This window comes from Xenopus tropicalis, chromosome 1, assembly GCF_000004195.4.
Source record: "Xenopus tropicalis strain Nigerian chromosome 1, UCB_Xtro_10.0, whole genome shotgun sequence".
Classification (NCBI taxonomy): Eukaryota; Metazoa; Chordata; class Amphibia; order Anura; family Pipidae; genus Xenopus; species Xenopus tropicalis.
In genome coordinates this window covers 44,776,942-44,921,120 of record NC_030677.2, presented here as the reverse complement: position 1 = coordinate 44,921,120, position 144,179 = coordinate 44,776,942, and the positions used below count along the sequence as shown (strand labels likewise).

The 144,179-nt window shown below is 39.6% G+C and overlaps 6 protein-coding genes across 13 annotated transcripts in view; 1 reads left to right on the top strand and 5 right to left on the bottom strand.

The window, feature by feature from the left end:
• The window catches only part of enpp6 (ectonucleotide pyrophosphatase/phosphodiesterase 6), a 13,342-nt gene extending 11,702 nt beyond the window's left edge, over nt 1-1,640 (bottom strand). The window contains exon 1 of the mRNA NM_001178068.1: nt 1,406-1,640. Within this exon, the coding sequence (NP_001171539.1) occupies nt 1,406-1,640 (235 nt within the window). The remainder of the gene's footprint in view (nt 1-1,405) is intronic.
• Nucleotides 1,641-14,579: 12,939 nt separating this feature from the next.
• Nucleotides 14,580-43,407, bottom strand: irf2 (interferon regulatory factor 2). Of its 5 annotated transcripts, XM_031898639.1 has the most exons (10): nt 43,076-43,407; nt 36,279-36,370; nt 30,711-30,821; nt 25,164-25,263; nt 22,951-23,127; nt 21,658-21,704; nt 20,231-20,348; nt 18,100-18,264; nt 17,251-17,291; nt 14,580-15,876 (listed from the first exon to the last, which is right to left on the bottom strand). In XM_031898639.1, exons 3-10 carry the CDS (start codon nt 30,795-30,797, stop codon nt 15,568-15,570), a joined length of 1,044 nt encoding a protein of 347 aa, XP_031754499.1. In that variant the 5' UTR covers nt 30,798-30,821; nt 36,279-36,370; nt 43,076-43,407; the 3' UTR covers nt 14,580-15,567. The 5 variants fall into 5 exon arrangements, with proteins under 5 accessions (XP_031754499.1, XP_012815805.1, XP_012815804.1 ...); XM_012960351.3 differs by lacking the exons at nt 36,279-36,370; nt 43,076-43,407 and adding an exon at nt 42,024-42,688; XM_012960350.3 differs by lacking the exons at nt 36,279-36,370; nt 43,076-43,407 and adding an exon at nt 31,191-31,346.
• Nucleotides 43,408-48,762: 5,355 nt separating this feature from the next.
• Nucleotides 48,763-75,982, bottom strand: casp3.2 (caspase 3, gene 2). Its single transcript, NM_001127428.1, has 8 exons — nt 75,902-75,982; nt 74,356-74,409; nt 63,808-63,903; nt 61,549-61,685; nt 56,606-56,734; nt 53,527-53,702; nt 51,831-51,951; nt 48,763-51,260 (listed from the first exon to the last, which is right to left on the bottom strand). Exons 3-8 carry the CDS (start codon nt 63,879-63,881, stop codon nt 51,031-51,033), a joined length of 867 nt encoding a protein of 288 aa, NP_001120900.1. The 5' UTR covers nt 63,882-63,903; nt 74,356-74,409; nt 75,902-75,982; the 3' UTR covers nt 48,763-51,030.
• Nucleotides 75,983-76,475: 493 nt separating this feature from the next.
• On the top strand, nt 76,476-91,742 carry primpol (primase and DNA directed polymerase). The gene is given in 14 exon segments (NM_001015920.1): nt 76,476-76,484; nt 77,622-77,761; nt 77,965-78,145; nt 78,732-78,826; nt 80,441-80,579; nt 80,820-80,841; nt 81,668-81,825; nt 82,627-82,789; nt 86,752-86,837; nt 87,209-87,298; nt 87,385-87,493; nt 88,086-88,168; nt 89,583-89,629; nt 90,177-91,742. Coding segments are annotated over 5 exon segments (549 nt in total). The 5' UTR covers nt 76,476-76,484; nt 77,622-77,761; nt 77,965; the 3' UTR covers nt 81,781-81,825; nt 82,627-82,789; nt 86,752-86,837; nt 87,209-87,298; nt 87,385-87,493; nt 88,086-88,168; nt 89,583-89,629; nt 90,177-91,742.
• Nucleotides 91,743-98,625: 6,883 nt separating this feature from the next.
• casp3.1 (caspase 3, gene 1) lies at nt 98,626-112,668 on the bottom strand. Of its 2 annotated transcripts, XM_002934263.5 has the most exons (7): nt 109,993-110,114; nt 108,615-108,705; nt 104,391-104,503; nt 101,797-101,922; nt 100,191-100,366; nt 99,234-99,351; nt 98,626-98,943 (listed from the first exon to the last, which is right to left on the bottom strand). In XM_002934263.5, exons 2-7 carry the CDS (start codon nt 108,668-108,670, stop codon nt 98,702-98,704), a joined length of 831 nt encoding a protein of 276 aa, XP_002934309.3. In that variant the 5' UTR covers nt 108,671-108,705; nt 109,993-110,114; the 3' UTR covers nt 98,626-98,701. The 2 variants fall into 2 exon arrangements, with proteins under 2 accessions (XP_002934309.3, XP_031751294.1); XM_031895434.1 differs by lacking the exons at nt 108,615-108,705; nt 109,993-110,114 and adding an exon at nt 112,428-112,668.
• A 3,416-nt stretch (nt 112,669-116,084) lies between these two features.
• On the bottom strand, nt 116,085-143,582 carry cenpu (centromere protein U). Of its 3 annotated transcripts, none has more exons than XM_031901734.1 (17): nt 143,411-143,581; nt 141,285-141,379; nt 140,173-140,227; nt 138,896-139,055; nt 137,892-138,012; nt 136,149-136,239; nt 134,813-134,947; nt 134,148-134,276; nt 133,997-134,071; nt 131,289-131,420; nt 130,872-130,941; nt 128,825-128,945; nt 127,947-128,025; nt 121,006-121,053; nt 119,563-119,624; nt 118,384-118,540; nt 116,085-117,445 (listed from the first exon to the last, which is right to left on the bottom strand). In XM_031901734.1, the coding sequence occupies exons 2-17, from the start codon at nt 141,311-141,313 to the stop codon at nt 117,314-117,316; spliced, it is 1,596 nt and encodes a 531-aa protein (XP_031757594.1). In that variant the 5' UTR covers nt 141,314-141,379; nt 143,411-143,581; the 3' UTR covers nt 116,085-117,313.
• Between the last annotated feature and the right edge of the window lie 597 nt (nt 143,583-144,179).

Here is a 144,179-nt window from a genome sequence, read left to right as displayed (position 1 = left end):
GCCCATTCATCTGGGGCAAGGGGAAAAGCAAGATATTGGATGGGGAATCTAGAGTCCTGCCAGTCTTTAAACTATACTCCATGCTACTCAGCTCAATATAAGTCATAAATCAACTAGAGGGTCTTACACCCATTATGAATTTTATAGAAACACCCCAAACCCACAAATGTTGTTCCAAGCCATTTTTAAGATCTTGCCTCAATCAGGGAAGATATACACTACATGATTAAGTTCAGCCAGCCGTTTTGTAGACATACAGATTTAAACATCCTGCCCTTGGGGAACCTAGTAGGGAGGTGATAACCATGGCACAATATATAATTGAAACAGCAATTAAATAACCTTTTAAATCTTGCAATGTCACACATAGCCTGTTACATAACATAGCCTGTTATACCTACATCTGCAATACAGGCCCTATAAAATTAGCAAGCCACCATTCTCAGGGTGCTTAATATTATGGGAAGCTAAAATCTGGTCTTGGCATAGTATGGCATACTGTTCTGTTGCAGTTTTTGTAAATCCAATGTGACTTGTTATCAGCACAGGAAACTGCTGTACATACTTAGATACTGTCCCAATGCCAACCATAAATGATTCCAAAAATGTCTGACCCAGCAGCATAACTATGCTCTGGAACAAGTGTGTCTTTCTAGCCTTACCCTGGGGTTGGAACAAAGGTAAACTTGTAACAAATGTCTGTCTGTCTGTTGAAATCAATATGACAAGTTTAATTAAACTTAGAGCAACTACTTGAAATGAATAAACATTGATGGTTACATGTGACTGAGATCCCCTTTTCACCCCAAACCAACCTTCTGTACTTTTCATACTTTAAATTCTCTGGTAATTGCGTACGTATATTTTTTGATGATATACAGCTTTTTACTAATTACTTTACTAGTTTCTTTAAAAGTTAAAAATATAGGCTTAATCTATAAAAAAAAAATGGTGTATGGTACAAAAAACAGATACAAAGTGCCATTTTTTTGCTGCCCCTCTATATGATGCTGCATGCATTTAGCCAGAGGCAGGCGGTGGGCTGCATGTGAATCCCCTGGCACACCCATAGCTTGTGTATTATTGAAATGTGACAGCCAGGATTCCCAGCAAACTAGTAAGTCTTGTATTTACCAGAGATATTAAGTACAGGGCATATTGCACCTGACTGGGCTGTGCCATGGCGCAGGGTGCAGAGCACAGATGCAGCGCTGGAAGGGTTAGGTACAAAAATGAAACCTCGTTACAAAGGTGCCTGAAGCTGATCCTGGCTGAAGTTCACAAGTCTGTCAGTTTATTACATTATGGTAAATTATTATCTATCACCATGAAATTAAAGGGCAGCAGGATTTCCAAGACAGTATAAGAAGTTGTTGCAAACCTTACAGAAAGGCAGGCTACTTACCAGTCATCAGAGAGTAATAATTGGGGTAGGAAAGACTTGGGAAGTCTGGGGTTGTGTAATCTACTTTAACCCCACTTTCCACAAACTGCCTGAAGCCGGGAAGATGCTGAATTTCTCCATCACTGATGTAGTCAAAGCGAAAGCCGTCAATCAGAAACAGCAATAGCTTTCTGCGTGCAGAGGATGGGGGCAACAGGCAGAGGATGAGGAGGATGAAGGTGCTGTACTTTGCCATGCCACGTTCTGGAGCTTTCTCTGAACTAGAAAGAACAATTGCTGGTCACTGTATAATCAGGCGCTCTCCACAAAGGGGGCCGGCCTTGATTTGGGCTTTTAAGTCCTCCCACATTCCCAAAGCCGTTCTGATTAAAATGTTTAACCCTTTTAAAGTACATAGTACATAATCAAAGGCAAAGGATCCAGAAGAGCAAAGCAATTCTCAGGGAAGAGAAGCTTTTAACACATTACCTACATCACACAATAGGAAAAAAGTAAACTATGGGTGAAATGAAGAAATCCAAAGACTTTACATTTTCATATGCATACTGCATGAAATTACAAACATATAAGGAGACAAAGAAGGAAGAATAAAAAGGCAAGTTGGTAAGGAAAGACATAACCAAAAGAATCCTCCGGGGTAATAAAGAAATTACTGGGTGAATCAAAATGAGTGTTCAGTATACAGAATCCAAGGGATCCATAGGTCCATAAATTTAGCCACAATGTCCTCTACAGATGCCTTCATTTTTTCTATAATGTAATTTAATGCAGCTGTATTTATACCCTAAGGCTAATGTCAGACGAGGCGTAGGGCGGATATTTCCGGTAAGCGGAAAATCGCTTTCTGAAAATACCGCCTTCCACCTCCTACATGTGCCTACACCTGAGCGTATCTCATTCATTCGGGTGCAGGCACATGTAGGAGGTGTAAGGCGGTATTTTCAGCAAGCGATTTTCCGCTTACCGGAAATATGCGCCCTACGCCTCGTCTGCCATCAGCCTAATACTATTTATACCCTAATACTATTTATACCCTAATACTGCATGACTCGTGCTGCACCAAAATTCCACCAATTAAATGTCAGTATCCATTATACTTATATACTATAGGTGAACCAATACATTTAACCCTAAACATGCCATCCCCTGTCCCATGTGCAGCGGACGCCAATTTTGTCCCTCAGCTGCCAAGACCAACAGATATGTATCAAAGAGCTGTTTCTGAGCACCTCTAGGGGAAGTGGTTAATAAGTCTATTTTATCTTTCCTTTGAGGGGTCAGATACCATGTTTTCAATAGTTTGAATGTTAATTGCTTGGTTGCAATGTTCCTAGATAAAAATCTAGTTCTATCCCAAATATTTCCCCACTGTGCAATCTATGTCAGATCAGACTCATTAGAGAGGAAAAAGCTATAAATTCTGACAATGCACCCAGGCCATTTGCAGAAGTTTTACATAAAGTTTAAAAATAGAGAATTTGAAGTCAAAAGGTGGCCACACACATGGCGATTTGGGATCTTTCCTGCGACCATTGCCTCCTGCGATATCGGTCGACTCGCCGACTTGCCATACACTCACCGAATATCGTACAAAACGAGGTTTCGTACGATATTATCGGTGCGTGAATGGCCAGCTAAAGTCTGATTGCGACAAAGAAAGAATAAAAGTTTTAACTTGAATGTACTGGTATTGATCTTCCTGGAGAAACTGGAAAGATTTTTTGGCATTATTATAAACTAAGGGTTTAGGGCAATAACACACAAGAGCGACTAATAGCAGCTACTTGTCTTGGCTGCAAAATAGACAACACTAATAATTTACTGATAATTGTCTCTATGTGTGTTTTAGCAGAGGCAATTCTCAGTATTGTCTATAGCAGGGTATTTTCTTTTTTGTAGCTATGACAAGTAGCAGGCTGTGATGTTATGTTTATTGCATAAAGTAAAATTTCTGGGATGTTAGCTTGGTGAGAAGGAAGGATTTAGTCTGACATCAGTAGTAGGAAAGCTTTTGGAAGATAGGATAGGGTACTTGAATACATTGCAACTATAAGTTCCATGCAGGATGCTGCCACTTCACAGAGCGATTTGTCAAAATTGGGAAACTGGGCAGCAAACTGGAAAATGAGGTTCAATGTTGACAAGTGCAAAGTTATGCAGTTTGGTAAAAATTATATAAATGCACATTATACACTAAATGGTAATGTGTTGGGGGTATCCTTAACTGAGAAGGATCTAGGGGTTTTTGTAGATAACAAGTTGTCTAATTCCAGGCAGTGACATTCGGTGGCTACTAAAGCAAATAAAGTGCTGTCTTGTATAAAAAAGGGCATTGACTCAAGGGATGAAAACATAATTTTGCCCCTTTATAGGTCCCTGGTAAGGCCTCACCTTGAGTATGCAGTGCAGTTTTGGGCTCCAGTCCTTAAGAAGGATATTAATGAGCTGGAGAGAGTGCAGAGACTGCAACTAAACTGGTTAAAGGAACAGTAACACCAAAAAATTCAAGTGTATAAAAGAAATTCCAATATAATGTACTGTTGCCCTGCACTGGTACAACTGGGGTGTTTGCCTCAGAAACACTACTATGGTTCATATAAAGAATGCAGCTGTGTAGCCATGGGGGCAGCCATTCAAAGGAGAAAATGCACAGGCACATAGCAGATAACAGATAAAACACTATTGTATTCTACAGAGCTTATCCGTTATCTGCTATGTAACCTGTGCCTTTTCTCCTTTTTCCAGCTTGAATGGCTGCCCCCATGGCTACACAGCAGCTTATTATATAAACTATAGTAGTGTTACTGTAGCAAACACACAACGTTTACCAGTGCAGGGCAACAGTGCATTATATTTCTTTTACTTTAAAACTCTTTAATTTTTTGGTGTTACTGTTCCTTTAAGGGGATGGAAGATTTAAGCTATGAGGTTAGACTGTCGAGGTTGGGGTTGTTTTCTCTGGAAAAGAGGTGCTTGCGAGGGGACATGATTACTCTGTACAAGTACATTAGAGGGGATTATAGGCAGATGGGGGATGTTCTTTTTTCCCATAAAAACAATCAGCGCACCAGAGGTCACCCCTTTAGATTAGAGGAACAGAGCTTCCATTTGAAGCAGCGTAGGGGGTTTTTCACGGTGAGGGCAGTGAGGTTGGGGAATGCCCTTCCTAGTGATGTGGTAATGGCAGATTCTGTTAATGCCTTTAAGAGGGACCTGGATGAGTTCTTGAACAATCAAAATATCCAAGGCTATTGTGATACTAATATCTACAGTTAGTATTGATGTTGGTATATATGGTTTATGTATGTGAGTGTATAGATAGGTCAGTGTGGGTCTGTATGTGAGTGTATAGATAGGTCAGTATGGGTCTGTATGTGAGTGTATAGATAGGTCAGTATGGGTCTGTATGTGAGTGTATAGATAGGTCAGTATGGGTCTGTATGTGAGTGGATAGATAGGTCAGTATGGGTCTGTATGTGAGTGTATAGATAGGTCAGTATGGGTCTGTATGTGAGTGTATAGATAGGTCAGTATGGGTCTGTATGTGAGTGTATAGATAGGTCAGTATGGGTCTGTATGTGAGTGTATAGATAGGTCAGTATGGGTCTGTATGTGAGTGGATAGATAGGTCAGTATGGGTCTGTATGTGAGTGGATAGGTCAGTATGGGTCTGTATGTGAGTGTATAGATAGGTCAGTATGGGTCTGTATGTGAGTGGATAGATAGGTCAGTATGGGTCTGTATGTGAGTGGATAGGTCAGTATGGGTCTGTATGTGAGTGTATAGATAGGTCAGTATGGGTCTGTATGCGAGTGTATAGATAGGTCAGTATGGGTCTGTATGTGAGTGGATAGATAGGTCAGTATGGGTCTGTATGTGAGTGGATAGATAGGTCAGTATGGGTCTGTATGTGAGTGTATAGATAGGTCAGTATGGGTCTGTATGTGAGTGGATAGATAGGTCAGTATGGGTCTGTATGTGAGTGGATAGATAGGTCAGTATGGGTCTGTATGTGAGTGTATAGGTCAGTATGGGTCTGTATGTGAGTGGATAGATAGGTCAGTATGGGTCTGTATGTGAGTGTATAGATAGGTCAGTATGGGTCTGTATGTGAGTGGATAGATAGGTCAGTATGGGTCTGTATGTGAGTGGATAGATAGGTCAGTATGGGTCTGTATGTGAGTGGATAGATAGGTCAGTATGGGTTTATGTATGTGAGTGGATAGATAGGTCAGTATGGGTCTGTATGTGAGTGGATAGATAGGTCAGTATGGGTCTGTATGTGAGTGTATAGATAGGTCAGTATGGGTCTGTATGTGAGTGGATAGATAGGTCAGTATGGGTCTGTATGTGAGTGGATAGATAGGTCAGTATGGGTTTATGTATGTGAGTGGATAGATAGATCAGTATGGGTCTGTATGTGAGTGGATAGATAGGTCAGTATGGGTTTATGTATGTGAGTGGATAGATAGGTCAGTATGGGTCTGTATGTGAGTGGATAGATAGGTCAGTATGGGTCTGTATGTGAGTGTATAGATAGGTCAGTATGGGTCTGTATGTGAGTGTATAGATAGGTCAGTATGGGTCTGTATGTGAGTGTATAGATAGGTCAGTATGGGTCTGTATGTGAGTGGATAGATAGGTCAGTATGGGTTTATGTATGTGAGTGTATAGATAGGTCAGTATGGGTCTGTATGTGAGTGGATAGATAGGTCAGTATGGGTTTATGTATGTGAGTGTATAGATAGGTCAGTATGGGTCTGTATGTGAGTGGATAGATAGGTCAGTATGGGTCTGTATGTGGGTGTATAGATAGGTCAGTATGGGTCTGTATGTGAGTGGATAGATAGGTCAGTATGGGTCTGTATGTGAGTGGATAGATAGGTCAGTATGGATCTGTATGTGAGTGGATAGATAGGTCAGTATGGGTCTGTATGTGAGTGGATAGATAGGTCAGTATGGGTCTGTATGTGAGTGGATAGATAGGTCAGTATGGGTCTGTATGTGAGTGGATAGATAGGTCAGTATGGGTCTGTATGTGAGTGTATAGATAGGTCAGTATGGGTCTGTATGTGAGTGTATAGATAGGTCAGTATGGGTCTGTATGTGAGTGTATAGATAGGTCAGTATGGGTCTGTATGTGAGTGGATAGATAGGTCAGTGTGGGTCTGTATGTGAGTGGATAGATAGGTCAGTATGGGTCTGTATGTGAGTGTATAGATAGGTCAGTATGAGTCTGTATGTGAGTGGATAGATAGGTCAGTATGGGTCTGTATGTGAGTGGATAGATAGGTCAGTATGGGTCTGTATGTGAGTGGATAGATAGGTCAGTGTGGGTCTGTATGTGAGTGGATAGATAGGTCAGTATGGGTTTATATATGTGAGTGTATAGATAGGTCAGAATAGGTTTGTGTGGGCGGTGTGTACTTGGAAGGGTTGAACTTGATGGACTGTAGTCTTTTTTCAACCCTATGTAGGGATCCCAAGATTTGGACCCCTTAGTCTGGGTTCCCCTTTGGACAGGCAAACCAGTGGGTGACCTTGTGGGATATGGACACCTAAGGGTGGTCCTAGCTGTTTGTGTGTGTAAAGAGAGTTTTCTCTGTATATATTGCAGCAACCACTAGGTGGTGTGCTGCAATATAAAAAGGGATGACACACACTGTGTAGGTCTTTGGTCCTGGGATCCCACCTCTGTCAGAGGTTAGCTACAGGATTCAGTTAGATAGTTCAGATAGATCATTTATAGTCAATCTAGGAGTGAAAGGATCGTTAGGGTATCTAGTAAGGGCAGTCAGAAGTTGTTTTCTCTGGAAAAGAGGTGCTTGCGAGGGGACATGATTACTCTGTACAAGTACATTAGAGGGGATTATAGGCACTTGGGGGATGTTCTTTTTTCCCATAAAAACAATCAGCGCACCAGAGGTCACCCCTTTAGATTAGAGGAAAGGAGTTTCCATTTGAAGCAGCGTAGGTGGTTTTTCACGGTGAGGGCAGTGAGGTTGGGGAATGCCCTTCCTAGTGATGTGGTAATGGCAGATTCTGTTAATGCCTTTAAGAGGGACCTGGATGAGTTCTTGAACAATCAAAATATCCAAGGCTATTGTGATACTAATATCTACAGTTAGTATTGATGTTGGTATATATGGTTTATGTATATATGTATGTATACTGACCCTTTATACACAGTGCCCCCCATACAGCGTGCCCCCCATACACAGTACCCTTTATACACAGAACCCCCCCATACACAGTACCCTTTATACACAGTGCCCCCCATACACAGAACCCCCCCATACACAGTACCCTTTATACACAGTGCCCCCATACACAGAGCACCCCCCATACGCGCTCCGACTCCTTGCGCTGCTTCTCTTCTTATGCGGCTCCTTCTCCGGTGGTCCCAGGTCCTTTTATAAGGTTGCGCCCGTGCATACGTGTGACGTCATTACGCACGGTCGCAACCTTATAAAAGGGCCAGGGACCGCCGGAGAAGGAGCCACATAAGAAGAGAAGCAGCGCAAGGAGTAGGAGCGCTCAGCTTAAACCTTCTCATCCCGCTGTCGCGGATCGTTCTATGAATGTCCCGCATTTCTGTAATCTATTACGGAAATGCGGGACATTCAGGGAACTATCCGGGACAGCGGGATGCGCTATAGAAAGCGGGACAGTTGGGGGGTATGCAACAGGCTTGTCCGACCGACATCTTGCCTGAAATCGGGCAGATCTCGACCGGGCAGGTTTGATTTTTCGTCGGATCGGGGACTGCATTGGCTCATTGATGCCTATACCCTTTGTTCTAATTCGATCTTTAGCCCAATATTGGGACAAGAGCTGCTCGCTTGGCGGAAGTCTTGTGCCACTGCTTCTCCATGCACTTTCCTGGTTCAGTAGTCGGGAATGGAGTGCGCCAAGCCAAACACAATTTGGAGAGGCCCTGAGCAAGGCTGGGAGGCAAACAGGGGCAAGGGACACAGGCAAAACCTGAAGGCAGCTATGGGGCAGAATACCAACCTGCAAGCTGCAACTTAGTGCCAGACAGTTTCTACTCTTAAGCCCCATTGGAGCCAGGCCCGGACCAGCAATCTGTGGGTTCTGGCAAATGCCAAAGGGGCTGCTGTAAGCCGCCATAGTCAGTCACTATTTATTGTGCTGGTGGAGGCTGTTTGGGCCTCTGTGTACTTGGAATGCCAGGGCCTGTTTTGTATAGCATTCATTCCCCTATGGTCTTATCTGCTCTCATTTCTCTTTATTTTAAATAACCCTTTTCTCTCCAATTGTCAATCCACTTGGAATCACTGCATACAAACAGCCTACCTTGGTTTCTGCTCTGAAAAACATGCACTGTAAGGGATGTTGCTTTCCAGGCCTGTTGAGATGCCATATACAGTCAGTGTTAACTGGGCTGTTGGGGTATGCGGGCTTTTTGTACTTTTCAGGAACTCTATATACCTGAAATTCCAGGGCCTATTTTGAATCCCTGACCTGCTACTTTCCACTTAATCAGTACCATACATAGACATACAACAACCACACTCTGTTATATATACAGTTTTCCTTCCTTGTCCTCCTATGTGTAAGACCCTTCATATAGATGTGTGACCTTGTTTGCCATTCATTTTCAGCTTGTGATTAGAGCCAGTTTATATCTCCTGTCTATTGAGTTTTATATTTTGTATGTACCACTAGATGTCTCACTAGAAATTACTAATACCAGAAATGTAATAAATAGCAGTAGCATGATATTCCACAAGAGGGAGCTCCATCCTGGGAAATATTAACATGTCCTCCTGGCAAAGGTATCAGAGTATAACATTTTGTCTTTTGTGCCAAACGTGCTTCTCACTGGATATAACAATCACATCACTGGGTTTCCAATTGATTTTAAGACGTAAAAAAAACACCTGCTGCTTTACAGCAGAAATATTTCAGTAACTGCTGCTCTGCCAGGGAAGGGAATTTGTCTTAACAAATCAGGAGATTTTACCTGTTTGGATCTTGAATGAATCAGATGAATTCTAAAATGTGGAATTATTCAGTTAATACAGGCTTTTCTGGACTTATGCTTGGTACTACTAATACGAGATATAAAAGTGGCTGCTTTACTGATCCAATTGAAAGGGGAAGACCCATTACAATTTAATTTGCTGTGTAGCTAGATATTGTAGCAGTTGTTAGACTTATATATTGAAAAGTGCTTTATTATAAAACTTTTGGGGGTAATAGTTCTACTTTAGTCCGCAGTCAGGAGCAATCATTAGAAAGTGACCCTGACATTTGAACTAGATCACTAGTATATGCACCGTTTAAACTGCTTGTACAGTGCATTGCATCAGTACTGATAAAGAATAAATTCTGTGTAGGCAGATTTCCTATGCCCCCCTTCAGTGGTCCATGAAGGATGTAGTGAAGCAATTCATATTACCCTTCATTCTGGTACCAATGGAGTTAAAGCTCTAAAGCAGGTCTTATCACCTATGTACTGTGTTATTGTACCCTGACTTGGATGGATGCAAGCTGGCCTTGGTTTGGCCTTGAGGGCTGTGCCACCTGTTGTGGCATAAGAACAGTTCTTTGTTCAAATTGGTAACACCCATACTCATATGCAATTATGTCGCATGCTACCATGTTACAAAGCCTATAAAAACCCAGTGCTGTCTTTGTTCTGTTGTTCTGACTCTGGCTTTGTTCAGAACCCACATACGTGTCTAATAAATCTTACCTACTTACCTCAAACAACTGTTATATTTCCATAACGGTACCCCCTTTGACTTTGCCATATCTTGTTGTGTTGCACCCTGGAATTAAAAAAGATTTAACTGGGATTTCTCCCATTAGATTTACACAAAATACTTAGTTGCAAAATATTTTTTACTGTACCACAAAATGTAAATAAACCAAGAAGCAGACATCTGATGATAAATATTTACCCACTGGAGGAATACCTTAGGCTTTAGTTGCAGCTGCAAGCCTTTGTGGGGTACATACTATACAATTATAGTATTACAGTATTACAGTATTATAGTATTACACCCTGTGCTCCAAACAAGAAGCTGCTTCCAAGTGCAGAGCTGTATGTCGGTCTGGTATTACTCTAGGCACTGGATCTAAATGCCCCATAGGTTGTGGAAGTGACGTAATACACACTGCACCCCGTCTTCGCTTGCCCTGTACACTCTCACCTTCCCCCCAGCACCACCACCGGATTTTATAGGTTTCATGGGAAGTTTCTTATTCTTTAAAAAACATTTTCCCTTGATTATATAGGCATCCCAGGGTCATCCCCCTAAATTTGCTGCCCTAGGCACAGGCCTATATATAAATACCCCCCTACTCACATGAGACCTGACATGTCTGACTTTGAATACACACAATGATATATAGAATATTAAACTAGAGGAGGCAGAGCAGTCTGAAGTCAGGAAGTGGGAACCTACTGAAACCAGCAGAGAGGGGAAGGCTCCACATACTAACCCAGCCAGCTGCTCACGTGTTGTGTTTATTTTTTTTTAACTCCTGTTATGAGCAATAATCAGGCGAAATGGTTAAAGGAAAATTATACTGCTTATTTTGACATGGGCTTATTCAGCTGGACTTATGTAGAAAGGTGCATAAACGCTATCTCAGCTGCCAGAAATATAAATGTATTCATTTTTGCACAGACATATCTGATTCCACAGACTGACAGGAAACCATAAAAGCCTGTGTGTGTGTTTGCCAGTTCCCACCTCCCACAGTCTCTCTGCAATGCAACCCAACCCTTATCTTGTGCTATTGGGAAGGGATGGATTCTGGGAATGAAGTCCCTCTGCTTTCCAGAAAATCTGTACATCAGCCACCATGGAAAATTCAAGTCCTAGAATCCATCACTTTACAAGCGAGGGAGGAGTTTCATTCCAGCATAAGGAACTTGGGAAATAGCTTATTGAAGTTTTGGTATCCTATAACCTGAGGAATCAGGTAGGTTTGTGTAAAACAAATATACTCTTTTCTACATAAACCCAACGGAATGATCTAAAAAAAAAAAATGTCAAAAATGGGGGTATATTTTCTTTTTAACATGACATGTTGTGTTTTTGCATATTTAAATATTGCATCACGGTGCATACTTATTTCACTTTAGAGTAGGTTCACCCGATCACTTTAAGGGGTTGCTCACCTTTAAATTAACTTTTAGTATGATGTAGTGCAATTTTTAGACAATTTGCAACCGGTCTTCATTTTTTATTTTTGGTAGCTTTTAATTATCTTACATTTTGTTCCACGGTTCTCTAGTTTGGAATTTCTGCAGTGATCTGGTTGCTAGGGTCCAGTTTACCTTAGTAACCAGAGAGTGAGAGAATGTCTGATATATGAATAGTAGAGCAGCTGAATAGAAAGATCAGTAATAAAAGGTAACAATAAAATTGTAGCCTCACAGAGCAATAGTTTTATGGCTGATGGGGTCAGTGACCCCCATTTGAAAGCTGGAAATAGATAGAAGGCAAATAATTCAAAAGTTGATTAGAATTGGCCATTCTATAAAATATTTAAAGTTAAGGTGAACTACTTTAAAATTCAGGGACCTGTCTAATAATGCATGTTGCAGGGCTGCATTTAAACTGCAATCCTTGACACTATTCTAGCTGGATTTTCATGTGATCTGGTAACCCTACTTTATAGGGGCCACTCATTTTCATAGAAGTATTGCATACAAACAGAACTCCTCACCGAACGGCTTTTTTCAGTAGCTTTCTATTTCATTCTGTTTCTAATTTGTATTTGTATTACCTTTAAATAGATGGTGTTCTGTCTCTAACTACATATAACATATATGTCCCTTATTATAAATAGAGAGAAATATATGTCTGTAGATGTTGCAGATACTGTCCCTGCAGTTCATTGCTATCAGGCACCATATACATTTGCTGAATAAGAAGGCGCAGAGTGAGAAAGCTGTGGGAGTGCAGTACTGGCTCCTCGGCTGTGCAGTATAGGGTTAAATGAGTTTCAGAGGTAAATGTTCCTGATCCGTTATAGAATACTGTAGAAGTTTCTGTTCCTGTTGTGGAGGTTGATGTTTACAGTAACGCTGAGAAATGAAAATATTGCAGGTGTGTGAGGCAGGGGTGCAAGAAGTTGGCTTCAATCACTGTTATATTATACATTAAGTATCCAGCATGCACTGAATCCATGATTTTATTAATCTGGATCAATACGAATCTTCCATAGCCCAAAAATAGTGCTCATTTACATTCATAGAACTTTCCAAACATGTCACCTGCAGCTGTCAGTGTTTTAAACTCACTCGCTGTGATGGTTTGGGTTCTGCGGAATAATGGCAGACAGACTTATTTCATCCTGCATTTGGTGCATTCTTATTATTTATAACTGTAAAGGGCAAATAAAAGGGGATCCGGGAGAGGATAAATAATGCTAGTTCTGTAATATTAGTATTTTTCAGACTTTGTTCAGCCTTTTAGATACAACTTTTGGCGAAGGCCCATAATTATTATTAACCAGTATTTCAACCTACATATTGTGCAGTGCTGCACAGCCCTAGGGAAGCAAATAAGTGATCACCAAATCTTCTAGCTGCCCTTCTGTCTGAGCCCCCAGGCACAGCTCTGAGCTAGGGGGGACCAGTACAGTGTGGGAAGCTACACCCCCCCCCCCCCCCCTTTAGGGACCTATGCTATAAAGTGGTGCTGTCCACCTTTTTCAATATACCAAACCAATATTAATAGGGGCCCATCAAGGCCTGCGGCTCCCACTTTCTAAATTGCCTATGTAGTTTCTTCTCCTATTTCAGCCTGGCTAAAGTCTTCACCTATTGTGTGGTTTGTTGCCTTAACTACTGTTATGAGATGTCCCTATGGAGCCATGCACAATGAAGAACATTAATTATGAAAAGACTGGAGGCTGCGGTGCCTTATGACTGTGTAAATACTTTGCATTGCCCATCTAATGCTGTTTTCTCTTGAGTTGGATAGTACACTGTCTTTAGTAGACTGTCTCTAGATCAGCGATCCCCAATCTGTGGCTCAGGAGCAACGCCCTGAGCTCATCAACCCCTTTGATGTTGCTCTCAGTGGCCTCAAAGCAGGTGCCTATTTTTACATTTCTGGCTTGGAGGCAAGTTTAAGAAGCACAGAGACACAGTTTTACTCAAGGCAGAGCCTCCTTGTAGGCCAGCTGACCACATGGGGTTCCCAGATAGCCAATCCTAAATAATTTTCTTCATGCTTGTGTGGCTCACCTACACTTTTTACATCTGAGCACACTGCAATTTCCTTGCTATTTTCAACCCAAGCTTTCGCTTCTGGGTTTGGTTCAGTATTCAGCATACCCAAATATTCAGGGATTTGGCCAAATACTAAAGCACAAAATTCAGTGCATGCCTACTATATTCCAATCTCATTTTTAGTTTATTAAGTTCTGTTCTTATCCCACATCTCTGGGCTAATAAATCACTACAAATATAATGACAAAAAATTAACGCTCCTAAAGATTCATTTGCATTTCCAAATTTGTATATTTATGATTTATAGCAGATTGAAGTAGGTTCCTTTGGTGTATTTTGCACATCCATTCTATTTAACTAGATGCCTATTTTTAGGCAGCAGGGTCTCTGCATCAACTTGGAACAAAACGGTCTGGAAGAATGGACTAAAATCACTCCAGAAATGTGTGCAAAATTGGCCAGTAGTGCAGTGATGTGCATTTTAGCACCAATATCCACCAGCAGTGTGTGACACTACACAAGAAGAGACAAAGCAATAATTTGTGACCAATTCACAAATTAAGAGCGGTAGATCAGGAAGGCTCAGTAGAACATGCAAGTGTGAAAGGCCAGATGTGCATTATAAGTGTTGTCTAAACCAATAGTAGTATAGCAACAAGGCCGGATTATATGCTCCAGCTGGCTACAAAGCTGACAGCTCTGTGGTGGCTATATAGTCTTGAGGAAATGGGGGCAGTAAGATTTCAGTAATAGAAAGGGTGGTTCTGCTAGCAAGAAAAGAAGGAAAAGTAATACAGAGATGGCCATAGTGCTGTTGGTAATTATAAGAGCAAAAGTAACAGTTCAAAGAGCTGCAGAATAGTGTGTCACATACCCATCACAAAAAGTTCTTCACCTGCGAAAGAAACAGCTCTCCATCCTCATCCGTCTGAAAAAGACAACCACTGCAGCCAGAGAAAGATTACAGATAAAACTGCAATGACTATTTATTTGTCAATCCACAGGATAATAATAATAAATTTGCTTTCTACATAATAGATTAATATATCAGTTTCATGTTAGGAAACAAAAGACCTACGAAAATGTGCCACAACAGTTTTGCTGACAAACAGGAAACTGAATCATATAATAAATTTGCTGTATAAAAAAAATAGAAAATAATTATGTTAACTTTGGATTTTTGCCTCAAATAAAATACCCCCGTATAAAAAAATAAAAAAGCTAGCTCTGGGAGTTAATAGTTATAGTCTGGTCATTATATGTCTGCATAATTCTATTTATATTAACTCTCAAGTCTTGGGGCTGATAGAAATTCCTATTTGTACCTTGGTTGTGAGCGAAGCAAGGTTAGAATACAAAGCCCTGTTATTAATAAAGGTTACTTATTAATTCATCATTTCAGTCAGAGGTGCAAAAGCCAGAGTTTCAGTTTAACCACTTTCAGTGAAATTCATGTTTTGAGCGAAAGGACAGGGGTAGCTGGGTTCGGCCTGAATTCCATTTACAGCAGTACAAAAGAAGGCCGCCTTGTTGTGCCAGTGCTTGTTTGTGAGGTGCACAAGCAGATTGCTAGAACTCACGTATAAAATATACATATTTACAGCACAGATTTTCTTAAAATAAAAAAGGATAATGTTCTAGCAGTTTCACATTTTATTTGTCCAAAGGCCTTGTTGCATTTCCTCAGCCTTGACCTTCCCCATAATGGAAGTTGGTCCAGCTTTAATCATTTATTTTCTTTTTAGAATCTCTTAGACCGTTCCATGGCCCAATCCTGAGATAAATCCTCTGCTACAATGAGCTGTCCATAGCTATGCTTGAATATTGAATCCTTTCCTTTGGTTCTCCAACATCTTAAAGGCTCCAACCACATCAAATCCAACGTTTTCCACAATATTTGTTCCCATCCTATATATTGATACAAATTTGCAACGTGGCCTTAGCAAGTTTTCAGCCTTGGCTGAGCAACATCTGAGGTTTTCTTAATGACAGTAGCTCTAGTTTCATGGTCTTGTCGAGCGCTATTTAGTGAAGAGGATGCACCCGTCTGTGAATAAGGTGTACTGTCTGGGAATATAGGCCACGAGCTGTTGTAGGGAAGGGGATACTTCTCCTCTTTTATAGTGACCTGCAGGTCTGGTTTGGAGGTTACAAATGTTGCCATGCCAGGTAAATTATAAGGGGCTCTTTGGCTTGACGTTCTTACAGATTCTTTGCTGCCAGGGATCTTCTGCTGGCGTCGATGGCTCTTAAAGTTAACGAAAAAGAAAAAAAGTTATTTTGGAATAAAAGATGCGAGAAACTGATTTTGTTCTTTTAGAATAATATCAGTAAAGTATCCTTTCAACAGAGTATATAAAACTGTATGTATGTAAAACGGAGTATGTAAAATTGCACTCAAGAGCAAAGAGAGATAATGAGCTCTGTACAATAACGCACTGTGCTGCCATTATCTAGAATCAGAAAATGATCTGTCCATCTATACACCCGCACCTCCATACCATGCACAGCAACTGCAATAATAAAGGTAAATGCTGTATACTATGCACCTCAACACCACCAGCATTATATCTATTTCTATAGACACTTTGGGACTCAGGAGAAGCATCAGTTTTAGAAAGGGTGCCTGAATAGTTCTGGCCATTGTGGGAGACAGAAGATCTCACAAAGAAATGTGGGATTTTTGTCCATTCATTAGCAATAAAAGTTTGCAACTAGGGAGCATGTAATGTGACCCCCTATTACATTTTTCATTCTTCATATGCAATATAAAAGCACCTTGTCCTTTATATGGTTGCTAAACAAGCTTTGGTGAATGGTATCTATTGTAAGAGGAAATACACACATTAATAAAAGTTAAACCTTTCTACTTGGCCTTTATATTTGTTCTAGGAGTGCCGCTCCCAAGGCAAACAATCTTGGCCATATGCACACACATACAGACTGTGGTTTTACACAAATAAACCCTGACCAGTTATCTACAGGATCATTTTTTGTTCTTCAAAAGCAAAACATTTGGTGTGCTAAAGTGAAACTACTGTGTGAGCAGTGCAATAAAGGGACTTGTTAGACTGCTGCCTTGTAGATAAATGCATGGCAAGTATTCACCCATATGCTGGAATCAGCACTCCTCTGTGTTAGCACCAATAGCCACTGCATCAGCCCAGGTGCAGGCACACAAAGTGAATTTTGTTGCAAAATGCATACCACGCGTTTCGAAATTGAAATCCTCTCAGTGTGCCTGCACCCAGGTTGAAGCAGTGGCTCCAGGTGCTGATTCAAATGTTGGGGTGGATTCTCGGCCTGCGCCGCCATATGTGGCATAAGCCTTTACAGTGACAGTGGGTGCTGCCATACAGAACTACCAGGTTACTGTTGTGAAGCCATACAAATATAAAATACTACTGCAGTTTTAGAACAGCTTTTCAATATTTCTACAATTGTTCTGTGACACTGTAACTGTATGCAAGGAATGCACCCTAGCTTGAAAAAGTGCGTACAGAGTTTAGTCACATACTGCATACACATAATTCTTAATCCAAGCTTGTCAGAAGTGAAGAGGAATCTGCAGTTGGCACAATTGCCTTATAAACACTAGCAGTATTACAGAAATGTTTCTCACCATCCGTTCATCATCGCTAGGCACGCTGTCTGTTTCACTTTCTGCAAAAAATAAGGTTTTGTAAATATGTTTAAAATTAAAAAGAAATAAAGAATAGTAAGCTAGATTTACTGAAGAAAAACAAATGAAGAGATATTTTTATTGCAGGGGTGGCTTTCGTCCAAATAGACCAGTAAAACTAGTTTTGCTAACAAGGCCAAAAGGTAAACATCTAATAGATCAGAAATATTTGCATGAGTTACTTGTGAGCCACATGGAAAGTAAAATAAAAGGGAGAGCTAACATGGAAAAAACGAAGTCTAATTCAACAAGTTAAAAGTGAAGAACAATGTAGAGCGACATTTCTGCTCTGATTAACCACCAGCAAGTTGCACTGGTGACTAGTAGGGGAGTCTGGCCACTGCTGGTTTTCACCTGATCACATCAGTGACCAAAATGCCCTGTATGCCATAGGTGTTAATAACAAGGTTGAAAAAACTGCTAATTAAAAGGATCTAGAAAACCAAAGTTTCTCCTAATTAGTGAATCAAAGTGGTCAGGATGTATTTATTAGTAGTAGTTTCTGGTTAATTCAGGCAACCAGTCGGCCATCCCCTGATAAATTGACCATGCAGGCAAGGTTTCAGTGAAGACTAGGAATGCTATTTTAATTGTCATGAGAAAAGAAAGCAGCAAGACAGCATCCTTACATCTAAGCATATTTAGAAATAATGGTGGCAACACATGGGTCACTTTGTTAAACTATCTGGTGGATTGGATCTTTTGCCATTTGACCACTCACACATATGTAAGGAAAAACTGTTGCAAGGTGATCAATAATTTCCACACTGCAGTATCTAGAATACTAACCAGCAAATGAAGACACAGGGGAGATCTGCAAAGGGTACAGTTGCGTTCTTACGGATGGCTGTTCTTCACTTTCTGTAGTTACCTCTACAACTTGGCAGACATCAGGAGGATTGGCGACAATCATCTCTTCTACTATACCAGTGTTATACATAGGATGCTCCACAACTGGAAAGAAAATAGAACAGTGTTTAATAAACCCTTTGACTCCATCATTGCCATCCAGGCGTTATAACAAGTAAACATGGTGACACGTGACAATTTCTGAGCTATTCTCGGCTGCAGAGCAACTGAGGACACACGTCAGTTCCAACCCTACATAAGTGGAGCCAGTTCCCATATAAGTTGTATAAGGGCACCCTCAATGTATGTGAAACAAGTAATACACATAATGAAGTAACAATAAAGATTACATGTCCAGCACTTCCTTATGTCTTTAATACAGACGTTTCCATGTGCAAAGTGATGGCTCAGCTCACCCACACATACTTTCCATACTGTGCTAATGGAAATGGCTATTTTTAGAAGTATTTAATAAGAAACGTGAAAAGAGGTGCAGTGCTTACAGTGACTCATTTCTAAACCACACGTGTGCAAACAAATATGTCACTCATGGTTCCTCAGCTATGGGGAATTACTTGAGGTTCCCATTAAAAAAATAAATGAAATCAAAAACACAAAACTATATGAATACAGAATATGGTACCTTACAGTAACGCTACCTTCAATGCAGCTATTTATGGCCCTATGGGTGGCGGCTAGTAGCTGACAATTCATGCAGGCACGGCACAGCACAGAAACATGTATGTATAACTGCTGTATATGACATTAGTGAGCAATGCAGTTGCAGAATGTTATGAATGACTAAGCTTGCGGCTGCACAGGAAACACATCGAATGTAACATGCATCTGATCTGTCAGGAATCAGTTTCATTATACACAGAGTGAAAGGAAAAAATGCACCAGGGAGTTTTCATGGCTGATCAGCGCTTACACACAATCAGCAGTAGTGCTGTCACACTAGTGTGGCACAGTCAGGCAGGTAGTGGCCCTTGGCTAAAAAACCTGTACTGACATTAAAAGGGGGAAAAATCTGCAAAACAGAATGTCATTCTGATACTCCGGATCTGCACTACTACAAACATCACATCATGAAAGGGAAAGTACACTTTCACAAGTAAATGTTATGCGACAGTAGTTTCCAAAATAATATGTAACCTGTGCAGGCATTACAAGCTATATGTGCAGTCTCCCCCTTCCTGCAAAGAGCAGCAGCCCACGCCTTTGTTATTTCTCTTATCTTCCCCTGTTTATCTTCAGGTGCTGCCAGTGGGGAAAGGGATAGATAGATTGAAACGTTGAGGCTTGCTATGTTTATTTTGCTCTTTTTTTCTTAATAAATATCATTTTATATACATTTGTATGAAACTCTGTGTGTGCTGGCATTACTCCTGCAATATTTTAGTTTATATGGCTCTTGCACCCAGGTTGTATTTTTTTGTTAGTGGTGTGCACCATTATGATCTCTGGGGGAATATATGTGCCCATACACGTTCAGATTTTATTCTTCTTCCGACGAACGTTAGGATATGTTTAAATGCAACTACCTAAAACAAAAATTCAGACTGAAATTGTAGAATAAAACCCCAAAAATAACAAATCGGAGGATGTTCTGACCATGAAATATTTGACACCAATCTTATGTAAGTGACTTCCAACCTGACTAATCTACTGTATCAGCTAAACAACTGATCCCCATGGTACGAAATATTGGGACGAAAATCTAGGGCCCACACACAGTCCGAAAATCGGTGCATGTATGGCCAATTTTAGACAGGCTTAGTAACCAGAAGGAGTGACATTTGGGCATGCTAGGAATCCTATGTGCTGTTTCCAACAAGCTTCCAACTAAGGGGAGAACCAAAGGAAATCCAGAATGCACACACAAACACTGAAGGCTGGGTGGGCTGGGAAAGGCTGTGGGCCTGGAAATACTCCCTAGCCTGCATTGTTCAGCAGGCAACATCTAGTACCAAAGTAAATAAGACAGGATCCTTTAATGTTTTTGTTAGTGTCACAGCTATATCAGTGATAATAAACATACAGTGAAAGAATAACTACCCAAAGTACTTACCTAAAATATTCACAGTGCTATCAACTTCAGCTTTTATTGGTTGGTTATAAATGGCATATGGTAGGGGTCCCAGAGATGATCCATTCATTGAAGGTGCTGGTGCTTCAGTAGCTTCTTCCTGTACAAAATACACACACATTGCAACAAGCAGAACCAAAGTTTGGATTACACTTAGGGGCACATTTACTACGACACGAATCTGAACCGAATTGGAAAAATTCCGATTTGAAAACGAACATTTTGCGACTTTTTCGTATTTTTTGCGATTGTTTCGGCGTCTTTATGACTTTTTCGTTACCAATACGATTTGTGCGAAAAAACGCGAGTTTTTCGTAGCCATTCCGAAAGTTGCGCAAAATCTGCTGATTTTTTCGTAGCGTTAAAACTTGCGCGAAAAGTTGCGCCTTTTTCGTAGCGTTAAAACTTAAAAGGTGCGACGTTTCGCGCAAGTTTTAACGCTACGAAAAAAGCGTAACTTTTTGCGCAAGTTTTAACGCTACGAAAAATCGCCAGATTTTGCGAAACTTTTGGAATGGCTACGAAAAACTTGCGTTTTTTCGCACAAATCGTATTAGTAACGAAAAAGTCGCGACATTTTTCCGAAAAAATCGCAAAATACCGATCATTACGAAAAAAACGCAATCGGACGCATTCGGCCCGTTCGTGGCTTAGTAAATGTGCCCCTAAATCCAGGTCATAGTCCTGCAAAAGACTTACAAACTAGTTAAGGACTAGTTTAGGATACCAAAATCCCCTCTAAACTGACAAATGCTAAACTATACTGCACTCAGAGCACACCGTATAACCACCTCTCTGTAATAATTTGCAGTGCCAGATGGTACTGATGCCAATGTTATTAATAGAGAAAGTATTACAGAGGTTAAGAAATCTGGTATGTTTTTCCCAGCCCCATACACAGTATAAGCCATATCCAGATACCCCAAATGACCTGGAGCCAACAGGATGATTTTGTGCCCTGGGCTCAGCAATGATACCCGTTACATCAAGTCACTGAACAAGTCCCTGTAGCAGAAGCACAATTTGTGGCGTGGCCATAATGTTACGACAACATTCAACTACATGACCTCCAGTGAGAGACAGCAATGTCTGCTGGGGTCTAAACACATGGATAATGGGAAGCCTGACCAAAGGTAATGTAGGTAAATTCCTCCCTGGACGCGGTCCTAAACTGTGTCCATCATGTCTTGCTTGTTTTTACTTACATTTGGAAAATAAACTGCAATGCAACCATTCTTTACATGAGCCTTCACTGATATTTCTAGGTTAGGTGTGCCAAATCTATATGAACTCACACACTCACATTCAGAATTTTGAATAGGAAGACTAAGCATTATAGGGATTATAGCATCTACAGAATTAAGCAATGAAATTTTAATAATATGGAATTAATATGGTAAAGATTTTACCTGTTCCAGTTTGATTTTGTCTTCTTTATCTGCTTTGTTTTTTTTACCTATAACAGCAAAACAGGTAGCTTAGTAGCCAGTAAAACAAGAGTATTTTTTTCTTCATATAATATAACCCATGTTGTTATCTAGGCACAACACACACCCAGTGTCCCTTTCCGGGGGTTTGGCAGCAGCTTTCATTGCTTTTAGTGTTACGCAATCTTCCCCGCGCCGGAAACATGTTTGTACTTTTCATAAATCCACTATTTCTCAATCTCTTTTACAACCAGTAAACTGCTATTTGGGTGTAGAGTGCACATTTAACCCCTTAACTAACAGAGTAACTGGGACTATTTAACATCAATAGCTATGCTAAACTCAACACATGGGGGTACAGCTGGGATTCTTAAACTATGGGACATATGTAAAAAATGATTTCCTGCTTTTTAGATCATTATTATTCAATTAAATATATTAATCTTTTCTTAGACATAGAAATAATAGTGATAAAAACATCATATATACCTACTATGAAATTCATTTCTGGGCCAACAGCAGAACTATAGGGGAACACTATGGCCCATCACCCCCACAGGGCCAGCCGTCAGCACAGCTATCATGCTGTTAGGCTGATGCCAGACGTGGCGTTTTTACGTTGCGTATTTTCTAATTCTCTCGGCGGCTGAAAAATGCACGATATCATAATCCGTAGAAATAACTTAAACAGTCTTGATGGAAAACACACCGTGCGTAAATATGTTAACATGGACTTTTCATGCGTTTGCCAAAATACGCCGTTATTTGCACAGCAACCTATTCCTATGTGTACACAAAGGCAGCTGCCAGACCTTGCGGAAATACACAGCGTTTTTACTATTTCGCACTATTAGCACCATGGGAAACAGGATTTGCTACGTCACCAGTACTAGGCTGAAAAACGCCATAGTCAGGGGCTGTGTGGGTTGTGCTGCGTTTTTAGGCGGAGAAAATACGAAACATAAAAAAGGCCATATCTGGCATTAGCCAAAGAAGGCATGTTGGTCGGCAATGCAATAGGATGGGGGGGGGGGGGGTTACATATTTTGCAGTAAGTACCTTGAGGCAGTTACGTTAATGTTTTGAGCTAATCCTCCAAATAAATTTGAGGTGTTGAGGAAAAAAATGTTTTGGCACGGAGGATTAACCATGACATAGGCTCCCTATTCTGCCTGGTAAATACTGCTAAATCACTACAATCTCAAAAAGCAGCACATCACATATAATATTTGTAAGAAAACTATTAAAAAAAAAATAGAAATTCCAGAGGCGTACCTCTTTTTGATGGCCTTTCTGCTACTGGGATCATCCTGTACACCCTGAAAGCATTATTTCCTTTTTTCATACTTTTATCCTTAACTTCTTCAATGTCTGGTAAAGAGTTCATAGCACAGCGAAAGTTTGCTTTCCATGTCTTTGGGTCTGGCTTGTCTATTCCAGGTTGATACTTCCCTTCAAAAAAAAAAAAAAAAAAACCACAAACACAACTTGAGCAGGTATGACTATAAAAGCTTATCTGTAATTACATAAATGTATAGCATCACCTCTGATTATAAGGGCTGTGGCAGACGGAGAGGCTAGTCGCCCGCAAAAATTCTCCCTTGTTGCGGGCGACGAATCTCCCCAAAATGCCATCCAACCGGCGAGTATGTAAATCGCCGGTGGGATGGCATACGTGGCGCCGTGATTTCCCCAAAATCACAGCCCTAATAATCTAATATAGTAAGAACCACCCGCACCAGGGACAGGGAGACAGCAAGTGACACTGCAACTGACAATTTGAAGCCAGAATTGCTGTTGGTGTGTGTGTGTTTATATCAGGGGAGTTAACCAGACAACATGACTACTAGCAATCTCACCCACACTAGAAGTGCCTTCAGGCAAGCAGCAACCCCCTGTGATGGTTTATGCAGACTCAGACTGAATTACTTTGGTCAACCAAATCAATGACATACCCTTGATGATCTGATAAAATAGTTACAGCTTAAGGTGGCCATACACGCACCGATAATATCGTACAAAACCTCGTTTCGTACAATATTCGGTGCGTGTATGGTATGTCGGCGAGTCGACCGATATCGCAGGAAGCTGCTGATATCGGCCGACTCGCCGATCGGACCAGTTGCAAATTTTCGTTGGGCGCCATAGAAGGCGCTTGATAAAAATCTCCCTTCAGCGCTGAATCGGCAGAAGGAGGTAGAAATCCTATTGTTTCTACCTCCTTACCTGCCGATTCAGCCCTGAATGGTGTGTGGCACATCTGACGATGTTTCGATCGCCACGTGTATGGCCAGCTTTAGTCATTAGGATACTGTCTGTACATGTAAAGGACCTGTTATCCAGAATGCTTAGAACCTGGGTTTTTTTTGGATAAGTCTGTTAAAAAATCATTTAAACATTAAGTAAACCCAAAAGGATTGTTTTGCCTCCATTAAGGATTAATTGTATCAAGTACAAGGTTCTTTAGAAAAAAAAAATAATTATTTGCTTATAATGCAGTCTATAGGAGATGGCATTCCTGTAATTCAGAGCTTTCTGGATAACAGATTTCCAGATAACAGACCCTATACCTGTAAATAATATGCAGCCTTTCAGTTTTTGTTGTTTTTCTAAAAAAAAAAAAAAAACATATAGCAACAAATGCAGGTGGAACAATGGTTCAATTTAAGGGACCCATTTGTCCTAAATATGAGGAGTTGTTAACCTTTAAGCTAACTTTTAATATGTTACAGAATGTCTAATTCTAAGCAACTTTTCAATTGTTTCTTTTTTATAGTTTTTAAATTATTTGCCTTCTTCTTCTGCCTCCTTCCAGCTTTCAAACGGGGGTCACTGACCCCAGAAGCCAAAAAACGATTGGTCTACGAGGCTACAATTTTATTGTTACTGTTAGACCATTTTTCTATTAATATTCCAGTCTCTCATTCAAATCAAAGCCAGGTTGCTAGGGTAATTTGGGCCCTAGCAAGCAGATAGCTGCTGAAATACCAAGCTGGAGAGCTTCTACATAAAAAGCTAAATAATAATAAAAAAAAAAAAAAAAGACCAATTGCAAATTGTCTCAGAATAACTTAACTATTAGTATGATATACAGAGTGTAAAAGGTGAACAGCCCCTCTAGGCCTGTGGATAAACGCAGATCAAAAATTATCTCCTATGTTTGAATCATTCCAACCCATTGACTGCACCTGGAGCCACTGTGTTTCAGCACTGAAATCTGCTCCATGTGCCTGCACCCAGGCATGCCCCAACACCTCCCCCATTACTTGTCGATTTCCTGTCAGAGCAGGAAAAGAGGTTGAGGGGGTATCAATGTCTACACTAGAATAGTCAAAAAATGGAATTTGGCTGTTAATGTTACCAGAGGCAGCTTTTTGCAACCCCAATAATGTGCCATTTGAGGAAAGGTCACTTTGCCTCATGACTGAAACATGCATAGTCCAAAAATAAATATTTCATCCATAGAATATAATAAATGAAGTCAATACCTGTGTGTATAGCCCAGTTTCTGAATAAAGGAGCATCCTTATCAACATCCCAGCCATGACGAGCAGCATGCATCCATGGAATCTGAAATATCTTTTTCTCCTGAAAAGTAGATACAAAAGTCTATCAAATCATATCTAGCCAATTATTAACAGTCAAATTACATGTTTACTTTAATACCTTTACCAAAATCGGAAAAGTGAAATCATAGTCTTTTTTAAATAAGGGGGGTTGTTTATACAGAGGGCTTTCAAGGGACTGCTGATTTGTTTTGATTATGTGTGTAGAACCAGCAGAAAGTAAAATATAGATTTACTTTAAATTCATAGTTTCCTATTATTTTTTGTGCAACAAATATAAAAAAAAAATACATATTTCCTAATTAAACAATACGCATGTTCGGCACAAACCAAATACATTAAACCAATGTTGACAAAGGGGGTACATTATTAATAATAAACCAAAATAGCTTCATCTATGTGCGCCATTGAGAAGAGGAACTTTTAGCTTCTGTGCAAAATCAAAAGCTGATCAAAATTTGTCTGATCCTGATGAACCAAAATATTTTTGAAATTGCTGGTTCTTTAACTGAAATGAATGAATGAATGAAACTGAAGGGAGCAGAAGGGGACAGAGTGTAAAGAGAGCAAACTGTGACTATAAAAAAAGCATCACTCCAGTTGTGCAGGGCTGATATGGTATCAGCTCAGAAGCATGCTGCGGGCCTTTAAATCTGCAATAGCAGCAAAATGCAAGAAGAAGAAGCAAAATGCCCCATATTCATTATACTACTCATCTGTACTGGCTCTGACTGGCAGCATCTGTACAAACTACAATATTTCTATCTGAAAATACCTCTCAGTGAATATATCCACTACTACAACTTAAATAAAACAAGAAAATGCAAGAATGAGTGGAAAGCTAAAGAGTCACAGTTCCTACTCATTGTCACTGAATTTGCTACCAGCATACAGACAAGTCAGGCAATATGGCAGACAGATCTTCCTCAAAGCAAATCAGAGGAAATAGTTGGCAGGCACCAATCATACCAAAGTCACTTCTACTGTTGGCCCCCAAGGATATCGTCAAATACACAATATGTGCACAGATTTTATCATTGTCCAACCAAAATTTTCTAACCTGCCCGATCGACTAAACAACTGATCTACATGGTATGAAAATGAATTAAAAAAAAAAAAAAATCCATCATTGCTTTATCATAAAATATAGATAGTTTTAAATGACATGAACACTTTCAGCACAAATCCTATTTATTGTGTCCATTTTCAGCAAACGTGTGATTATAGGCTGTGTACTGCCTCTTTAAGATGTGCTTATTTTTAGAAAGGACTTCCTTAAAGGTTCACAGAAGCAGTACTTTGATGTAGAATAAGTACACTGGAGTTTCAGGAAGTTATAAAAAAAAAAAAAAAAAAAAAACAAGGGATTTTTGCTTCCGTCTTTTATGTGATCTAAGTTATCCAGAAATCTCTGCCGTCAGGGACCACATCAACGTGCCAATGCCGTTCATAATCCGATGGATGCCGTTCCGATGGGCACCCAACACTGCCCATAAAAATAACAGAAAGAGTAAAAGGCATCCCTTGAAATACAGAGAACAAAATAACCATATTTGTAAAAAAAAAAAAACTTAAGCCTCTTGGGCAGTAATGTGTTACCTTCAAAGTATGAACTAGTGCATTTTTCGCATACCAAAAGCAAATTATGCATTCTACTTAAACTCAATGGGCACATTCCTGCCCCTACAGGCAGGGCCAATGTAAGAGTTTTGTCACCAGGGTGTTTTTGTAGCTCCATGGGAGAGTGACAAAATGGCCAAAAATGTCCTGGCCCTATCAAGTAACAGATATGTATTACTCTAAAACACGAACAGCTGCATTTTTGACGGATACACTCCTGTCATATGCCAAGTGAGCTTGCCAACGATTCCAAATCTACCCTAACCTTAAAGGAATACTGTTATGGGGTGAATTATTTGCCATGTAAACAATGTAATTAAGAAATAAAAAATATACCACAAAAATCATGACAGAATGCCTTTATTGGGCAATGGCACTTAAATAAAAAGTAATACTAAAAAATTTTAAGTAAAAGATCTATTCTACCCTGCCCCAATAATTGCTCTTTCCTGCAAACCATTTAGTATTTTGAATGCTTTATTAGAAAATATCGGATATATCCTATACAGAAGGAAGGCTAGGATCGATCAATCGCTCGCCGCATAGTGGATGCTTCCCCTGCATCGCCTTATCGCCTTTGTTCAAATGACCGGAAGCCAAGTTTTAACAGGTATTTTCTAATAAAGCATTCAAAATACTAAATGGTTTGTAGGATAGGGCAATTATTGGGGCAGGGTAAAATAGATTTTTTACTTAAAAATGTTTAGTGTTACTTTTCCTTTAAGGGCAAGAATCCACGTAGCAGTTGAGTAACCCGCAATAGATCTCTGCTATGGCGGGCAACAAACTGTTCTGAAAAGGCTTTTCACTGGCAACAATAGGAGTTGCCAGTGGAAAGCCCTTTGCATCGCCTTTGCGTGACTTCAGGGAAAATAAGCAATGCGACTCCTATTGTTGCCAGTGGAAAGCCTTATCGGAGCAGTTTGTCGCCCCACGATAGCAGAGATCTATCACGGGTGTTTCTACCCATCAAGCCATGGGAAATTGTGCTTTCTGCAGGCGACAAAGCACCCCCAAAAAACCTTTTCATTGCAAACCATAGGGAAATGCCTTTTGCATTTATGCATGATTACATTATTTGTTTAACCTGTAGCAATTCCCACAATTCATAATGAAAAGGCATTTTTAGATGCTTGGTCACCCACAGAATAGCAATTTTCTATTGCAAAACAAAGTGCCCCATGTGCCATGGCCCTAACAGGGTAATTTAATTTGTTTTTCACTAGAAAACCCAATGAAATACATATTTATCAGCAAACACCAGCTCTTTTTAATGTGGCTAGTACAATGCAGCAATGTCTTCTGAAAGGAATGCAAGCAACTGTACATACTGATATGGTAACCACAGTGTATTGCTACACCCTGATGAACAACTATTGCTAAGCCACGTGAGTGTGTAGTGTCCTGGTATCGTGGGCTGACTTTATGGGTAATAAGCAGAAAGCAGCATTGATACACCACTGATTTATACATGTTACACAGCTATTTGTATCCAGAAAAAAGACACATCCATCGATAGAGGGGGAAAAAATACTGCTGTTCGTGTTCTCATGCCTTTAATCTGGTTCTGCTGGTTAGGATATATGGTCATTATAACAACATATACATTATATATTTATTTAAACTGGAGTAAGCTGATACCCAAGAGCGCTCCTAGTTAACAAACTCTCAAATATAACTCAACTGGTCTAACTGGAAAATAAGTATCATATATCTTTCTGCTATGCAATATTCAGTTGCATACAACTGGCTATCTGCATTTCATGCTGTTAAAAAGAAAAAAAAAGCCTGGGGTAAACAATACATATAAATGATTGTTATCAACTTCTGTGTGCTGAGTAAACACCAGCTAAAGGTAAGTTACACAAGGCTGATAAACACAGGATATGCATCCATATGCGTTGCCCTTTACACAGCCAACAGTACATGCAGAAAATAAGAAATCCTCAATTTATTTATTTATATTTTGCATATTTATAAACCATGGCATTTGGTTATATGTATCAGGCTTTCCTACACAATAAAAACTAACTACTGTTATGCTTACATCCTTTTTTCTTTGTTTTTTTGTTGGGGATAAATAAGTAGATTACTTACGAAGTGAAAAAAATATAAACATTGGTAGCTAATGCCATAGAAAATAGCGGTATGCACTGACGCTGAAACAGCGGTCATTTGCTGAAATTCAAAACAAATACCCAACTCACGATTCTTTGAATACCTACAAATTCTCCACTTTATACAGGCTAAACCTCCCAAAAGATCCATCCCTCCTGTCTCTCACCCCCTTTGAGAAACTCTGCATGACAGGCCTCCCACGGAGAGCCTTGATCTCCACTTTGTATAGACTCTTAACTACCCTCCCTGAGGATCCCTTCCCCAAACATTCTTATATGTTAAAGTGGGAAGAAATCACTTCCACGACCCTTCCCCTAGATGAATGGGCAGATATCTGGGACAATGCGAGACGAACAGCGACTTGTGTTAGACAAAAGGAAAGCATATATAAAACTATGTTTTTCTGGTACGATACACCTGTTAAACTTAGCCATATTTTCCCGGGCACCTCTCCACTGTGCTGGAGAAATTGTGGCGAACAGGGAACCTTACAGCATACCATGTGGCATTGCCCCATAATATCATCACTGTGGAAGGAAATAGAGGGCATACTCTCCAGAATCCTGTTCAAAGAAACTCCACTTGACATCTATACTGCTCTTGTGGGTAGGCCAATTTTAGACAATAAAGCCGTGGAGCAGAAGCTAACAAACTTCGTTCTAACAGCCACCAGACTGGCGATTACTAAAAAGTGGAAGGACCCCGTACCCCCTAGACTAGGGGATGTGCTTCTGAGTGTGAGGGACATGAGGGAGATGGAACTCATGACGGCCAATATTTACGACCGACGTAAACAATGGGAGAGGGTTTGGTCCAGATGGGATTATTATATAGCCAACATAAGGAGATAAAGTAAGACACATCCCATACAGGACTAACCTCTTATCTGACCTACAACCATAACCCTCCACTCTCCCCCTCCCAAGGGACCCACACTTTTCTCTCCCTGTATATTCCCCCCTTTCCTTTGTTCCCCCCCTTCCTCTCCTCCCTTTTCAGTATTATTTGCAATTGCAACTGTTACTTTTTACATTATATTGCTAATGATTGCTGCCAAGTGTCAAGAAACAGGCCTTTTCTATACTTTGTGATATGGTCAATCTACCAGACCTGTATAATTGTATTGTTATATTGCCATTATTGACCTTTTGAATGCCTGTCATGACTAAAATGCATAAAAAACCAATAAAAATCTAAGTTACAAAAAAAGAAAATAGCAGTATGAATACACCAAAACTATTACTACGTGAAAAACAAATGCTAAATATTTTGCCTATAAATTAACTGTATAAATAATGCAAATGAAACACAAAATATTTTGATATGATATTATAGAAATAGTTTGAATACATGAAAAACAACTATAGCAGGCTTGTGGTCTACTGTCAAGAATGCTTGGGACCTGGAGTCCACTAAGGGCTAGGACACACAGAGCTACTAGTAGCAGCTATTTGTCACGGATACAAAAATAGAAAATGACAGATAATAATTTATCCCCCACCTTCATGATTTGTCCATTCACATACACAAAAATAACCCCTGTCCTTGGAAACATGCAAAACAAAGGTTTGCCTTTGTATGTCAAATTTTTAGGAGCAGAACAGAACCAAAGCATATCTGAGACAAGCAACTGACCACCAGAATATTGTCGAGCTGTTGGCACTATGGTCCAGACCACAGACTATTCTGACATAGCTTACACATACTGAAATACACAGGCAAAAATCTTACCTTATTTAACCATTTTAAACCAGGAATTAGATCTTTATTTATTTGTTCTTCTAGCCAAGGTCGCATTCGCATCCTTTCTACTGGCATTGTTCCAAGATGACAAGAATGCAACTGTAAAAAATGAATAAAAATTTTATTAAATTATGTCATAAAAAGAAATATAAATGTACTATATAAAGCCAATAAATGAATTGGTGTAATAAAGTATGTAATCTTTCCAGTTACTTCTATTGCTAACGCAATTCATAATAACCATCCTAGGTCACTGTATGTATTAGGAAAACGTGAATGATTTTTCTATTACTGTTTTCTAAAGCATTCTGCCGAGTATTCTAAAGGGAGGCAGATGTGCAGGATTACGGACAATTCTAGGTGTTAATTGGTAGGTGCCATTTGTTTCTGAAAATAACTTTCAATGATAATTTACTGTTTGTACATGTAAAGTAGATCACATATAGTCTGTCATTTTCTTTTACTTACTGCATGGCAGGATAGCCAGATGATTCCCCAAGATGACACTGCAGCAGGCTTTGGATTGCCAGAACTATACCAGCTGCTCAGAGACTCTGTGACAACTAGCTAATGCTTCTGTGTGGCTTTTGTGCTCATAGTCAATGAGCAATATTACTGCCCCTCCTGATAATTCCGGTGACAGAGTATCACAATATAACATTATACTAATAGTAAAGGGTAGATTAAGAGGCAAATAAATATCCAATACTTATTTTATTATTATGCTTTATTTATACATCGCTGGAGCTTACAATCTGAGGACCCTTTCACTTTTACAAACATTAGCGTAAATTTTTATTAGGAGCCATTTAACCTTTTTTTTTTTAAGGTAGGTGTAGGTGTGTGCGTGTGTGTGTGTGGTGTGTGTGTCCGCAGTGCTTTCTCATATTATCACCCCCCCAAATATTCACACCAAGACAATAGTACTGAATTCAATTCAATGTAAATGTGCAAAGGGCATAAAAGATATTATCCTTTATTTTAAATGGCACTGTACTCTGAACCCCAAACAATACACCTCCATGAGAAACTAATGACAATACACAGATAAATATATTTATTGTTAATTTGTTTTTATAAAGTGAAATCATTGTAAAATTTGATTTGCTTTATTATAAAGTGCCAATGATAAGAAATATAGCAAAAGATCTGATATAAAATGGTGGAGGGGCTAGTGCGATATGTGGAAATACAGTTCCTTATCAGTCATAAAACTGATATTGAAAGCAAACTGTTTACATGACCTTTCACAAACAAGGATACTACGTGTATGCCTTGGCACAATGCTCACTGTCACATCACAAGACGCTGGTAAACAGGCATTGCAGTAAGTGTTCAGCCTACTCATTTACACAAAGGTTTATATTAGGCAGCACAACTCTGAAGCCAAGATACTGAGAGGAAGAGAGGAACTCAAGATGCAGAAAGCATTATTTTCTTAATTATAAAGCTATGTAAAATAAAGGATGGTTTTTAAAAACCATCAGCACTTTAACACCACAGTACAACGTTTAACATCCTAAATATTAATGATTCTATGCTAATGTGCGACACATGTGAAATGTTAGAGTCCATTTGAAAAAAAAATCTGTCTAAAAAGCAAATTAACAGCCGACACTTGATAATAAATTCGCCCTGTCTCTTACAATTCCATACTCTATTTTTCTATCCCTTATACTCTATTGCAAAATGGTTGGCAGTCAGCCCTCACCTGACCAAGACTCCAGTTCCCACAATACCCTAAAAGTTCTGTGGTTAAAGGACCAGTAATAACAAAAAGGGTTCTTTTTACGTCTTCTGTGCCTTAGTTTACATATGCTAATTAGGATTTGGATTAGATTTTTAGTGCATCCCTAATTTAAAGTTTGTATCTGTTGATCTTCAACCTATAAATACATCATTTCTAAAGCAAACACAGAACTTTTACCAGTGTGGGGTAACAGTAAATTAGATTTCATTTTTTGGTGTTACTGTTCCTTTAAAGGGATTGTTAACTTTTAGTATGATGTACAAAGTAATGTTGTAAGTAATTTGCAATTGATCTTCATTTTTTATTATTTGTAGTTTAATTATTTCAGTTTTTATTCAGCAGCTCTCCAGCTAGGAGTTTCAGCAGCTATTTGGTTGCTAGGATCCAAATTTTCTTAGCAACCAGGGTGTGGTTTGAATGAAAGACTGATATATGAATAGGAGAGGATCTGAATAGAAAAATAAGTAATATAAAGTAACAATAACAATTAAACTGTAGCCTCACAGAGCAATAGTTTTTTGGCTCAGGGGTCAGTGAACCCCATTTGAAAGCTGCAGAGTTAGAAGAAGGCGGCAAATAATTAAAAAACTATGAAAAACAAATAATGAAGACTAATTGAAAAGTTGCTTAGAAAAGGCCATTCTATAACATAATAAAAGTTAACTTGAAGGCGAACCACCCCTTTAACAGATTTGAGAAGAACAAGATTAAAGAAGCATGCAAGGAATTGTGGGAACTGGAGTTTTGGCTGGATGATTTCAGATGGATTGCCTGTAGTTTGGCAAACTGAAAAGGAAATAGCAATGAACAGATAAAATCTGCTTTCGAATGCAATTTTACGTAACTGAAAATGTTTACTATTTTAGATTAACGTATGCTGATAAATTTCTTACAATTACAATCCTTTATTATGCCTAAAAAGCCCACCTTTCCTGTGCATTTATATATATATATATTTATTTCTTATAACACTTGTCCTCCCTGTGTATAATTTTGTATTTTTTAAGATTGTACAGTGCTGCGTACCCTTGTGGCGCTTTATAAATAAAGTTATACATACACCTTGCTCGAAGTCATCACTGGTGTGCGCTCCCTTTGCCTAGATTATGTAATAGAGCTAACTGGCATTCAAAAGAACAGACCCCACCACAAAGCATGCAACCAGGGAGACACACTGACACAAGGGGGATCATGTAACTTCATCACTTCAGGTAAATTGAATCATTAAGTGACTGTAGGATTATACATTCTTACCATGAGAAGATTATGGGATTGTTTTCAGCATAATCCCCCTGACACATAAAGCTAGCCATTTATGGGTGCCTCAGGATCCACTCGTTTAGAAAACTCACCAAACTAGTGGAATTTACCAGGTATGCCTGCTTTAAACCAGTTTACAGGGAAATGGTGAGTACCATTTAAAGGGCATATTTATTAAAGGGGTGGTTCACCATTATTTTACATTTAAGTTACAGAATGTCCTATTCCCAGCAACTTCGCAAATTGGTCCTTATTTTTTTTTTTTTTTTTTTGTTATAGTTTTTGAATTATTAGCCTTATTCCCAGATTTCAAATGGGGGTCAGTGACCCCAACACCAAAAAAATGATTGCTCTGTGAGCTTACAACTGTATTATTATGGTTACTTTTAATTGCTTATCTTTATATTCAGGGCTCCTCCTATTCACATTCTAATATCTCATTCAAACCAGTCTGGTTGCTAAGGTAAACAAGACCCTAGCAATCAAATAGCTACTGAAATTCCAAATTGAATAGCTGCTAACAAAAAGCTGGTAACTGAAAAAAAAACAAAAAAAAAAAAACAATTCCATGTGTCACAATATCAATGTCTACATCATACTAAAAACCCCATTAATATCAGAGAAACATTACCAGCAATCAGCAATTAAACAGTCACCTACAAGTTAAGGTGGCCATGAAAGGTCAGATTTAAGATGCCAATTTGAGTCCTTTAGGGCCGTGACACACGGGGAGATTGGTTCTGCCACAACAATTCTCCATTGTGGCAGGAGACTAATCTCCTTGCAATGCCATCCCACCGGCTAGAATGTAAATTGCCGGTGGGATGGCATACGCGGCGCCGTGATTTGCCAAAGTTTCCTCTTATGCAACTTCAGCAAATTAGTCGCCCATGACAACGGAGATTTGTAGAGGCGCAACTAATCTCCCCATGTGTCACGGCCCTTAGACGGATTTGCCAGCTTATCTGCTCATGTATGGGACACCTCAATGGGCCTCCCCAATCGATATCTGGACAAAAAAATCAGCTAAACCCAAAAAAATCAGCTAGGTATTGATCAAGCATGTTTGACTTTCCCATTGGATCAGTACTGCATTGGCTCATTGATTTGGTCCTAGCTCTGATAGTGCCCATGCCTGAGATTGTAATGCAATTATTTGGCTCCAGAGCCAAACAACTGATTTAAGCCTGATATTGTCCACCTTAGGTAGACATATTGGGAGATGATATGGTCATTTGGCAACCTCGCCAAACGAGCAGATCTTAAAATGTATGGCTACCTTTAGAAAATAAATTATGGCAATGTTTGTCTCCAATGTTAATAAATAACCCTCAGGGGTTGTCACCTGACTGGTATTTTACAGGCTGAACCAGTTAAAAATTTTATGTGATCTCAAAGAGAGAAAAATAGAATATATAGGAACATAGGTTGAAACTCAGCAGGCCTTCATGTATTAAGGTAGTGCGACAAAATATTCACAAGCCCCTTTGCTAACCAAAGCATTGACATGCACTGTAAGTCACATGAGCCCTGACAAGTTAATTACACTTTGTCTGTCAGAACAAATGATTATCTGATATTATCACATGACAAAAGGCTGGATTATATCTAATCTGTACTATATAAATGAATAACGACCTAGTAGCATGAACAAGCATGTGACACATCAACATGCATGGGAATGTTCCTGTCAAAACACATGGTAACATATAACACACTAATTTTTTCCCCCCCCACCAGTTGTGTTTACTCTTCCCAAAAACAGACATGCTTATCTAGAAGCAAGCCATGAACAGATAAATGAGCATATAACCCTAAGGGCTCTGGCACACGGGGAGATTAGTCGCCCGCGCCAAATCTCCCTGTTTGCGGGCGACTAATCTCCCCGAAATGCCATCACACCGGCGAAAATGTAAATCACCGGTGGGATGGCATACACGGCGGTGCAATTTCAGTGAAATCACAGAAGTTTCCTCTCAAGGCAACTTCCGCAATTTCACTGGGAACCAGCATTTATTTGATCTCGCAATTAGTTTTTAATTGCTTAGGTGAATACAAAGAATAGTTCAAAGTACTTTTTCAATAAAGCTATGTAAGGCATCATGGACAGTAAGAGAATATGTTAAGCATTCATAAAACATTTATATAAAGACTAAGAAAAAAAACACAGTTCTGCAATGTTACAGGGTGTTGTTTGTGTATTGATTTAGTTGGTACAGGTATGGGATACCATATCTGGAAACCCATTATCCAGAAAGCTCCAAATTATGGAAAGGCCATCTCCACTCCATAACTCAAAAAGTAAAAACATATTTCTTTTTTTTTCCATAAGAACAAATCAGTGCTTGTACTTGATCCAAACTAATATAATAATGAATCCTTTTTGGAGGCAGGCAAAAACAATTCTATTGGATTTATTTAATATTTAAACTACTTTTTAGTTGACAAAGTATGGAGATACAAAATACAGAAAGACCTCTTATCCAGAAAATCCCAAGCATTCTGGATAACAGGTCCTATACCTGCATGAAACAGTCATGATTTACCTCCACTTTATGGCTTTATATTCAGCCTTTTTGCCCCTTCTCTCAGATCATAATAATATCCATAAACAGGTCTATTTCCCTCTGCATGCTGCCTACTAGTTTTTACTTGTTTGCCACAAAGGAGAAAAACTAGAAAAAAAAAGACAAAAAAAACAAAAAAAAAGGGGCACTGTATCTGTGAAGTTTTGCTCTTTTCGTCAGTTTGTAGACATTACTATTACCCTTGATGATGTTAACATTTACTCTCATGCACACCCAGCCCAGTCAGGGACTCCTTGAGCAACAAAGCAGGTGGGAAATTCCCTTGGAAATCCCCAGGCTCCTCCCACTTTCAGGACTTGACAGTTCAGCACCTTTGCTAACACAGGGCAAAGGACTTACACCAGCAATAACTAACATTACATGAATAAAGTCCATTTGCCAGGCATAAGATAATACAAAATTCTAAACTGATTCATGAGTTTGTGTCAAATCTTAAGTCTTTAGGTCAGTTCACACCAAACAGCATTGTAACTCTCCACTATCTGATGTGCTTTTTATCTGCCCCCCTGAAAAGCAGTAAAAGTAAACTGCTGGTTGCTACAGGTTACTGAATAACTTTAACCATGTTTCCACTAAACATTTGTGATTAAAAATGCATTTTTCGTGAGGAAAGTCACAAATACAGTACTTATATTTTATTGCTAAATAAATGTATATCAGTCAATATCTATGTGGGCAGCATACCATGTTGTGATGTGAGTTTGAACAAGTGGATGAAAAACAAAAGATACATAAGACAGGTCGAGGTGTGGTATAACTGAATAATGAGACCAGGCTTTCAGCAAGTCATTAGGCCTGTTACTAATTGTTCAAACAATTGTGGCTTTTGTTGCTTCATTTTAAATAATCATTTGATCAGCAGCTGAACTATAACTCCTTAACTTGTATCACTGCTTATGAATGGCACTGCTAACATCACACAGGGTTTACTGCAATGTTTTTTTTTTTTTTGTAAACTTCCTTCCTTCTACTTCCTTTTTAAGTACTAATAATAGAGCTCTCTGTTGGCTATGAAATGATCTAGAGTCAGACATAGTACATTATACCATACAAGCCCATTTAAAGGACAAACATATGAAATAAGCATATAGAGTTAGACACACTCATTTGTGAATACTACTCGATAAAGCAGCACACAAGCCAGCTCTAACCTTCCTCTGTGTGTGTGTAAATGCATTACTATCAGTGACCCACCAACTGAGCTTGTCATGTCATTATTAGTGGCCTACCCACTGCCTGACTGCATATGCCCCCCAACACCAGTGCCAAGTGCTAGGGTGCTGCAATATACCACATAATATATCTTGTTATATTCATTAAGGGGGGGGGTTCTTACATCAGAAGCCTTTTATACAGGATGCATTTCCTCTTAATGTTTCAAGGCTTCTGGACTGAGCTATAAAATCACAGAAACCTAGAACAGTGCTTCTAAGGAAGTGGCTACCAGCAGACAGAAACAATGCCTGGGCATCTAGCCTTGCAGCAGTTACACAATGATGGCAAAAGCTGGCAGAGAAAACTGAGTATTTTAAGGTCTCTCTTTAAAAAAAGATATAATTTAAAAAAATTAAAAAGGAGAACACTTTCTGCATTTTTTCCAATTTGAGAAAGATACTTAGTCTAGGTCATGGCTTTGCACATTCCAACTACCTACATTTTTACTCCTGGCTTATAACATTTTTGTGATGTTTTGTAATTCAAGCTGTAGCCCCCAGCTTATAATGACATACATATATTTAGTAAATTGTAACAGCTATCCACATTGTGTATTTCAGCAACCTGAGCAATCTATGTGCTCAGTCTATGTGCCCAGCAGTACTTTGTTAATTGATAACAGAACAGACTATGACAATGAGCTTAAACCAACAGGGAGAAACTCAATAACCTCCAAACTGCTGTTAAACATCAATGCTCTAAAAACACTATAATTATTTAGACCTTTTTTTGTGTGGGGGTGAGTGTTGCTTGCTAAACCTGTTTTCCAGCATTAGATAGTATCACTTTGCAGTAACGTGACCAGAATATAACAAGGCTACATTCCTCCTAAGCACTCCAATATAAAAAAAAAAACAAAAAACAATATTTATACATAGTATTGTTTCTGGATAATATATACCATGCCTATAATATGATTTATCAAATACAAGAAAATAATTGTACATACAAGTGTTTCCTGAAGATCCAAAGCTTATGCTTCCTTTATAGAACTGTGAGCTGTTCTCAGTTATAGTATTTTTGCTACTATGTTACAATGTTCCTTTCCATCCTGTCAAACCAACTAAGAATACAATATTGCAAAGATACCTCCAGGAAAATCAATTCTAGTATGCCTGCAATACATTGTATTCCTCTGTATGGACAGAACAAAGCAATTCCATTGGCATTAGTAATAAAACACAGCATGTTGCTACTCGACTTTCTGGTATAAGCTGCTGTGTGTGACTGCGGCCTGGGCACAAGCATCCAACTTGCACACAGAAAGCTTCTGTCTCCACTCCTTTGGCATTTCAGCAGTGACTAGCTGCACCTTACATCAACGAACCAACACATTCAATTGTTTTCAATTAAAAAAAAATATATAGACATAGTTCAGCTTAATGGACATATTATGTGGAAAATTAAAAATTGGCATGCAGTAAATAATAAACTGAACCCACAGACTGACGTGTTTCAGTTATTTTAGACTGTAACCTTTATTAAATCAGGGACTTTTTACCCAATGCAATGGTCACCATTCATATTTAATTTATAGGGTTGGGGTATACACTCTTCTGTTATACAGCATTGCGGAATATGTTGTCATCTGATAATAACTATTAGTTACCGTATATTGGTGAAACTACAAAAACTAGCTGGACAAACCATAGCTGTTGCTGTCACACTTGGCAAAGGAAATGCCAATACCACCAATACCACCCTGTGCCTACAGGCAGTGACATTAATGGCAGCCACCTGTCACTGTGCACATGAAGCCGATTTCCACCACATGTGCGTCAGTGTGCAACATAAGCTTAAGAGTCTAGTTATAGTAAAAAAAAAAAAAAAAAAAAAAGAGGCTACCAAGGGCATTAAAGTCCACCCCCCCCAGAAGCCTACAAATACCCATGCACTTAACTCATCAAAAAATACACCATTCATACAATATTAACAGGGATCTAAATCCTTCATAAATTTCTCAGTTCTCCAACCAAAAATGTCACCAATAAAACTTTTGTATGTTTAATTGTAGTTAGCAGACACCAATTGTACGAAAGTGACTTCCATTGTAGGCCCCTCAAGGATATCGTCCAATACACAATACATACGCATATTTTATCATTATATGACAAAAATTTCTAACCTGGCTGATTGACTAAATTACCGCTCGCCATTGTACGGAAATTATGATTAGGACGATAACTCGAAGCCCACACACGTTCTGAAAATCATACGAAACCTTTACTTATAGATGCAAAGGAATTTATCAATGAAAATGCTGCTTATGAGCACTTTGGTCAGTCATCTTGCTTATCTTACACAGTGCAATACATATATAAACATGGGGAGTACATTCCTTATCAGCACAAGAAAAACTGTTTTTAATGCTTCCAATTCTCTTTGGAAAAATGAAGAACATGGAGACTTTCTCACTGGTGTCTCTGACACTTGGCTCTTAACCTTCATTGTAACTGCACTTAGTATTTATTATTGTAAGGGTCCTGGTTTGTTCTATCAATTTACTGTGTACTGTACAGTGCTGCATACGTAAGCAGTGCTATATAAATAAAACTAATGCATTCATACACCTTGACATGCATTCTGCATCAACCAAAAACAATTATGACTGGGGCCAAAAAGCCTTACAAAATGAGAGTAAATATATATTTCAGTAAAAGATACATGACTTTAGAATTTAAGGTGAAGACACACAGAGCTACTAGTAGCAGCTACTTTTTTACAGTTACTTAAGGGCAGTGGCACACGGGGAGATTAGTCGCCCCGCAACAAATCTTTATTGCCGCGGGCAACTAATCTCACCGACTAGAATGTAAATCGCTGGTGGGATGGCATACGCATCACTACGGTTTCCCGAAGTCGCCCGAAGGTTCCTTGAGAGGCAACTTTGGGAAATCATAGCAACGCATATGCCACCACACCGGCGATTTATATTCTTGCCCGTGGGATGGCATTGTGGGGAGATTAGTCACCCGCGGCAATGAAGATTTGTTGCAGAGCAACTAATCTCCCCGTATGCCACTGCCTTAACTCCAGAAAATACCTTGCCATAGACAATACTAAGAATTGCCTCTGCTAAAACACACGTAGAGACAATTATCAGTAAATTATCTTATGATGATGTGTTTATGTTATAACTTTAATTTACAGGGACAGATACATTTAAGTTTGAGGTAATAGTGCATGTAACTATTTAACCTGCATATACACCCAAAATTCCATGCAACTGCAGTTTAAACCAACGAGAAATAGGATTAACCCCCCCAGTCTCTGGAGCTATTAAATCACCCAAGCAAATCACCTAGAATCACAACGTGTGCCATTGGCCTTACAGGTTAGTTAAAGGTCAACTAAAGCCCAACTAAATAAAATATTCAATTTAATTGCATGGATGCATAGTGCTTTTGCAATCCCTCCAAAGAACAGCAAGATTTTTCCCCTGAACAGACTTTCCAAGTTCCTCCTTGCAGCCTGCATTCTTAGAATTGATACCATAACAGAAGGCTGTAACCTGAGGCACATCAATTTCATTGTTTTGACAGGCAGCACAACAATTCCATACAGTTTTTACTGCCATACTACCTAAATATAACATTTGGGCCTTTGCTATTGTAATTAGGCTGACTATTCAGTAACTTAAACAGAACTGATGAATTAAATACTCAACACACACAGAAACAAACAAAACCAAATGTCCCCACAGTTTTTCCTACCACCCTGAGACAGGTTACAATTAAGCTAAGTAATCTCCGCCTCTTCAAAAACTATAGGTATAGTGTTGGCTAAAAAAACATAACCATAGGTATTTTTCTACAATAACCCTACTTTTTCATGTTTTTCTGACACTTTTGAAAAAGTTAAATCAGTGTCCTAACTACAGGGCAACTGAAGTTTGGGCTGAAGTTAATCTATCAGGATTGGTTACCAGGAGTTGTAGGAAAGGCTGCAGGTTGCATTTGCCATGACACTAACAAATAAGGACTGTGGGATAAGAGCTGCAGTACTGCTACCTTCTCATACCCTTAGGGCCTGTATTGCCTTGCCCTCAAACCGGCCCTTATGCCAAACCTTCAGGAGTGCCAGGGCAGGGGCCACAGCAGGGATACCGCAAAGCAACATAAATACATGAGCATGTACACTGGTAGCAGATACAGTCTTAAGATAAAATAAATTATCTTCACACAAACAGCAGCAGAGATAGCGACAGAACCATAGTGTGGCCATGGCAGTATGGACATTGGTAAATATATATATTAATTTCCCTTGAGGAAAGATAACTTGGATACACGGAGATGGCAAAAACAACTACAACTGCACTTTAATTAGTTTGTCTTTCTCAAAAGCTAATGCCAAAAGGCACAGCCCCTGAGGCTTACACATTCCCTGTGCGTGTTCCAGGCTGGTAGCCTGTCTTGCCACATAGCAACGGAACCGTGCCGGGTATTGTACATTACTCTACGTGCGCTGCTGGCGGGGCCTGGGACTCACTCAAAATGGAGGCCAGTGGGCAGGCCTGCGCGCCGAGAGACTACACCCGGGATCGGCCCGTAGGCAATGCAATAACAGGGTATGCAGCCTATGTACGCAGCTCCATCTTCCCTGCTTGCTGGGGCTGAAGAGCCATACGTGGATCACAAGATGCTTGCTTCTGAAATGGCGCCCGAGAATTCTAAGCACAGATGACTCGCCTCAGTAGCCATAACAGCAGCAAGAACGCAACCCCATCCCTTGCCCCAGAAAGCTATCACACTTTGCAACACGTCTTCTGATCTCTGTGACCCAAAGGGATCCCTGGGAATTGTAGTTACGGAAGCCCCCAAGCCGCGACTAGTTTCCCTACACAACGTTTCCCCCAGCCAGGCTGCTGTATGCAGGAATGTGCGGCCCCCCGGCTGCTGTTACACTGCAACTCGGAGTGGGGTAGCTGTGGAAGTTGTGCAGCAGCTGGAAATGCGCAGACATTCCTGCCTGCAACACAATCTCACTGGCTTACCCACCGGGGGGCTATTTTAAAGGCGTTTACATCAATGCCGTAAATAGCAGAAAGTCAGCTGGGCGAGCAATCAAATTACATGTAATAATAATGGGGGGCATGCAGGCTTGCGTACACACGGACTGCCCTACAGCAATTCTCCATATGAAGGTTTCAGTGCGGTGGTGAATACACCAGTGCAGTAAATTGTTCGGGAAAGAACTACAATTCTCTGCCTACAGCCCAGCAATGATCTCATTCCCCATCTTATCCTGCCAGGCCGGACTCACCCAAAGCACAAGCACCCCCTCCCCCCCAAATCCAAAAGTGAAAATAAAAGTCTGCCTCCTGCCCCAGCAGCCCTTCCGATCTGCCCTATTCTGCTCATTTCTCTTTACACAGCAGCTCCCTGCTCGCCTCTCTGCCGCTGCCTCACTGTACAGCTCCTCGCCCAAACAACACTTATTACATATAGCCATTTACAGTTTGGCATTTGCCCGCAGCTCTGATCGCTCGGCGAGTTCTAGTGCATACTGCCCAGAAGGGGTGCAAAATGGAAGTTACATACCAGCACTAAATGATCGCAGGATCAAAACTAAAAGTGACGGCTCCAGATCGAAAGCAAAACAAGGAGAGAAAAGTGTGTGTGAGAGAGAGGGCTCAGGCAAGAAGTCTCTCCCCCCTCCCTGCTGATGCTGGATTTGTTTGTTTCGGGTTTACTCAGCACAAGGACAGGGAGGGGAGGGTTTGCTTTCTATAGTGCGGAAGCTTCTCTCTGGCTCCTGCAGCTGCTGCCTTCCCATTGGCCAGGCCGGCCCCAAGCCCAGAGATTCTCAGAATAAGGCAATTTCATTTTCACTTCCCTGTTGCTGCTCTCAGCACAGCGGCGGCAGTTTGCGTGAGGCGGCTGCAAACCTGCCCCTGGCTCTGACAAAGGGCGGACTCTAGCTGCCTAAGCAAATCACCCCATCATTTATAGCTGAAATAGACTTTAATTTCACATTCAGTCAATAACTGTACACAAGTCTGCAGCTCTATTAGCCAGTCAGTATATGTACACAAAATACTCTTTAGCACAGTGTGGAAAACCCAATCAGATTCAACTAGAAATCAATAAGGGTTTTCTTTATCAACGTTAAGGAAATTTGCACCTGCAAAATATTATTAAAACCAATCGCAATTTTGCATTCATTGTTTTACCTGAAGCTGGCTAAGAAAAAGGGATTTGCTAATGGTTGCTATGGGTTACTGTTCCCAGTACTAGTCTGACCAGTGTTTTTCTTTATTGTGTCCTGTTAGTTTGTAGGCCAGTGGCCTAAATATGTAACTGATCTGATTTGGTAACACTGATTTTATTGCTCAGTTCAATATTCAGTTTATCACACTGAAGCTGCAAGGCCTTCCTATTTTGCATCAAAATCTAACTAAATACATTTTCCCTAATGACATGCATTTCCCCTTTCCCACAAGGAGCATTTTATAGTACTTTATTTCTTAGGGTGAATGATGCTGATAATTTCTTATGAAGAATAGTCCCTTCTTTGCCTGGGTGTGTGTAGATGAAATTCTCATATCTTGCCTCCACTAAGTTTCAGAAGTATTAAAATGGAGGATGGCCATTGCCATTGTCCCTGGTCCATGCAATTTTTTTTTCTGTGCTTACCATTAAATCATTTTACCTTTTGTCATTAACCAGAAACAGGTAGTACCACCCTGGATATATTTTTTTCTGGCTACCAATTTCAATCAATCAATTCTAATTACAAAACACATAAAGTTGTAAGATGATACATACCACAAAAATGTGCACAGGCAAAAAGAGACACACAGGTTAGCGGATACACTTGCCAAAGATGAGAATTGCCCCAATGTTTTGGCAAAGAGCCTTTCTCAAGGGAATTGCCTATGCACATTTTTGTGATATGTATTATCTTACAACTTTATGTGTTATTTTCTGTAATTTTGTAATTAAAATTGTTTGTGTGCAAACCCTTATTCTATTTAAAATTATTGTCTTGGGTACCCTATATGGGGGTACAATTTTTGTTTTTTTTTTGCACCAAACACCTATATTGTATTTTTGACTGTGAAGTGAGTGCCCTCCATTTATCTATATTTATTATACCAATTTCTTCATGTACGACCCAGCTTTGCTTCAGATGCAGTTGGCTGCCAGTTGAATTGATGAATTGATAGTTTTTGCAGAATTTTCAGAACTCACATTCCTGCAATGATAGCAAGTTTTCTAGTTTTTGAGGCAATGAAGCACTGCTTAAAGCTAATGTACATTCAGGGGACATTCATCATTTTCGCTCTAGGTGCATCACATGTTAAATACCTATATATGAAGAAAGTGAAACAAACTCCAAGTGTTTATTTGCTCTTTCACTTTCATTTAACTTTTATTTGGACAAAAGGCGCAGGAAAGGGGATAAGAGATATGAGACCAGATATGGTGTAGGAAGAATGAGGGTTTCACAAAGTACCTTCTCCCAACATCACCAGACCTTTTTCACTTTGTTAGTGCTACCACATTTGTAAAAGTAGCTGCAGTGCTATGAGAATGGCGAGAATTGCGCTACTGCATAATGAAGTGTAAGGCCAATGCCACATGGTGCGGATTCTCAGTCTGCGGATAAATGCAGACTGAGATTCTAACCTTATGCTTCAAAAATCTGATTGTTATGCCTGCAACTGGAGCAATTGCGTCGGCCTAAGTGCAGACTGACAATCTGCCCCTCTGATTGAGAGCTGCTGGAAAAAAATATACATAATTTAAATTCTCAAAAGACCAGTTGCAAATTGTGTCAGAATATAACTACATCAGATCAAAAGTTAATTTTATGTTGAACCACCTCTTTAAAGCAAAGGTAAAGGATAAAAAAAAAAACTGGGGAATACTAATATTGCTGGACACCCTGGCCCAGGGTTAGTTTTTTAAGAACACTGTATCCCCTTATTCCTACTGAGCAGGTGCATCTGTCTAATATGTGATCTTGCAGTTATGTACAGTTATGCAGTTATGTACAGTTATACAGTTATGTATATACATGTATACACAGTCCCATCACTTGTACAATACTGATCACTGAAAACTTCAAAGAACAAAACAAATTCTAAAAATGCTTTGAAGTTCTTGAAACCTAAAATACCTTCTATTTTCCTTTAACATTCAGGTATAAAGTATGCACTATCACACAACTTATTTTTATTGATCATAAACAAATAAATGAGGAAAAGGTAAGAGCAAGAGCTAAATGCTTTACTAGGAGTCATAATGTTGCTTAAGTGTTGTGCAAGAAGATAAGATTGGGCCAAAGTCCAGAGGTTTCATTTACAGTGAGTTCAAATGTGTTTCCAAAGAGAACCATAAATGTTTAAAGTTTAACAGATTCGCAGAAGGGCAGATAAAAACAGAACTGCATGAAGGACGCTGCATCTTGCACACAGCAGGAATTCCCACACATTTGTTTTCTTTTTCCTTCTCATATTAATGACAGGGACACAAATAGCATTCCTAGTGGTTTTTCAGGGGGGAAATAAACAGGAAGACAAGATTCCAAGAAGTGCCCCTAATTGTCCTTTGTTTTTTTAGCAAAATACATTGTCTGCTTACTTTGCAGGAAAAGGGCCTATTTATCAAAGAGGGTGGTGGGGGCAAAGTGTAAAACACTGATGTTTCTGTAGTAATAAATCAAATCAACTGGACTTGCTGGGTTTTCTCTTGAAGACGTTTTCACCAGTCATACAACTGTCTTTCTCAATTTCTGAATTGAGAAGGCTAGTCGTACAACTGGCAAAATGTCTTCAAGAGAAAACCCAGCAAGTCCAGTTGATCTGACCAACAAAAACTGAACTGGATGAATGAGAACCTTCATAGACATAAAACACTAAGTTTTTTGCCTATAATATATTTGCCCTTTCCCAGGGGTTGCACCTACCACTGACAGGCACTAAATTTGTACCTCCGGAAGTGTGCTCAATAGTTTTGGCTGTCTTGCATCTGCTAGTATCCATACAGAATGGGGGGGAAACATCTACAAAGGTGTGTCAAACTCAATCACATAAGGGGGCCGAAATCTAAAACATAAGTCGCGGGCAAAATTTTTTATTAATATACTTAGTAAGATACTAAGGGGTATATTTATTACAATGTGTAAAAAGAGGAGTAAGCCATTACCGGTGATGTTGCTCATAGCAGCCAATAGATGCTTTGCTACTGTTGAAATCCGATTGGATGCCTTGGGCAACATTACTGGTAATGCTTCACTCCACTTTTTACACAGCGTGATAAATATACCGCTTAGTCTTAGTTACTATGTGAGGAAAATGGAAATTGATCAGGCTGGATGGTCAGACACACTCACCAAGGGCCAAATAAAACAGCCAGCTGGGCCGGATTTGGCCCCCGGGCCATGTGTTTGACATATATGATCTACAATATAAAATGTGTGGCAGGGGACACATGGTGTATCTGTTTATTTCCTAGGAATGAATGGGGCCCTGGGGTGCTACTGTGCATGTAAACAAATTTCTGTTGTCCTTGCTCCCAAAACTCTGCCCCACCCAGGCCCAGATTTGTAAGAATGTTACAAAGGGCCAAACTTGGGTAGCAAGATTTAATGAGTGTTATGACCCCTACTGGCTACTTCTGCACTGTGAACTGTGGAAATTCATGTCACAAAACTTCTGTCAAACACATTGAAATCTGTCTATGGCACCACCATCTGACAAAGGGGTATACCCCTAAAATGTTGTGGTTTTCAGTGTGATCGACTTTTATTAAGACACATGGTCTTGTTCTTGTTCTGCAGCAATCCTTTGTGCCAACAGTTTGGTGTATTTGAATACTGGATGGAAGTGCCATCCCTTTTAGTTCCAAACATATTGTTTTAAACCAGGAGCTAAGATCTGCATGTGTGTCAGCATATCAAACTGACCATCTCAGGCTGCATTGCTGCCCTTCTGCATGTTCTGTCTGTCTGTCTGTCTGCACCCAGGTAGAACACATCAAAACATACTTTTACACCAAGGGAGAAGACAAACTGGATGATTAGTCGCTGTGATTTTTAAAAATCCTGTTGCAGCTACTAATCGCTACAGAGGGCATTATAGGCAGATAGGGGATGTTCTTTTTTTTTTTTTTCCCCATAGAAAAGACCACCGCACCAGAGGCCCCCCTTTAGAGTAACAGAACTTTCATTTGAAGCAGCGTAAGTGGTTTTTCATGGTGAGGGCAGTGAGGTTGTATATGTAAAGGCACAACACAGTTTGACAAGTGTACATACACCCATTCATACTTTTATTATTTCATTTGTTTTAACAGTGTTGAACTTTGCCCTAAGTGTTTTATTATGCACACATAAGGCTAATCACACTGTAATTACATTTGATTTTATTTCATTATGGAGACTTCCCATACTCTTTACCAGCTTAGTTGCCCTTCTTTGGTTTCTAATTTACCAATATCCTGTTGGAGACCAAAGCAGCACAGCAAATTCTAGATGGGGGCCTTACCAGTGCTTTTTAAAAGGGGCAGAATAACCCCTTTCTCCCTGTATTTCTTTTGATAACTTGTTTTTGCCAACAATAAAAAAAAAAGTGTGCGCTATTCACATTTTGGGGTTTGTACATGCCACACATTTTCTGTACATCCTTAAGAAAAAGTGCTGTCTTAATAATCCCGCCTACCTTGATTTTACAAGGCCTAGGAGCGAGGACCATATCAATAAGCCAATGCAGTTCTCGATCAGAGTGAAAATCAAATTTGCACAATTGACATCTGCCTGATTTGCCTCATGCACTGGCAGATTGGTCTGAAGGGCCAGAATCGGCAGCTGAAACTAGCCCCTGTATTGCCACCTTTATGAGTGCGTGTGCCCACATATTTAAATGTAATTTTATACCAAGAAGCATGTAAAATTTTGTGTATATTAAAATAGTTTATGTATTGGTACCATCACATGTAAAAGCTCTGTTTAAGTGGATATTCCAGAATTACACTGAAATGATATACTCCAGATGCTTTAGTTAAGTTTACTGAAGAATATAGAAAGTACAGTAAACTTCCATTTCAAAACCTCCCTAGTAAGCAAAGCAGGTACATCTGTTTAAATGCAACTTGATTAGGTTTGTAGAGAATATTACAAAGTATGTAGCTTTGCAACTACTTTTTGACCAGCTTTTACATTGCATGGTATGAAATACAGGTGTATATGACCAATAAAGTAAATAATTAAACAACACTCCATCAAATACAATAGACATTTTAATGACACTGCACTTGTAAACATACATATTTAGAACACCCCTTTACAGAAAACATGCTTTACTATACACTTTCATCATTCAATGTTAAAAAAAAGAATCTACTGTCCACGATTCATCATCAACATTTCAAATGCTTCTACAACTAATTCATTATAGCTTCCCTTTAAGAATCTTAAATTGTGACACAAAACACCACAACAGTCCATTTAACTACATACCTTCCTTTAAACATATCCTTTTCATTTTTTCTAGTTTTTTTTCAAGTTTATAAAATAAGAAATGTCTTGCATGAATTTTCAAGTATTTGTAGATTTTATAACATTTACAAGGTTTGATGTACAAACAAGAACCAAGAACGTTCCCACAAATATATAGTTCTAGCACTACTGTAAAACTGTGGCTTCAGTAGCATGCAACATAAGTGTTTTACGCCTAAAAATGGTATAATTCAGTAGTACCAGCAGTGGTGATCAAAAAAAAATGTATGTACTTATAGTGAGTGCTACAATAATGTGTTTATTCATCTGCAATCTTGTTATAAGCTAAAAGGGGGTTCTGACAATAGATAAGAACACAAATGAAAGGCCTGAGTTCAAGAAGTCGGAAAAGTTCCTGCCTTGTGTTTTATGAGAGCACTGCTGTTATTCTGCATGTTTTTTCCTATAATCCCTGCCATAAAGTATGATAGAACTGTTGATGGTGTCAGAAATAAAAGAAGTACAAGCAATATACTCACTTATACAGGTACAAAAAGGTAATGTTTAGCGGTGTGTAATGTCTGTTGTTTTCCCAATATGATGTTATAATATTAGTGTTCAGGTACAACAAAATGCTTTAATCACATCTATACTGCAGTAGCAAGTTCACCCGTGGACTGCTCTGTTTGCCTGCTGAATATGTAAAGGACATTTATTGACAAATAAACCCCACAAAAGGAGTGAGTGGTCTTGCTCTATTCTGCTCCCAGGATATATACTGTATATCATAAGTATATGTGTGTGTTTTATTTAGGGTGACATCATGGGTGTGGGGATATGGCGTTGTGGGGTGGGGGGAGCAAAGTCATCACCGATCACCAGGTTAATGTTACTGAGATTGTTACTGGCTTTGACCCAGTAGCTTTTCCAAAAACCGGGCTGTCCGGGTCAAAACTGGACAGGTGGCAAACCCTAGTTTTATTATTTGGTGCTGTTGGTATACAGTCATGGTTTCTTATGGAGAAAATCTGTAGAGTAATGTATGTATGTATGTATGGATTGATGGATGTATGAATAACTTTATTTATATAGAGCTACCAGGATTCACAGTTCTGTACAATTTAATGTATGAATATATGTTATACTGGAAACTCTGAATAAAATATTTACTTGATATAAGGATGTTTTGCAAACAGGGAAAGAAAATTACCTGGAGTGTCTTTTACATACTCTATTTGTCTTTAAACAAAGCAACTGGCATATAATATCAGTGGCTTTAAATTACAAAATAACACTAAAAACACACAAGCCAGCCTGCTTGTATATAAAGGAACCTTACTTTTAAAATCCAGAAGGTGACTAAGTGAAATGGTATATGTGTGCTAAGGAACATGTAAATCCTTTAGCCACAGTCAAATGTGGCGTACTCTCCACACACGTGGTGTACAGGCACAGCATTGGCCTGAATGCAGCTAAAATAAATGGAAATCGGCCAGAAAAATGTGGAAAAAAATGCATTTGCATCTCTGCTCTGTGTAGCTGCATGCAGGCCAGCGCTGTGCCTGTCAGTGCAGCTATGTGAAGCTGCAGAAGAGAGTGGATCTGCTTCTCTCCCCCTGCCTACAAAACACAGGCAGAGACTGTGGCCTAAGTTTGAATAAAACTGATCTAGTGCCTGGGGGTATGGCAATTATTTTAAAGCAATCTCCTTTGCAATAACTGCAATAAAATGCAGCTTCTACTAAACAGATTCATTATCTGAAAATCAGAATTTGGATAGTGTACTTCATTTAAACAAGAAGTAAAGTCGGATGGTAATTCTTCAACGTAAACATAAGTAACAATTGATTGCTCTGGTGTTTTCTGACCTGCAAACTGCCAAAGCTATAACTGTGCATGTGAACTCACTATTATTTTTGTCTGTTGCAAAATCTTCAGATTCAGTATGACTGTAGGTTCCACTTCTATGGAATGAAATGAGATTTGATTGCCGATGGACTGCTGGGTGCATCCTCCTTTGTTACATGATGCCGATATACGTGCTAAATTCCTCTCTTTACTTTAAAAAGTAAAATGCTTTTGTGAGCATGGACACAACACAAGGAATTTGTTTCTTTGCATGAAAAGCTTGCTGAGTTGAACAAGACTCAAATTCTAGAGCTACCATATGATTTACACAGGTCAGAATCTGGATAAGTTCAAGATGTGGTCCATATAATTTTATCATTTCGCACAAGGACTGGATGAACCAGGAACCATTCATTGTGTTTCTCCAGGAATAGTACCCTAAAAAGAAAACACAAGGTTAAAATGACATAAGGGCTAATGTTGTCCTGCCATGTAGTGGGTTGGCTGTATTTTCACAAGAGCTGGTCCTGGTGTCAGGGATTGTATGAGATACAGGCAGTTAGGAGACCTGTCACACTTACAGTGACATGTAGGAAAGATCTTACATGTCTTTCTATACAGATTATTAAATATGATCTATCTCCTTGCAGCCTGACCCATTATTTTCTAGGTCTGGTTCTTCCATTAAGTACAACTTTCACTATTTGCTGTCTCTCTCCAAATACTTCCTTGTCTGTATGTGAATAAAATCTGAGGGAATTGTAAATACAGACTACACTGCTCAGAAGCTTAAACAATCAAAGCTATTCCAGCTGTATTAAAGAGAATCAAACACTTTATCTCTGACAATTGCTACAAACAAATAAAAATATTATAAGTAATTATTTAAGGCAGAATAAGTTATGGACCAATTATAACACTGTGCAGCTGTAAGAGAATTAAACCCTGTAAAATAAGATGTATCTTTCCCATAAAGCAGTTATCGTTAAAAAGCCAAAATTCTCATACCAGGAACTGTAGAATAGGCATATAAGAAGTCAGCCTCAACTGGAATCCGCTGAATCTCTTCCCCTAGTTCACTGCCACTGTCTGTTTCAATGCCTGAATCAAGATCTGTTCCCCTGCATGCCTTTGGAAATAGAAACATCCAAAATAAAAACATTTAACAAAAACACATTTCACATTTTATGGCAAAGTGTCCATAACAGAGTTAAATGATAAACACTGCTATCATTGCACAGTATTAGGCTATTATTATACTTATACCTATACCTTATACTCTGCTATTAACGATAGTAATATGAATAAAGATATCAGAAGCTATGTTAAAGGAGAAAGAAAGGTAAAAACTAAGTAAGCTTTATCAGAAAGGTCTATGTAAATACAGCCATAAGCACTCACAGAAACGCTGCACTGACTTCTCTGAAAAAAGATTAGTTGTGTCTGTAATTCCTGTGCCAGAGACACGCAGCTTTCTGTTCTCTGCTCTTTTCTGCTCCCCCCCTCCCTCAAGAATGCTAAGAACTCACTCCCCCCCCTTAGGAATGTGGATCTGAGCCAATCAGCAGGAAGCTCATAGTCTTACTAACTGAGCATGTTCACTTGGTCTGGGTGTCTGTGCAGGAGTGAGGCATTATGGGAACTTTCTTTTCACAGCTTCCCCTTTAAATTAATAGGATATTTTGAGACAACTTGCAATTGGTTTTCATTTTTTTGTGGTTTTTCAGTTATTAAGATTTTTGTTCAGCAGCTCTCCAGTTTGGAATTTTACCTTAGCTACCATACAGAGGTTTAAATGAGAAACTGGAATCCAAATAGAGGAGGGACTAAACAGACAGATAAAGCATAAAAAGAAACAATAATAAAATTGTAGCATCACAGAGCAATAGTTTTTTGGCCTTTGGGCCCAGTTACCCGCGTTTGAAAGCTGAAAAGATGTTGAAGAGAAAGGTGAAAAATTCAAAATCTATAAATGATAAATAACGAAGACCAATTTCTAAGTTGCTTGGAATAGGCCATTCTATAGCAAACTAAAAGTTAAGTTAAAGGTGAACCTCCCATTTAAGAGGCACTTTTCACTTATTATCTTATTCTGCCTCTTTCTGGACTGAAACTAAAAATTCTATCTGGTGATTTTAAAACTGCTCCTAAGTTGCTAGGGTGTTTAAAGAAGAACAAAAGGTAGTATCACTTGGGGGCGGTGACAAGTTGTGATCCTAGCCACTTGCTGTGTTTCTATTCTTCAAAAACCACATTGGCCTGATGTACATCTATTTTGTGCAAATAAAAGCACTGCAGCCATCGTGGGTAGCGTAGGTGTATATATAAATATATAAATTTGTTATTTTTAACTTGCTCCATTTTCCTATAAGACAGCAACACCTTGGTGCAAGCCAAAACAGGCCAACAGGACTTATGAATGTTTAAATGTTTACCAGCCGCCACTGGGTATGGTGTCCCAAATTAACAGGCATGAGTTGTTTTCATAAGGAGTCCTTCTGTCGTATAACATATAAATTACCTAGATTATATGATAAGGCTAACTGGAGCTAACCAGAGCTGTAATAAAATTAATTTGTACACAAGAGAAGCAAAATTTCAGCTAACAATATGTCAATATACTGTATGTAAATGTTTCACTATAGATGTATATCAATCATTTCCAGGCATGCCCTAAAACTCTACTTGTGCAATTTCTCAGTACCTGGATGAAGAATAGTTTGGGCTTTCCCACAAGAGTCTTGCATCTGTCTCCTCTGAAGAGATCTGTTAGGTTTTTTATTTGTATAGGACCATCAACTCCATAAACCAAACCATCTTCTCCATGGCTCAATATAGCACATACAAAGGAGCTTCTCTTGCTATGATCTTCCTCGGACACTGAAAAAAAATTACATAATGAATCACTGGTTCTGTGTTACTTTTACTTGATGCTAAATTGTTCATAACTTTTTTAACTTAAAGGAACAGTAACAACAAAAAATGAAAGTGTTTTAAAGTAATTAAAATATAATGTACAGTTGCCCTGCGCTGGTAAAACTGGTAAGTTTGCAACAGAAACGCTACTATAGTTTTATATAAATGAGCTGCTATGTCAACACGGGGGCAGCCATTGAAGCTGGGAAAAAGGAGAAAAGGCACAGGCACATAACAGATAAGCTTTGTAGAATATAATGGGGTTTTATCTGTTATCTGCTAAGTAACCTGTGCCTTTTCTCCTGTAAATGGCTGCCCCCATGGCTACACAGCAGCTTTATTATTTAAACTATAGTCTTTCTAAGGAAAACACACCAGTTGTACCAGCACAGGGCAGCATTACATTATATAGTAATTACTTTTATACACTTTCATTTTTTGTGTTACTGTCCCTTTAAACATAAAAATCATTTTATGCACGCCTTCTCGATTTAATGTCAAATCAAATTTATAAATGACGAAACAGCCCTGCACAAAAATGGACAGGGCTGCATGGTAACTGGAACAAGCAAGTCTTTAAATCTGATTGAACCTGTACTGTCATAATGCTGTATTGTAAAAAGATAAAAACATTGTATACATCTGTATTCTATAAACAATAGAATACAACTAAATCCAAACTATGAAAAATACTATTAAAGATGTCCCTGTTACCTGCATTATCATGAACAAATTCCTACCTTACTCACCTGCCACCCCAGATAATCCACAGTGCCCTAGCTATAGCCTTCCAGCCACTGCAGAATTTAAGCGCTCTACTCTACGACCGAATTAGCCTGGATTCGCCCGATACCGCCCACCCATAGGTGGGGGATATCGGGAGAAGATCCGCTCACTTGGCGACATTGCAGATCTGAAGGTGTATTGATCGACCTTTTCTAAGTAACCTTTAGCCTGGTCTTTTTTTTTTCAATTCGTCATTTTAAATTGTCATTAAAATTATAACTTTTTCTTTTTGCCTCTTTGTTGCCATCCTGCACTAGAAAATGCTACCTGGCTGTCTGTGCCACTGACCCAGGCAACCAAATCCAGTTGCAAATTTAATCAACTTTAACTATAATTATATATTCTAAGACAAACTACCTTTTTAAGTAATAGCTGAAAAGGAAAACCCTGAGCATCTTTGATTTATATACCACAGTTATTTATTACAAACATAAAAAATATGTTGCAGAAAATGGAATGGTCACTAGATGGATAGTCTTTTCACAACAGGCAATTGAAAGGCTGTGTGTATGCACACCTCTTCTGTGGTCTGTCCTTAGTCTGAGCCCTTGTCCCCACAATCCCTGCTTGGTGATTATCTGACTCCAATGTTTCCCGGCAGATGGATCTAGACCGTGTATAGCACCTTCTGGACTGATAGAATGCAAAGGGAAGGAAGTGGAATGCATTGCCATTTGGGAGTGGAAAGAAGTGGTTGAGGGAGGTGTGTGGCCAAAATCAACATGTTGGTTGCTATAAAAGGGTGAGTGGAGTGTCTTGCAGTGAGACCGTTCCTAATTCAGGGGCACACGGGGAAGAAAGGGCTGCTGCAGGAATCAGAGCACAGATATAACTGGTATCAGCAGCAGTTATGTATGGAACTGCGATTAAAGACACTACTGCAGCATCTCAGATAAAATTGTTTTAGACCCCTGTCTTGTGGGACAAACGAAAGGCACCAATAGAGGCAACATTTTAACATTGTGTACCAAACTAATTGGGAACGCTACAGTCACTAGTAATCACGCCACATAGATTTGGATATTGTATATCACGCTGTACATGGGACAATACACCAACCATCAATCACTCCACATCATATCAGCCTCTGCACTTTTATGCACTTTATGAATTAATATCAGCCTAATTGATTTTTAATCAGAAAAGGAACTGAGTTTTTAATATCACCTTTCTCTGTGCAATATTATGGGAATTCTCTTGGTCTTTGAGTTAGAATGAATTGTTCCTTGATACAATTATTGTTGTTTATGTATTGTTCTAAATTAAATTATTTAATAAGTTTTCATTAACAAATTATTGATAACCCAGTATATTATTTTTTATTATAAAAATCTTACTGACAGGTGGGTGCTGTGCCCATCAGTAATTACTAAACAGGGTGAAGATCAGATTGGCGTTTTCTCCACCAGCAGAAAAAAGGTCCTTAATGATATAATAATAGTTAAAAGTTATACAAATTTTTGTATCACAAAAGACTCTCACATCAAGGAAAAAATCCAAAAAAGTGCCATATCGAGGGTCACAGCTGAGCCAAGGCATGATACTCAGTGTGTCATGTATATAAAAAAAAAATTTTTGTAACAATGAAATTTGCATTGGTAAAACCTAGCTGCCACATTAAACAAACAAATTTTATATTTTTTAATCACTGGAGGGTCTGAGCCCTGCACATTCAGGGCCAGAAAACAGTTTTAGGTAAGAAAGAGTAAGAACATTCAGTAATGCACCAGAATATATCTTACATGTGTAAGCAGCTGTAGCCCGTGGGATAGGACTGGGGCAGTAGGATAAAATTTATAGTAGGCTAATATTGCAACATATGAGAGTTGCCCAACATGTCTCCTTTCAGTTGTTTTTGGCAGTAGCAGCAGCTGCAGGTGGGTGTTGTTAAAACAGCTAAAAGCTTGTAGGCTGGAGTTAAATATATTATATAAATAATAATTCCCAGAATTTTTTTTTTTTACATTTAGGTCCACAACCGCTAAAGGCAGAACTGCCTAGGGCTATCAGCAGTACAAAGAGTTCTAAGCTGAAAAGAATATATTCATGTAACACACTGGTGAACTGAGGCCCACACTTACTTTTTTTCAAAAGTGTAAAGATGTCGTTAGACTTTTGATCATTGCAAACCTTTACTTTGTATCCCAAACCTGTGAAAGTTTCATGTAACTTGCGAGCATCCACATCAGTACCATTTCGTACTCCCATGTCTGTGGGGGGGGGGGAAAAAAAAGCTGTGTAATATGTAAAGATTATAAACATTATAATGTAAAACACACATATAAATACATATAGGAGAAAATCATATATTGTTAAAGGAGACATTGGCAAAGTTTGCACCTGTCAAGTATCCCTTGGAAATCTATCTGAGTTCAGTTTTTACGCATCTTGAACAGATGAAAAAAACAAACATCTGACCGGCAAACTCTATCTATTGCTCAGTGACCCATAGCAACCAATGTTCCTACTTAACCCCCATTTTTTATTTTATCTTATGCCTTACAGGAGGCGAGTGATCACAAACGCACTATTAAGGAGATTTATTGAATGGTCAAGGAAGCAATTTAAAATTCCCAAGCAGTCACTTAAAGGAACAGTAACACTAAAAAATGAAAGTGTATAAAAGTAATTACAATATAATGTACTGTTGCCCTGCACTGCTACAACTGGTGTGTTTGCCTCAGAAAGACTACTATAGTTTATATAAGTTAGCTGCTGTGTAGCCATGGGGGCAGCCATTCAAAGGAGAAAAGGCACAGGTTACTTAACAGACAAACCCTCATTATATGGGGCTTATCTACTAGTTATCAGCTATGTAACCTGTGCCTTTTCTCCTTTTTTCCAGCTGGAATGGCTTCCCCCATGGCTACACAGCAGCTTATTTATATAGTAGCTTTTCTGTAGCAAAAACACCAGTTTTTTGCAGAGCAACAGCACATTATATTTTAATTACTTTAAAACGCTTTAATTTTTTGATGTTACTGTTCCTTTAAGTGTTTTTTTATGGTTCATATGTAGAAACCCAAAAATGAGTGTTTTGAAGTTCTTGGAAAATAAGTGGCTTGAGTGACTTGTTCTATTGTATTTTAATACAACTTTTTCCTTTTTAGATTAAAGAAGAAGGAAAGGCAGAAAGTTGTTGTAATCACTTACTACCCCAGGCTGGTGCTCCTCCCAGTGCAGGGCCTAGGGCAGAGGGAGCCCAAAGCAATCCCCCCTGCGGCGTGAATGGGAAATGATTTGAAACTAGAGGTAAGCAGGCAGAACTGCGCGCAGGTGAAAAGTACCATGGTGAGGTAGGAAGTGATCTGAAACACTAGAGGGTGACTAACAACTTGGCACCCCCGGTGATTCTACCTTTTCTTCTCCTTTAAATTGTCAAACAGTGTTGTAAAGATAAATGTATTGCTTTTTGTTTCTACATCAAGAAGCAACTGGGAACTTAAATGCATGTATTTGGTGTAAATTGAGGCACCCCAATATTCACAACATAAATATCAAGAAGTTGACTCTCAAGGTCACCTACAGTTTATAGCTCCAAGCAGGCCTTGGAATTCTGCTTGGCTTCTACAAAAATGTACACATTTTATGGCATAGAATTTGCCCAGTAGAAAACAAACAAAAAAAAAAAAAGAAAGATACGCTGCAAATTTAAATCTGTATATCTGAAGTTTAGTACACTTAACAATCACGCTTCTTCTAGAACAACTAGATGGATTTTTAATGAAAAAAAAAAAAAACAATTACACCAACAAAATAAAAAATATATACCCATTTTGTGTCTTTTATTCGATTTACATTGCATTAGTGGAATATAACATAATTGGGCTAATTTACAACTGCATAATAAAAAGCCAATATTGTGAAATTCTATGAAACATGTGTGGAGCACCAATGTGATTGCCCAGCCTGTATAAAGGAGGCATGACTTGGATCCAGAAGCCCCATAAGAAAGTAAAGTAAAGGCATGTTTACATAAAAATGAGGGATGAGCTGGTCGAGACAAGTAGCAAGGCAAACAGGGACACGGTATAAATAGAATGTATGCACGCACGCACTGCCAGAGAGCTCTGTTTACTTATCAAGCTGTAGAAGAAACGTCCGGCACAGCATGTTCAGATTCCCTTTCTTCTACAGTATTTTAGTTAATCTCTTTTTTCTTATGGCATGCCACTAGGTGGCCACAGATAGAGAGTTACTAAGGTAAGCTTCCTACAGCTCCAGCAATATTAACAACACATATTTATAAAGCATCAGCATATTCTGCAGCACTGTAGATACATATACATATAATACCTACAAATAATGACCAATACACGAGAAGGGGGTTAACAAATAATAGCTGCATCTATGTGTCTGGTAGCAGATTCACAGATATGTGTGTTCTACATACAAAATTGGTAATATTTCTCTATAAAACAATCTTTTCTGATGTGGTTGTTGCTGTTACAGAAGAAAATGATGATGCCAGTATGGCTTTAGACTAGGCACTTCTACAGTATGTATATGATGCTCTCCCAAGGCAAAATAAGAATAGCTATTTAAAAAAAAAAAAAAAAAAAAAAACTTATCCTAAAGACTAGTTGGCTGGACAACTTCATTCCTGTTTGCCTATATTGTGCTGCTGCTGCAGGAAATCCTTTACTTGGTGCTGAATATGAGTCATTAGTGTTGACTGTTAGGGCAGAAAGAGAAGATTGGTATTTAACTCCTTACTTATTATTCCAATAAGAACATGCCTTTTCACACTTGCTTGCCTTTCTAACTGCTGTTTGGTAACTAGGATTTAATAATCCTAGTAACTGGGCAACTGTTAGCAGGTCAAAATGGAAGATGAATAGTAGAAAGCGTAAAGAAAAATATAATCAATACAAAATAAGAACAATAATAAAGACCAAATGTTAAGTGTTCTTTGTTTAAATGCTTCAGATTACTATTAGTAGCAACATATTCCCTACTGCAGTGATCAACAACCAGTGGCTCAGGGGCAACATGTTGCTCACCAAGCCCTTGGATGTTTCTCTCAGTGTCCCCAAACCAGGTAGTTATTTTTGAATTCCTGACTTGGTAGCAAGTTTTGGTTGAATAAAAACAAGATTTACTACCAAATAAAGCCTCCTGTAAGCTAATAGTGTGCATGGAGGCTTCCTAATAGCCAATCTTAGCCCTTATTTGGCACCTCCATGAACTTTTATGGTGCTTGTGTTGCTCTCCAAGTCATTTTACTGTGGCTCACGAGTAAGAAAGTTTGGGACCCCTGCCCTACAGAATCCTTCCCAACGGCAAAGCTATTGCAAGCAGTACCAGTATAGCTTGTTATATTGTTTGCACTTCTTGCTCTGACTCCTGAAACAATGTAGCAGAATCCAGCTGATTAAAAGACCTGCATTACTTCCAGAGTCCCTGATATAAAGTTGTTAATCATATATTGCCAGGCAGGCAATTGCTAGAAATGTTTTCATTCTACTCTTCCTAGATGTCACTGTCTATAATTGTGTAGCCGGTTCATAGGCATGGGCATTAGGTTACCCATTCTTATGCAAAACAAGATTTTGGGTGATAGAAAACTTGCCTAAATAATATTGCCCACACAATGGCACCTGCCTGCTTGCTGTGATTGGGAATTTCAAGACTGAAGGAAGCAAGGTTTATTTAATTTATATTGTGTAAGTAGGGCTGGGCGATATACCGGTTAATACCGAATACCGGTGTTTTTTTTAAAACTATATTCATTTTTCAGATACCGCAATACCGGGGTGTCAGGGTACTCACCCGTGCGGGCCGGTCTTGCGCGCCTCCTTGCGTGTGCGTGTCCCGTTGTCCGCGGGACGTTGCGCACATGTACATGTCAAAGTGTGCACGTTCGCGACGTGCTGACGGCGCCGGTTCTGCGCATGCGTGGGGGGTATTTAAAGCTATCAAACGCCTCCTCCTGTGCTATGTTGTCTGCGGCCTTGCCTGGGAAACTAAGCCTGCCTGATTTACATTACGACTTTCTGTTGCCGATCCTTCGCTTGCTTGACTCTGATTTTCAATACTGCAGTAATTATTCTCTAATTTATTAGGAAATAGGGTTAACACCTAATCATGCATGGAAAAAAAAAAATACCGTCAAATACCATGACACCGATATAATTTTGAAAAATACCGTGATATAAATATTTGGTCATACCGCCCAGCTCTATGTGTAAGTAAAGTTTATTTTGCTTGACAAACACTACAGAAAATAATTTGGAATTATTTCTTAGGGTGGCAGGTCCCCTTTTAAAAATTTTTAAAAGTTTAAATGCTGTCTCTCTATTTAAGTTCGTTTCTTTGGAATTAAAACGTAATTCAAACTATCAACTATCACAACTATCAATTATAAGAATAAAAGCACTATGGGTAGTGCTTAAATAGTTTTAACTAGTTACAATTACAGCTTATTCCTTTACCCTGGGTTGGAAGTAATGTTTAACCTTCAGATATACCTCCTTATTTTCTATTTACCCTGCACCTTTGACACACTCTCTCGCATTCAACCATGTTTTAGCAGTACAATACAATAATATTGCTCATGCAGCTCTAGCTTGCCTATTGTAACAGCCCAGCTTCTTGCACCACTGAACATACATTTAATACTGCTACCAGTGTCAATTGCTTATATAGTGCAAATACTGCAGCCTGGAAAAAAGAAATCATCATACCGTGAATAATGTGAACAGTGGTAAAAAGGCAAGGTTAAGGAGGATGTATGTTTGGCACTCCCTTGGACACAGTGTATAACCTTACAAAGATTAACATCAGATGTTAACATTCAGATATGAAATCTTTTTATTGTAAGGGTAGAACTAACACCTGGTAAAACAAATACTAAAGATGCAGTTTTGTATTACATGAGAGTTACAGAACTTCACTGTTTATTCTCCTCAGTACAACAGCTATGTACGTAGTAATGTAATTCAAATCAGTCTACTCAACCTGGAGGAAGTTCTCAGAAATAAAAAAACAAAAGACAGTAGTAATATACTAGTAAACGTCTTACTTGTAGATGACTGAAAATTCTTATTGTTAATGATGAGGCAAATTCCCATCTCAGGGTAATCAGTTCTGTACTTGTGGAGATGAGCAAACTTTGTTTTTTTTTCCATGTCTTTTATATCACAGTTTTGCAGGCTTATCCTACAATAGAAAAAAAGGTTTACAATACAATTAAACTTCGCCATGATTTTAATTCACTCTTAACATTAAAGGGATACTGTCATGATTTTTATGGTGTACTTTTTATTTCTAAATTACACTGTTTACATAACAAATAATTCTCTCTACCATTTAAAATTGTATTCTTGAACCAACAAATGTATTTTTTAGTTGTAATATTGGTGTGTAGGTGCCATCTAAGTGCATTGTGCCTGAGTCTGAGCTTTCAGAAGGAGCCAGCGCTGAAGTTTATCAGAGCACAAGTCACATGGCTGTGGCACTCTGGGATATGAAGAATATGACCAGCTGCCAGAAGCTAGCTGGAGAAGCTCTATTAACTTTTGTGTTTTGAAAAAAATATGTTTACCCATGGCAGTTTAATGCACTGTGCATATATTATTTGATAGTTAGAAAAAAAAAAAAAAAGACTGCCAAAGTCTAATGATGAGTGGGTTGGATATTCTTTTAAAGGAACAGTAACACCACAAAATGAAAGAGCTTTAAAGTAATAAAAATATAATGCACTGTTGCCCTGCACTGGTAAAACTGGTGTGTTTGCTACAGTAACACTACTATAATTTATATAATAAGCTGCTGTGTAGCCCCGGGGGCAGCCATTCAAGCTGTAAAAAAGGAGAAAAGGCACAGGTTACATAGCAGATAACAGATAAGTTCTGTAGAATACAATGGGGCTTTATCTGTTATCTGCTATGTGCCTGTGCCTTTTCTCCTTTGAATGGCTGCCTCCATGGCTACATAGCAGCTTATTTATATAAATTATAGTAGACTTTCTGAAGTAAACACACAACTTTTACCAGTGCAGGGCAGCAGCACATTGTATTTTAGTTACTTTTATACACTTTCATTTTTTGGTGTTACTGTTCCTTTAACTGTTAATTAGACATTTTATGATCTGCACCGACTCCCTCTAATGATGTCATAGATAGGTGGATCAGCCACTAGAGGGGAGCAGTTGGCACAATTACATTACAGATTGGAGGGTCCCTGCATGAATCCACCCATCCAAACCTCGGAATCACTTTAATGGGCCAAACCTGTTGGCACTGACACGCTCATCACTTTTCTTTACCTGTGCTAGCACCACTGGTAGACAGAGGAGTCAGTGGTATAAAAAGAAGTTCTAAAGGATTTCACTTCATCTTCCATAAAATAGCAGTAACGAAAGCAGTCATTTTGCGCAGAAATATATGTCAGTCAGGGGCATAACTACAGCAGACGCAGACCCAGAAGGTATAAGGGGCACTAACTTTATTATATTTAATATTTGTATTTTTTTTTTTTGTTTTGTTTGTCTATGTAAAGTTGGGAGGAACACGGGTCAAAAAAATTTCATTACAGTAATGATGCTTCATTGTTATTTGTATATGACAATAAACTTGAAACTAACTAATGAGCAATTTAAATATATATTGATTGGTAAAACAAGCCAACCTCTGGAAATTTTGGGGGCCCTAAAATGACTTCGCTGTGGAGCCCAATAACACCTAGTTACACCATTGATGTCAGTGCAGCAATACCCATAAGTATATTTGTATATAATCATGAAAGCTAAAATCCTACTTTTAGAGATATAAAATTATTATAGACACAATGAAAACTTTGCCCAGATTGGCTATAATTTATACAGAAATCTCTAGACTTACTAATTGTGTAAAAATGTGATAAATAGGCTGTATCAGGCAGGAGCTGATATCTGAACATAAACAAGTCCTGCTAACATATACCTATTCCAGTTAATACTAATACTAGTCTTTTGGCTTAACAGTTATCTGTGTAAGAGCAAGCCTAAATGTATATGCTCTTTCTATCCACTTCCTGTATAGTCAGTTAACTCTAGGGTTACCGAGTGTCTGATATTCAGAGAGAGCTGTTGAGTCAAAATTCTAAAAGTGATAAAAATAGAAAACAAATGTAAACCTCAAATGTGCTCAGGGACGCACTCTCAGTAAGTTTACATCAATTCAACAGTGCACTTAATTTTAAATTATAGGTTAAAGTGTAAAGATTTTGAACATTTTGCATCTAGATTTTTAGCCATAGTGAAGTTATGGGTTTCATGTTTCTGATTTGAAAGATTACTTACTGCTGATTTGTAAAATATGTTTTTGCATCTGCTGTATCTTCTCCATATTGTACACCATTGTGGGATTCTTCCATCTTGCCTACCAAAATCTATCTCCTAAAAAGAAAAAATATCAATAATTACACCTAAATGGCATTGCATCATCACATATAAAGCAACAGAAGTTCTTGGATGGGCGCTGAGAATGAGGACAGCCTTAAAGGAAAAGGAAAGTTAAATTCCAAATGTTAGGTACCCCCCAGTGATTAAGACTGCTTACCTGATACCCCAGGCTGGTGCTCCTATTAGCAGAAAAACACACCAGCCTGGGGTACATGCAGGTGAGAGTATTTCCCGTATACAGTGTACAGGGTTGGTGCTATACCTGCCCTGTATTCAGCATAAATTATACAAAACCACATAAAAAGACTTCATAGAATGTATCCTTTTAGAAAAAATCTTCTCAGTTAAAACCTTTAACTTTTATGATTTTTCTAACCACTATAGTGGATATTATAGCCACTGTGTTAAAACATCACACACATTAAAACAAGTTAGTGAAAATTCAGTGTAAAATAGTGCAAATCAATTAAAACCAATTAAAAACATTTGCTTTTCTGTTGTTCGTTCACTGTTTCTTTTTATATTCCTTCGGACCCAGACCAGTTACCCTTAAATCGTTTCATCAGACCCAGATCAGTTGCCCTTAACTTATTTAGTGCCATGGATCGTAACCTATATTTCTCCTACATAAATTATTTCCAAGGTGATACCAGGAATGGTTTTAGTTCAAATTTTGTATTCATCCCTTTTGGTATTACAGTATTTAATGTGAATATCCACTTAGATTCTAACCGCAACAACTTCGTGACCAGATTTCCTTCACTTCTTTCATCTATTTTATCAATGCCAAACATTTGAAAATGCATCTGTTTGCCTTCATGTGAATATTTGAAATGTTTATATAGAGGATTATCTTCCTCTTTATTTTTTAGTCCTCGCAGATGTTCTCCTAATCTTATTCTTAACTGTCTTATAGTCCGTCCCACATATAGGGAACCACATTCACATTGTAGGCAATAGATGACATACTGTGTTTGACATGATATATAGGTATCAATACTAAATTCTTTATCACTATTTTTACTAAAGAACATTTTTTATTGCCAGTATACTTACAGGCTTTGCAGCATTTACACGGAAAGAAACCTTTTAGGTTACCTAACCAACATGTTACTTTCTTGTCGTTATTTCTCTTCAATTTATTTGGGGCTATAAATCCCGCTATTGATTTTGCTTTTCTACTTACAACACCTGGTTTCATATTTAACTTTTTTAACACTGGATCCGCCTGTAAAATATTCCAGTTTCTTTTTATGACCTTAGTAATTTGTTTATATTGTACCCCAAAATCTAGAATACATCTAATCTCTTCAGCTTTTGTATTTTTAGAGGTTTCCAGTTTACTTTTTTTACCTTTACTTTTGTTATTACTTACTATTAGGTCACCTACTTTATGTAATGCTGTTTGCAAATCTCTGATTTGGATGTATTTTCATTCAGTAAACACAGTTACCTTGCTGGAACTACATAAATAAATGATGATGAGATGATAGTGGTCTAGCTCTCAGTGTTGTTGCTGAGCAGCTCAGATCAATATCACTCCACAGAACAGAATGGTGTTCAGTTGAACACATTCTAACAAACTGAAACAGGTGCAAAACCAAAAATGATCCAAAAATGTGCATAAATCAGAAGACACCAGTAGAGAATGTGGTTTAGACCGAGTGCCGGCACAAGGTGTTTCTAGCAGCTGGTCAATGCTATAGCCTGGGTTAGACCGAGTGCTGGCGATCTTTTCCTGTGTTTTGTGTACAAATTGTAGCCAAATATTGCTTCTAGCTGCTATGTAGCCCTTAAAATAAGGAACTACTTTCAGGTGTATGTTAATAAACTGGGGCTTCCCTGCTTTCTCACTAGAGCTTCTGAGCTAAGGGTAGATGCAACACAGTCTTACTACTTAGTCACATTGTTTGCTGGGGGACTTGATTTTAAATGCATCACTTATAATGTTAATAAGTAGGGTAGGACTCACGTACAATGAGGGGCCTTGACGTGGCACGTGAGCTTACATATTTTAGCCAAAGTGTGGTACTAACACCTCATTTTTTGTAAAAATTATTTTTAAAGGCAAACTGAGCGCTAGCAATCTTTCTTTCTTTTTGGTCACCAGTAAAGATGTTGTGTTTGGGTGCCAAAACCCCAAACCCACAGCCAGGGAAAAGGATTAAACCATATACATGAAGAAGGGCAGACATTCAATGAATCCAGTGTCAGGCTAAAATAAATAATAATGAAATAATCAATAATTAATCACTCTTTATTAATAATATTACAGGTTCATAAACACGTCTAATGTCTTTTCGTGCTGCTAAGCTCAGAAGCCCCAAACGCTTTTTTTGGACCTGTAATATAGATAGATTAATTATTTTATAACAACTTGTCGATGTTGGAATCACTGTGTGCCTGCCCTTCTTCGTGTATATGGTTTAAACTGACTGGTAAGAGGTCTGATATATGTTCCTCACAGGAAAGTGTTGATAAATGAGAGAAACACTAAACTACTGGGAATCCATCCAGTTCAATATTTGATAAATCAGACTCAAAACCTTTCAATAATATGGGTCACTAAAATAGTGTAGTACTTGTGCGTCTAAGGGTAATCACTCTACATTTAAGGCCATCATTTACTTATGTGGTTAAAGACACAAAGCAATAAGCAATTTAGAAATGGGGAACTATATTAACAAAGTAACCTTACAGAGGAAACTGAACTAAAAAAAACCCAGTTTCCTGTCCTAATACAACAGCAGTCATGAATCAATGAAATTATAGAAAAGAGAGACAGAAAGACTGTTGAAAGATATTGACACATACTGACTAACTTAAACATTTTTTTAAATAGAACTGATTAAATTAGTACAATATCTGCAATAGACCAGACCAATAAGTATCTGTCTTCTATACTGTGCTGAAGTTGCATGAAAAATATGGGGGTATACAAGGCAAAACTTAAATGTATTCAGAGGGACACTTCTTGTAATTTTTCCACTCAGCAGACGTCAGCGAGACCCTCCTGACTTCTAGTTTAAAGAACAGAATGTTAGGTCAAAAACAGAAAATCTGCCCTTAAAATTTAGGAGGAGCATCTTTTTGCTAACCCTGGTAGTGGTGCTTAAGGCTGAAAGTGACTGGGCAAAATTGTTTCACTATGAAAGTGTTTGTGGATTGGCTGGGAAAGTTCTGGACCCAAAAAACAAGTATTAGGATTACAGTACAATAATGTGGGAAATCTATTCCATTTTATGAAAATGATTATATCTAGTATGGGTAATTTGATTATATTGGATACAGATCTATATATAAATAAATTGAACACAGTTCTTGTGCAAGGAGAGAAAATTAGGATTACAGGATAATCTAGTGGGGAATGTATTTAATTTTTTGGAAATGATCATCTCAAGGATGAGTAAGTTATTTATACTGGATCTATACATAAAATCAATAGAAAACAATTCCAGAGTAAACAGAACAAAGTTTGTAGGAGTAGAAAGAGAATAAGATTTTTATCAGTTTTATTTTTAAAAAATTATGAGTATGATACTATTGGTATTCAGAAGTTAAATGCTTAGGGCAATGCACATAGGGAGTTTAGTAGCCCGCACGTGGATCTTTGGGCAACTAATCTCCCAAAAATCCATTTCTGCCACCAATAAAGTGAATCACCAGGAGGAAACTTTTCACGACTTCAGAAAAACAAGACAATGCCATAGAGTGGCAATAGAGTGCCAATAAAGTGAATCTCTGGTGGAAAGGCATCCTGGTGAGATTAGTCGCCTGCAATAGCACAGATTTAACCGCAGGATGCTAATCTCCACCGGCGCAGTCCAAACCCCTTGTGTCTCTTCTGTGGGGAATTATATATGACAGACAAGTTGTAGTCATTTTTGTAAATGTTACAGATTTGCAACAAGGAAATTGTTCTTACTTTTGTACCTGTCAAAAACATTACAGACTAGAATGTGAAGGGGGGAAAAAAAAAAAAAACTAACTTGCACTCAGTCGGCCCACATATATTGGCCTAAATTGATTGATTGATTTAAGGAGCGGTTCACTTTTAAGTTATCTTTTACTAAGTTATGGAATTGCCTATTATAAGCAACTCTTCAATTGGTCTTCATTATTTTTCTTGTACGTTTTGAACCATTTGCTGCCTTCTTCTAACTTTTTCCCACTTTCAAATGGGGGGGGGGGGGGGGTCACTGACCCCAGCAGCCAAAAAGCTACTGCTCAATGTACTTACAGTTTTATTTTAATTGTTACTATTTAAACTTTTTTCTCTCCTAGTCATATACCAGCCTCTCATTCAAACCGTTCCCTGGTTGCTAAGGTAATTTGGACCCTAGCAACTAGATATCTGCTGAAACTCCAAAATGGAGAGCTGCTGAACAAAAAGTGACATAAAAAAAACTACAAATAATAAAAAATGAAGATCAATTGCAAATTGTCTCAGAATAGCACCCTCTACATCATACTAAAAAGATTAACTTAAAGGAGAAGGAAAGGCTAAGTCACTTGGGAGTGCCAAAATGTTAGGCATCCCCAAGTGACTTAAATCGCTTACCTTGAACCCTGCGCTGGTGCCCCTGTTAGGAGAAAACCACAACAGCCCAGGGTACCTGCAGCGCTTCCTCCTTCCTCTTTCTTCTGCGGCAAAATCCGTGGGGCGGCACATGCGCAATAAAGTGAAAAGCCGACTTTCTTGTTAAAGTTCAACTCTTCAATCTACTGCGCATGCGCGCGAAACAGGGAGAAGGAAGCGCTGCAGCTACCCCGGGCTGGTGCGGTTCTCTTCTAACAGGGGCACCAGCCCAGGGTACAAGGTAAGCGATTTAAGTCACTTGGGGGTGCCTAACATTTTGGCACCCCCAAGTGACTTAGCCTTTCCTTCTCCTTTAAAGGTGAACAACCCCTTTAAATATTTGTGCTGCTCAGAGTATATCAGGGGCTCTTAGTGGGATCTGAACAATGACAGCGAAATGAAGAGCATGCTAATTTAAGTAGCCATTACTAAATTCTGCTAATAATGCATTTTTAAACTACTGTAACATTTTTTTCTGAATTAGTCTGAAAGTAATTGTAAACTCTATATTCAGAACTCTAAATAAAAAAAAAAAAGTTTTAAATGTCCCTAACCAGTAGGGTCCCTAACCAGTAGCTCGTAAGCAATATGTTGTTCCCCTTGGATGTTGCTCCCAGTGGCCTTAAAGCAGGTGCTCGTTTTTGAATTCCTGGCTTAGAGGCAAGTTTTGGTTGCATAAAAAACAGATATACTGCCAAACAGAACATCCTGTAGGCTTTCAGTCCATATAGGAGCTACCTAATAGCCAATCACAGCCCTTATTTGGCACCCACAAGACAATGTTTTATGCTTGTGTTGCTCCCCAAGTCTTTTTACATTTGAATTTGGCTCATGGGTAAAAAAAGGTTGGGGATCCCCTGAATTAAAGCAACTGCATATACATTTAGCAGCTAATAGACACAATTTAGAATAATTTCCAGTGTCCACTGTGCAAGTGACATCTGTGTCAGATTCAAAGTGTTTTACACCTATTTAAGCTTGGCGCGAAGGGAACCCTGGAGCTACTGCCTGGTAAGAAGGTGGTTGTAGGTCTAGGGTTCCCCTCCGTCAACAGGCAAAGCAGTTCGAAATGGAAGGTAGGAAGGGCTGAGCAGTGCTGAGCACAGCAACACAGGAGAGAACATTTTAACAAAGTACTATTAATGGGTACTCACTGCGGGAAAAAGCATATGAGTGCAACTGCGTTTGTAGTCATCAACGACCCCTGTAATGTATTAAACTGCCACAGTTTATTCTGGTATGCACTGCACAACTGCACTCTTAGCATGAATACCATACATAGCCAACATTTTCACATTGGTAGTTATGGGGGGTGGTGATCTAAAATGGGAGAATTAAGGCAGTTACCATTCCTACCAAACCGTTCCCCTCAGAGGTACCAAAGACAGCTATAAATCTTTGCCAGCATTCTGTGCTAAATAAAGATGCCCGACACTGTGGCTCGCCACAGCACATTTTCTCATATCCATTTGTCCTACAGCTAAAGCGATGGGTATGAGAAAGCCAGTGATAATTGTTATAATCTGTGCCTACAGGCTGCAGAGATTATTTTTACTATGTTAAACGTATCTGCCCTTACTCATAGGCTTTTGAATAGAAGTAGAATTTCTGGAACTGATAAGTTGTTAGTCCTGAAATACTACTTTTTCAAGGGCTCTCTGGAAGCAATGACTATTTACAAACATGACATTGCAGCCATCCCTTTCAACTGGCCTAGTGTCAATACAGATTCTGGGCTGCTGTATTAGGCAAGCAGAGATGGTGGGTTTTCACCAGTTTCTCCAGTTGCCCTCTCTCACATGCCAATGCTAAACTACACTGCTCACACTCATGAAACTTAAAATTTGCAATCAGTCTTCACCATTTATTCCTTATAGTTTTTGAGGTACATGCCCCCCCCCCCCCCCGCCCCCGCATTGTTCAAACCTCAGATTCAGGCTGTAAACCCCAGTATTTCACACCTTTAAGGCCCTGCATTGTTTACAACTTTAAGGCCTCCAACTGTAGGCTCCCACATTGTTCACACCTCAGGCCATATTCCAGTGCCATATTCTCCCTGCCTTATGCTGCCTGTATATGCCATATTCTCCCTGCCTAATCGGCCTGTGTGTTTCATACTCTGCCAGCCTTATGCTGTTTCTATATACCAAACTCTGTCTGCTCTACACTGCCTGCATGTGCCATATTCTGCCTGCCCTATGCCTGCCACACACTACCTGCTCTATGCTGCCTGTGTGTGCCAAACTCTGTCTGCCTTATACTACCTGTGTGGGCCATATTCTGCCTGCAATATGCTGTGTGTGCGCCACACACTGCCTGCGTGTGCCACACTCTGCCTGCCTTAAGCTACCTGTGTGTGCTCCATACTCTGCCTGCCCAATGCTGCCTGTGTATGCCATACTCTGCCTATCTGTGTGTGCCATATGCTGTCTAAACTATTCTCCATGTGTGTCATACTTTGCCTGCCTTGTGCCCCCTGTGTGAGTCATACTCTGCCTACCTGTGTGTGCCATACACCAACTGCCCTATGTTCCCTGTATCAGCCTGCCCTATGCTGCTTGTGGAAGGTGAACTTGGCAGGGATTTGTTGTGGGAGTTTGTTAGCATTTGGCAATAGTTGTTACGGGGGCCCTAAGATGTGCAATTATTATGTGCTTAGGGTTGCTGTACTACCCAAAGGGGAGACGGAGGCATATTGATTTAAGGGTGTAGCTTAATAAGACTTCTTTCACATATGAGTGATGGGAGATGCCCCTGAAGTGAGCACCAACCATTTGGGTTTTTGCTGTGCTACCACCATTATGGAGGGTATGGTCTGAAAAGCTCTTGTTACAACATGGGTGTGGTCTGAAGTGGGTGCAGTTTAAAAAAGGGGAGTGGTAAAAACTGGCTTCAATATGCCCCCCCACCACCAACACCAACACCACCACCACCACATAGGCTAGAAAAATTCCATCCTTTGGTACCTAAGAAGTTGGACAGCACTGGTCTACATCATACTAAAAATCTAAAGCCTTTCCCAACAGCAAAGCCCTGTTATGAAAAAACTTTTCCCAGGCGGCAGTAGGAATGTGCATTTCTGCGCTCTAGCATGCTCTGTATCTGCAGAAACACACAGTCCAACCAGTGCCTTTGAAAAGTTTTCTGTTTAGGTGGCGAGTGGTCAATTATGGTTACGTCAGGCTTTGAAGGTACATTCAAGCTGGGCACCTAACAAAAAAGGATCACCTGGCTAAAACAGACTGGGGCATACATTGACACACAAATGATTAAATGAATACAAAGGGGTGTGGCAACTTCATTTAAACTGCAAACATCAATGTATTATCTACATCCCATGGTTATGGTGAGACTCGGCACTACAACTATAAATCCTTGAATAAACTTTAAAACTCCTGTACTATATTCTCTTTTACTTTTGTCAAGATGAGAAGCAAAAGCAAACCCTATTTTTCTGTTGTCCTTGGTTTTTGATTGGCAGGTACAGTTTACTAAAATTACCATATTAAGACACACTGATCAGACTGAAAAGAGTATACATGTCCCAAAAGCCTGATAAATGTTTTAGCATGAAATGCTGCTCTGTGCCATATACTGCAAATACAGACTTTTAATTTTCCACTGGAGCACTGTCTAATTAGAGTTTACATTAATAACCCTTATCTTCAACAGACAAAGGCAGCTCATCTATGAGCACCACAGTAGCAGTTCTGTCAAAACTGACTGATGCAATCCTAGTTGAAAAGGTTACCTAAAAATATCTAGTAATCTGTAATATCCAGGAAAGATTCCTTGGGTCATGGGTCAACATGACCCAAACTGCTTAGCAATATTGTTCCAAGTGTAGTTTAGTTTAACAGTAGGTAAAATGAACATAATCTAATGTATTTATATTAAAACAAAACAAATTGCTTCCCCTAACCATTCCCAACACACAAAAAGGTGACTTCATCTTCATTAGCTAACAGCACTAAAATAACCCTGGAAGCTTTCCTCTTGGGAGGGTGATTATATTCATGCAGCAGTGGAACAATCCTGACCTCTTTACAATTCTGTAAACATGGTTGCTGATGTCCTGGTGTGGCCTTTGTTATGCTGCAATGCTAATACAGGAAATTCATATTCCTTAGTTGATGTAATTCACTAATTCCCTACCACCATTACTATTTACTTTCTTGAAAAGCTGAATTGTAGTTAAAGGATCAAAAAATATTCAGAGGTAAAAACTAATAGAAGGTTTATAACATATACAGTTCTAAAGGAATGGTTTCCCCTAAATCCTGACCAATTTGATGGTATTCTGTGGGTACCTGACCCGATGCAGAACTCAAACCTGAATCGAGAGAAATATGGAAAGATCTTTACACAGTAAGCGTACAGCATATTTATGAGCACGGAGGGAGGGGGGGGGAATGGGGGGTTAAATGACCAATAATCCATAAAGACAAATAAAGCATTGCTTTTTTTTTATGTTATATTTTCTTCAGACCTAGACTGGGCATGGTAAACTAAGGAAGCCTAGGAATGGTAGGCCCTGGGGAGTGTGCATATTAACACATCATAGGAAACCCTAAGGGGTCTCTACCAAAGCATAAAGGAGAATGACTGGATAAATAAAGTGGGTGGAAGAATAGGCTGACCTAAAAGAAGAGAGATAATATGTATTCACTGCAGATCCAGGGATCCCTTATCCGGAAATCCATTATCCAGAAAGTTCCGAATTACAGAAAGACCATCTCCCATAGACTCAATTATATGCAAATAACTCTAAGTTTTAAAAATGATTTCCTTTTTCTTTGTAATTATAAAACAGTACCTTGTACTTAATCCCAACTAAGATATAATTAATCCTTATTGGATTAATTATATAGCAGACTTAAGGTATGAAGATCCAAATTATGGAAAGATCCCTTATGCGGAAAACCCCAGGTCCAGAGCATTCTGGATAACAGGTCCCATACCTGTACAAGGATCTCAGTCCACACACCACTGGCTTTTTTGCAAAATTGTTACTTGGTTTTTAATATAAACTTTATCAAGATAATTCATCAGACTGATATAACCTGCAGCTCTCTAATTACAATAACATGATATATGAAATGATTATTGGAAAGGGTTGCTCAACAAATGCTGAGAAGCAAAGGAAGGGGGGTCTATCTATATGAATCCCTTACTGGGAAGCACCTTCATGGATGTTAAAATAACACATATAAATAAACATCAGTAAAATGCCCATTTGTTTTCTACTATTATGCCTAACACCCTGACTGCTACCTACACTTTCACCTCAGTAGTCTTACAAGGCTCCTGCCCTCATGTTTAGCTCATTTATTCCTTCTCCACATCCCTAGATCAGTGCTGACAAAACTAGTGACTCTTCAGCTGTTTGCAACAACAGTTCACATGAACATCTGAGAATGTTAGCAGCTGTACTTTATATCAGAGCAAAGGCCCAATTTTTAACACTTCTGATCTCCTAAATCCTGACGGTTTCAGTGTGTGTGTGTATTTATATACATTTTATATAAGCTTTACATTTAAAGTACTTATCACTGACTTCAAGTGACTTCCCACTTATAAAATATTCCTCCTATATGTCCCCTGTAATAAAGCTTTGAAGTTGAAGAAGAAGCTCACTAAGGCTAGATTAATAAAAGCTCCAGGCTGCCAAATGTAAATCGGTCATTGGACTGGGTTAAGTTTACCAATGTTGAAAAACAAGTTGCCCAAGGGAAAGGGCATGTGGTAATAACCAGAGATATAGCTAGATAGATAGAGCTCAGTGATGTCAAATATAAGGATAATAGGAATACACTAAATACACTATATATAAGTTATACATAGTTAGAACAGATACAGGTACTCACCACACTCCAAATAAGTTCTGGGTGCTTCCCAAACAAGTCAAATATCTCCACGAACTGGAAGCACACACGGAGAAAAAAGAAGGGTTTATTGATGATTCACATCATTCACCACATCGGTGCGTTTTGGTTCGCCACAGCGGTTCAAAGAGAAATGAAACATGTTGATGTTTATACACAAACACACAAGCCTCCACAAGCTAATGATGATACTTATTACATGAATCATGTCACGGTCAGTGAAAATAATCTTATCTACTTTATCAACAATTTGTTTGCCTTGCACAGGTACATGTGTAAACTTGTAACTTCAATATCAGAAATAACAAACTTGCATTCTTAAAGGGACACTATACATTGAAATATACAGGCACTGGGCTGAGATGCCCACTCTGTGGTGGAGAGGACACAGATCATATACTGTACCTAGATATGAAGGGAGTTATTTTATATATATTATATCTTTATCTTATACAATAAAACTGACTGGATAATAAAAATTAGGACAGAAAACATAGCACTCAATCTATATCTTTTACCTTCCTAGTACAAGAAGTAGACTGTCCCTCTACCACAGTGTATTATAGGATTATGATCTAAATGAAAAATGTGTGCTTCAGGATACTTAGGGAATAATGTACCCCATGCCAGCCATTAGTGAGTTACATTATTACATGTACAAGTCCCTTGTGGGCTGTGCAGATTTTTCACGAGGCTTGTACAGTGCTCATAGTGACAGAATAATACATGTATCAAAAACACGAAAAAAACATTCTATTCTATGTTCTGTACTTATTAGTAAATGGTTTCCTCTAAGTTCCATGGACTGTTAAAAAGCACCTGTACTCAACACCCTGGTCTACTTGTGTTTCATACCATGGCCAACATACACAAATGTACACGAGTGTATGATTTTATAATTACTTATTAGAACACGTGCCTAGATGCTAGTGAAATGTGCACATATGGACAAAGGGCACAGCTGCACCAAAGCATGTAACTATAATTCCTGCCATAAAGCAAGACAGGACTGCTGTGGTATGGCAGGAAAAACAGACAATAAAATAACTACCAGGAAACATTCTGATATGGAAACACAAAATCAAACATTTTCAAATTTTACATGCTGCTTTCAGAAAGAAATAAACAACAATTTACTATTTTAAGGAAGTGCTTGCAGAAAATATATGCTCATAGGAAGTTGGTTTTTTTTTTAATAATTTACCTTACACGAATTAGAACAACGGGAGCTGATAGAGGTGCCTTACAGGAAACTACAGGCTGCCTGTACATAAGAATGAACTTATAAAAGCTAGTTAGCACACACTAGCCTGGGTACTCAGTGCCAATGTGTTCAAAAGTCTGGTACAAAGAATATTTAAAGCAGAAAAGAACACATTATAAAGGTGTATGCCACGTACATAGAGAATGTAGCGCCTCTTGTCATTACAGCACATCCGACATAACTTGTTTTCCTACCCGGCGGGCATATAAATACATTATGTATGTGTGTATATAAAAATACCGCACTAGGATTGTGCACACTTACCCAGAGACAAGGCGGCTATAGCGGAGAGTACAGTACAGGCTGCTCCGTTCCTTCCTTGCTGCTTTTGTGTCTGGCGTGTTTTTCCAAGACAGCAACAACACAAGCGCTGACCTCACACAAAATAGTAAGGGAGGGGGGTTTAATCCAGAGAGACAGCCTGATTGGTCGAGCGCTCGCCTATCCCAAGCTATCTCAGGGGAACCTGTAAACGAACAATACGGAAACGTTCCGACCAATGGGCTGGGCCTTAAACGGAGCAACTGGTGACGTAACGCCATTCTGCCAATCAGAAGCGGAATGCTGGCGAAGTTACCTCTATATCTCCATGGCAGGGATATTCCTGCTGGGTCTCCAGCTCTTACATAGTTAATGAACTAGTGCAGCTATTAGGAGTTCGTGACTGGAGGCTGAAGACAAACGATAGACGAATTCTCTGGGAATGCAGTTTCTGCATGATATAGCTCCCAGCCTTTACCTTGCAGCAGTAGAGGCGGAGTAATAATATGTTTGGGAATGGGCGGGAAATTTGTATATTGCAGCGGGAGCTGATGTGCGCATTGTTTGGAGATATGAGAAGGAAAAGGTCGGGTGACGTATATGTTGCACGTTATAGTTATATTCATTAGTTATAATTAGTTATAATGAGGAGGTTAAGTATGAAAGCAAATCCTACTCTGTAGTATTCTCCTGTCAATGGGCACAGGGGGTGGATTTTTTTTCTCAATAATACAAACTTGAATGGTATTGGGGCTTTTTTAATAGAAATTTTATTTCTATTTATTTGACATTTTTATTGAAAAGGAATGAGGTGTAAAATATGTGGAACTGGATCCTTATATCACCTTGGGGCCATGGGATTAGTTGGAACTTCTGGAAAAACATGATGGGTTGAGAAATTCATCAATAAATCATGAATCTACACAACTGTAAAGAAAAAAAATACATTTCATTACAGTAGCAACAGCTCCCCTTTAATAGAAGAAAACAATATCTTAAATGTAAAAAACAATGAATAGGTGCACTACTCAATCAGGTATTGTATGGAACCATAATTATAGTATTTCCCTATCAGTATAGGCTCATATAGTGAAAAATGTACCCCTATTGTAAAATATAAGGCTATTATAAGTCACTGGGGAGTTCCACTACAATATAGAAGCACAAGGTTGAAAGCTGGGTGCTTTTACATTGGAAGAGGAAATACAAGACCCAAGAAATTTGTAATGTGACCATCAAGCAGGATAACTTGAATATAATTAGGCAGGAAAAAAGATAGTTTGTACTCAATAAAGTAGGCAAGAAGTCCAGGCACGCTGCCTGGGACCAACGATGAGAACTGATAAATTGCTGTCAGATTAAATAAAGTGGGACAGAAAGTTACAATAAGTAAAAAAAGAAATGGTTATGTAGAGCTATTTCAACTAATTAAAATAAGGGTTCTATCAATTTGGGTTATGCTTCATTCAGAAATTATAGCAGCTAAAAGCATGATGGGCCATGGGCAATTACCCTTTTTCCCTGCACTTATAGGTTAAAATAATATAAGGAAAAAAGAATAAACCTATTTGTACAAAATAATTATTGTGCATCTACTACATGTTGGTGGATTTTTTTTTTTATAATATTAGCCATTTAGTAGTAAATTATTTTTTTTATAAAATATGTCCATGCACTGTTGTGCAGAGGGGTTCATGGCTGCTACATCTTTAAATCTTTTCAGAGCTGTCATCACCGAGCTGGAGATTGCACACTGAAAAAGAACCTGGTACTTACTTTGACAACAGTGGAGGATATGATGGGGCTACACATGGAGGTAGCCAACCCTGCTACATAACTCTGCATTTCAGACCTAGGTGCAAGGTACACAACTGACCCTGTAAAGTAGAGGAGGGGGTGCGTGGCCAGTGCGTAAAAAAGGGGTTATCTGTCCTTTAATTTACTAGAATGTGACAAATACATACTGGCAAGTAAAAGGTAGCAGTTATTTATTTATGGTGTCATTTTCAGTCATTTTTGTTCTCTGATATATTTTTTATACACCATTTGTCATTTGTTTTAAAAAGCATGGAACGGAAATGGGAAGAAAAAACGAAGCATGTGGAGGAACTGGCAGATTATTATAGAAGACATCCGCTTAGTTTTCCTTACAGGCCAAAGCTTGCCAAGCCATGGCTGCCATCTTCTGTCTGGAAACTTTTCCCTCGACAGGCTCTAGCATTTAACTTTGCCAAAATGTGTAAGGAGGTAAGTCAAAAAATATATACTCCAAAAAATATGTGTACTACAAATCTGTACAAAGCAGGGAATACATTCCTTTTTATCTGTTTTTGTTTTGACTTTCTTAGTTAGTTTCTGTTCTATACTGCTCCCCATATTAGATGATTTACTTGCAGCCTGTAAACATGCCTATATGCATAAATATCTTAAGGACCCCCTTATGGAATGGTGAGGGCCACTGTGCCCTGTGATTTTCTCTTCAGTCTAATTTTTTTCTTTCTCCCAGTGGTTGCATTTCACATTAAGATTTCCTAATAAGTTCTTTAGCAAAGAAAAACTTTGCAATAGAAAAATTCCCCAATTTTTTTTCACCTTTCACTCTTTTGCCATTGCCACAACAAATGATGCCCTTTTTCTCACCCCAACACTCTGCTTAATTAAACTTTACTTTTTAAAAAAAATTCTGTTTTCCTCTTCTGTATTGCTCTTTTCCTTTACCTTCCCCCTTTTCATTGGTGTTTCAATTCCATTCTCTTTAATTCATCTGTTTAACATTTGCATGCTGTATGTTATTTTGTACCTGCACATTGCATTCATTTTTGTCTTTGTGTAGGATGTGCATGTTTTTGCCTTGGAGACAGTCATTGATGATACAGAGCGAAGATTATATCTTGTAACAACATATGCAGAATTTTGGTTTTATTACGTGTAAGTACATACCAGTTTCTCTATCTTTTTTATCTTTCTTTTGTTGTTATAGTTTAACTACAAATAATTTATTAGGTTGCCAGATAGTCCTTAAAATAAAAACAAAAATGTTTTCTTAGGCCCCTTAGCGATATACTGAATACTGTGTTCCAAAACGTTGGGGTTTTCTCAATCCACACATGTCTGCTTTTTCTGTTTATTACATTTTGTCCAACTGGTGGTATGTATATTATGCATTGTAACTGTATTTACTGTTTTGTGAATATTTACCATATAAAGAGCATTATATGTTAAACATACCATTTGCTGCCTTTTTGTAGGTTAGTGGTTGTGCATTGAGTAATTGATATAACTACACACCTTAGGGACCATATAATGACTATTTCCAAACTCCCAGAACAAACCCCTGCAAGGCAGAGTATGGCACACACAGGCAGCATAGGGCAGGCAAAGTATGGGGTACACAGGCAGCATAGGGCAGGCAGAGTATGGCACACACAGGCAGGGTAGGGCAGGCAGAGTATGGCACACACAAGCAGCATATTTCAGGCAGAGTATGGCACACACAGGCAGGGTAGGGCAGGTAAAGTATGAGGCACACATGCAGCATAGAGCAGGCAGAGTATGGCACACAGGCAGCATAGGGCAGGCAAAGTATGGCACACACAGGCAGCATAGAGCAGGCAGTACATACAGTGACACAATACTGGCACTGGTCTGTCTGAGCTGTGAGCAATGTGGGAGTTTACAGTCTGAGCCTGAGGTGTGAACAATGCAGGAGGTGAACAATTCCAGGATTAAAAAGTGTGAACAGTACAGGGTATTTTATGTTTAAACAATACAGGGGGATTACAGCCTGAATTTGAGATGTAAACCATGCAGGGGGCCAGTTAATCTCGGTACTGATACCATTTAAATTTTACACAAAGATAAACAGTCACAGCAGCCAGACAGGTGGGGGGCACACAGAGGACAGCTCTGGACCAATGAGGAAAAGAGCATTTCACCAAAAGAGCCTAATATCAACTATAAAGCATAGTGGTGGAAATATTATGGTCTGGGGCTGCTTTGTTGAATCAGTGCCTGGGCAGCTTTCCATTATAGAATCCACTATGAATTCTTCATTGTACCATCTGTCAGAGCATTGAAGGTTAACTGAAAGTGGGCCTTACAACATGAGTGCCCCTAATAATTACAATAAATCCACCAAGGAATGGCTAAAAAAAATAAATAAAAGGGTTCTGGAGTGGCTCCAAAGCTCCCATCTAAATCCTTTGGAGATGCTGTAGGGGGATATGGAACAGGCTGTGAAACACCCCAGAATTACACAGCTGAATAAAATCTGCATGGAGGAGTGGGAAAACTTTCCTGCTAGTCAGTGTCAGAGACTGGAAGACTGCTAAATATAACATGGTGACAGAGGAGGTGCCATTTGTGATTTGTCTAGTGGGATTTTCCATTTCTTTTGCCATGTTAATTTATGAAGTCTGTTCTCAAATCCACAGGTACACCATTCTATTTAATCTAATTATTACATGGTACTTGGTACTGTTGTAGTGGGAGGCATAGTTCAATTATTTCTCTTGATTAAATATGCAATTTTATTTTTTTCAGCAAACAACCAATTTCCCTGAGTCACTGCTATGAAGTCATTCCTGCTGACACTGTGTGTAAGCTTTACTTTGACATTGAATTTTACAAACCTGCAAATCCAGAAGTAGATGGTAAAAAAATGGTTGCTCTGGTAATTGAAGTAAGTATTGAACATAAGAAAATATATGGTTTTAAAATTTTGCCAACCGTATTTAACATTGGCACTTGTAGTTATTCCTCATTTTTTATGTGCCAGAATATATAAAGGATGTAGCTTATAAAGGGTCACATGATCTAATTAATATCAAAACTGCATACCAGTATTTTACAAAAACCTGTATTCAAATTCCAGTTTGTTTGTGAATATTTACTTATTACGCTGTTGCTTTCCTTCCTCTAGTACTTCAGCACAAAACTTAAAGAAATGTATGGTATTAAGTGTTCTCCAGAATGGGTTTTAAACCTGGATTCTACCACAAAAGAAAAATTCAGTCGTCATTTAATATTTGTGTTGCCCAATGCAGCCTTTAAAGATAACATCCATGCTGGTAAGTTGCGCTTATCATGCTGTAGCTGTTTCTTAACTTCACATTTTAGATCATATTGTAAGATCATATTGTATCATACAAGAAACCAAGCAGTACTCAACCATATAAAGTAATCCACAGACTAAGTGGTTTTTAGGTGAATTCCAGTGTGCTTGTGGGAGTTCACTGTGTATGAGACGTTTGATTGGACAGATATACCATGACATTTAGGGATACTTGAATTCTGTGAACAAATGTTTACTGTTCCCTTTTAACTGCTTTTGTTTTAGCCCTGTTTGTTAGGCTAATGGTGCACAAAGCTGATGGTCATCTTTCTTTGCCTGTGTTTCCTACGCAGCCAGAAAAAAACAGCTAAACTCCTTCTTGGTGTATTGACAGGCATGCCATTAGCCTTTGAATGCATGTATGGAGCATATATTGCAGCAAAAACATGAAAGTATGTTTTTTTTGGTGCCAGAATCCACTACATAGGTGCTCACAGGCAGACGCCATGCCAAGAGGAGAAAAGACATTCATTGGCCCTGTGTGCCATATAAGCAAAATGTAATATATTTAATGTAACAATGTAATGCATTTCCAAATCTTAATTCGTGTCTTTATTTTGTTGCCTTGCAGGTAATTTTATTAAACACGTCTTACAGCCATTGTTGCCTTTGGCTGGTTACAAACCTGTGAGCCAAGATGTATTCGGGGCCAATAAATCACCCTGCCTTCCTGAAGCAAAGAATTTTTGTGATGCCAGTAGAAAACCAAGCCAAGCAAATGCAGCCAAACATGTCCATAGTATTGAGAATGGTGACCTTTCTTCTCTAATTGTGAGAGATAAATATGGTGGGAGCCAGCTTTTAATCGATCTAGGTAAAAAAATTTATTAATATTACAGGGCAAGTGACCTAGAACACCTACATGCCTCCCCTAGTTTACTTCTCTAAATATAGCACTACCTTATGTGACCCTTTGTTAATCAGGAAGGTACAGGTTCATGCTCTTCATTGTGCATTACAAAGACATGCACCTGGGGCTTGCAGGAACTGAACCCACCAACCCCACCCCCTTATAGCTGTCTGAGAGTGATGGGTTCCAGATACAGTGCTGATGTACTTTCCCTGATAACTTATCTTAGAAATATTTGTTCGGAAAATGGTTAAGGCCTATGACACAAAGAAAATTTTATTGCTCTCCCTAAAGCACAGTTTGCCACTCTAGTGTGGGCAATAAAATGTCCAATGATAGGTTTTCATTGGTGTCAGTGTGAATTGAAAAACATTTGTATAGTGTAAGTGCTGGAAATTGCTTTTATCTGCATTTCGTAGTGTTTTATATGATACAAACATTCTAGCGTGAGCAATATCCCATGTGTCCTAACATAGACAATTTTTGTGTTTTTTTAAATGGCACATGATTTATTTTAGGTGTCCGAGTTCCTTTAAATGTTTTTATAGTGAGCCTTTACTTAAACTGACCAATTACAATGAATTATAAATAGAGTAATACAAATTAGTCAGTTTAATCACTTTATCTGTTGTTGAGATCCCACAGAGATACAATTACATATCAGAGGTGAACTTAATATATATGTTGCAAACTTATTTATATTCTGGCTTTCTCTGACATACCATTGGTTAACCATATTTTATTTGGTTTTTAATAACAACTTAGGAGTTTACACAAGGAACCGAAATTTCCGATTGTACAAGTCTTCAAAACTGGGCAAAAACGTGCCCTTTATGTTAGCCGAGGACAATAAGTTCAGAAGCAAGCCACCAAAAGATTTTTCTGCAGAAGAGCACATTTTTCTCTGCTCGTTAATTAGCAATGTCAGGTAAGCATTATTGCTTATATTCCCATGCATTGTGTGTGCTGCAGGCTTCACCAAATGTGTAGGCATAAGCTTTAATTTTAAGAACTGGCAGTTTATATTATTCTAAGAAAATAATTATAAAATGAACACAAAATTCTTTGTAATAGTAGTTAAGTTTAAATTATAGGTAATCCAAGGCTAATTATGACTTATGGAAATGTACATATTTGTAACTGTACATAGAAATTTGAGTTTACAAAGGTTACAAGGAACTGGCCCAGAATTAAATCCAAGTTACCCAGACGATATACAGTATATACTGAATAGTCGCAAATATGTTTGTAGTCCAACAAGAAATGCACTGTCAGTTATCATATATAACACAAGTAATACATGACTGTAAACAGTAGTGACTAGTGTAGCTGCAGTATAAGTAATAAATAACCCTGCATTTATAATGAAAGTTAAGAATCCGTACACTTTGCCAGGCCAGCTTCATTCTGAATATGAACTTTTCTTACTTGCATGACCTTCCATGACCTTAGTTTTTTCAGTTTATTGTTTTCAGATGCACCAAAAATAAAGTGTTTTTTTGCTTTCATTTTCTCACCATTTTACTAATTTAGTTTAAAGTTTAATACTTCACCTCATGTCTTCTTGGAGCAGCAATTAAAGGAGAAGTCACGTACTCTGTTAGCTGTTCTAATTTGATGCATAAATCAATACTTTTCTTACCTTTGGCCCAGCTGAGCACAATCCCTGAATTTCATTAAAGGCTGCTGTTGATACAATAGTTGCTAATATTGCACAGATGCTGCTATACAATGTAGCAAATTGTAATAGCTCTGAGACTACCTGTATTGCTCTGCTGCTAGACTAAAAACACCAGAAAGAGGAAAATGAAAGTGTCAACTTTTATTTAAAAAAAAAAAAAACAATAGTTAAAATATAGAATGCAACTGCTGTACTGTCTGAAAATGTTAATACAACATTGTAGAGATATTGCACCTCCAATAAAATTAATTTCACATTACTGATTAGGTTACAGTCCCTTTTCTGCTTTTCCTTTAACATATAACACCCAGAACAGTCTTTTTAGGTATGTTTTTGTTTGGCTTGCAAATGGCCACTGACTTCAATTTCATTCTTAGGTATCATTTTCATTTTGCTTGCTGCTCAGACATTGCTGAATAGGGCAGCACATAATTACAAAACAGTAAAAAATATTTATTTCATACAGAATAATTATATAAATTGTCCTTTATCCCCTTCATATCCTTTGCCATTCTATCCTTTTATCCTTATATACTTAATATGGGCTGCCTAACCCAAGAACAGAAGCACCAAGTGATATTTGATACTGAGAATCTAGTACAAGAGACATGGATTAAGGCCTCTGCCTTTAGACCTTTGTGTCCAAGTTTTCTGGACAGTATTGCATCAGCTTTACCCCCTGAGTTATAATAACTCTACAAATTAATTTGACTGGTAATGTTACATTTGTCCTGCTAATTTAATTAGGGGCAGCAAATACTTTAAGCCCAAATTGCAACCCCTTTCACTTTTATCTGACTTAATGCCGTTTTTCTTAACTTGTGTTTTCTTAGAAAAATTTCTCTGAGCTACAAATTGTTTTTGAATCCATTATGCACATTATGTTTTAATGAACATTTTCAATTGGATGATGTAATATTACTGTATTAAAGGTAATCTTGGAAACCCACTTAAAAAGCATAGGGACTCATTTTTGAGTCCTGAGACATAGGTTAAGAATCTCTATGTATTAAAGGTATTAAAGTGTGAGTACACTGTATTGCTTTCAGCAATGTATCATTATCACATTAACTTTTTGAACTGTTTATCTCAGTATTTTTTTAAAGGAACAGTAACACCAAAAAATGAAAGTGTATAAAAGTAATTACAATATAATGTACTGTTGCCCTGCATTGCTACAACTGGTGTGTTTGCCTCAGAAAGACTACTATAGTTTATATACAGTGGTGTGAAAAACTATTTGCCCCTTCCTGATTTCTTATTCTTTTGCATGTTTGTCACACTTAAATGTTTCTGCTCATCAAAAACCATTAACTATTAGTCAAAGATAACATAATTGAACACAAAATGCAGTTTTTAAATGAAGGTTTACGTTATTAAGGGAGAAAAAAAACTCCAAATCTACATGGCCCTGTGTGAAAAAGTGATTGCCCCCCTTGTTAAAAAATAACTTAACTGTGGTTTATCACACCTGAGTTCAATTTCTGTCGTCACCCCCAGGCCTGATTACTGCCACACCTGTTTCAATCAAGAAATCACTTAAATAGGAGCTACCTGACGCAGAGAAGTAGACCAAAAGCACCTCAAAAGCTAGACATCATACCAAGATCCAAAGAAATTCAGGAACAAATGAGAACAAACGAGAACAAAAGTAATTGAGATCTATCAGTCTGGTAAAGGTTATAAAGCCATTTCTAAAGCTTTGGGACACCAGCGAACCACAGTGAGAGCCATTATCCACAAATGGCAAAAACATGGAACAGTGGTGAACCTTCCCAGGAGTGGCTGGCCGACCAAAATTACCCCAAGAGCGCAGAGACAACTCATCCAAGAGGCCACAAAAGACCCCAGGACAACATCTAAAGAACTGCTGGCCTCACTTGCCTCAATTAAGGTCAGTGTTCACGACTCCACCATAAGAAAGAGACTGGGCAAAAACGGCCTGCATGGCAGATTTCCAAGACGCAAACCACTTTTAAGCAAAAAGAACATTAAGGCTCGTCTCAATTTTGCTAAAAAACATCTCAATGATTGCCAAGACTTTTGGGAAAATACCTTGTGGACCGACGAGACAAAAGTTGAATTTTTTGGAAGGTGCGTGTCCCGTTACATCTGGCGTAAAAGTAACACAGCATTTCAGAAAAAGAACATCATACCAACAGTAAAATATGGTGGTGGTAGTGTGATGGTCTGGGGTTGTTTTGCTGCTTCAGGACCTGGAAGGCTTGCTGTGATAGATGGAACCATGAATTCTACTGTCTGCCAAAAAATCCTGAAGGAGAATGTCCGGCCATCTGTTCGTCAACTCAAGCTGAAGCGATCTTGGGTGCTGCAGCAGGACAATGACCCAAAACAAACCAGCAAATCCACCTCTGAATGGCTGAAGAAAAACAAAATGAAGACTTTGGAGTGGCCTAGTCAAAGTCCTGACCTGAATCCTATTGAGATATTGTGGCATGACCTTAAAAAGGCGGTTCATGCTAGAAAACCCTCAAATAAAGCTGAATTACAACAATTCTGCAAAGATGAGTGAGCCAAAATTCCTCCAGAGCGCTGTAAAAGACTTGTTGCAAGTTATTGCAAACGCTTGATTGCAGTTATTGCTGCTAAGGGTGGCCCAACCAGTTATTAGGTTCAGGGGGCAATTACTTTTTCACACAGGGCCATGTAGGTTTGGATTTTTTTCTCTCTAAATAATAAAAACCCTCATTTAAAAACTGCATTTTTTGTTTACTTGTGTTATCTTTGACTAATAGTTAAATGTGTTTGATGATCAGAAACATTTTGTGTGACAAACATGCAAAAGAATAAGAAATCAGGAAGGGGGCAAATAGTTTTTCACACCACTGTAAGTAAGCAGCTGTGTAGCCATGGGGGCAGCCATTCAAAGGAGAAAAGGCACAGGTTACTTAGCAGATAACAGAAAAATCCCAATTATATGGGGCTTATCTACTAGTTATCTGCTATGTAACCTGTGCCTTTTCTCGTTTTATCCAGCTTGAATGGCTGCCCCCATGGCTACACAGCAGCTTATTTATATCAACTATAGTAGTCTTTCTGAGGCAAACACACCAGTTGTAACAATGCAGGGCAACAGTACATTATATTGTAATTACTTTTATACACTTTCATTTTTTGGTGTTACTGTTCCTTTAATGTAAAAATCCACATTAATAATGAAGGGCATATATAACGTTTATTTTTTTCAGATTTTCAGATTCTTTAAAGATTTTGACATGTAGCAGCCCTGACTATCGAACAAGCAAAGCTGCTTCACATAACAATAAAAATCCAGGTAATGTCTTTTCAACATTTTGTACTACTATATTATTTGAAATCTTTTCTTCATTGCTGGCTTGCAAAGGTGATTACACTAGCCAATAATAGCTAGAGCAATAATAGAGTCAACAGTTTATTGGCCTTTGTATGGGGCCTGCTGGCTGACTTGTTGGACCGATATCTGGCCAAAAATCAAGTAGATATCACGGAGGTTTTATTTTCACCATTGGGGGAATAATTTAGGCCTCTTGCTTAAAGGCATAGGGTTTCAAGTTTGCCAGTAGTCTGGACAGCTATGCTGACTCATGTATGTGATGTGCTGTCAGGCTGATTATCTGCTTCTGTTACATGGAGATATGTTGTAACAATGTTTTTCTTCCCATCCAGGAGTCACTATGAAGGGGTTTCAGGTCTCACCATACCCAGAAATTGATGACTTCATTCTCTCTCTTGTTACACGAGAAGGCTTTCAAGGAAGTATGGGTTATTTGGCGTTTAATTTTTTTATTTTCACCACAAAATGCAGAATGGAACTTTGTTACAAACAATGCATATTTCCACAGGCATTCGCTCCTGGCACTATTTTTCATCAGAGGAACTGCTTGTTTATGAGACTGCTAACTACCGGTGGTGTGCAAACATAAGAAGAGCCCACAAAAGTAATAATGTCATGTAAGTTGTATTCTCTCTATCTGCTAAAATCATGCAAGGAATTTATTTAATTACTTTTTCTTTAAAATAGTAAGCACCTTAAGGTGACTAATTATAAATGGTCACAATAGGAGATGGTTTTCTTTTTTGTTTCAATTATTTTAACTGTTTATAAATGGTAACCATATAAAGTGAAGCATTGTTCCTGGGAGCTGCTGTTGTACAGCTATAGGTGTAAATATAGGGGATGATTTACTTGAATGTTCGATATTTATTAAGTGCAAAAAAAAAAATCAGAAAACTCTAATGTAAAGCGTCGTCATCTAAAAGCTTGCAAGTTAAAGTCGAAGTGAAAGGGAGTTGTCCTAGGCAAAATTCAAGCCATTTTTTCAATTCCAAATTTTCAAGTTTTTGTAAATTAAATTCAAGGATTCAAGTTTTTTTCCATGTTTTTACTCAGTCGTGTTTTTTTTATTCAAATTTTTACGTTTTTTTTTAAGTCTAAAATATACAAATTTGAACACTGATAAATAAGCCCAAAAGTGTATGCAGTTTAACTACATGGTTTTGTTTCTGCCTCTGTTCTCCCATGCATTGTTTTGTACACCCCAAGGCTACTGGTGGATGTAAAGAGAGAAGTCTGGTATCAGAAATGCCATGACCCCATATGTAGAGCACAAAACTTCAAATCAGAATGTAAGTTCACTCTTTTGGATTACAGAATTGTCTATACTTTTTTCTTATTGGTCTGTACTTTTGTTCTGTTCTGATAGGCAGCATTTTCTCATTTTGGTGTGTCAAATTCAAGGTTGCTTGTGTTACAACATTTGTATTACACATGTATACCCCAGCAACCAATCAACAAGTACTCGTTTTCTGTCTGAATGCAAACATCTCATTATTTACTATGGGTTACGTCTCAAAGCAGTAAAGCACATCCTCATGAACTGAAACCTCTATCTGCTTTGATAAACATGACAATTCATTTCAATGCATTAACACTCTTTTGGAGCAGTGGAACTGGATTTAGACGCAGTGATGAATAACAGTTTACAGTTACAGAATGGATTTGGTGAAAGAATGCTGACTGTAAAGTTTGATGGATAAGGAATAATTGTGTTTATCATGGTTTAGCTAGAGCTCATATGAAAGCAAATCTTAATCGTACAGCATACGCTTTGGGGACAGACTTTTTCCTGTTTTAGTATAGAACTTACACAAATATACACAAAGTAAGGTTTGTAAAGAATGAGTTTGCAGAGATGTGTGTGGAAGAACCTGATTGACCTGCACAAACACTGAACCTCAGCCCAGCTGATCACTCATGGGGTAAAACCAAGTGCAAATTAGCTGTGGCTCTTCAACAGCAGTGCCCAACCTCTCTAATACTCTTGTTACTTAATGGAAGCAAATCTCACCAGCAATGTTTCAAAATTAAGTGGAAAGTCTTACAAGAAGAGCAGAGGATAAAAGAGCATTTGAGAGATGTTGGACATACAGGTGTCCAGATACTTTTGGCTATATTGTTTAGTAATTGTTTTGGTAATATTGTATTTGATATTGTACTTATCCCTTAAAAAAGGAATAGTAAAAAAGTGATGTTGTACTTTCATTTTTCAGTGATGCTAAAGTCACTAAACCATTCATGTAAAAACTATTTTTTTAACCCTTTTTTTCAGTAATATCCCTTTAGTTATTGTGAACCAAACTCAAGCATTAATAAGCTCTCCAGCTGTATCAAGGAAGTAAAAGGAATAAAGGAACATATTTTATTCAGACAAATTAAGAAACAAATTTAGACACAATTAAGACTCAATTTGCTAACTCAAGTAAATATTGTCATGAACTTTCAAATTACCTTGTACCTGTATCAGTTACAACAAATGTTTATCTTATTTTTAAATTAAATATATTCCGTTTTATGACATATATAGCATGTCATGTGAGTTTACTCAATAAAGAAGTGCCGCGTAACCCATGTAAAGCATCATGCTTGCTGTTGTCCTTACCTACTTAGTAATCTGTGTGGTTGCTGCTGCATTTGTTTTTGAGTATAAAACCATTCTTAGTATATATCACACATGTTTTAAGAATTTGTTTGTTATTTTAGGTCTACCCTTACCATCTGAAGTGTGTCTTCCTTTTCTTTTTAAAGAGGTCAGTGTAACAGTCTTCATATGAACATAATTATATCTATGGGTGTGAAAGTGGAGCAGGATAAATGTTTTGTAGGCCATTCTGAAACTCTGGCTGAAATTGTTAGATGTTGATGTTACTGTTAAAGCTGTATCATGCAGTATGGATTAGTAGTGTTTATATTTTACAATAAAATTATGGGGTTTAGCACACTGTGGACTTGTTCCATCTTTGTATATATCGCTAATAGGAACTGACCAATTGCTCACCACTGTGGGGGGGGGGGGTCTGTGCATTAGTCACACTATAACATTGCAATGACATTGCCCTTTAATAGCAACTTGGCGGTGCTGTTTTAGTGCCTGTTTTTTGTGTAACTCTGCCATGGCAAGCAGCTTGGATGTGTATACATTTTGGTATGCAGTGAAGGTATGCTCTCTTTCCAAAAAGACTTACATAACATCTGTAGCATCTGCATAGTCATGGTTGATGATAGATGCAGTGGATGGTACACATCCAGTAGGATACATTCTAATACGCTCTTAATAAAAATGTGTAAATATTCTAGGACGATGAAGAATCTATTTTTACAATGGATGAAAATGGAAACATCAAGGAAACCAAGATAAACAGATCTCTTGTGCCAATGGCAGACAAACCATCCATTGCTAGATCTGGTGAGACCATGGGACCTTGGGAGAGACACTGTGATAGTGAGATTGATGATGCATGCATCCTGGAAGCTATTGAAGATATAGAGTTTTCAGATGCAGTGGACACCAGCCTGGCACATTTGGAATTAGATGATGTAGGAATACCAGATGAAGATATAGCGTTTGTTAACGCAGTGGACACCAGTCTAGCACATTTGGAATTAGATTATGTAGGAATACCAGATGAAGATATAGTGTTTGTTAATGCAGTGGACACCAGCCTGGCACATTTGGAATTAGACGATGTAGGAATACCAGATGAAGATATAGCGTTTGTTAATGCAGTGGACACCAGCCTGGCACATTTGGGTTCAGATGATGTAGGAATACCAGATGAAGATATCGAGTTTGTTAATGCAGTGGACAACAGCCTGGCACATTTGGATTCAGATGATTTAAAAATATCAGATGAAGATGTAGCGTTTGTTAACGCAGTGGACAACAGCCTGGCACATTTGGATTCAGATGATGAAGATATAGAGTTTGTTAACGCAGTGGACACCAGCCTGGCACATTTGGATTCAGATGATGTAGAAATACCAGATGAACTTTTATTAAAATCTCTATATGAACATGAAATGTTTGCCAGCAAATAAACATATTTCTCTCCCCCTGGTTATTGTGGATTTACAAGTGCAATATACAGCAGAACACAAGAAAGAAGAATATGTGATGTGTTTGTCTTTAAACCTAAAACAGCCAAATGTCTATTTTCTTTAAAGCATATATTTACATGGAGCAGTGCAATGAGAACCCAGGCTGAGCAAGTTTAAAACTGAATATATATATTTTTTTTAAAAACAGCCTTAAATTACTCCTTTTTTTTCAAATGTTTTTTTCCCATTTTTATCAAATTTAACATTTCTTTGCTATGTTTATTTTTCTTCTAGCATCCCATATTTTTTTAATTCACTTCTGTATGTATTTTATGTTTTAGCTGTTGCCTTTAGATTGTAAATGCCTTTAGATTGTAAACTTTTGCAAATAGGCCCCTCTTTACCTAGTGCCATTGTACTGCACTATGAGAAATCCTGGAGCTTTATTTATATATATATATATATATATATATATATATATATATATATATATATTACAATGTTATTTATTCTTAATTTTTCTAAGGCCTGGCTCATCAATACTGTATGTCATGAGGCTCTCTAATAACATGTATGTTTTTTTTGTGCAGGCAGAAATATTACATACCTATGTTTAAGTGGACAAACTATAGTATTTATAAGAGTGGTTTTAACTGAAAAAAAAAAATTCTTATGTAAATTATAGTTGTATACAATTTCAGATTTTTTTCTATGATATCTACAAAACATATGCTTTAATTTGTTTTGTAAAATGTAATTTCTGTCCCAGTTCCAATAACTATTTTACATGCCATAAATATTGACATGCAATAAAACCTCAGTTTTACATACCCTTTTTTTTTTTTTTTTACCCGTGCACTATTTTGGGATCTGGATCATAATAACCTCGTTGTGTACGATATTCGGTGCGTGTATGGCAACTCGGTGAGGCGACCGATATTGCAGAAAGCTGCAGATATTGGACGACTCGCCGATCGGGCGGGTTAAAAGAGTTTGATCAGGCGCCATTGAAGGCGCCTGAGCAAAATCTGCCTTCAGGGCTGAATCGGCAGAAGGAGGTAGAAATCCTTGTTTCTACCTCCATATCTGACGATTCAGCCCTGAACGTCAGTGGAGGGTTGGAACGATCTTTCACGCGAAAGCTCGAAAATCTCCACGTGTGTGGCCAGCTTTACTCTGTCAATAGCCATATAAAAGTATTTTGTTTGCTGTAAATCCACAATAGTTGTAATGATTAAAACAACAGATGCTATCATAGCAAATCTACCATTAAAAAAGGATTTAGTATTTTTAGAGATGAAATACAATGTGCACCCAAGTCCTCTCATGCATTTTAGTACTAGAAAACCCCAACACTTACATACAGTATGTAGCCCTTCTGAAAACACATGTTTCTATATAACTTTATCAGCCATTATTGCAAAAAGAAATGTATGAAATAATGTTGCAGATGAAAAGTCCTACCACCTTTCTTTTTTTTGTTTTTTTGTCTGAACTGCTTGGTTATTTCCAAAGAACATACTGATCTAAGAGAATGGCCCGCCTGAGAAGAATGTATCATGCATGGGGGAATACAGTCAAATGAAAGTTTGGGAAACTCTTCTTTGAAATTTTGTTTATCATTGGCTGAGCTTTTAAAGTAGCAACTTCCTTTTAATATATAACATGCCTTATGGAAACAGTAGAATTTCAGCAGTGACATAAAGTATTGGATTAACAGAAAATATGCAATATGCACCATAACAAAATTAGACAGGTGCATGCCCTTGAATAAGTCATCTGTCGTTAGTTGTTGCACTATAACCCATAGGCTCTGCTTTAGCATACTGACCAACAACGCAGAACATATAGGGCAATAACTTAATGGCACCTAGATGTTCACCCATTACCAGCGCAATCAAATACAGATCACGAGTCCCATGAACAATGTAACAACCCTCCTGTTGCGCTGACAGCTAGAGTAGCTGGAATGTGTAAGTGCCAGCAAATGTAGATATTGCATTGCTGTAGTTGCTGCTTCAAGCCTTTGCCTGCCAGCACACTCAGCAACAAAAACATTTGGCTGAATGCTGATTACATATAAGCAAATACATAAAATGTATCTACTCCCCAGTGAAGCTTCTATCAAGACCTAAATAAAAATTTTGCGCAATGCGAACGGTGGGATGCAGGGGGGCCTAACATACGTCCACACGGGGGGGGGGGTGCTAGCGTACCCGGCGTATAAGACGACCCCCGACTTTGGCACAGATTTTTCGGGGTTAAAAAGTCATCTTATACGCCGGAAAATACGGTACCTTCTGCAATTTCAGCAACCAGATCTGAACTCCTACGCTTCAGGTCAGACCACAGACGCTGGAGCTGGCGGAGGTCCACATCAAGGGCAAACCCGGCGAGCAAACCTTCACTTAGCTCGCCCAGGATTGCCCTCTTCCTTTCGTGGACCCCTAAGTCCCCCGGCGGCGGGTCGTCATATCCTGAGCGCAGGAGCATGCTGATAATATAGCGCCTATCCCCTGGTAGCAGATAAGAAACCCCAGGCATGATCCTCTCTGTAGTGTGGCTGCAGGCTCAATGCCACAAAATGGCCCCAAGTCGCACATGTCACAAGATTACAAAATCGCCACAAAATGTCCGCAAGTCGCGAGATTACAAAGTCGCGACAAAAAAAAAATCGCCAAAATATACATAGTAATGTATTTTGCGCGACAAAATATTCTCCGCTACAGTACTGTATATTATCGCGACAACATATTCACCGCTATAGTACTGTATATTATCACGACTAAATATACACCACTATAGTACTGTATAATATCGCGACTAAATATTTACGACTATTGTACTGTATATTTTGGCGACTAAACTTTTACCGCTATAGTACTGTATATTAATAGCAAAATTCCATACATGCCAAGACTTTAGTAAAATTGAGTAAAAAGACATACTTGAATAAATAACACTGTAAGTCCATATTTTATTGGCAAAAACTCATTTACTGTACTTTTCTATAATTTTTCGCCTGCCTGTAGTAGGTGTTAATTTTTGCATAGCCAAATGCGATATTTAGCGCGCCTAAGTTATAGTGAATCATGCAATCGTATTCTTTTCAGCGTGGAAATTAATGCATGCGTTAAAACTAGAGCGAGAAATACCGCATGCGAAAATGGTGACTCAACACACGCGATAATACTATGGTGAATCGCGCGCTAATTATCGCGACTTATTTAACGCAAAAAAGCATGCGATAATTTTTATCGCACTTTAGTGAATCGGGCCCTATATTGTTAAAAAAATCGGATGTTTCGGTCCTCACTAGGACCTTTAACAATATGTCTTGAATAAACTTTTGACAAATTTTAAGGGTGTGCCGGCCACGGAATATTTATTTCTAAATACTTGAATTTTTTTATGGAGCCTAAAAGCACAAGGTTTCATTAAATATGATTTCATATAAAGGGGTAGTCCAACTTATAGGTACTGTGACTTTTACTATTGTGTAGATATGGTTTTATACAAACATCTGTAATTTGCACTACCTAGCCAGCAGTTTGTGGCCCTTCTATTTACTGAAATTTGCTGTTAAAGCCACATCATTTCTAACACAAGTGCCACCATACCATAGAATGGCATTTATAACCCTGTGCCCAAAGTAATGTCCATACACCATTGGTTTGCAGAGATGAGAGTGGAAGAACTTTACTGGGCTGCACAGAGCCCTGACTTCAACCCAACTAAACTGTAAGTTAGGCCCGTTCGACCACAATCAGAACCCAACAAAATCCCAGAATCAAATCCCACCAACTCTGTTCCTACATCTAGTGGAAAGCTAAAGTAGGTCCAACTTCATAATTTTTGAAAGATGTTGGACAGGCAGCTCTCTTTTATGGAATGAGTTATTAAACAAGTCATGGGAACCTATCCATGTGATAATCTGCTCAGAAGACTCAGAAGCAGCTGAATCTGAATCATGTCAAAATTAGGCACTTTAATGGAATTTCCTTAGTGGGAGTCCTCTTTAATAATAGAGCAGCACTGAAAATGAATCTTTCTGACATCTTTCAAGTTTCCTGGTGTTAATGAGCACCACCACGTGTCTGCTTTTCATATAGGTGCTTAGTATATTCTTATTAATTCATTTTTTTGTGTATGAATTTCAAAAGTAGCTTTCTAATATTTAATCATTTATATGATTATAACTGATTGATTTTTAATTATATTTACATTATTGGAAACTACTGACAGTAGAAGATGTAAATACAAACTGAGTGTATCAGATTTATTTCAGACAGACGTATGGAGCCACCCTAAGGCATATACTGTTGTGGGATTCCCTATGACCGCTTGCTTGCCATTTAATAAACCTGATGCACTCAGCTGTATTTGCAGTGTAAGTTTTGGCCTTGTGATAAATTTGGATGAATCAGTTACATGTGATTCATTGTTTAATTTAAGCATATGAATTATCAGCTGGTAACAATGTACTGAAAATTATTACAGCCTAATGGCAAATTATGTTAAAGAACATCATATTCCCTTAATAGGGACAACTCCACATATAGCAGATCTCTGGTTCCACCACAGGGCTACATTGGTTTGTGTCCCATTTACTAGGAGTTTTCATAAGAGCTACAAGCAAATAAGTATACCGTATATACTCGAGTATAAGCCGACCCAAATATAAGCTTAAGTACTTAATTTTACCTAAGGAAACGGGAAAAACTTATTGACTTGAGTATAAGCCTAGGGTGGGAAATGCAGCCGCTACTGCTATACTGCAATAAAATGACATTAATTGAGGCATCAGTGGGGTATAATATATAGCCTGGCTTTTGATTTTTATTTTCTAATTAAAGAATAAAAACAGTTGCTTTAATAAATGTGGAATGTAGTGAAAATGAACTCCCCCCCTCAGTGTCCTCCCCAACATCCTCCAGCTCCCCCCCTCATCGTCCTCCCCAACAACATCCAGCATCCCCCAGCTCCCCCCAACATCCCCCAGCTCCCCCCAACATCCCCCAGCTCCCCCCCAGCATTCTCCCCAACATCCCCCAGCTCCCTGCAATATCCTCCCCACCCCTCCCGCTCGCCTGCCTCCCTGCCGTGTCTGGCTGCTACTTCCGCCTGCGTCCCCCGTCTCTTCCTAGGTCCCACTTTTTGCAGCTGCAGATCATTTATTAGGTTGCGCCCCATGCGTGCTGACGTCACGGGTACGCACGGGGCGCAACCAATAGAATTACCCGCTGACCACCAATGAACCAAGGGCCTGTAACTTAAAATGCTTAAAAACTATCACGGCCGGGCCCCCTTTAAATCCACGATCGTTCGGGCCCGGGACAACTGTGCCCCCCTGGAATGGTAATCGCGATTGCTGACAGGGGCTTTTACAAGTGAGATCTCTCTGAAACCTGCTTTTATTTAATCCAACTCGAGTATAAGCCGAGGGTGAAGTTTTCAGCACATTTGTAGTCTTTACGAGAAGCTGGGAGCTAGCATTATTTTGCAGGTTTGGCCTATACCTGGTGGTTTTTAAATACTATTACTCTGTTTTACTTTACACATTTTTGTAATTAAGCCTCTAAGTTAACTTTCAGTATGTTATACATAGACCTATTCGATGTAACCTTTCTATTGGTCTTTATGGTTCTATAATTGCCAATTGTATTTTGCAGAAGACATTATTTGCTTAGTGGGGACAAGAAAGGTGGCCATACACTACAAGAACTGTTTTTTTTGGTAATTTTCTTAAAATGTTAGCCAGATATCTGTTGGGTAGGCCCATCTAAGGGCCCCATACAGGGGACGATAAGCTGTTGACTCGCCATGTCGGCAGCTTTTACCAGACCAGGACTGGCAATCTGTGGGTTCTGCCAAATGCCAGAGGGGCTGCTGTAAGCCGCCATAGTCAGTCACTATTTATTGGGCTGGTGGGGGCTGTTTGGGCCTCTGTGTACTTGAAATGCCAGGGCCTATTTTGAATCCCAGTCAAACCTGCTTTTATCAGCCTGTGTATGGCCACCTTTAGTTTCCCTCTGTAAAGTAATGTTTGAAAAGTGTGCACTTAGCCAGCCAGATGGAGGGCACTAACCTGTATGTGGTGCCTCTGAGGTGTGGTACCAGACTGGAGGAGAATGACTGGCTACTTGTCCCCTACAGCCACATCTGCAGTCCATGTGCTCCTGGGCCCTTCACATCTCCCAGGGGAAGTAACTGGAAATCACTCCAGGGTTCCTTATGGCTACTGTCTGCATTTCCCCAGAGAGGTGCTTAGCTCACAGTACATAAGCTGTACGGTCTATGTCCGTGCTGTCCAACTGGCCCCCCTCTGTGTGGCCCCCCACCTGTCTGGCTGCTTTGATGGCTTACTCTTGTGGAAGCTATAAATGGTATCAGTACTGTGATTAACTGCCCCCCCCTGCATGGTTTGCCTGCATGGTAAACCCTCTGTATTGTTTAAAAATGTAATCCCCTGTGTTGTTCTCACCTTTTAAAGGAGAAGGAAAGGCTAAGTCACTTGGGGGTGCCAAAATGTTAGGCACCCCCAAGTGACTTAGAGCGCCTACCTTGTACCCCGGGCTGGTGCCCCTGTACAGAGGGAACAGCACCAGCCCGGGGCACCTGTAGACACCGCTTCCTCCTTCCTTTGCGCGCTGCCGGCGAAATCCGCCGGCCGGCGCATGCGCAGTTGAGTGAAAAGCCGACTTTAATGTTTAAGTTCGGCTTTTCACTCTACTGCGCATGCGCGCGCAAGCGAGGAGGAAGGAGGAAGCGCCGGCAGCTACCCCGGGCTGGTGCTGTTCCCTCCGTACAGGGGCACCAGCCCGGGGTACAAGGTAGGCGTTCTAAGTCACTTGGGGGTGCCTAACATTTTGGCACCCCCAAGTGACTTAGCCTTTCCTTCTCCTTTAATCTCTGCATTGTTCCCCCCCTGCAGTGTTCACACCTCAGGCTCAGGCTGTAATCACCCACATTGTTCCCCTGTTCACATCTCAGACATACGGTAGGAGCAGTAGAAACCCACAAATAAACCCTGCACACTATAAAAAGAACATATACTGTGGTGGTACTGCAATTAAAAAGTTTTTTAATATATAGTTATTGTGCAGACTGTAGGAGCAGTGCCAGCATTGTGTCACTGTATGCTGCCTGTGTGTGCCATACACACAGGCAGCATAGGGCAAGCAGAGTATGGCACACACAGGCAGCATAGGGCAAGCAGAGTATGGCACACACAGGCAGCATAGGGCAGACAGAGCATGAAACACACAGGCAGGGTAGGGCAGGTAGAGTATGGCACACACAGGTCAAGTATGGCACCAACCAGCCAAGAATGGCACACACAGGCAGGGTAGGGAAGGCAGAGTATGGCACACACAGGCAGGGTAGGGAAGGCAGAGTAAGGCAGTTTTTTTTCTGTACTACAACCATTAATATGGGTATGGTCATGTGATAACACGGGTGTGGTTTCAAGTGGGTGTGGTTTCAAAAAGGGGAGTGGTCAAAACTGGCTTCCATTATCGGCCCTCCACCACGTAGGTCGGAAAAATTCCGGCCCTCGGTACCACAGAAGTTGGACAGCACTACTCTATGTGGTTTCAGTTCAGTAGCCCTATGCCTTAATTCGGAAAATAAGGAAAAGCTGTGTTGGGGTTTTAGTTGCCTTTCAAACAGGTCTTGCTAGTACTATCCTGCTGAACAATGGGCAATGTTTTTATGTTCAAGAAAATAATTTTATTTTTTAAGATGCATGGTTAGCAATACACAGTAAAATCATTTCTATTGGTTTAATCTTGATCTGCCTTGTGGAAAAAGTACAGTTCCTTTGTGAGCATAGAGAGAAAACATGTCATTTCCTTCTTTTCATTCTTATCTGTATCTGTTGAATTGGATATATACTCATAGGCCACCTTGTGGTTTACACGGGTCAGTATTTGCAGGAGATCCCGTTTCTGCCAGTATTCTCCCAGCATTTCACAAAGAGACTGAATAAACCAGGACCCAGCACCTCTTCTCCAAGCGAAATACCCTGAAAAGTACACACCAAGATCAATATTACTAAAATACTCCATTTGTGGAAGAGAGATTTGTTAAGGTTTGCCATATGTATGTCTGTTATGGTTAAATGAATTATAAGGAGCTTGTACATGAGACAATGAAAGCTTTTGATGATCTAAAGCAGCTGCTTATTGGCCTGTGTATGGGGAAAGATCTGCTCATTTGGCGACCTCCCAAAACAAGTGTACTGGGCAGCTTTAGCCATTGAACATTATGAATGCAATGATGTCAGAATCTGTATAATTCATACAGGTGACATACCAGGGGGAGTAGCATAAGCAAAGAGAAAGTCACATTCTGTTGGAATGACAGAAGCAGTAGTTGTAGCAATTCCAGCATCTTTCACCACCCCAGAGTCAGTCTTATCTCCTCTGCATGCCTGATGTGTGAAGAAATACAAGTACATGAGTTGGTACATGAGTAAGAACTGCATTAAGGTATTACATTAAAATAGATCTGTGTGCTTACTTATATGTTTGTACAGTTGGTATGTCTCCACTAGTTATTAAACTACCTTAGGTTTTTCCTACTACTGTTCTATTGATTTGGTTCAGATATAATTTAACCACAGTGTTTTCATTGGCAACAGCTAGGATTGCCACCTCACCCTGTTAATACCGGCAACATATGGAATCCACATCCTGCATGGCTAATTAGCAAGTAATTTAGATGCATTCTGCAGACTCGACTGATTTATGTTGAGTGCTGATTTATGCCAAGTGCTGCATAGCATGTTGGCATGATATAAATACAGGTTCTAGGAGTATAATTACAATAACTGTACACTACCACCTTTTGTCATTGTGCCTGAATTGTAACCCTATTTGAGTGCCTTGTTACAAAATTTCTGTGCAAGCTTAGTTCCACCTATGTGCTTTCCCTTGGGCACATTCAGGGTCCTACTGTGAAACGGCCACCACTCATGCTGATGTACATGGGCACCAGGTATCTGCTATTGCCATACAATGCAGGCAGCAAAGCCTCTGGCAATGTGGGGAAGGCAAGATAAGCACATTAGCTTAGGGAAGGTAGAAATCAGGCGCCATACAGCAGGCTCACCAACTGGGCAAAGATACACCAGGATTTTGATCCATATGCCCACCTTTAGTCAGGGAGCAGATTGTTTCCAAACATACTGTATACCAGTTTAACTTACATTTAGACCACAAGATTTTTGTTAGATAATGAAATTATTCTTCAACCAGTGCAATTATTTACCTGAATGAAAAATAATTTAGGTTTCCCAATAAGACTTTTGCAGTTCTCTCCATGGAATGGCTCAGCCAGTGCATCTATTTTAAATTCTTGGTCACGAGCATAAAAAAAGTCTTTATCGCCGTGACTTATGACAACGCACACGAAGCAACCTCTTTCACTGTGATCCTGTCTTGCAACTGAAATGGAATCATTTTAATGCCATAGAAATGTTAAATATACCAGAATTATGAGGGGCTCAATATCTAAATACTGAGCTGCTTCTAATACAGTTCAGCACATTTTTTACTGTGATATTTTACAAAATTAGCAAGTTTGTATGGTAGTAGCTGGCTGGAACATTAATTTGCTTGCCCCAGGAGATTTACTTTTATATGTAATATACATATATATATATATAGAGAGAGAGAGAGAGAGAGAATAAAGAAGCCCCTCTCACAGGACTTATATAAAAAATGAAAATTTCTTTAATGTGATGGTGGACTGACGTTTCGGCTGAACACCTCAGCCTTTCTCAAGGTGAAAGGCTGAGGTGTTCAGCCGAAACGTCAGTCCACCATCACATTAAAGAAATTTTCATTTTTTATATAAGTCCTGTGAGAGCGGCTTCTTTATTCTCAATTTTTTTTCCTGTTTTTGGATGCTGCACCCAGGCAGTTTTTGAGCTTTAAACGTGAGTGCCAGTGGTTTCTTTTTTTTATATATATATATATATATATTTCTTTTTTTTTCTTTTTTTGCACCTATGTTTCAGAAGGGGCATGGAGCAGTGGCCATAACAGGGACTACAAATAATTACCATGAGTGCCCCACAGATAGTATACACATGCACACAGGCTGGAGTATTTTAGTTTTTCTATTATTCTGATTGACACAAACAACATCTGATCAAAGTTTTATCAAAGATCCATAGGCCACCTTCCAGAATCCAAGAGAGCCTATCATTGGAAGGGTTCAATTTGACCTCACTGGATTTTAGGGGTCATTTACAAAAATGTGCAGTGTGGAATTTGAGACTGCCCATAAGGCAGTGTTTTCCCTCGTGATACCAGTATAATTCCAGCCACTCTCAAAAGGGATGCAAATGTGTTTGTTTTGACATAAATCAGGTGTATGTTGCCACTAAGCATTTTTAGAGTATTTTTGTAGATATTTATTATATAAACAGTGTAATAATTTTCAATATCTTAAAAACTAGAAAATAACATTTAAATTCTGAAAGTTCTCAGAAGAGCACTCTGGGCAATTTTACATACATTTGTTTTGAGGGTTTAATTTAAAAATGTTACTTCCATTCCCATAAAAATAACATCTCAGGATGTACAGGAGAATGCTATGTTGTAACTTCACTTTTATAGCAGATTAGACTTCAAAACCACCAGCATCTCGGCCATCCCACTATGGGTTAATGCAGCACTTGCCTTATTATACATGGGCTACAGAATCCAGCAAGGCACAAAAAAAGTTGTGATTTTGCCCTCATGTACCCCACTTTAGCACCCCCCCCCCCCTAAAGTGTTAGATGGAGAATGCAGGGTACTGCTGTTAGGCCTGGCTATGAATGTGTGTGCAATAACATTGTGTGCAGAGGAGGGAGAAATAAACTTACTGTCGTTTAACAGACTCTCAATCTCATCAGCAGTTTTATTTTCCTCAAGTCGCACCTCAAATCCCATCTTTACAAAGATATTATTAAGGAAGATCTTATCATCGTTGCTGTTTCGGGAGCGCTTTCCTGTAAATTACAAAACACAGCTTAACATGTTCTCTTTCTTAGATGAATGCCTATCTATTGTACAGCGCTACAGAATATGTTGGCTCTTTGTTAATACATAGTCCCTAAACATACTGCAAGGTTATTCTGAAGCAATTGTTCTTAACATCACCCAAATGACTTTTAGGGGGGAAAACAAAAAAGTGGAGACAGCTCTTTTTAGGAGTAAAATTGGTGCTAAAACTGGTGTTCTACTGAGTCTTCAATTCACACCTCTTGTAGGAGCACCTTTGGGGGGTCATTAGCATATTAATGGGGAATAGCAGTCTATTGTCAGGGGACAAGATTCTGTTTAACCCTAGAACAATAGGTGCAAAAAGCCTCATTAACACTTTCATAAAAGTTGATTAAACAAAAAGTGTAATTTTTACATATATAAAAAATGTTACCTCATATTTGCATTATTATGCTAGTTTTAGCTTAATGTATGAGGCAAAAGTAACGATTCAAGGTGGGACTGGCCCAACTGGGCACCCAAAAAAACCTGGTGGGCCCCTTTTCACCAGTGGGCACTTGATTCACTTCTTCCCATGAGCCCCCAAGTACACCAGTTCGACACCATGTTCCTAGTTTAAAACCATGCTGGCATTTAGAGACCCCCAATGTAGTTTGGAGTAGAAAGCTATATTTACCCATTTTGGGTTCCCTTATATGTACTTTCCTGGGGTGAACCTACTGTTAGAGGATTTTTGGCCTTGGAATCTAGAGTACATTATGCTGATCTCTGTGGTGTCGTTTTAAAAATGTTAGTAGTGTATTGAGTTTTTGACACATACCAGGCAGAAATATCCATAAAACTATACATATTTGGTTTTGGCACATTCATGAAACATGCAGATTTCAAAATCAGTTGTATTTCCACATATAAAGTAACACACTTTTTGATATAGATATATATATATATATAGGTATATTATGCAAAATAGAAATTTCTTTATTTTTGGCATTTAGACCTTTTAATTAAAAATCAGAGCTTGTCCTGAAAAAAATAAAATCCACTTTTATTTTGTGTCAATATCCCCACTTTTATGAAATCCCCCCTTAGTGTGTAAATAAATGCTGACTTGGAAAGCAGAGGGATTTCAGTCCCATAATCCATCACTTCACAGTGGAACAAGGTATGAATGGGGCTGTGTTACACTGTCGCTCTAAGTGCCTTTGGGAAATGGTTTATACCAGTGCTGTCCAACTGGCGGCCCGCGGGCCGCATGCGGCCCGCGACCCCCCTCTGTGTGGCCCCCCACCTGTCTGGCTGCTTTGATGGCTTACTCTTGTGTAAGCTTTAAATGGTATCAGTACTGTGATTAACTGTCCCCCCCTGCATGGTTCTCACCTCAGATTCAGGCTGTAATCAGGCTGTATTGTTTAAATATGTAATTCCCTGTGTTGTTCACACCTTTTAATCTCTGCATTGTTCACCCCCTGCAGTGTTCACACCTCAGGCTCAGGCTGTAATCACCCCCATTGTTCCCCTGTTCACACCTCAGGAGCAGTAGAAACCCACAAATAATCCCTGCATACTACAAAAAGAACATATACTGAGGTGGTACTGCAATTAAAAAGTTTTTTAATATATAGTTATTGTGCAGACTGTAGGAGCAGTGCCAGCATTGTGTCACTGTAGGCTGCCTGTGTGTGCACACAGCATAGGGCAAGCAGAGTATGGCACACACAGGCAGGGTAGGGAAGGCAGAGTATGGCACACACAGGCAGAGTAGGGCAGGCAGAGTATGGCACACACAGGCCAAGTTTGGCACAAACCAGCCAAGAATGGCACACACAGTGAAAGTATGGCACACAGGCAGGGTAGGGCAGGCAGAGTATGGCACACACAGGCAGGGTAGGGAAGGCAGAGTATGGCACACACAGGCAGGGTAGGGCAGGCAGAGTATGGCACACACAGGCCAAGTATGGCACAAACCAGCCAAGAATGGCACACACAGTGAAAGTATGGCACGCAGGCAGGGTAGGGCAGGCAGAGTATGGCACACACAGGCATGGTAGGGAAGGCAGAGTATGGCACACAGGCAGGGTAGGGCAGGCAGAGTATGGCAGGTTTTTGCTGTACTACAACCATTAATATGGGTATGATCATGTGATAACATGGGTGTGGTTACAAGTGGGTGTGGTTTCAAAAGGGGGAGTGGTCAAAACTGGCTTCCATTATCGGCCCTCCACCACGTAGGTCGGAAAGATTCCGGCCCTCGGTACAACAGAAGTTGGACAGCACTGGTTTATACAACTAACCTAGTTTCCTCTCAATCTGTGGAATCAGGAGGTGTGTGTGTGTGTGTGTGTGTGTGTGTGTGTATAGAAACCTTTTATACCAACTGACTGAGTTCATGTCAATAAGGGGTGTATATTTCTCTTTTACACGTATATTTTACGATGCAGTTTTTATTATAAACAATAACTGAAAGTAAACTTACCTTTGGGATCATTATCAAACTTCTCCATGCACAGAATCAAGCAAATACTTTTTTGTTTATAATTCATTTTATACACCATTGAGTTGTCTGGTTTTGCAGGTGTAACATTCATCCTGTGTGAAAATACAGAACATGCATCACTTTGAGCTGCTGAAAAGATTTCGGTTTTCTGGTATGTTTCTCCAAAGGCTTGATCTATTTATTTAGTGATTTATAAAATCACTAAATCAAGATGTATGCTTAATAATTCATTCTTTTCAAATAGGTGCTTCTCTGAACAAGGAGATAAAAACAACAAACTGGTCTGTAGCCCGGATCCTGTATTCCAACAGATGACCACAAGGAAATTTCAGACCCCCTTAGAATTGCTCTAGAATTTGCTTGATGGCATGACCCTCATGGAGAGAAATGGTTAACAAGACAATCCCACTAATTAGAGGGACACAACCCAAATGAAATATGGGCCTCATGGTTGGAAACAAACAACAATAACAAACTATTGTTTGACAACAAATATGGATACATTTTGATGGTGGCTAAGGGTTGTCAATTCCATCTTGCTCCATCTGGTGCACGTTCTCCATCTGTTATATTATCTTGTCTGATAATCGTAATAAAGTTAGGGTGATGACACACAGAGCTACTAGTAGCAGCTACTCGTCAATGCTATAAAAATAGACAATGCTGATAATTTACTGATAATTTTCTGTGTGTGTGTTTAGCAATTCTCAGTATTGTCTACGGCAGGGTATTTTCTGGTGTTTAGTAGCTGTGACCAGTGGTGTAACTTGGTCGTGCTGGGCCCTCCTGCAAACAAATCTTCCAAGGGGGCCCGATGCAAACAGTCCCTCCTCTCCCGCCCCCTCTCTCGCACCCCCGCACCTGCCTGCGACCTGTTTTTGATTTTGCGGGTCACTCCACACAGTACAGTAACAAAGGTCCTTTTACGCCTCATTCTGTCATGTTATAATGCAGCTCAGAAGTTTCCATATTTTAACACCTCTTCAAAACTGTTCTAAATATGTGAAAAATCATATCTTACAGATGATTAAAAGCCAAACTGTTATTCTACAGCTCACGCAGTAGAGACTTGAACATGTAAAGGTAAAGGAGATGATATTTATCCTGGGGTATTAAACAAGCTTAACTCTGTGATTGCCAAACCTCTTTATTTCATGATTCATTGAGGCCTGGCATGTCGCAAGAGAGGAATTGCTAATGTGGTGCCGTTATTCAAAAAGGGATGCCATTCTGAAGCTGAAAACTATAGGCCTGATAGTCTGACATCAGTACAGGTATGGGACCTGTTATCCAGAATGCTTGGGACCTGAGGTTTTCTGGATAAGAGATCTTTCTGTAATTTGGATCTTCATAACTTAAGTCTGTTAAAAATCATTTACGTATTGAATGAACCCAATAGGCTTATTTTGCCTCCAATAAGGGGTAATTATATCTTAGTTGGGATCAAGTACAGGTACTGTTTTATTATTACAGAGAAAAAGGGAATCAATTTTAAAAATTAGAATTATTTGCTTATAATGGAGTCTATGGGAGATGGCCTTCCCGTAATTTGGAACTTTCTGGATAACAGGTTCTGGATAAGGGATTCCATACCTGTAGTAGGAAAGCTTTTGAAAGGGGTAATAAGGGATAGGATACTGGAATAAATTGCAAATCATTATACTATGAGTTTGTGCCAGCATGGTTTTATACGTAACAGATCTTGCCAGAATATTTTAATTGACTTTTATGAGGAGGTGAGCAGGAACCTCAGCGCTGTGGATGTTATCCACTTGGACTTTGATACAGTACTGCACAAAAAGTTAATGATAAAATTGAGTGATATTGGCCAGGAACATATTATTTGTACTGGGATAGAGAACTGAAGGATAGATTACAGAGTGGTGGTAAATGGAATATTGGACCAGTGTTGTTAGTGGAGTACTGCAGGGGTCAGTCCTTGGTCCTTTGCTTTCAATGTTGAAAGTGTAAAGTTATGCAGTTTGGTAGAAATAATATAAATGCAAGTTATACACTAAATGGTAGTTTGTTGGGAGAATCCTTAATGGAGAAGGATCTGGTTTTTTAGATATATATATATATATAAATATATTTATATACTCAAGTATAAGTCGAGTTTTTCTGCACTAAAAATGTGCTTAAAAAGTGAACCTGCGCTTATACTTGCGCTTATATTCACATATATACGGTATATGGATTCGCTGTGAAATGCGATTGTTGCGTGCGCAACCCCCCCCCCCGCGGATGACCTACATGCGTGCTGACGCGCGTGTGCACGCCATCGTACACGCCCCATCGCGCATCGGCTGCATCGGCTTCATCCTCACAGGACGCACGCCATTGTACGCGCGGCATCGAGCTTCGGCTTCTCCTCACAGGTATGAGCATCAACAGGGCACCGATCGGTAGTGTTAGCGAAACTGCCAGTTCCAGCGCCGCTTTGTGCCATTTCATTCTTATATTTGGGTATTCGCTGAGCTCTCCCCTTGCGCCTCAGCAGCACAATCTCTCATTGCACCTCAGATACCAACAGCAATTTATCCCTGAGAGACTACAAATATCTGCATAGTGTATGGAGCTGCTCCAAACTAACGGCGCCTCCGGCCCAACAGCGCAGAGCAAGAGGCAGATATTTTAGGAGGGGTGCAGGCACTTTCACATAAGGATTTCCTTGTATGCCCCCCCTATATTGCCAACAAAGGGGCCATAAAGTGGGGTGTAATCCAATCCTGTGCAAACACCGTGGTTCCCACTTTCAATGGAGCCCCACAGAACAGTAGCTGCACGCAGAGGCAATTGTGCCCTACATACCCATCCATAGGCGAAATGGAACAATAGGACTAATGGTGAAAAAAAGAAAAATTATTTAAGAAATGACATATTCCAAATTCCAAAATTTCTAAATTCCAAACTTGGAACCTATATTGCATATCACAACCTCCCAGTGACTGGAGACTTCCTTGTCCTTTAAAATCAAATGTCACTAATCAATAGAGGTATTGGATGCTTTATCTGGAAACCCTTTATCCAGAAAGTTCCGAATTACAGAAAGGACATTTCCCATAGATTCCATTTTATTCAAATAATTCAAAATTTAAACAAAAAGTCATAATGAACAGTACCTGTACTTGATCCCAACTAAGATATAATTACCCCTTATTGGGGGCAGAACAGCCCTATTGGGTTTATTTCATGCTTAAATGATTCCCTATCTTGCTATCTTGCTCCCTTCCCATTGTTCTGCTGATTGGCTGCTGGGGGTGAGGGGGATATCACTTCAACTTGCAGCGCAGCAGTAAAGTGTGCCTGAGTCTGAGCTTTCAGAAGGAGCCAGCGCTACACATTAGAACTGCTTTCAGATAACCTATTGTTTCTCCTACTCCCAAGCCACACTTGGATTTCTTACTATTGCGTGCTATTCTGATACCTACTGGGAGCTGCTATCTTGATGCTTTCACATTGTTCTGCTAATTGGCTGCTGGAAGGGGGGTGATATCACTTCAACTTGCAGTAGCGGCTGCATTTCCCTCGGCTTATACTCGAGTCAATAAGTTTTTCCAGTTTTCTTAGGTAAAATTAGGTACCTCGGCTTATATTCGGATCGGCTTATACTCGAGTATATACGGTACCTGGGAGTGATATCTCCCTTATTCCTGAGCACTGAAAGCAAACTGTGGAGGCCTGGGTGCCCACATGGAAACTTTGCTACTAGTACAGGGCTGATTATGCACCCTGTGCTACTGAGGCGATGGCACCTCCCCTCACCTTGCTGCACTCTGACAGGGGTAAGTTAGGGGGAGCCAGCATCTACAGAGCCAGTCAATGTAGGGTTAGCTGCTGACAAAACGGCAAAAACACATGCAAATCACCATGTTTTTACCCATGATGCAGTGTTCTGTGGCAAAATTGCCAGTGGCTACTGCCAGTATTTAGCATTAACACTTGAACAATCAGTCTCAAACATAGGGACACAAGTTTGTTTTTCATCCTCAAGAAGAAAATGTTTCATGGCTAGCTAGTGGTTGGTGGGCCCTTATTATCAGGGCTATAGTAAAATACAAACACAGGGTCATGTAACTACTAGATTAGCAACAAAGACACAATCTTGAGGATTTGTGAAAGGAAAATGCCAAGTAGCTTCCTGCTCTATCCAAAGTGCATTAGGACCTCTGGCACTACTCGTCTAAGGAAGGTGATATTTACTTATCTGGCATTTTTCTAGTGAACCCAGAGGCATCGGGTGCATCTGCCTCAGCCATTCTTTCAGTCTTGCTCTAATGTTCAGAATTAAGTTCTAAAAAGAAAACAAGAAAGTGTTATTTTAATAACCAATATGTTCTACATTAGACCATTTTGGCAGCTTTTCTGCCTGTATATTGGTACCAATGTCGAGTCTTCCTGATCAACCTGCGAATGGGGGTACTCACAAGTGCGGATGGAATGGCAGGTATGCAGATACATAGTTACATAGTTACATAGGGTTGAAAAAAGACCAGTGTCCATCAAGTTCAACCCATCCAAGTAAACCCAGCACACCCAACCCACACCTACCAATCTATACACTCACTATAAATACAACCACTAGTACTAACTGTAGATATTAGTATCACAGTAGCCTTGGATATTCTGATTGATCAAGAACTCATCCAGGCCCCTCTTAAAGGCATTAACAGAATCTGCCATTACCACATCTCTAGGAAGGGCATTCCCCAACCTCACTGCCCTCACCGTGAAAAACCACCTACGCTGCTTCAAATGGAAGCTCTGTTCCTCTAATCTAAAGGGGTGACCTCTGGTGCGTTGATTGTTTTTATGGGAAAAAAGAACATCCCCCATCTGCCTATAATCCCCTCTAATGTACTTGTACAGAGTAATCATGTCACCTCGCAAGCGCCTCTTTTCCAGAGAAAACAACCCCAACCTCGACAGTCTCACCTCATAGCTTAAATCTTCCATCCCCTTAACCAGTTTAGTTGCACGTCTCTGCACTTTCTCAGATATGCAAGATGCAGCAATAACTTAGGAGAACCAGCTGGGTTATGTAGATTTGTTAGGGTTTCTACCTTCATGGCAGACATGGATCAGGGAGGAGACTATGCCTGATACCCTTGTCCATGCCGGCAGTCCTTCACTAAGGCAGCAGAGCCTGTTAAGGAGAACACTCCCAGCTAATCTCTCCTGGTTGGAGCCAGAAAGTTGCTCTTTCTATCTAAAGACTATCTCACTTCCCTAGAAAGTGCTATAATAAAACTAACTTGCTCTCACTATTCAGTGAGTGACAGTAACAGTGAGGCTGAGAAAAGGTACAGGAACTAAATTACCTATTAGGTGTCCTAGGCATTTTCCTAGGTCCCTCTACTGTTGGGGACCCAGAAACTGTAAAAATGTAACTAAATGGTGGGATCAGACAAGATAAGTTTTTTCTTGACTAGTTTCCCAGCACAAAAGCAGAACTTCTGGAGAAATTTGTAAGTAATGAATAAAAGTGCCTTTAAATCCATACTATTCGAAGATACATATATATATATATATATATTCTTTCATTGTCCTGGGACAAGAAACAGCCTTTTCCCCCACATACCTCTGAAGTGGTTTGTCCTGATCTCTGCTTACTGGTGAACAGTTTCCGTCTCTGACTCTGCACCGATATATATGCTCTTGCATTGGGGCGGGGCCGCCCAGGATACTATCTAGTATCAAACTCAAAAGTGTATTTCCATTATGCTCTAGTTACACAATCAGTCCAATGTCCATCCTTCTGTCTGTGCAGTGCTGAGGGTACGGGCACACTCAAGCCTTTTAATCATTAGATTATGGATTTACAAAGATATTAGGAAACACCATTGCCCAAATATAAACACTTGGTTGCTGGATTTTGCAACACAATAAATGTTGTGGGGCCAGCCCATAACAGCAGCCAGTAACAGTGAAACTGAGATAAGGAAGGTAAAGCACTGGAACTAAATCAACCAGGGCTGGATTACCCATTTGGTGTTCTAGGCATTTGCCTAGTTCCCTCTAGTGTTAAGCTGGCCATACACGCACCGATAATATAGTATGAAACCTCATTTTGTACGATATTCGGTGCGTGTATGGCAAGTTGGCGAGTTGACCTATATCACAGGAGGCTGCTGATATTTTCATGATATTTGCGATCTTAAGAAATTTTCGTATCCAATCCGAATTTTTCCCATATTCGGGATTCGAATTCGTGATTTGATCTGCCCCTTAGTGGTACTGAAACCACAGACTTTATATATATATATATATATAAATATACTGATAGCTAGCGAGGGATGATTTTACAATTTTTTATTCTTATGTGTTATTGTACTCTGTTTCATTTTCTCTTATATTGTGGGTTTTTGGTCGCACAATTTACACAAAAATTTTTTGTTAGTAAAGACAACTTTCGTGTGGGTTTTTTAGGAACACTGACGTCACATCCTCACGTCACTAGTGTAAGTTCCCGCCACAGTTTGTATTTAGGCTTGTCTCACAACGCTGTTTGTAACTTTGAGAAAGGCTGGTATTCCAGCCGAAATGTCAGTCTTTGTTATTTTGCCTTTAATAAATAACCTTTATGTTTATAAGTCCTGTGTGAAGCGGTCCTGCTCTCTACGAATACCTCTACTTCTTTTGGGACTGCACCCAGGCGATGGATCTCTCCTTATTCGTGAGTGCCTATCCGTTTTGTGTTTGTATATATATATCAATCCAAATGGTGTCCGCACTCCAAGGCTCAATATTCTGCGGGGTGCATAGCCAAAATTATGTATGCATAGAAAATAATCATCTGTGGCCAGCACACCCTTCAATGTTTCATCAAAAAATTTTTTATTGTAGATATACTGTTAAAACCAACGTTTCGGTCCTTGAGAAAGGTCCTAACAAGGACCGAAACGTTGGTTTTAACAATATATCTACAATAAATTTTTTTTTGATGAAACATTGAAGGGTGTGCTGGCCATAGATGTTTATTTTATATATATATATATATATATATATATATATATATATATATGGACAGAGAGCCGCACACACAAGGACTTGGCAATGAAGTGAAAAAATTTATTGAAAAAAATCCAACGTTTCGAGAACTGACTGTACTCTTCCTCAGGGACAAACCAAAAGATCAAACACACCCACCCCCCTAGATATACCCCTCCAAGAAAAAGGGCGCCAAAACCTAGTGCAGGTAACCACAGTGACGAGAGTAAACAAATTCTGAAGCATGTAGGGAACAGATCAAAGTTAAATAGAGCAAACTGTGCAATAAAAACACCACGTAGGGGAAGAGAATAAACTGTTACAAAAAACAAAGGAGTGAAGGGCAGACAAGTAACAAAAGTAGCTGATTGTAGCTACAGTACATAAACATAAAGTGTTGCAAAAAACAAGGGAGTGAAAGGCAGACACGGAACAAAAGTAACTGATAATGGCTACAAGTAACTAGTTCTGAGATCCATTCAGCGCTGGGTCGTATTACATAAAGAAAGAGGCAAGGTAAAAAGTACAGAAGCATAAAGGCATAACAAGAGCCCATAGGCATATTGTAAAGGAGCTACCTGGATGATCATAGCAAGGCAGGGCACACAAGGTCCAGGGCCGGTCGCAACAGTAATTCTGAAAGCGTCATCAATTGTATATATATATATAATCCACAGATTTTCAGCACACCAAACACATAATGTAAATTACCTGGGTGCTATCTCCATGTGTCCAATTATCCAGAAGTCCAAAAATTGGGTGCACACTAGGGTATTTTTTAAAAATAAAACATTACTTTTATTTATTCATACTAATAAAACAGGCCATGGATTTTACTACAAAAGGAATCCTTTTGGACATATGAACTGAACTGTGTGGCCCCTAAAGGTTTAAATTGCTCATTATCTTTAAAGGAAAAGGAAAGGCAAAATTTATAAATACTACCATTACATAGTGCTAGTATTGATAAACAAAAACGCTACACTTTGGGGCCAATTATATTAAGAAAAAGTTATAAAATCTTACTTTAAACTTTCTGCTCTATCTAAAGAATGGCACGGCCATCTTTGAAGTTGTTCGCCCTCTTCCGTTCCTTCAGCGTCTGTACTGCGCATGCGCAAGCTTCCTTCTTTCCCCCAGCCTAGGCGCGCGTCCTTTTCTGCGCATGCGCTTACTTCCCTCCCCCCTAGCCTAGGCGCGCGTCCGTGTGAAGAGGGTGAAGAGGGGGAGCGCGCCTGCCTGAGCGCGTCCACGGCTTCTGCAGACTGCGCATGTGCTGCCTGGATTAGAAGTCGTGAAGTCTTCAGAAGCACGATGCATCATGGGAGCGTTCCTCACACAACTCGGCGGTTTTTGCAGCGCTTTGGATTTAGTGCACCTAAACGATCTGGATATGGGGAGACTTAAGGGCAGCGTTGAGACCACAGATGGTAAGCCTGCTCTTAGAGATTAACTCTTGTGTAGCCTTTCCTTCTCCTTTAAGCTGTTTTTTGTAAACCAATTTGTCCTACGAACGTCTAAGATGACCATGGATTTTAGGTCTGATTTAAACTACTTGCATTGTATGTTTTTTCGTATTAATATTTTCTTGCTTTATAAGTGTCATTTAGTACCTGGCATATTAAGATATGTGTCAACTAGTGTAGACTAAGTAGTTAAACTATAAGACTAAGTAGTTGAACTATAAGACTAAGTAGTTGAACTATATAAAATTGGGGGACCCCAATTGCCAGGATAGTGAGGTTAGTTGATCGGCTTGCGCAGCGTAATAAAGGATGTATTTAACTTTGGATTTTAATGTAGCAACAGGTTTTGTACTGTATATATGTCGATGTATGGTTGAAAAACTACTTTATGTTGCACATTAACCTCTCACTGTAAATGTTTACTGTATGGAATTTTATATGAATTTTTATATGATATTATGCATACCTGTAATTTTTGGACTAACAGTCTTCACTAAGTCACTTTATTATGTTAATGCTGCTTAACACTTTATTAGGCTGATGTTGCCTAGCAGTGAACACTTTACAGCACTTTTCAGCACTTTCACTTGCTTTATGGCTTCAGCCACTTTATGGCAGTACACTGTGATGTCACTTCCTATTGCTTTACTGGTTTTTGGTGATTTAAAGATGTGTGTTACATGGATGTCCTGAGAAAGGTCCCGATGGGGACCGAAACGTTACGTCGGCTTTTTATGCTACTTTGAATATATGTTTTGATTTTTCACAAGAAATCCCGGAGTTGCTGGTCTTTTTTATACTATATATATATATATATATATATAGTGACCACACTACTGCCTACTTCTGGGGCACTGAGCCACTCTCGCTATCTAATCCTGTCTATTTCATACCCCTGAGGTATGCTATGATGGGGTCTATCACTTACTTACTAAAAAAAAAAAAAAAAAAGTTGCAGCGATTAATCTCTCTGTGTGTCTTCACCCTAAGAGCCTAACACATGTTAAGCTCACTCCTTTCATCAACTACAGAGCACTTCATCTCATAATAAAGAGAAACTATGGTAGGATGCCTCCCTCCTACAGAGGTCACCCCTTTATCACATCCTGTTAAAGAGAAAAAGCTTTCCTGATTGGCATCCCTGCACCCTAAAGATACAGTGCAGAGTGTATGCAATGCAGAGCTGCACACTAGTGTAACATGCTGCCTTACGGGAACCTCAGCAAATGTGTCACAGGCAATCCATCATTTATTTGTGCTCTCATTTCTGTTTCTCTATTCCAGATTATGGTCAGTCCATATAAAACTTTTGCATATATATCAGGCGTTTCTTCCTGTGTTTGGCACTTACATGCACCTGTTGTTAGTACAGCCCCATTTGGAAAAACTGGATGCACCCTGCTAGCCCACTCCCTGCCAGGCTGCACCCACAACTGCCCTCCACCCACCCCCAGGCTCCCCTGCCAATCGCTCACTTTCTATCACTTACTTGCTTGGAAACGCCCCCCCATAACTGTGCCCTAGGCATGTGCCCAGCCTGCCTATCACTAGTGCTGGCCCTGGATCTGAGATAGAGAAGAATCTGCTGGAAAGGGCAAGTGAGGACATGCACAGACCATGGTGTTTAAAAGCTATTAACCCTCCCCCCCACATCATATACAGAACAACAAAAAAAACCCCAAACCCTGCAAGGCAGATCATTAGTGGCCACACCCCTACTGGGTGAGTAACAGAATAATAGGCTAAAATATAAATGTGCCGTTAAACTGTAATTATGTTTGAAGAAATGTCTGCCATTACCAACAAAGGCCACTTGAGCTATGCAGCCACTCAGCATGGGTGGTTACACTTCCAAGAAACCGGCCACAAATCTCTTTAATAATTTTCAATAAAATCAGGCACTGCCTGAGTCAGACCCACTTTCTGTAACCACCCCCGTCCCATGTCCTTCTCTTTACACACTTAGTAAATCAGCAGCTAGCTAACTGCTAGGGGCCGATTTACTAATCCACGAACGGATTGAAAGTGCCCGAATGCGGTTTTTTCATAATGATCGGTACGTTGTTATTTTTTCGTCGCCGTCGCGACTTTTCCGTAAATTGTCGCGACTTTTTCGTAGCCATTACGACTTGCGCGAATTGTCGCGAAAAAATCGGAAAGGTTTGCCCGCCGTTTACTAGCGCTCAATACAAAAAAGTCGCGACAATTCACAAAAGGCGTAATGGCTACGAAAAAGTCGCGACAATTCGCACAAGTCGTAACGGCTACGAAAAAGTCACAGACTGTGTAAAGCAAGTGCAGTGCCAATGAATCAGGCCTCTCTTGTCCTTGTCCTGCCCCCCTTAACCCCTCTCATTCCCTCCTCACACAAGACTCTGCAAGGGATGCCCCCCTTCTCTGGAATTCACTCCCACAATTTATCAGACTTTCTCCCAATCTCTCTGCCTTCAAGAGATCTCTAAAAACACATTTATTTAGAGAAGCTTACCCTCATTTACACAACAGTGTGCTGCTAAAAGCAATACCCTGTGCTACATGTCTGACATTGCTTATTTCTGATGTTGCCCATTCCCACACCTTGTGTCTCAACCCTTTCTCCTTGTAGATTGTAAGCTCTTTTGGGCAGGGCTCTCTTCACCTCTTGTATCGGTTATTGATTGCTTTATATGTTACTCTGTATGTCCAATGTATGAAACCCACTTATTGTACAGCGCTGCAGAATATGTTGGCGCTTTATAAATACATAATAATAATAATAATGCCCCATTATCCAGAATGCTTGGGACCTGGGGCTTTCCAGATAAGGGGTCTTTCCGTAATTCGGATCTCCTACTGCTAAAAACATTATTTAAACATTACATAAACCCAACAGGATTGTTTTGCCTCCAATAAGGATTCATTATATCTTAGTTGGGATCAAGTACAAGGTACTGTTTTATTATTACTGATTGACCCATGAAATTTACAATTTAACCACTGATCTTCTTTATGTTCAAATCTACAATGCGGCTACTGCTCTATACACCTTTATTTATGTCAAACCTACAGAAAGAAACAAAACTGTACACTATAACACTCACCCTACTAAACATTTACCTAATATCCTGCTCAAGTCACAGATGTTAAGGGCAGTAGGCATTAAGTGACCCTCTGTACAGGGAAATTCATTTTAAATATGACCACTTTTTACAAAGAAGCTACCCAGACAAGCTCATAGGGACACATTAACATGGGCTTTATCATTAGATTATTTAAGAAGGTTATGGCAAGTGTGAATAAATATACAAGCAATACTGACACAATTCCAAACATATTTTTTCAAGTATAACCAATACAGCAGTTAAATGTGAGAACGTATACTTTAAACACAAGTCGATTGTTGCAAGGAAACTATAATAGTCTGCTCATGTTCAGTTTTCCACCCTACTAGCCCCAGTGTAATGCAACCCTCACTTTAATCCATCGTGATGTGGTGGATTCTGGAACTTAAATTCCCCTCTTTCCATAGTGGGTGGTGCATAGACTATAAAAAACAGGGGGACTTCAGTATATCTATAACTATCTATCTAACCTATCAATTCAAAGTGGTACAAGGTGAGATATATGGTAGGGAACTGGTACCTGCAATCACAGACAGACTATTATGGTTTCCTTTCAATCACTGGGCCAAACGTACCCAGTCTGGGACCACAGAAAGCACTGTGCCTGCTGAGCCTTGGTAAACTTTTTCTGCAAAGCATCACCAGAAATTATCACCCCATAAAGTCTTCTGGGAGCTGCATCACTACCCCTCTGGGACCCTCAGTGAGGCAGAGACCTACCTGGTGGGCAATAGCCATAAAAGAACAGCCTTACACGAATTACTGAGATATGAATTAATACTGCATGGCAGCAGAAATCAATGTTGGCATGATTTTCTTTAATGTTGTGTGGTTCATCGTTTCAGATCTGTCAGTCCAAAGGAACACAACAGCAGCATTTGTTTGTCTCTTTGTCTAGTGGACCAAATTGAAAGATACATAATGACTGGAAATACAATCACCCAGATAACTTAAAGGTCAGTGTGAAGCCACTTTCAGCCCATAATAAACCAGAAAGAAAGAAAAAAAGGACACAAAAAAAGGAAAGAAAAAAGGACACACAAGAAGGCCATGATATCATAAGTATATATAAATATCACAGAACAACCTGTGGTACTTTCTTCAGGCATATTTTATCAAATAAAGTTGAAAGTGTATATATGTGTGTATAAAAAGTGACACGTGCATCATGCATAGAAGGAGATGTGGGACATGCCCTCGCATCTGATGCACACATGCTGATATGTAATAGGTTTCATTTCTTAACATTGATTTCCAGTGACATTAGTTATTGAAAATCTTTTTATAAAATATTTTTTTGTAAAACGGTATACAATAAAATACAATAGAATATGCAAAACTGCCTTCAGCTTTTGGCTTTTTTCTTCTGCTGGTCAACAAAACACTGTAGTTTAGCATTAATATTTTGGAAATGACTCTCAGCTCGGAAAATTGTTTCAGACTGTTGCAGGAGAGCAGCGAGGCTTGACTTTCCATACTAAAAAAAAGGAGGGGGGGGGGAGAAAATAAAGAGAAAATTATTTGTTGAGAGAAAGAGTAGTAGAAAACAAGGGATGAGAGACACAGGAACAATAATCCTGAGAGTTCACAGTGGCTTCCAATATTGATTATCTATATAACTACAAATGGAAATTGTGAAAAATCCTACTGAGAAACTATGTACATAGTTTTGTATATATTTTGTGTGTACAGCAGAGATGTGTTGCGATGTGTAAGGCCGCCATAAAGTTGCTACATTATGGCCTTCTACTGCTACAAGCAATGTATCAACTAGTGACAGTTTATAGAATGTCTTCTGTTAACTTTCTTGTATAAGACTGGGTATTTATTTGCCCTAGCCGGTGCTATATATTTTGTTACTGTTTATTACACTGCATTTATATATTCACCTGACTTAACTATGTAACAGTTCAATTTTACTAGAAACTTACTTTCATAGATGTCTATGCACCTAGCCATACTGAATTAACTCTCTACAGGTATAAATATTAATTCCAGCTGCTCTTGTTCCAGTGTCTCATGCAAACCACTGCCTGGCTGGCAGGATAAAAATGACTAAAAAAAGCCACATGACCCAAAATGACATAATTCAATAATAAAAAAATAATAATAATAGTAAAGACCAAATGCAAGTTGTCATAGGATACTATTACTTACCTCATATTGAAATTTAATTTTAAAGGTGAAGTGCACAAGGTCTGGCTTTGGTAATGTACTTGGTAAAGTAAATCAACCTGCAGCATCACCTTAATTTTAATTTCATAACAATTTTCCAGTAAAGGAAACTGGTCAATGAGTTTTGATATGTTTCTTTGTAATCACAAATGCATGGGATTTCCTTTTTCTACATAGTTTATAGATTATCCACTTTGTAAAAAGATCCCCACATCTGATCTACACACAAATTACACTTACAGTTTCTTTTGTCTCTGGGTGTTGGGCCTTATATGTTATATAATTGTTTTGCAGCTCCCTGAGATTATTTAGGAAAGACTGGGCTTTATTTAGGCAGGATTTCTGCTCTTCCTGTTCTGCATATTCCTTTTGCAATTTTTTCAGCTTTGATTCATTCCTGAAAAACACAGAACACATTAATTAATCTGGAAATATAAACTATTTGTAACCTGCTTATTTCATATTTATTTCCATTAAACATAGTAAAATACAAGGGCCTAAAACTGGCCATAAACAGGCAGATACAGGTTTCCCACTCTGTCTAGATAGAGTTGGCAGCTTACTGGCCCATGTATGGGGCCCACTGGAGGGACTGCACACCGATACCTGCCCTATAAGTCCAGATATCAATCAATCCTGCCAGACTAGAAGATCAGCTGTGTCTTCATAGGCCCCACTGAGTGATTCCAATGCTGATTTGGCCCTAAGAATTCACCCGTTTGGCTGCCTCTGGCCAGCTTAAGCTATATGAATGGAAGCCGTCACAGACAAATACAGTCCAAGGAAAATAACCCTGTGCTAAGAAAAAGGGGAAGATTTGTAGAATACATATCCACCCCCTTTTCACTCCCAGATATGTTGCAGAGGTCTAGTGGTTTCTAGGTACAAAAGAACAAACAAATTCTGTAGCTTTTACAAGAAACATTTTTAATACAAACAAAAAAACACACCAAATATTGATATGGCAATAAAATCTGCACTGCTTTTTCCTCATTTGGGGAAATGGAAATAATGAGGACCTTCAGTGCTATCAGCTGGCGAGTGTGTTCTTATAGGGGAGGCACAATATGCCGACTCATCTTTTTAATAAAATAATAAAGCTGCGTGCTAGTGTTGTGGTGCAGTTGCATGCATCTGTATTTAACTTCTTGCACCCTTATATGGGGCCACAATTTGGAAAGGACAAATATATATCTGACTTGCAATAAAATATGGGGAGATGATTAGTTTCATTAGACAGTAGAGCGTGTGTGTTCCAGCACTATCCAACCAGGTTGAAATACAGAGACATTACTCCCATCCATGTTTAGTCCATACTTTTATACTTCATATTTATTAGTAGTAAAAGCATTTTACAATTTGCTAGAAATGTATTTTAATCTTTTGCACTTTCAGTATAAATTATAAGATATAACTTACTCAATTAGTTCCTCTCTCCTGCTAATTAACTCTTTCCTCTTTTTCCCAATTTCCAGTTGCAGCTGTGGGAAATAATAGTAAATGGTATCAAATGTATTAAAACAGTGCTCTTTAATCTGTAGCGTTCTAGCTGACCCCAATCTATTGCAAACCCATGCTCTCTGTTGGCTGTGTAAGTGGCTATTCATTCGGCAATGTTCTAATTGGTAACAGTACCCTTACAAAGGCAGGCATCATCAGCTGACCAAGCTGGCATATGACCCACGTAGGGGCATACAATGACTATTTCCCCAATCAATATCTGATTGAATGAGCCTCAATCAAACACTGTTTGGAAAGGTGGGAAATCTCAGTTAAACACTGCACCCAACACGGATGTGTGGGCACAGGCCCCCATCTGATCAGATTGTTGGGTACGTTTTTATTTCAGAACAGTCTCTATTTTAGCTATAGTTTCACATCAGTAAAAGCACAAGAAATAACATGAGCCCAACTTTCTATAGCTTTGGGAACCCAGGGAAATGTTGTCCTCAGTTTAAATGGGACATATCTCTTACTCTTAATTTACCCCACTTAAAGTTGGCACTATTTCATCTCCTTCCGCCACTAATACTGTTAAAGGAGAACTAAAACCTAAAAATGAATATGGCTAAAAGAAGTTGAAGTGATCTCCGGGACAATTTTTATGCATTAACTTCCTTTTGGGGTCTCTAAATGCCAGATAGTTAATCCTATGCATAATGGACAGCAAAAACTGTTGAGTGGACCCTTGGCTTTCTTATTTAGGATGTTTTTCTTAAAACCTATTGCTATGTGGGAGATTGAAATTAGAAGCTTTGAGGCGATTTTTTAGAATGTTCATACATTTTTATAGAAACTGCTAAGTTCAGAAAAGCATTGCTCTTTGATACCAAGGAGCAGAAAGACATCGTTACCCATTTCTGATTTGGCAGAATGTGTAATTTTCAAAAAAATATATGATTTCCTGGGGTAAACCTAATATTCCAGGATTTTTGGCTTTGGAAGCTAAAGTATTACCATATTTATTTAATTTACTACTGGGAGTTTTTTTATCTATCGAAGTAAAAAATCTCCAGAAAACCAACCATATCTGGTATTGGCACGTGTGTGAGACATGAGACTTCCTTAATCAGTTGAATTTTTCCATAAAATATTTTTTTTTCTGGTATAAATGAAAAATAGCAATTTTTTTTGCATGTCGTGTAACTGAAAAGTTAATAACTGTTATTCAGTAAAATTAGTTTTTTGTAAGGCACTGTAGCTACAAGACCGTGGATACTGATGATGCTTTACCATCATAACACACAAGGGGCTTATTAATTGGTGCAAATAAAAAAAAAAAAAAGCAATGGATTTACAGATACATGCAAGATTTACTACATTGTAACCACAGTTAAGTACAGCAGGCATTACAACATATACCTTTGTATTTTTTCTCTTCAGATTTTTCAGTTTTTGTGACTCTTCTATCTAAGAAAATTAAGATAAAGTCAGGCCAAACATGAAAAAATTGAACAGCACTAGCCTTAAATTAATTTAGGATGGAACATGTATTAATACAGAAGCTCTAAAAAATAAAGACAATAATAAGCATTTTAAAAAAACGAACATGAAGGGGAAGTGATGGAATTTAATTTTTTTTGGTATAAATAAATTCGATAAAAAAAGTGAAGGCAATCTGACAAAAAAATTACTGAGACTGAAGTTACAGTGGATTTTTGTTTTAGATACTGTGGCACCAAAGGGTATAAATACTCATTTTGAGCTGGAACTATTTCTTACATCAATTTGGCAGTAATTATTGAAACATGAATACAAAAAGACAATGTATTATTGTAATAAAATGTTTTGCATTACTGTGCACTTTTCACTTTATACTGGCATTGTCATGCAGGTTTGCACTATCAAGCACTTTAAATCTAATAAGCAATTTGTATATATGAGTACATATTTGTAAGTAAAGTACAGTATTTGTATGTAATGGTTATGTAATAAGAGAAATAAGGAGATTTATGTACTTACGGTTAAATCCTTTTCTCTCCAGTCGTAAGGGGGACACAGGGACCGTGGGGTAAAGGGCCCCTCCCATCAGGAGGCAGGACACTGAAGAACAGAGTTGTGGACCCTCCTCCTCCTCTCCCTTTATCCCCTCTCAACCCGGAAGGGATTCAGTTTGTAACAAAGAATTAACTCATAACCGAACTACAACTCTCAACAAGACTGAGGATAACAAGAACAAGAGTTCAGGGAGGGAAGCCCTGTGTCCCCCTTACGACTGGAGAGAAAAGGATTTAACCGTAAGTACATAAATCTCCTTTTCTCCCACGTCTAGGGGGACACAGGGACCGTGGGGACGTACCAAAGCCACCCCACAGTAGGGAGGGCAGAACTCTGACCATTTAAGAAATTACTGCCTGGAGTACCTTCCTACCGAAGGTAGCTTCCGCCGACAGGTATGTGTTGAATTGATAAAACTTTGTAAAAGTGTGGAGAGAAGACCAAGTGGCCGCTCTGCAAACTTGTTCAGCCGATGCGAAGTTTCTGTGTGCCCATGAGGTTCCCAGAGATCTGGTAGAGTGTGCTCTGATCTTGATTGGTGGCACCTTCTTCTTCGCCAGGTAAGATCTTCTTATTGTCTCCTTTATCCAGCGTGCAATGGTGGTTTTCGTGGCTGGAAGACCTTTTCTAGCTCCCGACGGAATCACGAATAGGGAGTCTGTCTTCCTAAAAGCTCGGGTGCGAGAAGTATAAGTCTTAAGCGCTCTGACCACGTCCAGTTGATGCAGTCTGGTCTCCTTGTCATTCTTAGGTTTGTTGCAGAATGAGGGTAGCACGATCTCCGTATTTATATGGAAGTTGGATACCACCTTGGGCAGGAAGCCCGGTATCGTTCTAAGTACTGCCCTATCCTCGTGGAAAACTAGGAAGGGTTCTGAGCAGGATAGTGCCCCCAGTTCTGACACTCTTCTGGCAGAAGATATTGCGACTAGGAAAACGGTCTTCCTTGTGAGTGTCTCTATCTCCACCTCCGACAGAGGTTCGAAGGGACTGTCGAGGAGGGCGTTTAGGACCAGGTTTAAGTCCCATGGAGGTATGGGGTGCCTGAACGTGGGAGAGATGCGAGCGACACCCTGAAGAAACGTGCGAACGTCCTCTGAAAGGGCTATGCGTTCCTGGAAGAGAATGGACAAGGCTGAGATCTGAGTCTTTAGGGAACCCAGCTTGAGACCCTTTTGAAGTCCTAATTGGAGGAATTGTAGAATCTGAGGTATTCTTAATTCCGTGAAGGAGAACTCCTCGTCCTCGCACCATCGTCGATAGCACTCCCACACCCTGTGGTATATCTTTGACGTCACCGGCTTTCGGGCTTTGATCATGGTCATGATCACCTCCTCTGAAAATCCCTTCTGTCTCAGCACTGCCGCCTCAAGAGCCATCCCGTTAAGGTGAAGAGCTGAGGTTTGTGATGAAAAACCGGGCCCTGAGCCAGAAGCTGTGGAAACACTGGAAGAGATATTGGAGGTTCTAATGAGAGTTCTAGAAGACTTGAGTACCAGGATCTCCTGGGCCACCGTGGTGCGACTAGAATCACTGTGACCGGTTCTCTGGCTATCTTCCGTAGTACGCGAGGTAGCATTGGGAGAGGGGGAAAAACGTATGCCAGTCGAAATCTCCACGGTAGGGTCATGGCGTCCACCCCTTCGGCCAGGGGGTCGCGGTACCTTGCGTAGAATCTGGGAACTCTCCGATTGTGCCTGGAGGCCATGAGGTCTATTTCTGGCATCCCCCATTTCCGTGTCAGGCATAGGAATGCATCCTGATGTAGTTGCCACTCTCCCGGATCCAGATGGTGCCTGCTGAGAAAATCGGCCTCTACGTTGCTCACTCCGGGGATGTGAATTGCCGAAAGTAGAGTGGCGGTCCTTTCTGCCCACTCTAGGATGAAGGACACTTCCTGATTCGCCCTGTTGCTTCTTGTGCCCCCCTGTCGATTTATATATGCCACTGCTGTGGCATTGTCTGATTGGATCCGAACCGCTTGGTTTCTCAGAAGGCGTTCCCACGACTGGAGGGCTAGCAGTATGGCTCGTAGTTCCAATATGTTTATTGGGAGAAGTGCTTCCTCCTGTGTCCAAAGTCCTTGTGCGGCTCTTCCTTGAAAGGTTGCTCCCCATCCGGTGAGGCTGGCGTCTGTGGTTAATATTAGCCACACTGGTTCCAGAAATGTCTTTCCTTGGGTTAGCCGTTCCGGTGTTAGCCACCAGCTGAGTGACCTCAGGGTGTCCTCTGGAAGTGTTATTCTCTGATGAAGTGATGTCCTGTTCCAGAGTTTCAACACCGCCGTCTGAAGGGGTCGAAGACGGAACTGGGCGAATGCGACTGCCTCCATGGTGGAGACCATCAGTCCCAGGACTCTCATGCACATCTGGATTGTTGGGTGTGCTGAGGATCTGAGTGTTCTGATCGATCTCTGGATCTTGAGCTGTTTGTCCCTTGGGAGGAATACTTTCTGTATGTCCGTCTGGAACTGTAGACCGAGAAATACCATATTTTGGCTGGGAGATAGGGACGACTTGTCCAGGTTGATGGACCATCCGAACATCCGGAGGTTCTGGACTGTCAGCTGTACATTGTGTTCGGCCAATGTCTTGGATCTCGCCTTGATTAGTAGGTCGTCCAAGTAAGGCATTATGAATACACCTCGGACACGGAGGAAGGCTGCCATGGATGCCATGATCTTCGTGAATATTCGGGGGGCCGAAGATAGACCGAAGGGTAGTGCGACAAATTGAAAGTGTTGATTCCGAAAGGCGAACCGGAGGTATTGTTGGTGTGGTTGAAAAATTGGAACATGCAGGTATGCGTCTCGAATGTCCAAGGAAGCCAGAAAGTCTCCTGGTTCCAGGGCTCGGATGATGGTGCGGACTGACTCCATTTTGAATTTGTGGTAGATTATCCATCTGTTCAGGAGCTTTAAGTCCAGAATAGGGCGGAAGGAGCCATCCTTCTTTGGGACTATAAACAGGTTTGAATAGAAGCCCCGGAACCTCTGGTTTTGGGGTACCGGTATGATTACTCCGGTCTTGCGTAGCTTTTCTATTATGGAGAGAAAGGCTTGCTGTTTGGGTGTCTGATGTGGTACCCTGGACATAAAGAAATGTGCTGGAGGGATTTCGTGAAATTCCAGTCGATAGCCGGTTGCAATGGTCTGAACTACCCATGCGTCCTCCACGTGCAGTCTCCAGACCTCCGCGAAGAACCGAAGGCGTCCCCCTATGGAACCCGCTTCTGGAGTCTCCCGAGTGTAGTCAGGAGTGGGTGGTCTTGTCGACTGGTGACTTGGATTGAGGCTTGCGGGACTGCCAGGGGGACTTTCCCTTGTTGGGGAAACGTCCCTTGAATGATGACTGGTGAGTCGTGGTCTGATTGGTCTTGTTGTTGCGAAAGCCTTGGCTGCGAAAGGAGTGACCCCTTCTTGGGTTGAAGGCTGATTTGGGTTTGGTTTGAGGCAGCAGGGTACTTTTGCCCCCCGTGGCTTGTGAAATAATCTTGTCAAGTTCCTCTCCGAATAGTTTGGAGCCCTGGAAGGGTATGGCAACCAGAGATTTTTTAGAGCTCAGGTCAGCGGACCAAAGTTTCAGCCACAGGGCCCTGCGGGCTGCAACTGAGAGGGCAGACGCCCTGGCTAGGACCCTGGCTGCATCCAGGGAGGCGTCGGCTAGGAACTGGTTGGCTTCTTGAATGTAGGCTGCTAGCTGGATCATGTGTTCCCTGGATCCCCCCTCCTGAGCAGTCTGTAGGAGAGAGGTGGACCATGTCTCGACTGCGCGGCTCACCCATGCGGATGCTAGGACAGGTCGTAGGGCTGATCCCACGGAAAGGAAGTTTGCTTTGAGCAGGCCCTCCATCTTTTTGTCGGTAGGGTCCTTAAAGGCCGAGGCATCTGGCACTGGGAGTGCGGTAGCCTTGGAGAGGCGTGATACTGGAGCGTCAACCACTGGGGGAGTGCTCCATTTCTCGACGGCCTCCTTGGGAAAGGGATATTGCCGGTTGAAATGTTTTGAGGTCTGGAATTTCTTGTCTGGTGTCTTCCATTCCTCTGAGATCAAGGCCTGCATCTGATCATGAGCTGGAAAAACCGCAGAGGTCTTGTGTTGTCTCTTAAATAGTGATGCTGATTTCGTCTTGGTGGTCTCTTCCTCTTGAATCTGTAGGGTTTCTAGTACTGCTCTGATGAGGTTGTCTATGTTGGGGGCTGCGCTGACGGCATTGTCCTCTTCGTCTGAGTTGGGCGTGGAGGAAGAGGAAAATATTTCTCCTTCACTCGCCTCCTCTTCGTCAGATGAGGGGATAGATAGTGAGTCCCTGGTGGTTGGTGCTGGGCGACTGGGGATCCTCTTACGCTTCTTGCTAGTGTTAGGTGAGGAAGCTAGTTTGGTTAGCATTTTATCAATGGATGAAGTCAGTTGCGGTATGCATTGCAAGCTGGCCAGGGACTGTGACAGTGTGACTGCCCAACCTGGGATGTCAGAGGGGCCCTGAGGGTCAGTGGCCCTTGTGGGTGAGGGAGCCCTGGGTGTCCCCTCTGAGGTTGCCCCGGGGCCTGAAGCAGTGGTGTCAGATGGTAGGGGCAGAGCTGGGCTGCAAGTTGAACAGAGCGGTTCAGTTTGGCCCTCTCTAAATTTGGTAAGGCATTTTGAGCAGGCAAAAAAGGACACCGCATGGTTAGGGTGTCTGCCCCCCCTAGAGAAAAGATCCCCCCTACCGTCAGTCATGCTGATCGCCTGGAGTAGCACTGCAGGGTGCTGAGGTGTGGAGAGAGAGAGAGAGAGAGGGGTGCCCACACTCCTTGTCCCCCAGGTGGTCCCCTGATGCTGCTTCTCCCTGAGAGCCCGACCGCGTTGTGGGGAGCGTGAGAGTGGCGCGAATGAATGGCGCGAGAGAGAGGCGCGAAGTAAGGGCGCGCATCGGTGACGTCACGCTGGCCGCGCCGCCGGCTGAGGCGCGCAGCCAGCCGGGGCGCAGAGGGCAGACAGGAGTCGACGAGTGCGGTCGCGCAGGGAGAGCTCAGGCTGTGGGTAGGAGTGCGGGCACGGGCAGGCAGGTAGGGGGTTTCTAGGGGGGGGTCGCCCACCTTACCTCTTGCTGGGGGAGCGCCGATGCGGAGCATTTGTCTCCCTGACCTGTGCCCTGATGGGCACGGCTCATTATTCCCGCGGGGGGGGCTAGCTCTTAATGAACAGGCTAGGCTGACATGGCTTCGCCCCGGTTGTTAGTGCTAAGCACTAACCGCAGATTCCTTTGATGGGCCTACCTAGAGGCCACTCCTAACCTCCTGAGGCAGGACACTGAAAGAACTGAATCCCTTCCGGGTTGAGAGGGGATAAAGGGAGAGGAGGAGGAGGGTCCACAACTCTGTTCTTCAGTGTCCTGCCTCCTGATGGGAGGGGCCCTTTACCCCACGGTCCCTGTGTCCCCCTAGACGTGGGAGAAATTAATAACTATAATGGATATGAAAAGAATAGAAAGGGATTTTTAACATTTAAAAAAAAAAAAATTATTTTACTTTGTAATGTACAAAGCTGTAAAAATATCCATTTCAGGCTAGTCTTGATATGTGTGTTTTAGAAGCGCATATTCACTTAGTAGATCATTTTTATGTGTTTTTATTGTTTAAAAGATTTTAGGGTTATTGCACTTCATTGTTATTATCTCTTGCCTTATTATACACCACCTAAATAAAAGAAGGAACCATTTGTTTATATATGCTTGTTGCAGGGTTATGTTACGACCCTGCACTATAAAAAAAACATTTGAAGGGTATAAAAAGCAAACAACTCCTAACTGCCACACCTATTCTTATGAAGCGCCTAATGGCGCAAAACATGTAAGGAAGGTGGAGAATGGAGCCCATGTAGCACTGGGATGCACCTGTGTGACCTTTGGTATCTCATGCACAATCTGGATTTATTGACTGATTTTTTTATTAACCAATAAATGATTGGTATGCAATACCACTAATCTGTTTGGTTGTTTAATATTGTTTTTTCCGAGCCTTGGTGGTAAATTGCATGCAGCAGATAGCTACTTTCTTTCTTTATAACAGTTAAAATTGTTTTAAATGCTTTCATTCAACTACAGAAAAGACACCAACTATCTAGAGATTTTACTTTACTATGTGAGTTTAGCAATAGGGCCTAAATTTTGTTTAAACACTTTAAGCTTGGTGTAAGATGATAACCAGGCAGAAGATATTTATGGAAAGAAGTTTTAGAGAAACAATCTTCCATACGTTACTAGTTTTATTAATGCCAACGTAACCTGCTTCATAAGTAAGCAATTATGACTTTTAAAAAACTTACAGTTTCTGTAATCTGTTCCTTAACACTGTTAAAAAACATATCCACTGCTTTCTTGCAGGCAGCAGAATCATTGGCATCTCTAAGAAAAGAAACAAATTATGTCAAAAATAATCAAATAAAATTTACTGTTCATATAGGCCACGCCTGTGTAACCCATGTACTCAACCTAAAAGTTCTAATGTAGCCATAAAGCCATAAGAGCTTATACTGATTAATGGAAGACTAGCTGCATGAAAGTTGGCAAAATGATTACTTTCTTGCCACTGTCCCAGATACACTAAGGCTTGTTTGGAGTGGTTGCTAAACTAGATGATCTTTCATGATTTGACCAAGCGAGGCAAAGCAATCACCTCCTGGGATTTTCAGCTAGCTTCAACTTAACATCTGGCAGGGAGGCTGTAGTTCTGGCCCAATACACAGGGTACAGCCATCTGACATATAACAATATTTTATTATATCCTTACCTTTCTATGGATTTATACATTATATGCAAAAATTGCACCACTGTATTGCCACTGCTTTGCCTACAAAGGAGTATACTGTAAAGTGATGATTCTTACATATAGGGTCCTGCAATTGGTTGATAGGCTTCATCAGAGTCACTTACTAATCGCTTGAAATGTGAAATGTTTTGATAAGCACCTTACACAGACATTTCACGGCAGTGTAATACATGCCATCTATACATGCAAAGTTGTGACTTAGCAAAATATATGCAACTTATTGGGGGGCTTGCTTCTCATTATCACTTCAAGTCCCTGCATGAGATAACATTATACAAAAAAAACAGACACATGGGAAACCTAGAGAACACATATGGCCCAAGCCACAGCCTAACTACACAAATAATTGTACTATGAGACATATATTTTACCTACCTGTACTCTTCAACAATGTCTTCAAATTCAGCAAGTACAACATCCAATTCATTCAGGTCTCTGGAAGATCTGGGCATTTCTTCTGAACACCAGACCTTTGGAGGTACAGCATTTTTAGAGCCTAAAAATGAAATGTTATATAAATTTGACTGCTCAGTTTGCAAAACAGTTTAAGGCTGTGGGCTATATTTCTCTATATTAGAATAATTATAGTATAATAGTAATTATAGAATAGTTTCTTAAAGAGATACTGACATCAGAAACTAAACTTTTTTTTTACATCTATTGCAACATTGTCTTGGGACGCTATTTATAATTTAGCTTAAAAGTATTTGCCCAGTGCTTTTACATTACCTCTCTAATCCCCCATTTTACCCTATGAGGGTGCAGCCATATTTGTGCAGCAGTAGTCCGTTAGCATTAGAAGCTATAACTGACAGGCTAAGAAGGGACACTCAGGTTGGTAAAACAGTCAGGTTTCGGAACAAACAATTTAACAATTACTTACAAAAGCAGCCCTATCGGCAAAAAATGATCAACGTGACCTATAGGGAACTTTTAATGTATATTAATATTTTGAAGAGTAGTTTTTTTTAGTGTCAGTATCAATTTAAGCAATCCTGGGGACACCACATTATACAGCTGAATATGGTAGAAAGACTTTATCTGTTACACAGTATTAGTATATGTAAGTATATACAGGTATGGGACACATTATCCAGAATGCTCGAGACCTCGGGTTTTCCGGATAAGGGGTCTTTCCGTAATTCGGATCTCCTACCTTAAGTCTGTTAATAAAATTATTTAAACAGTAATTAAACCCAATAGGATTGGTCTGGCACCAGTAAGGATTAATTATATCTTAGTTGGGATAAAGTACAAGGTACTGTTTTATTATTACAGAGAAAAAGTAAATCATTTTTAAAAATGTGAATTATTTGATTAAAATGGAGTCTATGGGAGCTGGCCTTGCCGTAATTTAGAACTTTCTGGATAATGGGTTTCCAGATAAGGATTCCGATACCTGTATGACCAAATGATGCATTGTCAATGAATCTACAGTAGTTGAAGTATGGCTGTATTAACTACGTGTGCAGTACAGGTCTGGTTTCTGATATCTGAAATGCCTGGGGTCCTGAGGTTTTTTGGATTAGTGGTCTTTATGATGGAGAACTGCACCTTAAAGGTGACATTTTGGCTTTTAATTGTATTGCTATCTATGCATACAGCTAAATCAAAAAAGAATAAAATGATTTTGAAAAACTTTATTAACAACTCTGATTACATTTTTCACTCCAAAATCATTACCTCCCATCCCCCTAGTCTTCCTATCCATGCTTAGTGTATAGAACCCTATGTGCTGGAGGCACTAGGAGGGCAGAGGAATGAAGCCCAACCAATCAAATATTTGTAAGTAATCCTCCTATGAATGTCTGTATCAGCTCACTGCCATGTCTGCTTGCATGCAGGCTTTGGCTTTGTTGTTATAACGATACAGCTCAAAAATTAACTATTTAATTACTATGCAAAATAAAATCACTGGGGGTAGCAAACTTTAAGGCACCCCCTGTGATTATAATCATTATTTCTATTCTCATACTGTAATATTGACGTTAAGTCCCCTGTTTTTTTTTTTTATAACACTGTTAAGTGAGTGATGCTCAACTTTCTGGCGCTATATGATTAAATGACAATAATTATTATGTAAAAGGAAATTAGTTTCTCTTCTGTTGCTTTTAAAATATGAAAAAATGTTTTACAGTTTTTGTTTAATAACACTCAGGCTTGGAATTTCAACTGCTATTTGGTTGCTAGCGTTTACTTAATCAGCTACTAGGCAACAGTTTGGAAGTCAAAATGGAAGATCAATAGGGAAGGGTCTGAAAACTAAGAAAAGCAAACACAAAAAAGACTAACAATAAAAATGATCACATTTGATTTGTTTATTGATTGCCAGTGTAGGTGACCATAAAAACCAGATAGCATTTTCAGTGCATGTAATAAGAATCTTTTGATAACCTCCAAAAGAGTAATTTCTGATTTTTACCTGATACACTCGATTCCGGTGTCAAAGATTTATTCTGTATTCTTTCTGGGGTTTTGCCTTTGGGAGAACCCTAAGACAATAGACAGGAATTAGAAAGGTTTTTTGTTTTTTTTAAGCACTGATTTAAACCACTTGGATCTGTAGCAGAGAACATTTTTGCACTGACCATGGACAGCAAGCCCCTGTATGATGCATGATGTCAAAGTACTATAAGCTTACTTCTCAGTACAACAATTCATTAACATTAACACATTTTATATATGGTGACCCATAACAAACCAGATTTAGAGTCTTTCCATAAGAACATGGAAAGTTTACACGTTTTTACTGGTTTAGGTAAAACATGTAAGGTTTGAATTGGATCTTTATAGGAATAAAACAGACAAAACACTTACAGTGCAATTGTCAAATACTTACTGCACCTTTACTGGTTTTGTTTCTGTGTTTCTTTGCTTGTGCAGGGGTTTGTGAACTATTTGTTTCTTCATCCAGACTTGCTGAACATTCACCGGCATCTGTCTGCACTTGATATTTTGCTTTGCTTGGAGCCTGAAAATGACATAAAGGGGCACATTTATCAAAGTAAAATTACAAAAATTAGTATTTTTTCTAATTTATAGAACTGTGTGTATTTTCTATGATTTTTTTGTTAATTTCTGCAACTTTTTCGTGCTTTGCATCAATTTGTGCGACAAAATCATATTTGCCACAACGAGTACAAAAGTTTCGGATTCATTCAAGCTTCAGAATCGTGACTTTCCTTGGGCCAGGTTGGAGCTGCAGAGTGCCATTGAGCCTTATGGGAGACTTTCCTTGGGCCGGGTTGGAGCTGCAGAGTGCCATTGAGCCCTATAGGAGACTTTCCTTGGGCCGGGTTGGAGCTGCAGAGTGCCATTGAGCCCTATGGGAGACTTTCCTTGGGCCAGGTTGGAGCTGCAGAGTGCCATTGAGCCCTATGGGAGACTTTCCTTGGGCCAGGTTGGAGCTGCAGAGTGCCATGGAGCCCTATGGGAGACTTTCCTTGGGCCAGGTTGGAGCTGCAGAGTGCCATTGAGCCCTATGGGAGACTTTCCTTGGGCCGGGTTGAAGCTGCAGAGTGCCATTGAGCCCTATGGGAGACTTTCCTTGGGCCAGGTTGGAGCTGCAGAGTGCCATTGAGCCCTATGGGAGACTTTCCTTGGGCCGGGTTGGAGCTGCAGAGTGCCATTGAGCCCTATGGGAGACTTTCCTTGGGCCAGGTTGGAGCTGCAGAGTGCCATTGAGTCCTATGGGAGACTTTCCTTGGGCCGGGTTGGAGCTGCAGAGTGCCATTGAGCCCTATAGGAGACTTTCCTTGGGCCGGGTTGGAGCTGCAGAGTGCCATTGAGCCCTATGGGAGACTTTCCTTGGGCCGGGTTGGAGCTGCAGAGTGCCATTGAGCCCTATGGGAGACTTTCCTTGGGCCAGGTTGGACCGGCAGAGTGCCATTGAGCCCTATGGGAGACTTTCCTTGGGCCAGGTTGGAGCTGCAGAGTGCCATTGAGCCCTATGGGAGACTTTCCTTGGGCCGGGTTGGAGCTGCAGAGTGCCATTGAGCCCTATGGGAGACTTTCCTTGGGCCAGGTGGGAGCTGCAGAGTGCCATTGAGTCCTATGGGAGGCTTGCAAAATTATGCACAGAGGGATTAAAGTCAGAAAATTTTTTGCGCCGTTTACGATCATTTGGATAAAAAAAATTTCAATATTTTCATAAGCACATGATACGATTTTTCGCGCAATTAACGCACATCAAATATTTTCGTATTTAATCCTAATTTTTTTCACTCACACTCATACTGATCTGAATTTCGGACTTTGGTGAAATCTGGCCAAAAGTGTGCATCTCCTCTGTGCTTTCGGCATACTATAGTTTGTACAAATCATGGAAAAACACATGATGTTTGTACAGATATAAAAGCTGCAAGATTATCAGACATACCCTGCAGTATTTCGAGTCAAATACCAGCCATACATGCCCTAGCAGCTGAAGCAGAGCTAATTTTACATATTCAGTTAGCTCATAACGCTAGCTAGTCACAACAAACAAGCTGACCAAGCAGTCTTTCCTAACCCTCTTATGTGTTTCCCCAGCATATCAGTTTTCTGTGTCAGACATCACAAGCAGAGGCACCCTGGTGACATAAAAGCTTGTGTACTGGGCTCTTTCTAGTGTCTTATGATGATGCCAGCAGGAAATCTCCAATAAGATAAGCTTGAGAATACTTAGATTGCAAGGAGTGCTTGTATATCACAACTAAGAACAAATTGTTCTAAGGTGAATTGTTTTCTATGCAGATCCAACTTGGTATTAATCCATTTTACATGCACTTCATATTATTAATAAAGGAAAATAAGTGCCTCAAATTCTGTCCTACTGACCATTCAGAATAGGCTTTTTTGCAATATTTAATAGAGCAAATAAGTACTTACCCTCCCTAATCTAATTGGCCTTTAAGGATAAACTCAATCTGCCTGTCCTAAATGTTGTCCTATATTATCAAATTGGTATAACAGCATACATTGTTAACAGTGGGGAAAAAAGGATTAAATGCACTGGTGCTTCTGTTTGTATGCTCGTTGTTTCTTTCTTCCTGGGACAGGTTGTATGAGCTGCATATATAGCAGGAAAGCACAGCTCTAACATCAAGCATTATAACATGGATATGGGGTATTCTCAGAAAAAATCTCAGAAAAGCTGCAGAGGAGTGGCAGGTATTTCTCAAGAAACACTTATCAGCACAGGTAAAGCTTCTCTATGGGAAGTGGTGACAGTGAATTTATTGTGTTTCTCCATAAGAGCACTGCCCCAAATTCCATACAACTTAAAGGTTTTTCTAAACATCCCTGCAAATTCTGATTTGTGTGTCATGGTTTGTATACATGTAATCCTCTAGCTTCTGCCAAAGCCCTGCTATCAGCTTACAACTGGCATTAGGTTCAAATGAAATTAAATATGAAACCCTCACAGACCTTTACAAAGAGGTACTTTACCATAAAACTGTAATATGTGTTTAATAAGAATATACACAACCTAGACTTTACTGTCCCTTTAACATTTTGTTTACCTAAAAAACTGCACATTTTTGTTGCAGTTACCCCAATGCTCACCATACTTTTGTCTTTTCTTCTATGTTTCTTTGTTTGACCAGGGGTTTCTGAATTATCTTCTACCTCACCCTGATTCTGAAAAAGGAAACAAAAGCTAAAGAAGGAAAGAAATACCCGGGGGATCATTTTCTTTGAGTATTCTGATACTTACTGATACTTCACTGATTTTCTTTCTGCGTTTCTTTGCCTGACCTGGTCTTCTTGATACATTTCCCTCCTCTTCTTCATCCATCCTTTCTGATGGGTGACTATTTTTAGAATCAAATGTTTTTTTTGGTGTCTGAAAACAGAACATTAAAGCAATTTGCCTTGCCCTTTTTCACAGTTATGTATTGGCTAATAATATATATTGTGCTCATATCGCTAAAAGGACATTTGTTAGGATGTTGTTCCTAGGTCATATGTATTATGAACAGTAAAGTATGCAACTTGGTTTTTATTAATTGTATATTATATATTCTGGTATTTTGACTCTACTTATTTAAATGCCTGTTGTTCAATGTCAAGTAGACATTGCAATAAAGTTAAAGGTTACAAAACAGTTATCCTTTTTTATTAGATTTAGGGAATTTGCAGAAAAAACTATTCACATTAGGAGAAGTTAAAGGGCCCAATAAACTATGCCAGTTCAGGTTAGAAACTTCTGTTCTTTGAAGGGATTTGTAAGACAGATTAATCAAAGTGTGAATTTAGAGCTCACCACAGTAAAATTCCTCCACTCCCTATTCATTCCTATTGTAATTTTAGAGGAGTATTTATTAAAAGCACGTTGCCTTTATAACAAATATATCCATTTAAATGTCATCTTTTGCTTACCATGACATCATCTATTTTTCTTCTACTTCTGTTTGTTTTGACAGGGGTGTGTAATTTGCTTGTGGCTTTTCCAGATATGCTTTTTCTGCGAGAAGATTTAGCTGCTTGAACAAATGACTTTGATTTGTTCAGGGTCTTAAAAAATGGAATACACAGTGAGAAAGAACAGGGTGCAACACATCATTTTTCCTCCAACTCTATTTCACACTCTATTACACATTACATATATAAACCATATATTAATTTGCCAAACAGTCACTGCCAAGTCACTGTTTTAATAAGTAGATATATGTCAGTCACTATATGTTGCTAGTACTTTTATACATTACTGTATCCTATTATTGTGTAATTTTTTTTTTTTACTGTTAAAGATTTTTTTTTTTTTTTAAACTTTTATTGATAGTTTCACAGTTATACAGAGAAGTAAGTTTGTTAAGAAAATTGTTTTACAGCAAAGTTTTGTAAAATAAACCGGTGATTGGTCACCAATTTTGTGTCCTGAGTTATTGTGTAATTTTTAACATCAAGTACAATGTACTGTCCTATAACTACAGTGAAAAATTAAGTCAGGGTAACAGTTAAAGGGCCATATAATGTGAAAAACAACACTGTTCCAATGAATTGTACTCAACCTAATATAGAAAAAATGTGCTCTTGGCTGATTTATTGTCATTTTCTTTAAAAACCCCATTAGACCCACCCATCTGTTCCACTTCCTGCTGCCTCCTTTCTCAGGCTGTTCAGAGGGCTATCAACACCCAGCACACAGCACTGTAGGATAGGAAACAATCAGCAACTAGGCAGACCTGATAGGGAACTGAAGCCTGCTTGTGTGACTGCAGGGCTGTGATTGGCTATCCCCCTCCTACTGTGCTTCTGGCAGGGACCGTTAGGACATGCTCACCCCTTATTCAAAACATGGACAGGGACCTGCGAGGATCTATAGGAAGCTCCAATAAAGGAGCCATTTTTACAGAGAGTATTACTTTTTTGACCAAAGTGAAACCAGGACCATATATTATTCCTAATTGCCTACAAGATTATAAGTTTTTTAGTTTATCCTATATATCTCCTGTTTATATAGTACTCAATGGGAAATAATAATACAATGGTCCCACAATTCCAAGCTATTGGATAACAGCTTTCTAAAAAAGTTTTCATGGTATTGTTATTTACTGAAAAATAACATTTAGTATGGTCAAATAATGGCAGCTTGACTAGAAAACAATATACGCAGACTGAACAGGATGTGTCAAAGTATGGAAAAGCAAAATATAAAAGAAGAAAGAAAGAAATTTGGTTCTCCAGTCTGGGCTGGCCTAGATAGTAAACAAACCTTTTTTGTTTTCTCAATAACTGTATTCTCCTGTGTTGTGTGATCCTCTGAGGATTCTGAAGTTTTGCTCTTTGATGACGTAGTGCTCTGACTTTTACATTACACACACACAAAAAAAAATTGATCAAAGTAAAATGCATAATAATGTTACGAGGAACACCACACAAAAAATGCAATTATAAAATGATGGCAACTTTACAATATATACAATACAAACAAATTTAAAGGAGAAGGAAAGGTAAAAACTAAGTAAGCTTTATCAGAAAGGTCTATGTAAATACAGCTATAAACACTCACAGAATTGCTGCACTGAGTCCTCAGTAAGAAGAAACGCCACATTTCTTTCCTTTTATTCTGTATAAATGATCATCTGTGTTAGACTTCTTTCCAAAGAGCATGTCACGAGTCTGCTCAGTTTGTTCCGCTCTCCTCCTCCTCTTCTCCTCATCTCTCCTCTCTCCCCCTCTCTACTGTGTAATCTGCTTTTAGAGCAGTTCCAGGAGCAGTGTGAAGTGGGAAGTGAAGTGGGACTGGGTAAAATAGCAGCTGCTATTTTAAACATACAGAGGGAGCTTCTATGGCTGTTTACTCAGGTATGGCAAATCATTCTGCAGAATAAATATAGCGTTCTAACTTGGACTATTGAGACAAATCTATTGACAATAAAATGCCAAAATGCCTTTCCTTCTCCTTTAATGTTATTGGAAAATGTAACTGCTATTGAAAACAGTATTCCTGTCTCTCCCTTGTATTCTCTGAAAGAGTTGAAAACTGTAAGAGGCATTGCAAGGCACTGTTAAAAATTGTAGCCTTCATTCTTAAGGCAAAATGTTATTTTTTGGTATGCAACCAATTTCATTTCCACTAAGAAATAGTAATTATGGATTAATATTTTCCTAATCTTAAAGTGTTAAAGTCTGCTCACTGCAGAGGTTAATGGGTTTTAATTTAGAAAATGAAGAAGACATTTCATTTTACCAGGACAATAGCATATTGTAGAATATAGCATATATATTATAATAGTGCAAAAAAGTGCACATGCAGACTATAGCACTCAAAGCTGGATAGGATTGCTGCTTCACACTAACTGGGTTTGATTACAAACTTTAGGCCACTATTTACACAGAAGGGGGAAAAAGTGTTTGTGATTGCCTAGATGGTAGTGATGTGCGGGCTGGCCAGATAACCCTTGGGTCAGGCAAGTTCGGGTCGACCTTGCCACATCAACTGCGGGTTGCAGGCAGGTTTGGTTGAGCGATTCCGCTCTCTCTCCCCGCCTGCAACCTTACACTGCCAGCTTCCTTTTCCAGCTCTCTAAGTTACAGGTGGGCTCCCGGCATGCCCCGTCCCCTTTTAGTAACATCATTGTGGGGCGAGGCGGGGCAGGGCAGGTCGAGTAATTCTCGACCCACACATCACTACTTGATGGATATTACAATAGAACCTTCCTAGTTACTATAATGAAAGTGAATACGAAGTGTATATATTATGATGCAAATTCCCAAAACTGACTGACTACGACATCCATTAAAACACAGAAAATAGGGACATACTTAGCAAATAGCAGAGACAATTCACCAATACATATTACCTATACTCTATAGCTTTTTGTATTACGCCACTGAATTTGTGGAAAATAGTATCTATCCCCCAAAAGGTGCAAATAAATAAAAAAAAAATTCTCAGCATGTAACATTTAACATTCCTATCCACAAGATAGTCTCTCATATATATATATTATACCTTTTGCCTTTCCTCGCTGAAGAACGTAATGACTGTTCCACCATAGGCCTTTCCTCAATTAAGTCTTTTTCTAGGGGCTCATCTGCATCAGTATAAACTGCTGTGCTGTGTAAGGGTGGATCTAGAAGCAGAAATGAAAAAATCAAAATGATAAAATCTGAAATAACAGTATAGCCAGGTGCATGTTCTGAGACACAAATGTAAAATTGCCCATAATATGTTTAAGGTCCCATTTACAGTCTTTTAATAGTTAAGAGAGAAACATCTGTAACTTGTTATATGGGTCCCTTGCCAGGGGTAACAGAACATACAGAATAAATGATGCCACGGCACTTCCGTTTGCAAAGGTGAAGTAGTGAATTTTCAATAGAAAGGCCAAGAGAAGGCACAAAAAAAATTCACTTCTTCACCTTTGCAAACGCAGCATCATTTATTCTGTAAGGTCTTATTTACAATCACAAGGTTCAGTTCAATCAGTGAAAATTGCACTAGGCAAAAAAACATTCACTTCTTAAAGGAGAAGGAAAGGCTAAGTCACTTGGGGGTGCCAAAATGTTAAGCACCCCCAAGTGACTTAGATCGCTTACCTTTTACCCCGGGCTGGTGCCCCTGTTAGGAGAGAACAGCACCAGCCCGGGGTAGCAGCGATTGCTTCCTCCTTCCTTTTCGCATGCGCCGGCCGACGGATTTCGCCGGCAAAAGAGAAAGGAAGGAGGCAGCGCTTCCTACAGGTACCCCGGGCTGGTGCTTTTTTCTCCTAACAGGGGCACCAGCCCAGGGTACAAGGTAAGCGATCTAAGTCACTTGGGGGTGCCTAACATTTTGGCACCCCCAAGTGACTTAGCCTTTCCTTCCCCTTTAAAGGGACAGCATAATCACTTGTTCAACATTAGTTCAATAAAGAGGGCTTGTGCTGAACATTCTTCTTGCATATTGTTTCAATGAAAAACCTTATGTTTTTTTATATTTCTTGAGCTAAACAGGGAAAATAATTATCTACTAACCAAAAGACATGTCGTCCTCATCATCCATTGCAATATCATCATGTGCTTTTGTGACACTGGATATGCTTAGGGACATCAGTGCATTCTTGGAATCTGGAATTTTTAAATTTTTGCTCTTCAATGGTGATAGCACATGAGCACCAACACGATCTACTTTTCCCTAGAAATCAGAACAATGAAGTTGTAATTGGAATCTGTAAGCATGCACTGTAACTAAATGTATGTAGAAGGGGAAATTTTGTGAAATGAAAAAATCACAACAGGGAAAAATAAAGTAAACACATTATGGGGCTGATTTACTAACCCACGAATCCGACCCGAATTGGAAAAGTTCCGACTTGAAAACGAACATTTTGCGACTTTTTCGTATGTTTTGCGATTTTTTCGGATTCTGTACGAATTTTTCGTTACCAATACGATTTTTGCGTAAAAACGCGAGTTTTTCGTATCCATTACGAAAGTTGCGTAAAAAGTTGCGCATTTTTCGTAGCGTTAAAACTTACGCGAAAAATGCGCAACTTTTCGCGTAAGTTTTAACGCTACGAAAAATGCGCAACTTTTTACGCAACTTTCGTAATGGATAGGAAAACTCGCGTTTTTACGCAAAAATCGTATTGGTAACGAAAAATTCGTAAAGAATCCGAAAAAATCGCAAAACATACGAAAAAAACGCAAAATACCGATCATTACGAAAAAAACGCAATCGGACTCCATTCGACCCGTTCGTGGGTAAGTAAATCAGCCCCTATGTGTGTGCATAATAAATGTCGAAAAAAGAATTGGTTTTTTTTTAGCACAAAAACATAATCGGTAAAAAAAAAATATGAACGTTAAACTCCCCCTAAGAATACAGTATTTGTATTCCTGTACCTTTTGGGGTTTTTAAGGCAATACTATTCATGTAGCATGATAAATGTAAAAAGGCTGAGGGCACACAATGCACAGGCTCAGCTTCACTCCACCTGTATTTTCCCCACAGACAGAGAGAAATCGGTGTGCTGCCATCCACTCAGTAGTTCCTCTGCACTACGACAGGCATTGCATTGGCCTGCATGCAGAAACACTGGGCACATATTGGCAACGGAAGCTATGCTGATACCTGCTCAGAGTGTCTGCATGCAGGAGGGCACAATGCAGAGAAACTGCCGAGTGGATGGGAGCACATCGGCTTTTCTCCACCTATGAGAGAGGGGATTTATTTTCATAGGCAGAATAGGGGAAAAAAAATTGTTATTGTACTTATATAGTTGAGCAGTTATATTTTAAATAATACTTACATCTGTGTGCACTTCTTCGGCAATGACATTCAAGTCTTTTCTAGCAGTCTTCTTTCTGCAGATTAATAAAAACTGGGTTAAAACAGGAAAGATGCTACAACCTAGTAATGCCAACTAGAGTTATAAACCTCACTTAAACTATAAGTGATAAGCTGCGCAGAAACATTTATCTTGCAATGTATATGCAATCTTATTGTGGACAGATCAACAAGACCTTAAGTTACTGATTCAAAAAACATCTCCTTAAGCTTTTCTGCACCATTCTCTCATTAGTTGAGCAATGAAGCACCAGGAAACACTTCCTGCATCAGTAACAGTCCTGTTATATGTTCTTGATATCGGCAGTGTACAAATTATTATACATTTTTTTATTTAGTTGTTTGGCTGGGTTTATTTGCCCTTCGAATAATTAAAAAACGCTTAAGGCTGATGCCACACCAGGCGTAGGGCTGATTTTTTCGGCAAGCGGAAAAACGCTTGCCGAAAATTCAGCCCTACGCCTGCTACTTGTGCCTGCACCCGAATGAATGGGATACGCTCGGGTGCAGGCACATGTAGCCGATATACGCATGAAAACGCGAGAGAATCCAAAGTCTCGCGTTTTCATGCGTATATCAGCTACATGTGCCTGCACCCGAGCGTATCCCATTCATTCGGGTGCAGGCACAAGTAGCAGGCGTAGGGCTGAATTTTCGGCAAGCGTTTTTCCGCTAGCCGAAAAAATCAGCCCTACGCCTGGTGTGGCATCAGCCTAAGGTATATAGTAAAGGTGGCTAGAATTACACTTACTTTCATAATACAAAATGTTATATTTCAGTTTGCTACCACTATTATGAGCTTATTTAACTATATCCCTGTTGCAGGTTTAATAAATTGGCTTGCATGTTTCACTTGTCCTGTAAGTGGCAAATTACTACATCACTAATTGCAGCAATTCATGCTCACCTGTAGTTTGCACACAATACAGAAAGCTGTTCTGTTTCCTCTAACAGATTGAGTCTAAACTTAGTTAAAAATATTATCATAAAGGGAAGTAATAAGTAACTAAATAAAAACCGATGTCAGAATGTGAACTTAAAACAAAAGCTTTATGTAGATAATTTCATACTCACGCCACATTTTTTGTTTTTGAACGTTTCATATTTGGATGCTTGTAGCTTTCCCCTCTTCAACTACGCACGTAAGTAGCAGATACCTGCAAACATATCTTAATGGAAAATCAATCTTTTAAAAAGATTATGAATCAATATAACAATGAGATATAGGCAGATTTTAATGAAACAGGCAAACAACGATCAGTTTCCTACAGCAAACAGTATGGAGGCATAATGCATAGAGCTGGCACTACATTTACACTACAGGTATGGGATCCATTATGCAGAAAGCTACAAATCATGAGAAGGCCATCTCACATAGACTGCATTTTAATCAAATAATTGTTATTGGAGGCAAAGCAATCCCACTGGTCTTAATTAAATGTTTAAATGACTTTTAGTAGGCTTAAAGTATGGAGATTCATATTACAGAAAGATTCCTTATCGAGAAAACTACAGGTCCCAAGCATTCTGGATAACAGGTCCCAAGCATTCTGGATAACAGGTCCCAAGCATTCTGGATAACAGGTCCCATACCTGTACCATGTACTCTGGGGACATTATATATGCAATCGGCACAGTATTGATCCTACCATGTGTTCTGGGATGTATGAAACTGGCACTCTATTTTAATTAGCCTTCCCAAACATAAAAATAACCCTACACATATACAAATAGAGTATCCTAGTGCATTAAGTTCAGCAAAATAACACACAAACACAGACAATATCTATCCCCATGCATGGTTATCAGTTGCTGGATGTTGGTTCCCAATGGTTAAAATTACTTTACATTACTATATACCCCACAGCTACAGTCTCTTCTCAGAACCCAAATTTTCTTCACAGCCTATTGTGTTTGTGGCAGTTATAACCCCCACCAGTGACTGCTCTGGAGAGATGCTGTCTGCTAGATTTTAAATAGATTAATCCAGATTTAGCACATATTCTAAACGGTCCAGTGTTTAACACAGAAAATACAGGCAATTGTACTTGTGCACCTCAGTACTAAGACAGCAGGTAGACAAGCGCCGGAGGTCCAAGGGGCACCACTCACATAGAATTTGACAGCGGCATAACTACCATACAGCAAACCCCGCGACCGCAGGGGTGCCCTAACCATGGGGTTTGCTGTAGTAGTGGCTCTTTCCAATCCCTTCTGTCGGTTTCATTTTTACTACCTGTCGCAAATAAATGAGCTGGCTGAGGGATAGTGGCATCCATTGATTTTACCTCCTCACTCAGCCCCCCCCTAAGTTTTCTTTTGCAAGGGGGCATTATTAGTTACGCTGCTGGCTCTTAAGCTTCTCTTTAGTTAATAGCTTGGCAGGGGGGTTATTGTGTGGGGTTTTCAGCTTATATCAATTATTGTGCTTCCATAGCAGTAAGGCATCAATTAGCAGCTGCTACTGCGGCAGACGGGGAGATGAGTCGCCGCGCGACAAATCTCCCTTGTCGCGGGCGACTAATATCCCCGAAATGCCATCCCACCGGCTAGAATGTAAATCGCCAGTGGGATGGCATATGTGGCGCCGAAACCGGCAAAGTGTCAAATGTAAAAAGAGTTGGGGAGCAACACAAGCATGAAAAATGTTCCTGGGGGTGCCAAATAAGGGCTGTGATTGGCTATTTGGTAGCCCCTATATGGACTGGCAGCCTATAGAAGGCTCTGTTTGGCAGTACAGCTGGTTTTTATGCAACCAAAACTTGCCTCCAAGCCAGAAATTAAAAAATAAGCACCTGCTTTTAGGCCACTGGGAGTAACATCCAAGGGGTTGGGGAGCAACATGTTGCCCCGGAGCCACTGGTTGGGGATCACTGCCCTAGAACTCAGAATTAGCACATCATCGTAATCACCATTCTTTTTAGACAGTATATAAAAAGCATCTTTTTATATAAAGACCAATTATAAGTTTTTCAGAATATCACGGTTATACTTAAAGTTAATTTTAAGGTAAACTGCCCCTTTGTGCCATAGCTCCCTGCATCCTTTGCCATGCTTTAGTTGGCAGAGGAAGTTGCTCAGTTGCTGGTTAGTTTATGTCTTTCCAGACTGGGCTCTCAGCTTCCAAAATCAAAAAAGCATCTTTTTATATAACAGCAATAAAACACAGCCCGTCGGATGGTTTAGCTCTTGATGCTCACCTTGCATTACACTGACTTCCACCTTATGCTGTCACTGCTGCTTGGGCTGTCAGAGCCTTCCTCACTGTTCTCTCATACCTTCCTCACTTCCCTCCTTTTTTCGTATTATTGTGCAGCAGCTTCTTTTCCTCGCCCCCTCCCTTGTCTTCCGGGTTCACTAAACACAGCCACGCCCCCTCTTCCTGCCAGCTTCATCCCTAACTCCGCCCCAACCAACGATGTAGAGCTTGCTGTAGTGTGGTGATCTGTATGGAGACAGTGGCACATTTTTGTGAACATATAGGGCTGGGAGCTGTTCTACCAGCCTCTCACAGACACAAGGCAGTAATGTGTTACTTGCACGTCTCATACGTGTGCACTTGTAATACCAGAGCTGTAAGCCCCCACCCCCCGAATTCCCCATGAACCTTCTCCCCACACTGTCCCATCATAAAGCGGAGTGGGAAAATGGGCACTGCTGCTGCATTTGTTATAAACAGCTCAATCAAAAGTAAGAAAAGAGCTTCTGCTGCAACAGCTGTGGGGGAAGGGTCTGGAGTGAGCTGCACAGTAAAAAATCCAACTTTGCTTTATTTTTCTTACTCTAGCCAGTGTTTGGTTGCTAGGGTACTGTGGCCCTCATCAACCAAATTGCTTCCAAAATTCCCAACCAGACAGCTGCTGAACAAAAAGCTGAACAATTCAAATGATAAAGACCAATTATAAGTTTTTCAGAATATCACGGTTATACTTAAAGTTAATTTTAAGGTAAACTGCCCCTTTGTGCCAT

What these genes read in the sequence shown, in the direction of transcription:
- irf2 (XM_031898639.1), bottom strand. Translation starts at nt 30,797, where the DNA reads ATGCCAGTAGAAAGGATGCGAATGCGACCTTGGCTAGAAGAACAAATA. An exon ending in GTTTAAAATGGTTAAATAAG is followed by an intron (nt 25,264 to 30,710) that starts GTAAGATTTTTG and finishes TCTACTTTTCAG; the next exon opens with GAGAAAAAGATATTTCAGAT. An exon ending in TAGCACTGTGAATATTTTAG is followed by an intron (nt 18,265 to 20,230) that starts GTAAGTACTTTG and finishes TTTTCTTTCCAG; the next exon opens with TTGTGGAGCATCCTATGTAT.
- casp3.2 (NM_001127428.1), bottom strand. Translation starts at nt 63,881, where the DNA reads ATGGAAGAATCCCACAATGGTGTACAATATGGAGAAGATACAGCAGAT. An exon ending in ACATATTTTACAAATCAGCA is followed by an intron (nt 61,686 to 63,807) that starts GTAAGTAATCTT and finishes TTTCTATTGTAG; the next exon opens with GATAAGCCTGCAAAACTGTG. An exon ending in CTTTACACTTTTGAAAAAAA is followed by an intron (nt 53,703 to 56,605) that starts GTAAGTGTGGGC and finishes ATTTTTTTTCAG; the next exon opens with TGTCCGAGGAAGATCATAGC.
- casp3.1 (XM_031895434.1), bottom strand. Translation starts at nt 112,516, where the DNA reads ATGCGCAGTACAGACGCTGAAGGAACGGAAGAGGGCGAACAACTTCAA. An exon ending in GTTTGATAATGATCCCAAAG is followed by an intron (nt 101,923 to 104,390) that starts GTAAGTTTACTT and finishes TGTAATTTACAG; the next exon opens with GAAAGCGCTCCCGAAACAGC. An exon ending in CTAAATTATTTTTCATTCAG is followed by an intron (nt 99,352 to 100,190) that starts GTAAATAATTGC and finishes TTCACACATCAG; the next exon opens with GCATGCAGAGGAGATAAGAC.
- cenpu (XM_031901734.1), bottom strand. Translation starts at nt 141,313, where the DNA reads ATGAAACGTTCAAAAACAAAAAATGTGGC. An exon ending in ACCGGAATCGAGTGTATCAG is followed by an intron (nt 128,946 to 130,871) that starts GTAAAAATCAGA and finishes TTTCATTTTTAG; the next exon opens with GCTCTAAAAATGCTGTACCT. An exon ending in AGGAGAGAGGAACTAATTGA is followed by an intron (nt 118,541 to 119,562) that starts GTAAGTTATATC and finishes TGTGTTTTTCAG; the next exon opens with GAATGAATCAAAGCTGAAAA.